We start from the raw sequence: 144,179 nt of genomic DNA, 5'->3' as shown, positions 1-144,179 counted from the left end.
TTGATCAATGATTTGAAAACAGGTTCATAGTGAAGTCCAAGAGATCTTTTGACCTGGATAGTGTACCACTCTAAAGTGATTCATCTTCAGGAGACACAATAGAGAAATAGTTCTGAGAATATCCCACTGTAAAAAGACTGGGTTCAGATGTCACACTGCAGCTTGTCATAGGTTACTGAATGAATGAGAAGTCATGGTGCATGCCAGTGCCAGACTGCATGTACAACCGGCACTGGGGGTTGTGTCATGCAAATCCAGTGAATGTGGGTTGTGGGAGGGTTGCACAAGTCTTGTATAACCCTAGAACAAACCATGGGGCTGCATATTCAAAGTGACAATTGCAGTGTGCTGTGCTGTCATGTTCTCCAAACAGTCCCACTAATTGATAATTGACAAAAGCAAACAACTGGAAATACTCCAGAGCAGTTACATAAAACAAAACCTTTCCTCTTCCATTTTAGTGCCTCAAAAGCCTCCAGGTTCTACATATTCTTAGCAAACTCTCTATTTGGATCCTAACTACCTTTTCTCAATATACTTTTAATTTTTTGCTGATATTTGTAAGAGGAGTGAGAGACTCTGCAATACAAGGTGGGTCAACTTTCTATGTCTTCAACATGTGTGAACATCTCAGTTCATTATGTTATGGCAAAAGTTCAAAATATGGATGTAGCCAGGGTACATTAGGCAACATTGCAGCATTCACCCAAGACTGCTAAAGAAGAAAAAGTCAATTGATTGTGATGGCTTTTTCATGGCTCTGCCACTTTAATGACCAAGTGTTAGGATTACTACATTGGATGAAAGTTCTTGAAGAATGGGTGTACATAGTTCAGATTGTTATGGCCTATTTCCTACTGACATTCTGCAAGTCTTCAGGGCACTTCTACATCTGCCTGGATATCATCAGCTCTTGTAAAAGATAACCAATGACACAACAATCCACTAGAATAAGAAAAGATGCCATAGAAAAGGGTCTATTAATACCAAGGGGCTCCACTGACTGTACCATTGAACTCACTGTGCTGCTTGTGGCAAAATAAATGCAGAGAGAAAGTGCTAATACTCTGAAAAAACATTATTTACATCTTAGTTATGAGTCTAAACATTAAAATTCTCAACTAACCTATATCTATAGGCAGCACATAGAACTATAAATGAGAAGAAATTAATATGCAATTTTCTTAAAATGTCAACATTTCTTAAAATGTGGTTTGTGATTGTGCATAGGAATCAGCCACTGATATTAGAACCTCAGCTTTCATCATGACAATGGTAAGTTTCTAGGTCTCAAGACACAGAGTGCCTTCCTTTTTTCATATTTCACAATATATCTTTCCCTGGGTCTACTTAAATCCTTGTTAAATCTAACTACTCTCTATTATCCTCTAGGTATATGGGGATAGGTAAACTCAGGTGCAAGAAAAATGCAACGGCCAAGAGATAGATTTTTCAAGTTCCAAACCTGGGGTTGGATAACAGCTGCATGTGGAAGCTCACCAAACCCTGGGTGGATTTGGAACACTACTGAGTCATATTAAAGAAGGTTGTAGACACATTAAATACAATAAAAATCCATGATTCATTGACTTTTGTATGATATTTCAATGTATGTTGCTACATAAAGCAATAAAAAAACAAAGAGAAAATGGGGTAATCAAGCAGGCAGTTGCCTGATTAATCACAACTCTACTTCCTGCATACTCACTGTTGTGGTAGAAGGCCTCCTGCCAATGCAAATGTGACAAGAAAGTACAGAAACTCAGAAGGTTGTGCTGGGTGCTAAGTCCTTGCCTGATAGGTAGAAGGGTGAGATGGGGTGGGGTGGTCATGACTGGGTTGAGACAGCACAGTAACCCACACTCAGTAATTAAACATGGTTTAAGTGGGTTGTTAAACTATGGGCTGTTGCTGAAATGTGAGCTACTGTGTGGCGAACAACCCAAGAGACCCTGTGGACTGGCTTTACATGGCACAAGAAACAACCCTGTCTTGTTTTCATGGCACACATATTGTTGCCTGAATTTCTGTGCTGCTCACTCCATCCTCATGTCCTCACCATGGATCCTGATATCCCTTGCAAGATAATTTCCCATCTTTTCTCAATTCTTGTCTAAGGACTGCATCCTCCTCCTTGCACTGATGTACTGAGGTAGGTCCCCTCTTTCCCCTCCTGAATGTACCTGAGTGTCTGCAGCACTTCCTAACCTCTCAAGCACCCACAGAGATAGTTATTAAATGAAAACAAACACTTTCATTATGATTTCTCCCTTATTCCTTCATGTATTTTCACACTGTCCCCCTATTTCTGAAATAAAGCAGAGATGAACATATCACTCAGCCAATGGGAATAAAGCAAGCCACAGCATATCTATTGCTAGGGTGATGAGGGCAGTAGAGATTGAAGGCTAGAAGTGGCCACTTTGTGGCCACTTTTGGCAGGGAACTCTATGGTATTTCCATGGATACCATAGATTTTACCATAGCAATGGTAAAATAGCAATCCTGGGCTTTCTGCTCTAGATTACAGGCTGCTCTGGCAATTTCTGCCAAATACTGCATGAGCCTCAGATATCCTGCTATATCAGCCTTCTCCAACTTGGTACTTTCCAGATTACAATGCCCAGCATCCTTGAGCCATCATCATCAGAGCCTGCAATCTAGAGCAAAACACTCAGTCCAGGAGGTGTGTGTGTAGGGGTGTTCTTAACCCTTTCCAATGTTTGTTCTACTAAATGTCATCAACCCTTGTTTGGTTGCATCTAGAGGATACCAGGTTGGGGAAGTGGTGCTACCTCCTCAGCTCTGCCAAAAAAATCTCCTGTCAGAAATGCCTTAGAGCAGTTGAGGGCAGATTCTTGGTTTGAGTGATAGAGTTAGGTTTCTTTTTCTAGAACTCTGAGAACCACTAAATGAATCAAACACAAAATAATACCATGGGGGTGGGGCCAGATGTAAACTGGTGGCTTGGTTGGGGTCATGAGTGAGCTACTACTAGTGCTGGTACAGTAGTACAATATAAGTCCATATCTGAGTTACTACCAATTCGGAATTCTGACACTGTTTTCAGTAATAAAGTAGAACTCACAGTCCTTTCATACACAAAAATGACTTCCTGGTTCCCACTTTTTCTCCAACCAAGCAAACTTTCTTCATTTTAGTGGCTTAATTTAGAGCCTTGTTGTTCAGCAGAACCCCTTAGTTAGAACTCCGCATAGATTTACTGGAAGCCTCCCAGTGTAGCTTTTGCCTGCCCCTTATCAATGGCCCATCACCAACCATTTGATGCAAGGGAGACTTCCTGTTTTAAATCTGCCTTTCTTCTTTCTTTCCCATTTTTGTTGTACGTCCCACCATCCTACTTGGATTTACCAGTACTTCATATGAGAGTTGTTGTGTAACAAAACTGGCACCATTGACACACAAAAAGAATTAACAGCAGGCCTTGGGAACTCCAACTTTTGCAGAAAAAGGATTTTTTAATTTAATTTGGAAGGACCTCTAAGGGATCAAAACCCCACTAGCCAAAAGAATAAGCATGCTCAAGGGCCTGAGCATGTTGGAAGGGAACCCCTCAAAAACCAAGGGGAGAGAGGGTAGAGTGGAAGCAGGCATGGCTGATTGGCTGGAGCACTGAACAAGGGCAAGATTTTGCTGAAAGTTCCACTCATTTTTTGTTTTTTATATTTTTCTATTTGATATGCAACTTACGGTGTAATATAGTTACAGTAAAATTAGAGAGTATATAATTACTTCCAAATAATACATGCTTTACTATGAATACTCCTATATGCTTTACATAATAAAGTATTCCCAAAATAAATTTCTACAAAGTTATTATCTCATAAGATACATTTTGAGTATAATTATTTCATTTTTTAAAAAGAACTACTCTAGCTTCATAAAAAGTTTTTCTATTCCTGTCTCCTTGCACACACCATTTTTTCTTTTATTTGATTTGTATCTGCAAATTTTCTGGTGTATAAACTCCACCTATGTAGACCTGCTTGTTCAAAAACATATAAGAAATATGTTGGACAACATGCTCTTTGTCCAGCTGAGGTAAACTCTTTTTCTCTGCACCAGTGTTCCCCCCAGCCCTGTTCTTTTTTAACACCTTACCCAGGGATGCAGCACGTACACATCACGCCAGCACTGAACCGATTAAAACTGTAAGACATTCTAGGCTTAGGAGCAATTAGTCAGTGTAAACGAAATTTTTAATTGCACCTATGATTTATTGAGCTGGAGCTGAACAATTAAGATTCATTCTCCGACATGATCAATGAGCTGCAGAGAATGACCATGTCTTTTTGGGAGCATGATTGAAGAGCCTCTTCCATCTGGGAGGACTCCCATAATGTTGGCCCGTCCAAAGCCACCATTTACACACCCTGTTTCCCTAATCAAAAAGGCTGCACCACTCCGGGAGGGAGGTGAGAAAGCAATCTGCAAGACAGCCAGCTGGCCTTGCATTTTCCTTACCGACAATTGTTTTCTTTAGTGCACCTTATATTTGAATGGTCAAGCAATGCTGTTTGCTTCTTTGTTGATACACTTAAGGACAAAGTCCTCCTGGGCCAGCCTATCAAGCCCACTTAAAACACCACCCCGTCAAACGTTTGTTTTTCATTTTGAAGTGCTTTTAAGTGTTCAAAGTGCTTCACATGCAATAAGGCGAGTCAATATCCTGTCTTGCTGATGAGGCAGTGCTGAGGCTGAGAGAGGGACTTGCCTAAGCTCACCTGATGAGTTCATGATAGAGGGGAGATTTGAACAGAAGACTTCCTGGTCTGCAGCTCAGCCTCTGAAATGCAGACTGCATCAGTTCTCAAACCTTCTTAATACTAATTGCGGATGAGTTGTGTTGGAGGCACTGCTGCCAATCAGAAGAGGTAATATTTGCAGCCTTCTTTCCTTTTCCTGTGTTCTACCTCCATTTCCCCAGCTCTCTCTGTCTCTGTCTCTCTGTGTGTAACCCAAGTGTGATTTGCACAAATGCCCACTGCCGACTGTCTTCCCCTCTTCTTCATTGGTATGAGGCTCCTGATCCAACCTGAAAGTTGTTTGGGCAATCAACTTTTCTTTTCTGGATTAGCTTCAAATATTGATCAATTTTGGTTGTATAATAAAATGGAACATTTTAAATCCTACGCTCTAGTTCATTGTCTGATTACTTATACTTAAAAGAAATAAGTGTAAGCTCCCTGAGGTGCAGCATAATTCTTGATTAAAGACCTGAACAACACATATTCTTCTTGTACATGTGAATATTTAATGTGCGGACGAGAACATTTGGCTCCCCTCCACCTGACCCCAACCTCTGGAGCAGTTCTTTTGGGGGATGCAGGGTAGAGAGAAAGCTGTTTTATTGTTCTGCTGCTGAGGAACACCAGCAGATTCCTCCCACTGCTCATAGTTCATGCTCTTAACAATGTTACAGTAACTAGGTTGCTTTGTTAAAATTTCTTTAGAAGTTGCTTAGCACCAATATCCACTAATTTCCAGGTAAGTCATTGTAATTGACTTGCGCTGTCCCTTTTTCCTTTATCCCCGCCCACCACTGGACTACAGCCTCTGAAATCTTCCTCAAAATAGAAGCTTTTCCAGGCTGGAAGAGATTCTGCACCTTGCTATATTCATTTACTAAGGTCTAAACGTCAACCATCTTGGGGGAACAGACTCCTGAGTAGACAGTAGAGTGTAAGAATGCTAGACCAGTCCAGAAACCAAATTCCTTCAATATTCAGTTCAGATAATGGCCAGCCAGCTGTCCCTGTAGGACATGAGTGCAACAGATCCCTTCTGGCCATGTTCCCCAGCAACTGGGGTACATGGGCACACTGTCTCTGATATGGAAGCAACATAGCCATCAGTGGCTTGTGGTTAACCCATAGTCACAGGATTACAGTGTTACATGCAAGGAGCTTCCCATCCGGCGAATCGCAAAACAGGGACTTTTCCTTACTATGATGTTTGTCCTCAAGTTCTCTCTCTCTCTCCTGCCAGATAAGTTCTTTGCATCTTGCCAGATTCTTGTCGGTATTTGGAACTGGGATGAATCAAGCATAAAATGAAAATAAATCACTAATTCCTCCTAATAATGCCTGATTTCCTGATTTGATATCCCACATTAATTCTAATTACTTACCCAAAGTCAGGGCATTAATCAACATGTTTAAATGTCTTCTTTCTTAGCAACAGTGATGCGCCATGCAGCTGGCACGGCAGTGCACCTACGCACTGGGGTGTGCCTCTGTCATGCTGGATTGGCTCAGACTGCAGCTCATTCGGTGGGGTAAGACTCTTCATAAAATGGTCAAGCAACCTCCCCGTGCACTCGTACTTGCAGTTGTTGCACAAGTCACACATGAAAAGGGTTGCATGTATGGTGTGGCACAGATTATTCTATCAAAGCCAATTACGATCACTGATGTAGTGCATGCTTTTGATCTGTATGAAGAACTTATCTGTGGGAGCAGCTAATTGCACAGGTTTTGAGGGCTCCTCATCTCAAAGGCTCTTATCAGTAGCAGGTACTGCTAGCATCAACCTGGTTGTCCTGGCTCCATTTTCCTGACAGGCACAGGCTCTTTGACCAACCATTTTGCCATAGCAACTTGCCTGGGGGTTTCTCACTGAGCGTGCTTCCAGGCCAGGCTTCTATAGCCCCGTCTCATTCACAGAAATTTAAAGGGGGTCCAGGCAATGATGACTTCTACTCATAACACTTCTGTGTTTCTCCTCTGCTGCTTTTGTCCTTTTTTCTTGTAGCAGAACATCCATTAAGGAAAAAAATGGTAGAATAACTGAACTGTGCCTTTTGAATGTTATAGAGGGCCTGTCCCTCTGGCATAAGCTTCCACTGGGGGTTCATCAGGCGCCTTCTCTGCAGGTGTGCAGGAAAGTTCTTAATACCAACCTCTCTTCGCTCACCTCCCTGTGGTGTCCTGGGCTGCTTGTTTTATTGGTAATTTCTGTTTTTATGGATTTGTACTGAATATGTACTTGCAGATTTTTATTGCACCTACATGGTATGGTTTTAATTTTGTACTCTGCCTTGAGAAAAGCCTATCCTTAAAGGGGGACTTGAAATAATTTCAAATAAAATACCAATTAGACCCTCCTATCTGGAAGGACCCAATTGCCATCTCCTTGAAGATTCTGTGTCCAGTCATTTGCACATCTTTCTTTCTTCCTGCTCTTTCCCCATTCCTAGGATTTCTCTTCAGCCTTTTGCCAGCTCTGAATTCCACGCAATTCCTAAGTGGCTGCTCTGGTATGAGGGAGGGAGCTGGGTCAAGAGCAGCCTCACAGTAAAGCATCCTGGTGGCCCTTTGGCAGACTCCAGAGCTGATGTCTTCAGCATGGCCTGGTATGTGGAACATTTCAAGCTAAAATGGGTCCACAGCTTCTTTGGTGGCAAGAAGAGCACAGCTGAATATCCAAATCTTGCACTGCTGATTTAGCTGAGCCTCAGGCTACTCCCGCTTTTATACTTCAGCTGAAGTTGGTATGCCTTCTATTAACGTTAGAATGCATAAGATGCTATCTATATATTATGCAGCAGTGAGGTGATAACACTGAAGCAGACACCTCATTATAGGTTATTTAATGGATGCTTCCAGGGTCAGGACCCAAATGTTGGAAAAGGATATGTGAAACACACATTTAGGATTATGATCTCTCATTCAGGATATTAGGTTTAGTTGATTTATAAACAACTGGTTAAGGATGAGCTTATTAATAAATATTAAAACTGGGCTATTGAAAATTTAGCAAATACTAGGTTCTTTTTGTGGTATAGCCAGTGGGCAGTCATTCTGATAAAGCTGAGTCAGAGTTGGAAGCAGAGAAAAGGTACCTAAATCAGTCATTCTCAGTTGTTAAAGGGCTGGCTTGGGAGAAAGGCTGAATAGCTCTGAACATTGTTTCCTCTGCACCATGTAAAGATTATAACTAGCAAAGTTGTGGACTGAGTCAATCTTCTTTATCTTATTCAGCCGTGCCAAAAAACAAAAACAAACAAGCAAAAACCCAATAGTGTTTGTGTTGCAACCTTTATGTACTTACAGAAGATGAAGATGACTTCTATGTACCAGTCACTGAACTAGGAAATCTTTTGGTCCAAGCAAGCACCGGTGTTGTAAAGCTATGATTTGTGCCTTCTCAACTCAATCAATCAATCTTTATTTGCTTAAACTCAAAGGTCATTGCAATCTGGAAGAGAAGAAGGAAAGAAGAAGAAGAAGAAAACAAAAACAAATCAACAATTAGGGGCCAAATGAGATCATCTCCATTTCTAATAAATATGTTTGTACTTGATTCTGTCTAGTTTTAAAAGTAGCCATGCAAATAATGAAATATGATACATGGCATATTCATTCTGATAAGCCCAAAGCATATATTTTCTCAGAAACTTATATCTAACAGCAAGAAAGAAAATGGGATAAACATATCTCTCCAGGCACCCTGTACATTGGCTGTACAGCAAATAATGGCACACATCTTCTACCTCTTCTCACCCACATACATACATAAAGATGTTGGCATAGTTGGCTTCAAAGTGCAGTTTGGTAAAGACCTTTCTTTAAAAAGGAAATGTAAGCTCATATATATAGATATGAACTTCATGATCTTGATTAGAAATATATGTTAGAACTATAAAGACATCATCTCTGCTTTTTATAAGCTCTGTACTCAGTTCTCTCCTTAGATCTGAACCCTTCTACATGAAGGCTTGAGAATTAGACTGGAACAGTGGGAATGATTTCAGGCTCAGTGAGCACCCAGTGGTGTCTCTCAGTCTTTAAATAGGTGAGGAACTGGACTAATGCCCGATGAAGGCCACAGTGCATGTAGGCTGTTGGGCAGATATATCCACTGAAAGCACCTGATTTCTTGAGCAAACTTTTTGTCTGAAGTTCTTGCTTAGCTTTGCTTTTTTTTTTTTTTTAAATAATGTACCTCTCATCATGGTGAACCCTCTTGAAGTGCTGATAAAAGCTCTGGCTTCTTCCTGGGTCCTGAACAAAAGTGGATTCCCCAGCAGGGAACAAATCTCCCCAAACCAGCGAGAGTGAACTAAGCAAAGAGCTCAGGCACTTGGGAAACAGCAGCCTGTTAACTAGGCAGGGGGTCACACATACGCTGCTGGCTGCTGTAGGTGCTGCTGGTGTCCTTGGGCAGCAAGATGAATATCCACCAAAAGATGGAGAGTGAGAAGAGAGACTGGTGCATGTTTCTTATCATTCTCATTCTGGGAGAAGCAAGAAAGAAATCACCCAAAACTACTTACAGCTCCATATTTGCCCACTTTTAAGTGAAAGCTCATAGTAGAGGAAAATAACGAGATGAGGGCTTCTGCACACATGGTAGCACCGCATGGGCAGAGAATGATCTGCAATTGTCTTCTGTGAACTTCCAGTTTCATCTTTCTTTCTCATAGTTTCTATAATAAAACCAGCATGGTGGAGCCCAATTCTGACCAGAGTGTTCTCTTTGGTTAATGAAATAGGCCAGACCCTGCTCAGCTGGAAGGTAAGCATCATAGGTTCTATTCATTAAAAAAGGGATAGAACAGACCAACAAAATTTTAGGCCAATGAGTTAACTCGATGTTCCAGCAAAATTTTATAGTAAATACCTGCTGTTAAAACTGGAAGATTGGGTGGATACAGAACACATTCTACATCTAATACAAGTGGGTTTCAGAAAAGGCCTTGGAACCATCGACTACTTCCAAACATTGCATCAACTGGCCCACTTTGGTATTAATGGGCACAGAAAGGCCTTCTATGTTGCACTTGTCCACCTGGCAGCAGCATTTGATTTCATCCATAGATCATGCCTAGGGGCTTAGCTTGCTGCAATGAACACAGATAAAAGACTTCTTTCTCTGCTATGAGAGATCCACAGAGGCTCAGTTGCACAAATCAGGGTGGGAACCTCTGGTTCCATTAACCAAATAAAATAAAATAAAATAAAATAAATCCTATCAGAAAAGATGTGAATCAGGGGTGTGTGCTGCCCCCCCATTATTCAATATTCACATAAATTACATTGTAGAGAGTTTATCAGGACCACCATTTATACCTCCATCATTGGGTCAGTTAAAAACTCCAATTCTATTATGTACTGATGATACGGTCCTGATTTCTCAAACTAAAACTGGTGTAAGAAGGCTTTTACAGCAATTAGAACACTATTGTAAAGAAGAAATCTTAACATAAATTATGCTAACACCATAGTAATGGTCTTTGGGGAAAAACCCAGAATTTCATCTTGGAGCATCCTTGGTAACCCAATTATGCAATGTCTTTTTTTAAAATATGGGAGGGGTCACTTTTAGGGGCACTTTAAACTGGAAACCCATCTGGAAATGGTCAAAACCTCAGCTCTTAGGATTGTAGGGTCTATCTTGCACTTTTTATGCTATAGGAGGGAATTTGATAGATCCTGCATTTAAATTATTTAAGACCAAGGTTGTTCCCCACCTCTTATATGGAATTGAAATATGGGGATGGAACAAGGATATAGTATCTTCTTTGGAGGAAATTCGAAATACTTTTCTGAGCCATATACTTAACCTACCTAAGGGTACACCAGCTGCTCTGTTAAGAGCAGAAACAGAGGTCCCTTTTCTTAAGGCTTGTGCACACCTTGCTATACTAAAGCATCGGAACAGGAACAGCTCCTCCAGCCTGAGTGCTTTAGGGCATAAATCATTCAATCTGCTATTATCAAAAGACCCTAAACAACTCAGGCTCCTTAATTCCATCATTGATATATATTCCATCCCCAATGATCTCCTTGGGGCTACAGTTGATAATTTCCATCCTAGGGACTGAATATATCATTCAGATGCCCTAATTGACTGACTTTCAATTCTGTATTCCAAGGCTGCTCCTTGGTTTAAACTAATTAAATATGACCATTTAAGATCTAATTACTTAATTAGTATCCCTTATTATAGCCTTAGAGTGGCCTTTACAACCCTTTATTTCCAAACCATGTATACAGCTCTCCTATTCGGTCATTATTCTCATATTCCATTGGAGCAGTGCGTCTGTATCTGTGGATCACCTGAAGTGGAGAACCTCTTGCATTATATTCTTCACTGTTCTTTATATTGTGAACCTAGAGAAAAAAAATGACTAGTACATTACCTGCCTTTGATGCTTACTCTGATTCTGAGAAATTAGTGTTCTTGTTATTAGATGCTGATGCATATGTGTCTTATTGAGTTTCTCTTTTTGCTGTCACAGCTAAAAAGATAAGAGCTAGGGAGGCTTTGAAGGGGACACCGCCCTGAATTATACCTGGTCTATCTCTCAATATTATATTTTGATATACTTGATTTATGGTGTATTTGCTAATCTGATGTCTAATTTTGCTATCTAATGTTTTACCTTGCAAATCTGTAATGGCCTATGGCTAAATACAACAAACTTACTCTATAATAAAATATTATTAAAACATACTAGTGTGTTTCTGAATAAAGTGAATTATTAAGTAGGAAAAGTCTATATGTTAGAAAAGTGGTATATGTGTATGCTTATAAAATTTCTGCACATACTGCTTTTCTACTACATGACATTCCAGTGTGAGTGTGTGTGTGTGTGTGTGTGTGTTTACACCCAGCTGACTATTAAACTAACTATTTAGATGCCAATAAGTTCTACCTGTGTCAACTTGAGTTCATGTCTTGCATCTCTTTGTCTCTATCTGGAGTTTATTTGGCAGGCAGTTATGCTAATGGACTATTAGAAGAGAGCCGGTAAACATGTTTTCAAATTTCCAGGGCTTCAACAGTAGAAGGACCAAGACTGGTTGCATTTATGAAGGCTCTTCTGGGTGAGAGATCATGGGTTGCTGTGATGTGATGTACCAGCCCACAGAGCTGTGTGTCACTGCCGTGCATCTGCCAGCACCTGGCCATAGCCAGAGCTTACCTGAGAGTAATACTAAGTCAGTGGGCTAATAATTTCCAATGAACTGGTAGAATCAATGCTTCTGTACATCACAGTATTTAGCCTGGCTCCTGTCAATGGCCAGGCGAAGCCAAAAGTGGCTCATCCGTCCCTTCTGGCGGTAGCCATTGCTATGCTCTTCCCTGTTGCTGTTGGCCCAATTCCCTTCTTCAGCTGCTCAAGGGCGCACACCTGAAAAGGCGTTATCTTCCAGCAGTGCAGCATCTCCATAGACCGTGTGCTTCACTCTTTGTGCTCTTGATTGCGTTTGCTTCCTCTTGCTTTATGTACCAGCAACGGCTTCTTCTGCAGGCAGGCAGCTTTTGATCATCCCTTCCAGCTCTGAGTGGGTTTGTCATTGGGAAGGGAAGGAAGTTGGTTTGTTCCTTTATCTCTGTCCCCTGCACCAACATTTATCTTTCTCATTTCCCTCTCCATTTTTTCCTTTGACTTAAGTATCAAACAAAAACTCCTCCCTTTTACCTAGGAGCCCCAGGAGGCAGAAATGAAGGGAGAGGTTTTACTTACATTCTGATACTGGGTGGGAGGGAGGGAGGGGAAAAGCTCTGTTGCTGTGTTTAGCCATCTCCAAAAGCTGAGTTTTGTTTCTTCTGGCTGTGTGAAAGTGGAGCTATTCTCCAGAGCTATCTACAGTCCAATCTGAACCTGTGATGAGTGGAAGAAACCTGAACACTGCTGTCAATGAAGGTTTCCCCTGCAGAAATCAAAGGAAGTGTAAGGAAGCTGTGTCACTGGGAAGCAGCTGGGGGTCTTTCCAAGCAATGTGGTCTTCCATGAGGGAACTGCTCAGCTGTCACTGCCCCCTTATGACACCTCTGCAGGCACTTCTCTTGCTGTCAAACCAGTTCCCTGCTTTTTAACTGATAAATGCACTTTCTGGGAAATGATAATTCTGGCCATGAGATGTACAAATATTGATTTTGTTTTGCTGTGGGAAGTTGTTATGCTGTTCCAGGGGTTCCCACTGGGCAATGCTTGTGATATCACTGTGAAGTACACTGCAAAGCCTCTTTCCTACCTACTTGTGCTGTTTCAATGTGCTCCCATTTCAATGACATCTACCACATCATTCAAGTATCCAAGTAATACTTGTATCCTTTCAAAGCTGCCATTCTAGAAGAGCAACAAGTGTTTATCCAAAGCTCTTTCCCTTTATGGAACCAAACTAAATCTTTTTTTATGAACAGCTTATTATCAGATTTACAAGTTCACACAAGCAATCATATTGTTGAAGAAAGGAGTCAGGAGAGGTTTTGTGAGCTGTGCTTCTCCCTCAAGTTGTAATAGACTCACCAGTGCTTCTTTGCCAGACATCTGTATTTTACATGAAAGTCTGAGCACAGACAAAGCAAAATGTTGAACCCTCTCTGACATTCCTCACCCAAAGCTTTTCTTATGAATCCTTCTGTGTCTGTCCCTGTGGGGAGGACTGCTCTGGAACCAGGTATGACTGTGCTCCTCCCCCAGAGTCCCCAACTGGGCTAGCCTACGACTGTGATGATGGACTATTGGGGCCACCTCCTCAGCAGGCTGGACTTCCCCATCTGATAGACTCACCAGCTCTAAATCTCCTCCCTCGACATGTTGTAGCTCTTCCTCATTCCCATGGCTGGGTTGACTGGTCCCCTTGGCTGCCCTTGAAGTAATTTCTCCCAAAGCAGGCATAGGCAGGTACTCAGGGGCTTGGACTGCAGCTGGAACTGGGTCTGTTTCAACAATAATCTCACAATCAGAGTCTGAGCTGTCAGTCCCACCAGAATAGGCAAACTTTCCTGCACATATCTCATCCTTGGATTATGAGCTGTCAGTCCCCCCAAAATGGCTAGCCTCTTGTGCACACCCCTGAAGTATGCCAGAACATGTGTGCACAACATCAGACTATCTTGTTCCTTGACCTTCTTCAGAATAACTTATGAAGACTTCATTGTGTTCTTTACAGGAGGCTTTGGCTTTCAGTGCTACCTGTCTGATCCTTTGAGGTATCAACTTTTCTACTTCCTAGGGCCACATGTAGTAAAACAAACTAGGAGAAAAACTTCTAGGAGATGCTTACAATCTGGCATACTTGGGGGCAGTGAGAGTGCAAAAGAAACACCATCTTGCTGTTTCTGCTCAATCTTCTGTTACCCAATGGAGCTTTTTAGAATTGCCAGGGCTTATGATATTTTGGCCCCAAAGACATCCTAGAGGCATCCAAGGCCCACTGTAATATATAACTTGGGCACTTCTAGGACAAAATACCTTGCATCCTCTGGGACTGAGACTGAGGCACCCAGATGACAGACTGGTCACACTCTGAGTTTCAACCTTGAGGTACAGCTTGAGAATATTGACAAGATGCTTGGACAGTTTCATGCAGCTACTTCTGTGCTGGATCCTTATACCCTCTGACTTACAAAAGTCAGTATGGAGCGTGTAAGGATCCAACACAGAAGTAGCTGGGCCAGGGAGGTGGTCAGTGCCTCCTTAGCAGAAGGAAAGAACTAGAGCTGCATGTCTTTTCATTCTCATCTGGTGAGGCTGTCAATGTGCTAAACAGGTGATTGATTGTGGTAGTGGGCTGGATAAAAACTGAAGCATAATCCAGATAAAACTGAGATGTTGTTGGTGGGTGGTTCTTCCAGTTAGATGGAAGGTGTTCCAGATGAGGTTGCACTCCTCTTGAAGGAGGAGGTTCATAGCTTGGGAGTCCTCCTTGAGTCATTTTTGTCACTTGAGATTCAGGTAGCCTTAGGGGCATGGTGTGCCTTCTACTAACCTTAGTTGGTGGCCCAGATATGCCATATCTGGACAGGAATAACCTTGGTTCAGTAATCTATGCCCTAGTAATCACTAGATTACTCTACATGAGGCTATCCTTGAAGACTCTTGTGCAAAATGCAGCAGCTAGCCTAATAATTGGGCTAGTGGATCTGAACATATAACAGTATTGCATTAATCCTATTTGCATTTGGAACCTGTATGCTTCCAAACATGATTCAAGGTGCTTGTTTTATGTGTAAAGCCTTGCATGGCCTGGGACCACAATAACTGATGTACTGTTTCTCCCAACAATAATCTACCTGAACATTGCAATTAACATCCAAAGACTTCCTCCAAGTGCCAACTCTGAGGGACACTTGGAGGGCAGCAATAATGGGGAGGGCCTTCTCAGTGGAGGTCCCCCAACTATAGAATGATCTCTTGACTGAGGCCTGTCTGCCAACTTCATTATTCTTTTAGCACCAGGCTAAGACCACCCTCCATATGAAGCATTTAAAGGGTTGAGAACATTACCCATCCCAGGTGTTCTACCGATCTATTCAGTATCATATACTGTTTTAAATATTTTGAAATCTCTTTAAATTGCAGTACTTGGATTTTTTTCTGTTGTTTCTTGTATTGCCTATTTTATGAATAGTTGTAAAGGGGCCAGAAAGCTTCATCTATTGAGAAGTACAGAAATGAAAATGTAATAGTAATCATTGTCATCATCATCTGACTCACGGGTCACACAGAAACACTTTCATGCACACAGAAGTAGGTGCACACATCCCAGTAATTCTAAAACAGAGTGGTCTTTGTTGGTAGCAGAAGTGAAAAAAGAGCAATCTACATTAGGATTGCTTGGGGAGGTAGTGGAGAGAAGGTGTGTGAGTAGTTAATGCTGGGGGAGGGGGGACACATGTGTTCCATGGCCTGTGGGTTGTGCACTCCTTGCCTCTATTGTGGATGCCCTCATGTAACGTAAAATGCTAGGTATTCAGTATGGTAGGAAAATTAATTTAAAAGTAAACAACATGAAGATGTTGAAAGAAAGTGAGAGAGCATGACAGCAAACAAGAGCTCTTTTAATAGTCCTGTTTCTAGGAACAGCTTGGAGTATATGGACCAAAAGAAGAAAAGAGGAGAAAGACTGGCAACTGAAGCCCGGAGACATTAATTCAAAGAAAATATGATGGTGCTTTAGGGAACTTATTTCCATGTATGAATGCTTAGGTTTGCACTCTTAAACTAGATTCTCTTCTCTGCCATTCCTTTTAAGGGCTGAGAATCTCTCTCCCCTCTCCATGGAGAATATCTGTGATCCCAGGCAGGATGTTAGCTTGGGGCTCCGTCTGCCATACATGCAAGTTCACACTGTTCTCCAGTAATGAGTCAGGCAGTTGGGCTGGGAGGAGGCCGTATTGCAGGTCTCCAGATGTTTCTTGGTAGGTTTGTTGTATTGTGAACTCTGCTGATCAAAGCTCCTTGTTACCTGCTGGTGGAAGCCAATTACGGAGGAGCCTGCAGGAAAGAAAGGCCACCTTCTCAAGCTGTTCCTGGGACTGTGAATCTTGAACCCAAGCAGTTGACCATTTCCCCACTGCCCCCTCTTCAAATAGATATCCCTGCCAGAATGTAAGCAGCTATCATCTCTTGATCCCAGGGTACGGGTTGGGTGAAGTCCCTGTCATTTTAAATATGCTGCACTGGTGATGATTGAGAGTCACATTATTATCGTTAAACCATCTTCTGTAAACTCCAGTATTGAATGCATCAGATTGTAGACTTGTCACCCCAACCATCATTACAATCTCAGTTCCACTTGAGTACACCACATGATCACCCTTCACCCCTTCACTGGTCTCAATTTTTATATTCCTCATGGCCCATTTTCCACCTCATGGTACAATTCTTTTCAGTGCTGCCAACAGCCCTCCTTATATATTGATTTTAGGGGCAATCTTGGTCCCTCATGCTTGAAAAGGGATCTTCCAAAAGGGGTCTTTTTCAGTACTGGAAGTAGACACACAAAAGATCTGGGTTTAAGTCTCATGAGATAAAAATGTGCAGATATTTGGATAAGCTATTTTACACATGTAATCATATATGCATAATTATAAATTATAATTGAAATGGAAAAGTTATTAAAAGCAAGCTAGTTAACCTCTTGCTTGCTTTCAGGACTGTGCAATGTCACAAACTGTGCTTCTATTAAACTTACCCTCTGTGTGCCACACTTTCTTTAGTCTTTCAGACCCAAATTCAAAGAGGAAGAATGGAGTATTTGGGACCAAAAGATGTATAGCACTGTAAACGAACATAGCACACTGAAGACTGTGGGAGTGTATTGTAGATTATAAGAAATGTTGCAAATGCACAGTTACTAGGAAGTAAGTCCCATTAAACTTAGTGGGATTAACTTCTGAGTATATTCTTACTTCCCCTTCCCCACATCACCAACAGGCATAACAGCACCCAACAGAGACTTCAGAACTGGAAGATGTTGCTTTGCTGCTTGTTGTCCCCAGAGCAGGTAAGGAGGCAGAGCCAGCAAAGGTGGCTCCTAGTTTTATTGAATATATTTAATTTTAGTAGTTCCTGAGATTATAGAATACTTTTTTTAAACAGTCCTTGGGCCTTAACTTCCTGAAAACCTACCATCTACAACAAATGTTGCAATATGACATTTATAGCAAACTAATAATTTATCTATTTATTTATTAGATTTGTATTCCACCTTTTTCTTTTTCAAAGAACTCAAAGCAGCTTATATCATTCTCTTCCTGCTGCTGTCAGTCTTATTCCCACAACAGCAACACCACAATAGGTGGTGCTGAGAATCTGTGACTGGCCTAAAGTCACCCAGTTGGCCCCATGGCCAAGCAGGGAATAGAACCAGGTTGCCTGAGTCCCAGTCCCATGCTCTTAATTTCGACACCACACTGGCTCTATCATCATATCATAGCTGGGCACCTTTACTAAGAAAATTGAAATTCCTAATAAAGATACTGTCCAATTTTGGATTTTGGAATTATATTTCTTGTGGGCTAGCATGACTTTTTTGTTTTTTGGTTGGCATTTTTTTTAAATTACCAAAGTTCCCAGTTCCCAGGTTTCTCTCCAGATCCAGAAACTGGACCAGTCTTCAGGGTGGATAAGATTGTAGGTTGCAGCTCTGAGCACATTTATTAAGGTGTAAGACTCCTATCCTACATATATTTACCAGGAAGTAAATCTCACTGACCCCTGAACTCCAGGTCTTTCCAGGTATTTAGGATTATGCAATAAATTTGATGTAATCCTGAACCTGTTTCTCTATCCACAGATCTCTCTATATGGCCAGTTGTTACTCTACCCCACATGATATTTCAGTTAGCTTTTCCTTCCTCTCAGATCTAGAAAGCCCTGTCTGGGACAGGCCCCAAGCCATGTTGCTGCCTGAGGCCTCACAGCAAATGGCACCTCTCTGCCACCTCAGTCAAGGTGCAAAGCAGTATTCAAAGCGAATCAAGTTGCTTTGGCTCCTGAGGCAGAAAATCTTACAAGCACCTTTATCCTTCCCTGGGAGTAAGAATACAGCAATAATCAATAAATTAAATAATGACTAATTTGCTGCTTTTTCATGACATCCCATATAAGTTGCCCGAGGCATCTGCCTCAGGCTTTAAAGACTGTGTCTTTAAAGGACCCTATCTCTTAAGGATACCCCTATTTTAAAAAAGGAGTTAAGTCCAGGGGAGAGGGGGCATTTGATTACCCGGGCGAGAAGCCCTCAGGCAGAAAGTTTCAAGTGAGGCAGGCTCAAGCTGAAGCACTTGTGGGCAAAAAGTCAGATAGTCCAGGTCTGGAGGGTGGTGGTGGTCAGACACAACAAAAATAATCAGGGTTCACATACTTGAGCAGGTTTATTTTTCTCCAGTTACACAAAAAGCAACACCTTCCAAAATAACATTCTGTACTGTAGACTCCTGTCCATAAAAGTTTATTATACCACAATAAATGTGTGAGTCTTTAATGTGCCACAAGGCATTGTGGCTTTGAACACAAAACAGCAAGAACCCCCCTTTCTCCTCCTACATTTATTCACTTTCCTCTAACCTAGTGGAAACTCTGATTACCAAGGAGAACCAGGAGCCCACCAGGAACCATAGTTGTACTCCTGCAAGATGTTTGCAGAACCAAGAAGCTCCAGACACACTCAAACAATACAGCATGACAGAGCAAGGTGTACACTCATATGTTACCTTGCCCCAAGTTCAGCAGAAACACAATTACTGTAGTTTAAATCAAAATGCAATATGTTTCTCCATAGGTGAAGCCTATGCTGCTTCCCTGCTCCCTCTTCTGTTGATCTGCTGTCTGTAGGTGGACAGCTTCAAGGTGTCTCTGCTTTCCCATCTTTTGATTCTATTTCTTTATTCAAGATGTAGACTGGAAAACACTTTAAATACAGAATGTCTTCAAACAGAGGACTCACAGTTATTTAAATAGAAGTGTATTGTCTAAAGTAGGACACCTGGCTATCATACTTGAGAACATTTTTCCTTTGCATACTGGAATATGTTTTCCTTATTATTTTTTTACTCTTATGAGAAAGGCAAACAAAATGTGGTACCACTGAGCTATACACAGTACGCAACAGGCCTAGGTCTTCTCATTCTCATGGAGATTAACTATATCCCCAGGTGCTCTGCTGAAAATGTGAGCTCAGCCTGTATACATGTGATGACTGAGAGGGCGAAGGTAGCACAAATGTATATTTATGACAGTGGCATAGTTTCTATGCAATTGTAAATGCTCCCTTAACCCCATGGTATTGGTAAACTATTTAGATAAAAGGAAAAGTCTAGTTTGAAGGTGAGGAACTGATCGTCACTGCCACGCAATGTGAAGGATATGACAAGGACTCTGGAAAAATCAGAAAAGGATCCAAGCAGCCAGGGCCCCAAAAGAGGTTATAAAAAGTAAAGGCCCCCTGAAATATAATGGCCATGGCTATTCTTCAGAACCATTGAAGCCTGCAAGTTCTACACTGAGACTCCAGTAATGGCTGTCCTTGTATACCATATTATTTATTTGCCCCCTATTTTTACTTGCTCCTTCATGGATCACTGCCTTGTCGTGGCGAAGGGGCTTGCGTAGCTCAATGAAGCTATGAGCTATGCTGTGCAGGGCCACCCAAGACGGACAGGTCATAGCAGAGAGCTCTGACAAAACGTGATCCATTGGAGAAGGAAATGGCAACCCACTCCAGTATCTTTGCCATGAAAACCCCATGGACAGTACCAAAAGGCAAAAAGATATGATGCCGGAAGATGAGCCCCTCAGGTCGGAAGGCGTCCAATATGCTATTGGGGAAGAGCAGAGGGCTAGTACTAGTAGCGCCAGAAAGAATGAAGCGACTGGGGCAAAGCCGAAAGGACACTCAGTTGCTGATGTATCTGGTGGTGAAAGGAGAGTCCGATGCTGCAAAGATCTATACTCCATAGGAACCTTGAATGTAAGATCCATGAATCAGGGCAAGCTGAATGTGGTCAAACAAGAGATGACAAGACTGAACATCTACCTCTTAGGAATCAGTGAACTAAAATGGACAGGAATGGGTGAATTTAATTCAGATGACCATCAGGTATACTACTGTGGGCAAGAATCCCTCAGAAGAAATGAAGTAGCCTTCATAGTCAATAAAAGAGTAGGAAAAGCAGTACTGGGATACAACCTCCAAAATGACAGAATGATCTCAGTTCGAATCCAAGGAAAACCATTCAACATCACAATAGTCCAAGTCTATGCCCCAACCACTGGTGCTGAAGAGGCTGAAGTTGACCAGTTCTATGAAGGCCTACAACACCTTCTAGAATTAACACCAAAAAATGATGTCCTTATCATCATGCGGGATTGGAATGCTAAAGTAGGAAGTCAAAAGATAACCGGAATAACAGGCAAGTTTGGCCTTGGAGTAGAAAATGAAGCAGGGCACAGGCTGGTATAATTTTGTCAAGAGAATACGATGGTCATAGCAAACACTCTTTTCCAACAACCCAAGAGACGACTCTACACATGGACATCACCAGACGGTCAGCACAGAAATCAGATTAACTATGTGCTCTTCAGCTAAAGATGGAGAAGCTCTATACAGTCAGTAAAAACTAGACCAGGAGCTGACTGTGGCTCAGATCATGAGGTTCTGGTTGCAAAATTTAGGCTTAAGTAGGGAAAAGCACTAGGCCACTCAGGTATGACCTAAATCATATCCCTGATGAATATACAGTAGAGGTGACAAATAGATTTAAGGAATTAGATCTGATAGACAGAGTGCCTGAAGAACTATGGATGGAGGTTTGCAACATTGTACAAGAGGCAGCAACTAAAACCATCCCAAAGAAAAAGAAATGCAAGAAAGCAAAATGGCTGTCTGAGGAAGCTTTACAAATAGCTGAGGAAAGAAGGGAAGCAAAAGGCAAGGGAGAAAGAGAAAGATACACCCAATTGAATGCAGAATTCCAGAGAATAGCTAGAAGAGATAAGAATGCCTTCTTAAATGAATAGTGCAAGGAAACAGAAGAAAACAATAGAATAGGGAGGACCAGAGATCTCTTCAAGAAAACTGGAGATACGAAGGGAACAAGGGAACGGAACGTTTCATGCAAAGATGGGCATGATAAAGGACCAAAATGGCAGGGACCTAACAGAGGCAGAAGAGATTAAGAAGAGGTGGCAAGATTACACAGAAGAACTATACAAGAAAGAGCTTAATGTCCCTGATAACCACGATGGGGTGGTCACTGACCTCAAGCCAGACATCCTGGAATGTGAAGTCAAATGGGCCTTGCAACAAGTCTGAGCAACAAGAAAGCTAGTGGAGATTACAGTATTCCAGCTATTCAAAATCTTAAAAGACGATGCAGTAAAAGTGCTACACTCAATATGCCAGCAAATTTGGAAAACTTAGCAGTGGCCACAGGATTGGAAAAGGTCAGTTTACATTCTGATCCCAAAGAAGGGCAATGCCAAAGAATGTTCAAACTACCACACCATTGCACTCATTTCACATACTAGCAAAGTTATGCTCAAAATCCTACAAGCTAGGCTCCAGCAGTACGTGGGCCGAGAACTACCAGAAGTATAGGCAGGATTTCGAAGAGGGAGAGGAACTAGAGATCAAATTGCCAACATACACTGGATCATGGAGAAAGCTAGGGAGTTCCAGAAAAACATCTACTTCTGCTTCACTGACTATGCTAAAGCCTTTGATTGTGTGGATCACAACAAATTGTGGCAAGTTCTTAAAGAGATGGGAGTACCAGACCATCTTATTTGTCTCTCGAGAAACCTATATGCAGGTCAAGAAGCAACAGTGAGAACTGGACACGGAATCAGTGATTGGCTCAAAATGAAGAAAGGAGTTCAGCAAGGCTGTATATTGTCGCCCTGCCTATTTAACTTATATGCAGAGCACATCATGAGAAAGGTGGGGCTAGATGAATCACCAGTTGGAATTAAGATTGCTGGGAGAAATATCAACCACCTCAGATATGCAGATGATACCACTCTCATGGCAGAAAGTGAAGAGGAACTAAAGAGCCTCTTGATGTGGGTGAAGGAGGAGAGTGCAAAAGTTGGCTTAAAACTCAACATTAAGAAAACTAAGATCATGGCATCCAGTCCTCTCACTTCCTGGCAAATAGATGGGGAAGAAATGGAGGCAGTGACAGATTTTATTTTCCTGGGCTCCAAGATCACTGCAGACGGGGACTGCAGCCAAGAAATTAAGAGACGCTTGCTTCTGGGGAGGAAAGCTATGGCAAATCTAGACAGCATACTAAAAAGCAGAGACATCACCCTGCCAACAAAAGTGCATATAGTCAAGGCTATGGTTTTCCCAGTTGCAATGTATGGCTGTGAAAGCTGGACCATAAGGAAGGCTGAGCGCCAAAGGATTGAGGCCTTTGAATTGTGGTGCTGGGGGAGACTCCTGCGAGTTCCTTGGACCGCAAGGCAATCAAACCAGTCAGTCCTAGAGGAGATCAACCCTGACTGCTCTTTAGAAGGCCAGATACTAAAGATAAAACTCAAATACTTTGGCCACCTAGTGAGAAGGAAGGACTCCCTGGAGAAGAGTCTAATGCTGGGAACAATAGATGGCAAAAGAAGAAGAGGATGGCAGAGAATGAAGTGGCTGGATGGAGTCACTGAAGCAGTTGGTGTGAGCTGAAGTGGACTCCAAGGGATGGTGGAGGACAGGAAGGCCTGGAGGAATGTGGTCCATGGGATCGCGATGGGTCAGACACGACTTTGCGACTAACAACAACAACATTTTTACTTGGGTGCAGATAACCAAACTCAAGTAGGATGCCCATCACCAAAAAGGATACATACATACAAAAAAGGGGACAAAAAGGAACACAGATATACATAAAAGGTATATGTGCTAATTATTTGTACAGATGCAAGTTTAGGAATCATATAATTTAGAGCAGAAATACAATAAACCTCACCATAGCAAAGGAAGACAGTGATCTGTGTGGTCATTTAGTTTGTTACTAGGTGCTGTTAATGGGACACTTCAAGGCCCCAGCATTACCTTCAAGCCAATGGGTATTTATCCTTAGACTGGAGTTGGATTGGACAGCCCTCACAAATAGAGGGTACCTTAAAAACCCTTCCAAACTACATTATAGTTCTCTGTAATGCAGAACACATGGGTATCATATAATTGCATAGTTTGTGCTGTGAACTCTGCTTTCACTTTAAAAAAATATTAAATTATTGTCCTAATGGACTTCAGGAAACATGTAATGTAAAAAAATGCATTTCTTTGTACACACACAAACCCTTCACAGACAACATCAAATATTTCTATTTTGCCTTGGCTGTTGGTATATGAAGACAAAATATATTATGAGAAAGAAATCACTTTTAGTTGCAACTTACAACTTACTAACCTCTGGAAAATTCTCAATGTTGGGTTTTCTTTATGTGCACTCTCTCTATACGGTCAGTGTAATTTCTTCTAGTTGGGCTGCTACCACAGAACACCTTGCATAACTAGTCTAGAACTATGTATGTAAGCCTGGTCCTTCCAACATCTGTTTGGTAGGGAGAACCAGCAGGTGCAGCACCTGGGAGAGCAAGAGGGAGTAGAGAGAAACTTCCATCATGTTCCTGCTCCTTCCATTGCTGCTACCTGGAAGAAGAAGCTTGAGGAACATTTACAGGTTTGGTGAAGTAAGCCCTGCCCCAGATAAACATGTTTGTGCTGGCTGTATCTGTTGGAACCTGATATATTTTAATGATGCTAAATATCAAACAATATTTTAGTGACTTACTTTTTTGATTGTTTGTTTATTCTTCTTTCTTTCTAGCTAATAATTTAATGAGCACTTCAGACCACTGGAATGGGAAATCCAGTATGTGAGATGCTCCATGTACTTTGAAGCAAGGGTTTTGGCCACCTTGGTCCCATTGAGGTCATACATGGCATGGCTTTGAGGCTTTGTGGCCTGCTCATTTCAGTAAAAATTAGCAGCTTTCTGTTTTAGGCAAGTCTGCCTCAGATTTGCACATGGCACTATCCGATGGTATCTTTGGGCAGAACAGATCTTATGGGAATCTGAAACTGCCTGTTATGTTGATACTGTTTTTCTTTACATACAAATGTACTGACTCTTGATTTCTCAGTTCTGACACTCCTTGTGTTGCCATAACAACAGGCGTTAAGAGCTTGTTGACATTGCCCTGTCGTGCTAATTGCACAATTTCCTGCTGCTGTTACGAGCCAGTTGTTCCTTTTAAAAAGCTGAAATTGCTTTTGGCTGGTCCATTTGTTACCTAGCTGCCTCCTTGGGCCTGGTAAGGGGCTTAAAGGAAAGAACAAATCAACCAGAAAAGCCTCAGGGAAAGGTTGTTTAGCCCTGCTGAGAGCAGGTCTAGCTGATACATGGCAGGTGAACTGCTATTGGCCTGCTGTACCTTCATACCTGCAGTGACATGTTGTCATATGAGACAGAAAAAACTTTTGTTTTATGTGAAGTAAATAAGGAATTCATATTTGTAACAGGATAGTCAGATATTAGGGACACATTCAGTATGTGCCACAAACAGATGGAGCAATCAGTCAATCAATTTTCTATCCTGGGTTTCTACCCACAGGCTTCCAAGATTATTTACAAAAATATGAGTATCACTTCCCATGCATTTCTTATTTCAGTCCTAATGAACCATCATTCATTTAGATACCATCATTCACAGAATTTTTTTTCACTGTTTCAAGCATTACCAGGTTTGTGGCTGTGAAGAAATGTCCTCTATTTCTTGGTTATATAGAGTTTACTTCAGAACCTGGAGAGCAATAATCTGAGTAGGGCTTTGTTACTGTCAAAGGTGTGTATAGTCGCTGCTTAATAGTATTCTGAGGGAGGTCAAAGTATTATTCTGAATATTGTTAGATGGTCAGTGGATCAGATATATTTGATTCTGATTGGCTGGGAATTTGGGCTGGATGGAGAAGAGCCATTGTGAAATTATAATATGATAGTTAACAGTTGGGTCTTAGCCTGTGGTTTTCTGGGAGGGAGAAAGAAGGTCTGCTGATTGGTGTGTGGTGTTTTAAAGGAACTAAGAGAAAGTAGAGGACAACATGGATAGCTAAGACTGGATATTAAGATGTTTGTTCTTTGTGGGATGACCCTGGCTGTGTTATGTCAGGAGGCCTGCAAGAAGGGTGCACAAGCAAGTAGTAAAAATCTAGCTAAACTGGTCAAACAGCCAGAAGTGCATGAAGAGGTCCTTTGATGTCAAAGGAAGTCTATCTAGAAGCTGGATCTGGCTTGTCAGTGTATCTGAATGAGAAGACTTAGAGAATTTGGTCTTAGGTAAAGGATGTCATTACAGACTTTTAGTAGTAACAGTGTCCCTTGAGTCCTTATGAACCTTCACTAAGCAATTTTTTGTTAACTCTAGTGCAAAAATTAGTATTCCCTTATATGCAAAATATCCCTCTAATAAATTACTTGCTCAGTAGTTCATCTTTGCTCTAGTGTTGGTGCCCATCTCATACCTGTTATGCCTTTTATGACAGCTACTAGGAGTATTCTAACAGAACTGGTGGCAGTGGAAAAGAATCAGCTTGTGGGATATTATAATTGAAGATAATTCTTTAGGCCTTGAAAGAAAGGATTTGCAATAAGTAAGAAGCCCCATTGGTGAAGCAGGTTCCTCACAGGTGGTGACAGAGATGGGGAGAGGAAATCTACCACAGGGGTCAAGGCCCACTTTTCTTATTTCTTGTGCATGCCAGTTAAAGGTGACTACTGTTAATTTGGATATTTTGGGTGCTTCCTTTTCTAATGGAGGAATTTAGGCAAGGCAGCCAGAAACAAGTATAAAGGATACAATAGCATGATATATTCAGGGCTTTAACTTGCATTATTACTGAAAAGCAATATACATGGATTCAATAAGATTGTTGGAAAACAATTCTTAAAATGAAGGCTATACTGAGATGATATTTTCCTGAAATAAGGGATTTAAGGCACTTTGGACAGTAAAATGTACCTTTAAGGGTCACAACGTATATTCTAAAGGATTTCTTGGATATATGCTACTGTTAGTTGCCTTTTAAATTAGGAAATGGCTCTTAAAGAGATGGGCAACTGGCAGTCCTGACACTAGTACCAATTCAGTTAGGCTATTCTAATAGAAAACAAGCTCCCTGAATCATATCAGAGATCAGCACAATTGGTCTTAGCCCTAAATGATGTTTGAGCAGAGATGTTCTGTGCAGCTGAGAGGGCACACAAGATCAGAGTGAACTGACACCATTGTGGGGGGTATGTGCTTCCTCATGTGCTTCAGGATGTGCATGTCCAGTGCCACTCTGTGGCCAAAAGTGGCACAGGAAGTGGGACTTCATGGCACTTTTGGGCTGTAAAATGAAGCTTCCTAGGGCTGGCTGCACTGCATGTCCTTCAGGCTTTGTAGGGTGCCTGGGCAAGGCACCCTCCACAGCGTTTTTCCTTCTCACCAGCATTTGCCACCAGTTGCCATTGATCCTCATCCTCCTCTTCATTGTTGCTCCTACTTGCCTTGCTTGTCTGGCAGGGAGTAAGAAGGCAGTGGCATCTACTGTTCACTTTTCTCACTACCACTGCTGTCTGGTCTGGTGCAAGACCTAAGTGAACAAGCTGATTACATAATGGAGGAAGAGGAGGAACAACTGCAGGGCTGCCCCCTGCTGGCCTGTAGACCCTTGGCAGGGACTCAGCTGTGCCTGCCCTTGGATCCTGGCCCTGTGTTTCTGCCTGCATCTCACTGCTACACTGGTGTATGGTTCAGTAAACTAGGCAGAATGACACCAAAGCACAAGAGGGTGCATTACAGGGCACTCTGAAGAGGCACTATCTCAAACTATGGGGCTTTTTCACACTTGTTAAAAACCCAAGAAAAACCCAACAGTAAACTGCAGGATATTTTGGACCCTGATTAGGTAAAGTAAAGAATCCAACAAGCCACATTAGGAGGATATGCTTGCAGGTACCTAGCACTGTAAAAATAGCAGAGAGCAATGATGCAGGATGGAGGCAGGACTTCAAAGCAGGTAAGCAGCATATGACACATAAAATGAAGATCAGAGTAAAATACCAGAAATAGTGGAGCCATTTCATATAGAACCTCTTTTGTCTGCATTTCCTCAGCCTGGGGCCTTCCTTTGAGTGCTACCTCCAAGGGAGGCTCAGAGGCTGGCCTCAAGTGAGAAGTCCTTCTCCATGGTGGCCCCAATTATGGAATGATCTACCCATGGAGGTACACCAGCTACCAATATAATTTTTTGGTGCCAGTTGGCTTTCTCCTCCCAGGCATTTAATGGCATGTGATGCAACATGTCAGCTGCTTAAATGGATGAAGAGTTACTTTTAATTGAAGCTGTTTTGGGGTACAGTCCTTTTGCTCTATGGCAGATGCAGTCTCCAAACTCAGAGACTTACATGCATTCTATGTCTGATATGAGGAGCTCTGGTTATCTTCTTTGTTGCTATGCCTTGCACAAGGCATTTTCTAAACAGCAATTTTCAGTTGTGTAGGTTTAGTGCTGGTGAAGTGAAGGAGGCTGGGACACTGATGGGAATCCATGGGAATCACCCTTCCCTGCCATGCCTCCTTTCCCTGTGTTTGTGACTTTGGCTTGGGGGACAGCCAGTGTGGTTCTTTCCACACTGGCCATCTCCCAAGTGTGTAGGGTTGTTTCTTAGCCTTCAGAGTCCCAGCTCCTAGGTTACAGAACTTCAGAAGTGGGGCTCCAAAGAATCCTATGGTCTCCAGACAATGATAGGAGGCCATAAGATTACACCCTCAGCTGTTTATTTGTTTTGAATGTTGTATACTGAACTTTTATGCTGCATTATATTGTATCTGTGCCTTGTGAATTTCTGTGAGACTGCTCAGCTTTGGCTATTGGCCTTTTGTGCATGATACCAACTGGATTTAGAAAGTGAACAAAATGTGCAGTCCAGGATTTGGAGAGGAAGAATTATGACAAGGTTGTTAGTGTCTGCTGATGACAGTAAGGAAGCAAAAGGAGAGATATGGGAGGCAGTGCTGAATTTCTTGCCTCTAGGCAGAGACCAGGAAGCCTCTCTTAATTAGTGTCTGGCTGAAATCTTCCAGCAATGCTTATGTTTTAGAAGCACGCTAGAAAGCTTCCAGCTCTCAGCTCACCTGATGGCATTTCCTCTTTGGAAACCCCTGGGCCCACGATGGGCTTCTCTAAAACAACCAAGAGTTCTACTCAGCATTCTCAGGGAAATCAGTTTCTTCTTCTCTGGGCTAGTGTCTTGGTCAAGAGGCATTTTGAAGTGGGAATATGCTAGGGAAACTACTGCAAGCTTTTGGCACTTGCTTTTGGCAGCTTCACTTCTCAGCAGCAGCTTCTTTCAAAACAGATGGGTGCATTGTTCCAGCATCAAAAGAACAAGGGAAGACATTTCACATGGTGGTTTGGGTGATGAATAATGGCTATCACCATATGTGCTTGCTTGTAGAACAAGTTATAAAGATGAGTCCTGGATCCATCTGCAGAAGTTGTGAAAGAACGCATTCTCGTTTTAAAAGGATACTAAGAGTGAATCATTCTCCCAAGACAATTCAGAAGTATTGCCATAGAATGTATAAACATAGCATGTCAACTATAAAGGATGCATATGTGCAAGTATAAATTGTCACTTTCTCCCTTCATACTACCTTGAACTGGGGGCCAATAATCCCTTTTTTCTTGCTTCTGTGTATTTTGAGAGATTTTCCACATCAAGCTGTTAATCTATTTTATCTATCATCATTTTTTTCACACACTTGATCCAAGTGCTTAGTTTCCCTTTCCTGCATTTCCACTACACAATCTCTAGGTTGCACTGTGCAAATGCACAAGAGCAAATCAAACTTTTTTTTCCTTTTTCCAAAAAGGGAGCAATTCTTTGGTTCCTAGTCACCTTCTGAGGGGCCATAGAATACTTTGGATCCCCATACCCAAGACCAACAACATGTTTCAACTTCAGAGGGAGGAATTTATGACATATCCTTTCAACTCCTCACAGCCAGTATGGAAAGTACTGCACTGCTGCCTTCTGAGGTGAGAAACACAACCTCAGAGAGAGAGAAAGGGGTCATTTCAGTGGGTATGGATGGATGAGACTGGAAAAGCCAGGACACAAGCTCTCTGAGGCCTTTGTGGCCTTCTTCCTTCCCCTTCTGAAAAGCCTTCACTTGACAGGCAAAAAAGGCTGTCTAGCAAAATATGCAGGGTACAAGGATGGGGTGGTTGAGTTTGCCTTAACTGCTCCTCCCAGCCTGCATAGATGAGTGTAAGCATCTGAGTCCATATGCTTACAAACATTGGCATAGGATTGTGCTTTTGTGCTTTAAGAGCCACCTTTTCCTTGCTCTTAAAACTTGCGAAAAGTGCTGGCCAGACACAGAAGAATCTGTAAACGATGAGTGCATGATAAATTCCTCAGATCGAAAACCTCTAAAGGAGAACCTCTTCAAAACTGATGCTATAGATGTGCATTTTGATGCAGTGTCACATGAGAATGCACCAGAATCTATTGTGCCTAGAGCAAGAATTAGAGCTGCTGTGTGTGTACACATACATAGGTAAGGATTTCCTTCTAACACATCCAATGAGCCTGGGGAAACTTCCTCAGCAGATGATCAGTACTGTGATGCTGCTCCTCCTTGTGCCTACATTGATCATTCTTGTTGCTGAGGAGGACCATACTTTTTAGATGTTGATGCACAGGAAGAGGCACAGCAGGAAACTCTGTGGTGAGGTCATGCAAAAGCTCATAGGTGGGGACATGCAAATGTGTGACATTGCTGTGGGGGAACAGAAAAACCCTGGGAACTTTTATGTCTTATGTTCCAGTCCCTGTGCCTTCCTGTCACACTCCCCTGCACCATGGTAGAACAGCTGTGGCCATTCAGCTATTGCTGGACTGCAGCTGCTGTAGTGGAGTCCAGCTCAGACATGGTGTTGTAGGAGGATTAGGGATGGATGCCATCTGCCTTACCACCTGGCCATCTATGAGCAATGCTAGTGAATGGTTCACCTAGGAATGGGCCCCATATGCCATCCTCTGCCTTAACACACACCTGCTTCTTCCTTCTGAAATCTGTAGCCTTGCAATTACTAGGAAATGTTAGCACTTGCTTTGTTAGCAGACAGGGAATGTATTGTGGTGGCTTCATCCTTTTAAACTAGTGGGCAGTATGTCACCTTTCCTTCCAGTGTCTGCTTATTATTTTTATTAAGTACAGAAAGTAAAATTGTCTAACAGCTTGAGCCACAGATCTTTTCAGTACCTAGCTTTACCCCTGCATCAGCCCTGGCCAGCATGGTTTATAAGGAGGCATGACAGAACTTGGAGTCCAGCAGTATCTGGAGGGCCACAGGTCTCCAACCCCGCACTACCTTAACAGATAATTAAGTCATCAGTGGTTGTCTGTGAGAATTGTGGCAGTACTTTCCCTACCAGTAATGCTAAGGGAGCACTAGCACTGAGGCCAGATACCTCTTCAACTCCACCGCCATGGAAATCAGCACTGAATTAGAGCAGTATTATGTCAGGGACTAGGACAGAGAGCCCACGGATTGAGTCCTACTACTTTTTCCTGCTCTGGATTGAATAGGATGCAATCCACGCATGCTGTTCTACTCCCTAACAAAGTAGTGTTCTAACAGTTATTCTTCTTCTTGTCCCAATGTCTTGCCCAAGGTAGGTGAAAATCATGCTGTCATGACACAGGTATGCCACCTTTTCCAAAATTTGCACCAGGAAGAGATGGTGGAGGTGGGAAGAGCAGACCAGAGCAGTTGGCACCCTTTGGAGGAATAGCATGAGAAATATAATTGTAGTCATTGTTTAGTATCTTTTTATGGGGCATTCTGATGAACTTTTGGTGTAAGTAGGAGAGGGCTGATATAATTTTAATCAGTGGTATACTGCCTTCATCTTACAGGACTAGTCCTTTGCAGTAACACTCTCCTGCCTTGCTTAGGCCCACAAACTTATAATCTGATCATCTACAATTATAATCTGATTATGAGCACAATTCTATGTGCACAAAACATTTTTCTGTCTAAACAACTCCCTTGCTAGAGCTAAAGCCATTTCAGTTATCTTGTTTCAGCAATAAAGGAAAAGGTGGAATCTCTGAGTTACAACATGGCAACCTTACTAAAGGTTGGCATTTCCTCACCACTGTTCTCTGGTTTTTGTTTATAAAATGCTCCCTTTTTTAGTTCACAAGTTTGGCCCTTACCAAGCAGGCAACCATTGGAAGAATGGTTGATCTACACAAGTTGATCTACACGAGTTTCCAAAATGTGTCATTTAGGCCATTTTGCAGTTGAACATGTTCTACTGAGCAGTAGCCTCCACTCTTCCTCTCCTTGTCTCGAGACAGAGCCTATAAAAACTTCGCCCTTCTGCTGGCTTAAATATAAGGAATCTTCCTATTTCGGGGAGGGAGGCTAAATTGACTTTGCTATCTCTATTTTTATGATTTCATGGTTGTGATTAGGCAGAAAATAAGTGTGTTTGCAGTGCATTGTGCTTCTATTAAATTCCATGAGGAACCCACTCCAAGCAGTTTCATCTCACAAAGACAGTATCTACTAGAATATTGTTTGCCCCAGAGGGCATTCTCTGCTAGCAGTCTAGAATAAGAAGCAATGTGCCTGTGCCAGAGAAAAAGATAGACGGGGAGAAGGTGCCAAGCCATGGAGGTCCTGAAAAAGATGCCTCTATCTCACCTAGTGAGAAGACTGGTTAGTTAAATCATTCCTTTCCTTGACTAGTTCTAGCCCACCTTGAATCTGTATTAGGAGGATTAGCTCCAGAGGAGAGCTTCCAGCAGCATTGCTGGTCTCCCACTCCAGTAGGTGGCAGTGTGGCTCTACCAGGATTCATGAACAACCCATCTGTGACTACGATGATCAATGGAAAATGAGGCAATGACACCTGTGGCACCTGAAAGGACTCATTTATGGTAGTGTGAGCTTTTGTCAACAAGTGCTTACTTCATTGGGTCATGAAATGGACACAGAAAGCTGCAGAGATATATGTGCACAGAGAGGGGTGATATGTTACAGTGTACTTTTATAGCACCTTTCAGCCATAAAGGGTCCCAAGGCAGCTTAAAAAAGTATACAAATGCAACATTTAAACAAGAAAATAACATGCCAGTTTGAAGCATCATTGCTACAATGGCTTTCTAAAACCCAGTCACATCCTTTCTGATGTCCAAAAGCAAAACCTGAAGTAATCTCCAAGGCTCTTTATAAGGCAAGGGAGGACAAACTTTAGCCTGCAGGCTTAATTCAGTCTGCAGACATGCCCAGTCTGGCCAGTGGAGGGTTCAGTACCTTCCCCAGCTTCATCATCGGCCCACCCCAAGACCTGCCCCCTGGCCACAAGAGGAGGAATCGCATGTTACCTCGGATCTCAGAGATCTCAGTTGGAGGGTGAATGATATGAAGGGGAATTCCTTTGTTATTTCTGATCAGAGATTGGTCATAACATGGGGATTACTCTGCATGACTTGCACCCCAGTTACTTTCTTAAAGCAGGTTTGGGCCAGAGTGTGATGATGGTAGTCTTTCCCCAAAACCAGCTGTAGATCCAGGCCTTACACAGCCTCCAAGCAAGGAGGAGGGAGTAGAGCAGATGGAATAGCTCACCCTTGGTGAGCAGCATTCTTTTGCCTGCAGGAAGAGGGATGCAGTGAACAAAAAAATCAGTGTGGCAAAGTCAGTACTGCTTTTTTAGTACTGCTTACCACATGTTGCATTGCAGGGATGCACCCAAGGGATTTTAAATGTACTGTTAAACATGTCATATACGTGTGCAATACACAGGTTTGCAAACAAGGGTACTGTATGGATACAGTCACCAAGGAGCTGCTGCTCCCTGTTCATTGCACATTTAATAGTGAGCACAGATTAACCTCTGCATGATGCCTGAAGCAGCACATAACTCATAGGAGTTTAAAATATGTCTGATTTAGTCACATACTAAATGTATGATCAGTTTCCTCTGGCTTCTGCAAATGTCTTGTGAAGATCTGTGGTGCTCATGATAAATGCATATGAAGCAGTCCTGAAGGAAAGTGGGATTCAGCCTGCTACTTGAGGTACATGAGTACAGAGGAATCCAGGCTGTGGCCCTCAATACTAAAAAACACTGTAGGTGATAATACCAAGCTCCAAAACTAATTTACTACTAGGAATATGCTACCTTCCCGCAGTCCAGAATGTTCAAGGGTGATCTTGAGATGGAAAACAAAATCAGAGAGTCCTCCAAATATGTAATTATTCTAATGAGTAACTTGAATTACTCCTGCATTGACTGGCTAAATGCATATCCCAGTCATGACAAAAAGGTTACATTTCTTGATGCCTGAAATGACTGTGCCCTAGAACAGTTGGTCATGGAAATGATCAGAGGGGAGATGACCCTAAATTTACTCCTAAATGGTGTTGTCCAGGACCTAGCATGAGATGAAAAATTTGTTGAACCAGCTGGATGTTGTTGTTGAACAGTGATCACAGTGCTATGAAATTTAATCCATATTTAAGTGGAAAATTGACAAGGAGGTCCAACATAGTCAGATGATTTGCCTTCCAAAGAGTCTCTAAAATGAGGGAACTGGTGGAAAGGAAGTTGTAAGGGGATCCAAAAGCACCAAATACCTTCAAAATGCTTGGAGGCCACTTCAAACCACAATAATAGAAACTCAGCTACAAAGTATACTGCTGGTATGGAAAGGTAGCACTGAGTCCTAGAGGTTACCAGCATTATCAAAGAAACTGTTAGAGAAAAGAAAGCTTCCTGCAGAAAATGTAAGACTTGTGCAAATGAGGAAGACAAAAGGGAGCACAAGCTTGTACAAAGGATATAAATGATTATAAATGATTTCAAGAAGCAATTTGAGGATCATATTGCTAAAAATAACAAGGCCAACAATAAAGAATTCTTTATATCTATCAAAAGGAGGAAACCAGCTAGAGAGGTATTTGGACCATAGGATGATAATGGAGTTAAAGGATGATAAGGAGACTGTGGAGAAACTGAATGAATTATTTTCATCAGTCCTCACTGTAGAAGATATAGGACAATTACCTGTGCCTGAATGGATGCTTTCAGAAAAGGAATCTGCGGGACTGAGGCAAATAGACATGATAAAAGATGAGGTTCTCAACCTTACTGACAAAATGAAAGTTAATAAGTCACTGGGCTTAGAAGGTACCTATGTTGGAGTTCTTAAAGAACTTAAATAAGAAATGAAGTGAGGGAGGCCTCCACTGAAGGCAGTACTCTAATAATGGGAGATTTCAACTACCCACACCTTGACTGGAGAAATGCATGTTCCAGTTCTGATAGAGGGGTGACATTTCTCAATGTCATAAATGACTGTGCCCTAGAGCAGTTGGTCATGGAGCCAACCAGAGCGGAGGTGATCTTGGATTTGGTCCTAGGTGGGGTTGCCCAGGACATAGTACAGGATGTAAATGTGGTTGGTTCATTAGGTAAGAGTGGCCACACTGGAATCAGATTGAAAATAGAGTTAAGTGGAAGACTGTCACTGAGGTTGAACACAGTTGCATTTGACTTCAAAAGAGGCAACTTCTCAAAAATGAGGCAACTGGTAAAGAAGGTGAAGAGGGGAATCAAACAGTTTAAATTGCTTCAAAGTGCTTGGAGATTACTCTAAACCCTATGATAGAGGCACAGATAATATGCATACCACAAGTGAGAAAAGGTGCATAGACACAAGGAAGCTATTCAGGAGAAGAAAGCTTCCTTCAAAAAATGGAAGTCCTGCCCAAATGAACAGATGGGACCACAAGTTTGTGCAAGAGAGATGCAAGCAGGTAAACTGAGAAGCAAAGAAACATTTTGAGGAGCATATCACTAACAATATTAAGGCTAACAGTAAAGAATTCTTTGAGTGTATCAAATGAAAGAAAGCAGTTAAAGAAGCAGTTGGGCCATTGGATGATAATGAAATTAAAGGAGCACAAAGCGAGGACAAGGAAAGGTAAATAAGAGGTGATTAAAAGAATGCATGGTGTGGACAGAGGGAGACATTTTTCTCCTTTCTCCTTCTTTTTCTCCTTCCTTTCTCCTACAACACTCAGTCCCAGGATCATCCCATGAAGCTGATTGGTGGGAGATTTAGGACAGATAAGAGGAAATGTTTCTTCACACAATATATAGTTACACTTGGAATTAGCTGCCATGGGAAGGGCTGATGGCCACCAATCCAGATGGCTTTAAAAAGGGGAATGGACAGATCCATGAGGGAGAAAGCTATTCATGACTACTAGCCTTGCTGGCTTTGTGTTACCGCCTTCATCTGAGGCAGCATGCCTGCCTACACCAGCTGCTGAGAAGTTTGGGCAGGAGGAAGCCTTTCACCCATCCTGCTTGACAGATCCTGTGGGCAGCTGGTCTGCTCTTGTGTGCATGGAGTGCTGGACCAGATGGACATTTGGTCTGATCCAGCAGGGCTTTTCTTATGTTCTTAAGAAAATGCTTATCTTCTAAACAGAACTATGTGGCATGTCTCTAAGTTCAGCCTCTGTATGAGGAAACTGGAGAATGTCTAATGTAATACCATTTTTTAAAAAGGGATCCAGCTGATGTGGGGGACGGGACTGGGAAATCACAAGTGTGTTAGTTTAATGTCTGATCCAGGTAAATTGCTTGAAAGAGCTATTAAAGATAAAATCAATAAGTTTTGTCTCTCTACAGTCATTTGAGATTGTGGGCTCCTGTAGGCAGCTGGTTGGCTACTGTGTGAACAGAAAGCTAGACTGGACAGATGCTGGGTCTGATCTCGTAGGGCTCTTCTTATGTTCCTAAAGTGTAACAACTTGGATGGATTCTTATGTCTGTAGTCAATTAATGCCAGGTCCATTCATAGGCATAGGACTTCAGGTGTATCCTGTTCCTATTCACATCTGAAGAGAGAGCCCAGTAGCTCACAAACATTTTTAGTTCAGCTGGGTGGGAAGGCCACCCTATTGCACTTTTCTGTAATCTATGATCAGAATAGTCAAGATGTTATAAATACTGGATGAAGGAGTCTTATAAATCTTTAAAACAGAAATATAGCTATATCTTGTGTGAAACAAATATGTTATGTACCCACTCCACTTCTGTCTGCTCTCATTCCTGCACCTGCTCATCTTGTTTATTCTGCAGAACTGTCTATTGCAAATTTCACCACAATGATTGCAGAAGCAGTATTGCAGCAAAACACAAGAGCAGCGTTCTTATAAAGTTAGGAAGTGAGTTGTTCTTGGACATGAGAAACTCAGGTGCTAATCCTGCAAGTAAAGTAGCCTTAGGCAGGACACTTCACGAACTTTTCTTCATGAGACATTTGCTGGGCATTCATGATTCCTCACGCATAACATTGTCCTCTAGTGCTCTGCCATGTTTTCCATCCATTTCTGTGGGGCTTTTTAGAGTTAAGAATGAGAGGAATTAACTTTCAAACCAAAATAAAATGCTCATGAAGTCGTAGAACTGCTATACTGCAGTTATATCACATTACTATCTTAAGGCTAGTTTGCAGAATATATAGAAAGGCAGACAAATACAAACTCCAGGAAAATTCCTGTGAAAAGGCTTCATTTTGCTTCCACAATGAAAACAAAAGAATATACCTCAGTAAGGCAGCATGCAAAACCGCTCATGTAAAGAAGCTTTAAACCTCATTCTTCACACAAGATTACTGTGAGGTTAAAATGTTCCTCTGAAGAAGGATGAGAAGCACAGACTTAAAGGGTCACTCATCCATGGAGCTGGGAGGAACCCACCTTCGACACTTTTCTTCCTTATCTTACATCATCTGTAGCTTCAACCACAGCAAAATGGTTGTACGGACGAAGATCTGGAAACAGCAGCAACACCATTTGTGGCAAGAGTGACTCATGGGACAAAAACTGCATCTATCTCATAGATAGGGTGGACCTGTCCACAGATGAGAAATATTTATGCATATAGACCATACATTGTCTTTATATACTCTGTTTCTTTACCGCTTTAGCCTGTATGAACCCATGAAATCCTACATGAAACTGAAGCATCCAAACAATAGTCAGTTGATCTCAGTAAAAGGGTTGACTGTTTGTATTCTCTGCTGTTCAACCCATCCCAACAAATGACTGTGAGACCACAGTTTCAAGCTATGCACATTGACCAATGGGAGAAAAGGAGAAAACAGACTGGACTTGTCCAGTGGCGACTGAGGATTCGGACAACAACTGCCTGCTGCTGGATCGGGGCAGGTTGGAATCTGGATGGATGACTTGAGTGTATGATTGTATGATTATTGTTGCAAACTGTCCAGAGATCTTTGGCTACAGACAATATAGAAATGTCAACAACCACAAAGCAACAAAAACGACCTCTCATTGCACCAATGGTACCTGCTGCCACATGGCTATGCATTACTGAAGTGTTCCCTTGGGAGTTATAGTTGGATGTCACCTCCTTTGCACTCACCAGCCATGGCAGAGATCAGCTGGAAAATTCAACCCCTCTCTTCAAGCACATATTATTCAGAGAAAAAAAGTTTAGGTTTTGGTGTGGGGGTGGAGACAGCAACTACATAAATATGTTTGCAAGAAAGAAGCCAGACAGAGGATATACTCACTAACAAAAGGCTGCTTGGTCAGGTTACAGTCACAGCCATCAATCTGAATTTCATAGTGAGTACAAGATGTCAATAGGATGTTGGCAGCTTTCCTTTTCAGAACGTCTGTGCACACAAAGGTATGCATGGTTAACACAGGCCAGGGGAGGGTGGTCTGCCTTTGTTGTCTATGTGAAGGGCTGATGCTTTTGCTGATCCTTGTATTTAAGTTCTGCCTGGATTATCCGTGTCCTTTTATTCATATTTCAAATGGAGTGAAATTCACCCATGATTCCACTGCTTTCTCTGCCAGGAATTTGTTTGTTGAACTTTGACATCCATTTAGTGGATATATGAATGCAGTACTGATTCATGTACATCAAACTCTGAGACAGCCTTGGTAGTGAAATGATTTTTATTAACCAGAGTCTCAACTCCACTAATGCTCCTCTTTGCTGCTGCTGCTGCCCTAGACCTCTGGGTTTTGCAGACCACCCCAATAGGACTAAATGATATCAGCATTTCATCATGTTGGGCTGAGACTCTTTCAACTTAGTTTCACTGTACTTATGGGATCTTAACCACTAACTGTAGAGTTAGAGAACCTAACAAGCGACAACCATTGCTTTTCTCATCAAGCTGGTCTGTTTCCCTTTGAGTGGCATTGTTGTTATTACCTTGAGTGTGTGTGTTGAATTCATGGAATAGCTGCTTCCCTGTATCCTTTGAAGCAGGAAAGACGTTCTCCATTTGGACGGCTATTAAGGTGCAAAAGGTAAGCATATGTGGGCTCTACCTTTTTAGTGACTGCTTGGCTGTGGTCTCCACTGCTCCAATAAACCATAGTGGGCGAACAGCTCCACCAGTAATAGGAAGAAACAGCAAATAGTAGTGGTTTCATTAGGCTGAGAGCTTTTCATCCTAGCCAAGAACACAAATTGGACATTTGGTGAAATGAGCTTTGAGCTCTCCTGAGTTCAATTGGCATTAATTGTAATAACCCCTGATTAGGGTCTTGGGAGGCTGTGTGTGCCTGTCCTGGTTTCATCAGCTATTTCTCATTAGTTCCATGTCATCCCAGTTGAAATCTGAATTACCAGTGCTGATGCTGACATGACCTCATATCTCATCCATCTCAGGAAGACAGATGCACATAATCTACCAACAAACATGTGTTGTATCCAATTGCTGTAAAAGTGTAACTAGACCAAGAGGTTATCATATAGTCTGGAGACAAGGCCCATTTCTTGGGCTTCGTTTCTTCCAAAGTGAGGCATTTCCTAACTTAGGATACCACACAGCACTGTGGATGGTGCTCAGATCTAAAGCTGCTTCTAGTAGTACTGGATGATGAAGACATGCAGCTGGTATTTTCCTCCTATCTTGCAGCCCACCTGGTCATTATATTTACAGCTGGAAAGGAATTTGTGTTGAGACTGGATTGTCTAACAAAGCTTTGGTTTGGTTTTGCATTTTTAATTGTGTGTGTTTGTGTGTGTGTGGCATGCAGGTCATGCACATGCACATGCATACACATTTTATTTATTTATTAGATTTATATTTCACTTTATAGTTGCCTTATATTGAGTCATCCTACTGGTGCATCTAGCTCAGTGTTATGTATCACACTGACAGGCAGTGGCACTCAGGGTTCTGCCTTGGTAGCCAACTACACAGAGAATCTCCTTCCTGCTCCATTTTCCCCCTAGTCTTCCTAGAGATGCTAGGGATTGAATCTGTGGTCTTGCAAAGCACATGTAAAACACATGCTAAATGCAGAGTTATGGTATGTCCATTAGTACATCCATTCACTTGCTTAATAATTTAGAAATTTGCAAAGTCTACAGCCACCTCGATGTGCTGATGTACCTTGTTTCCCCTGCTCCATGCTTGTGGGATATAGTATTAGGTACAAATTGCTGGCACTAATTTATTTGGCCAGATGGTGATGATATGTGGGTGATTTTGACTTGAGCTGAGGATGAAGTTGATGCCCTACTGAGCATTTCAGGCCTGATTTTCCATGAATTAAGATGCAATTGTCACTAAAGAAGGGAATGGAACAGTCTTATTCTGAATATATTCCTTCACTGAGGAGAGAATAATGGGTATAAGAAGCACAGTTTTTACTGTGGTAGTACCCACTTTAGGATTGTCAGGTCCAGGGAGATCTGCAAAGAAAGATCCTCTCTTTCCTTTCTCAAAATTTTCAATAACTTTGCTGATTTTTATTACTCTGCTGTTTATTTTATGATGTTTTAAAATGCTTAATGTAATTGTTAATAATATTTGCTGCTTCGTTTAAAATATAAATTAATATATTTATCCCATCCCAAGGTTGTATACAACAATAAAATGCATATAATAAAATTCACTAAAAAAAAAACAGCAAAAGTTCTGTAAAACAGCAAACATCAGTAAACAGCAGAACATACAACACATTTACAGCTATAAGCCAGGCTGATAAAACTTATTCATGGGAAAGCCAGAGTAGACAAATAAGTCTTCTGGACTTCTTAGAAGCCTGCAGTGATGGGGTCTGGTGGACTTCTGATGACTACATAATCCATGTGTGGGGCCACCATGGAAAAGGCCCTCTATCAGGTACTTACCTACCAAACTGCTCTTACAAGTGGGCAAGTGATAAGGGCTTCTCTTATTGAAATTAAAGCATGGGGAGGATGATGATGTGGATTCAAGGTTTTAAAGGTCAAAACCAGGACTTTGAATTGGTCCTGGAAATATGATTGGGCTAAGAAACACCTGCTGCTGCTGCTAAGCATCTCATAAACTAAGAGCTGTACAGTGATTATATGAAACAGAACAAACCCCATCACAAATGTTACAAACTAAAAAAGACCATAAAGAAAGTAGAAAAGATAGAAAAGGAGAGGGGAAGAAGGAAAAGTCAAAGGTTTGAGAGAAAAGGTATATTCTAAAACACTGATTTCATTATATTTTGTTGTATATTTTTATATGAGTTGTCTTGAGTATTGATTTTTTTCCTTGTAGAAGGGCAAACAATAAATCATAATAAGGGTGACACATATGCTTATTCACTGAGAAGCTATGCATTTGGCTGAATAGCTTCCAGAATTTTGCCAGATGTAATACCTCTCATAGATGCAGGCATCATGTTTACCTGCATTGCTATGACCTAGGTAGGTCAGCGTGCATGTGTTGATAGTAAGACATTATGTCTAGCACTGGGTGGTGCCTAGGTCTGGTGTGGCATTTTCAGAAGGCGAATTTTAGGTTAGATGCAAGACAGATCCCTGGGCTACACAGTGCTAAGCTGGGTCACAGACGGCACTGTGTGAAATGCTTTCACACATTTTCTGTCAGCTAGCAGGAATGAAAGACAGGGTGGGAAAACAAGCGAATGATTTGATTAGGTGCGATATGAAGTGTGTGGCCCAAGATGCCATTACACTGGGGTTTATTGCACTTGTTGGCATGATGGTAAGGAAATGTACAGGAGAAAGTTCACCGAGGTGCTGCACTATTGACAGCAGTCTATTAGCACAAAAGGACTGGTAAATCACGCCAGGAAGTTCATCATTCTAATGGTGACAAAAGGAAGGTGCCTGAGATGGTTCCTCCCCATTTGGAATATCTCCTGACTTTTTTGTCTGCCTCTGCCTCTGCCTCTCCCCACACCCCCTTCCCAGTGCCAGTGGGAATAGTTATAATAAATGTCTCAAAGGGATAATCTCCCAGAATGCACAGATCATTTATATTTTTTTCTTCACTTAGAAGAATATGGAGCATACACAGCAAAGCAGGGAGGAAATGCAACAACGAAGGCTGGGGAGAAACATCTTATCTTGCTGCTGCCTAATTCGGGGCTGTATCCACTGCATATTCTCTCTGCATAAAAACAAGTTGCCAAGGGACAGGCACCCAGATAGGCATACGCTACATTAGGGAGGGAGCCGGTTTATCCAGCATCTCAAGAAAAAAGGCTACTGATAATTTGTGATACGAGGAAGGGGCTGGACTGTGTCACAGTGGTTACATATTAGCACAACTAAGATTGTCCTGGCATAGCACATGAAGTATAATCACTTATCCTTATTGATTTTAACAGCAGCTTTTCAGCTCACATCTCCTCATCTCCTGCAAGCTCCTATTCAGTCTGTAGACAAGGAACTTTCTAGCTATCAGGACTGGCATGAAGGATGTTCTATGATGCAAGAGGATTTAACAAGCATGTTGACCAACCCTGGGCTGGCAGACTCAAGGCAGAAGATTATCTTCAGTTAATTTGGCTCCAAGTAATCCCATTTATGCTGCTGCTACAGGCTGTCTGACCCCTGATCTTCGCTGTGAAGCCATGGGACTTTATCTAGAAGGCCCAAAATGCTCCTCTAGATAAAATATATGGTGCAAGGCATGGCCATGCATAGAGTTGCTGTCATACAGTTGGAATCCATGGGAGTTAAGTAGGCCAAGGGATGATGTGACACGCCTGCCTACTCCCACTGCTGTAGGGAGCCCCCCTTTTGGGAAATGAAGTGGGCAGACCCCTACAGGAGACTATAGGGGGGCATTGTAGCAGAGAATGTACCTCGGCATTCCTATGGCATGGCTTCCCTCAGATAGGGTGAGCACAATGTGCCCAGCCACATATGTGGGCCTGAATGCTTTTCTGTACCAAACTAACAGCTGTTTCAATGTGTGCAAAGCTGAGCCTGGTGGCTAGTATGCCTCACTGCCAGCTTCCGAAGAGCAGAAGCTGTGTGGATGTGCCCTGAGGTGACGTCTGTGAAGGCAGCTGGGTCCACCCCTTGATGGGCAAAGATGTGACAGTTATAGATAAGGCAGCTGGGAGAAATTAACATGATTGAACCATGTGGCTTGAGGGATGCTCTCCAAGAAAGGGATAGTTGTCATTTCCTGGCCCTGAAACCTGTAGAAATGTATGTATGGCCAATTGTAGAGTAGGTGTTTCTGAGCTGTATTCTCCTCTCTGCTCTGCATGCTCTCTGGTCCCAAGGAAGGGATTGGTCTTTCTCCAGATCCCTGCTTTCCCTCCAAGATCTCCCTTCAAATGAGTCTCAGGGCACAAGTGGGCAGCTGACACCCCTGAGGGCAGTGTGGAAGAATGCAGTGGGAAGCCCAGGCCTCCCATCCAGAGCTCACAGAGCCTCTCTTTGTTTCCAGATTTTGTTGAGACCCACAGTTACATCGGAAGAGACATGAGGCTCTGCCTACACACACAACCAGACAGGATGTGCTTCTTCCACCAAGCAGGCTGTCATCTCTGCATGCCTTGGAGACAAGCTGCCTCAAAAATAAACTGGAGCAGTGAACATACCCGGAGCTTGTTACAAATGTGTTAAAATCTAATGGTGAGCACGTGCTTCACGCTCCCATGAGCAGGCTGTGTCAGGAAGTGAGAGACAGAGAAGAGTGGCAGGCAGAGGCAGAGGAAGAAGAGGAAACAAGAGGCAGCACTGAGTGGAGCTTTTTGTTCTTGAAGTACAAATTCATGCTGTTCCATGTCCTCAGTTGGAGAAGCAGAACCTCCAAATAATAGACACATTTAAAGGCCAGCTCTGGTGACTTTGTGAACAGCACTTGATGGAGTGCTTGTTCAGGGCCATTGTCAAGTGCAGCCTGGCCTACAGACAAAATCCACCTGGCCCATTGCTACCTGCCTGTCCACCTGCCTCTGCATGAAACAATGGAGTTAATGAGGAGGAGGAGCAGGAGGTATTGCTGCCTACTTGCTCACTGGCAACTCCATCCATCAAGAAAACAGGTGCAAGCAATGAAGACAAAGAGGAGAGGAGGCAACAGCAGCTGGTGACAATGGCTGGAAGAAGCTCTTTGGGGGTGCCTTGTCCAAGGACCCTCAAAAACCTGGAGCTGTCACTGTGTATAAGGAGTAGAGGAGAAGGCATGTGTGCATGCGCACATGTGCATGTGTACAATGCAGCCTACACACACAACAGTGTGGCAGGTCATGACCAAGTGGCCTGCAAGGCCCACTCAATCTGCTGCCCAGGTGCTTTCACTGGGCAATGTCCAAGCCTCATCTTTAAACTGGACTTGGACTGGGCAGCCTTTGGATAGAGAACACCTTGAGTTCCATGATAGGTTTTCAAAGAGAAGACAGTTCTTTGTCAGCAAATGGCTCCCCGTGAAATTCCCAGCCAAGCAAAGCCTACACTATGACATTGTCAGTCACAAAATCATAAAGTCAAAGCCTTCTTCTTTTCTCCAGACTAGCTACACTTTCCCCTATAAAGACCCAACTTTGGAATTCTACTTGTGACCCATTTCATGGATGGGACACCTGGAATCAGTTATGCCCAGTCCTCATTAGTGATAGCGCCATCTCCATTGCCATTTGGCAGTTATACTACCCATTAGTGTCTGGGTAGACCATAGGATGACATCTGTTATGTGGCTCTTTTACCCACCTGCTGATACGAACGATGCTATTTGATGTCAGTAACAGTGCCAGGAGAAGAGCATGCAATGCAGTACTGGCAGATGTTTGGGCTCCAGCAGTTATGGCTGATGGCTTTTTAAAGATTGTATTTAGAAAGTGGAAACTGTCAAAGATGTCCAGAGAGGGACTGCAGCTCAGAGTCTTTTCTCTTTCTTGTTCACGTACTTGTGTGAGAAGAAATGCTTCCCCATCACAACCCTGAGGCAAAATGCTGCAATATTAATTTTCTGACGCTCTCAATAAGCTATTGAAGATTAATTTTAGGAAAAGCCAGGGGATGTGATGGATTGAAAGCTAAGCCTGCTTAAATATGCAATATTAAGCATTGATTGTTATCTCTTCTTCTCACATCCTCGACCCCCTGTGTCTGGGGCCACAGGAAGACCAATGGAGGAGCTAGGAATGTAGTCACCACAACCCCACAGCTAGTTAAACTGGGATTCTTAATAAGCTGTGTATATATGGCTGTGTGTTCTGAACCAGCATTATGTGCTTCTATTTTGTAGACTGATGAAGTGTTGCATAGACTTAGAGCTCAAATGACAAAATGAAGATTAATAATCATACCATTTATCTATAGACTGGAACACTTGTCCTCCTCTCATTGCTAATAGCCTCCCTGCTTTGGGTGGAAGCTGTGATGGCCCATAATAAGCAGGCACAACTAGGATGACCTCAGCATTGCACTTCCTGGCATCACAGCATCCCATCAGAATGGCACTAAAGTCTTAACATAGCACAAAGTTATTCTCAATTTATTCTTTTCTACTGCAAACAAGTATATCAATTAGGGCCAGGCTGCATGGCCAGATGGGTGGATTGGCAGTGTGTGGTTCAGTGAGTCTGTGCAATATTCAGCATGAACACAAGTACTTGCTTGACAGTAGCTTGTAACTCATCCCATCTTTTCAAAATAGCTGTCAATCCACTGCAACTTTGAGCTAAACATCCACCATGATTATGGGTTGAGTTGTAAGCTCCTAGTCACCAGCTGAACAATCATTTCACCACAGGCTCTGAATGTATCCAATCAGCTCAGCCCACATTCTCAAGGGACCAATTTGATTGCCTGAACTGTCCCACAGGGACACTCAGACTGACCTGCAGTTATTACAGGAAGAGCTCACTCTCTGTCAAGTGGAGCTGCTGCTGAGTAACTTCCGTTCACCTCACCAAGGACAGGGAAAGCTCAGTTGCCATGACTGTAAGTCACCCAGCACTGAAGCTATGTAAGCCTGAAGGATTCTGAAGCTGCACTGGGTCCCACCAAATTTTCCATGCCTGTCCCAGGAACAAGGAGCCCGATTAGAGTTGTTAATAAATGTTACTGGATCTAATGGCAGCAATCTACCCTCCTTTTAGGTAGAATTTGTATTTGGTCAGTTATTCTGTTCCATGCTACTGAGTTTTTGCTGCTATTCTCAGCTATGAGGTTGGTGCCCGCCAAAAAGTATTCCCACTATACTGAGCCTGACAGTTTCCACCAACTGTGGGATGCTACTAGCAATGTTAAAACAAATATCACACATTTTAAAACAAACAAAACTCACACTGCTTGAAGTAGGGTCACTTTATACATCTGTATAAAAAAGCACTTACTGGACAGTTTTGCACAACATGAGAATCCATGGTGAAATCTTACTGTTGTGGGTTTGCTGTGTTGTTCAGACCCTATTCTGAGTTCCTGCATGGTGTGATTAGTTTTTTGAAGCTATCAAGAGAATCAGTGGTATGTTCTAAGGTGAAGAAGTGGCTACCTCTAGCCTTCTATTTCTATCACCTTCAGCTGCCTAGCAATAGATGCACCATTCCTGCTTTATTGCTATTGGCTGAGCAATGTGTCCCTCTCCCTGTTTACCTTTGAAAACGAAGAGACAGTATGAAAATACATGGGATGAGAAGGGGAGAATTGTGTCAGAGCTGTTTATTTTCATTTAATAAAATGTCTTTGGGGGCTGGGAAGCACTGCAGACATACAGGGCCACTTTGGAGTGGGGAGGGGGAAGCTGCTTCAGGACTACAGTGGACCAATCAGGAGGATGTTGCAACATGGTGAGGCTGGGAGGATGGAGGATGGAGCTGGAGGGGTGAAACCATGCTGCTCAGGTAACCACATGGTGATCTGGTAAGTTTGTATATTGAGTGCTGTGGAAACAGTGCAGTGTTTGCCATGTCATGGAAACCCAGCCGTTGTGGTGCAGTCATCTTCTCCAGTGCCTCTGATTCAAGTGCCTGAAACAAGGTTATAAGGTATAATAAATTAAGCCTTGGTTTAAGATTTTTATTCCAACATTAGAACAGGAAGAGAGAGGAAGGGAATGACACACCAAACTGATTGAGCGAGGGCACAAGCCTATGCATATTTAGATAGAAAAATGGTTTACATTTCCCAGCATGTCCCACTTAGCATGGCTGCCTTGGGGATGCTGGGAATTATACGCCTTTTTTGTCTATACAAGAATAGGATTGCACCTTGTGAGTCAGTGACTTGGTTCACAAGACAGAACAAGCCATGATAGGTTGTCATTTGATCTGAACCCGGACTGCTTTCCTTGGCATAGCAGAGTTTGTTTTACTCATATTGGATTGGTGTGTCATCTAAACCTGTATGACTGATTCCACCATGGGATTTGGTCAGTAGCAGGCAAGGTGCTCAGTAGAGATGCACAGTGATTGGGCGGGTTGAAATATTCCAAATAAATAAATACATAAATACATAAGGACAGCAAAAAAGAAATCCTTGCTGTTCATCCCAGCCACTGCCAGTGACAGCCATCACACTGATGCCCGGGGGGCATGGCTGAGCTACCATCAATCCCTTGCCTGCCTCCATCACCATGACAGGAAGCTGTTTTGGCTTGCCTTGGTGTCCCCCACTTCCCCCCCTTTTTCAGAAATCTATTTTTGTGATCTCACTTTAGCAGCCACTGATAGCCCTAATGTGTCCAATGGGACACTGAAGGGGTGTCAATGATTCACCACCCCTTTTAATAAATTATTTCTTTTGCACCCAAAATGTGTGTGAATGCTTGCATCAAGTTATTCTTCTGAACATTCTGTTGCTAAAATGATGCAATTCTGCAGGTGCAAGACTGGGAAGCCTCACCTGGATAATGTTCTTGGAGGTACCTGTTTGTGCCATGGACATTGGCACAAAGAAGTTCTAAATGAGTGTGCGGGTGCATTTCGCTTTTTATTGACAGCTGTCAACAGGTGAGGTATCCATTTATCGCAAAGGCACAAGTGAGCTTAGTGACAGCCCCTCCCCAAAACAACGGGATTCTTGGTGGTGGAGGAGTTACGTGCGTTTTCCAGTTCCGGTGCCCTCAAGAACAGTAGTCATTCCAAGGCCTCAAAGTGCTCAGGGAGATGGAAAAGTATTGGAGCCAGGTGTACTGGCAGCTGCCAACACCCAGACTCCTTTTTAAAATGGGGATTTAGACAAGGATAAAGATGTTGATTTATTTTTGACAGAGACATGTACAGACATGAAATCTATATGCATCTTTGTTCACCCTTGGCCTCCCATTTGTTTGAACCTGTGGTTCGAAGCTACTGCACACACTTGCAACTGTCTGGGTCTATGATCTGGGTCTGATAGTTACAGCATGTGATATTCATTTTTCTCACTAAATATCCAATGACCTTTGCATGGCTACATGAAACCCAGCAATTATGTCCCTATGGGGGACTTTAAGAACATTTTTGTTTTAAAATAACCCCAGGATCAACAAATGTGTGTGTGATTCTCAAAATAGCCTTGGGGCACAATTCTATGTAGCTGCCCGTAACTTGCCGAAGATGGGGGTATGTGCATCCCAGCAAGGTGGGAGGAGTGCAGAGGTGAGGATTGCTTCTGTATTCCCCTCACCTTCAGGAAAAATTAAAAGGTCAATTTTCCAACTGGCTTGGAGGGAAGAGAGGTTGCTGTATGAAAGCAGAGACCTTGCTGTGACCTCAGAAGCCTTTTCCAAGTTCAGAGCAGGGTCTCCTCTTTTCCTATGGTCATCCCAGCACCATTTATCAGTCCAAGCATACAAGGGATGTTCAATGTATTCTCAGTATTGGGTTGATTTGCTATTGATGTGGGTAATTTAATTATTTCATCAGCTAATGACACTATCTGAGGGTATACATGCAAAATTTCAAATAAGTGTGAACATTAGTTCCCTAGTAATCCTCAGTGAAATATGACCATGATGACTGATGTGACAATGTTGAAGAAAATCGAGCACCACGCTGTGATGAAGTTCCTTACAAAACAAGGAAAAAGTCAAAAAATCATTCACAAAGAGATGGTGGCCATTTACCAGGACTCTGCACCTTCATTATCTACAGTTCAAAAGTGGTCAAGTGAATTTAAAAGGGGCAGAGAAAGCATTGAAGACGACCCTCGCTCGGGCGGGCCAGTTACTGCCACTACGAAAGAAAATGTGAAAAAAAATTGAGAAACTTGTATTGGAAGATGCCCGAATAAAAATCAAAATGTTAGCAGAGATGACAAACCTATCTGTTGGTATCATATTTACTATTTTTCATGACCATCTTAACCTTTCAAAGGTCTGTGCAAGATGAGTGCCGCGAATGCTCATGGCGCCTCAGAAACAAGAGCGAGTCGAGTGCTGTAGGGAGTTTTTAGAGCTCTGTGGTGAAGATCCATCGAGTATTTTCGACCGGATTGTTACTGGAGATGAAAGTTGGGTTCATCACTATGACCCTGAAAGTAAGCAGGAGTCCATGCAGTGGCATAAAAAAGGTGCTGACACTCTGGAGAAATTCAAAGTCACTCCATCGGCCAGAAAAATCATGGCCACAGTGTTTTGGGACTCAAAGGGAATTTTATTGATCAAGTACACGGAAAAAGGTGAAACCATAAACGCAGCATCTTACGCGACCACTCTGCATAATTTAAGAGAAGCACTTAAAGAAAAAAAGCGGAGAAAACTGACCACAGGTGTGTTGCTTCTTCACGACAACACGCCCGTTCACATGGCGCATGTTTCGAAGGCTGCTGTGTGAGACTGTGGTTTCAAAGAAATAAACCACCCACCCTATAGCCCGGACCTGGCCCCCAGTGACTACTACCTATTCCTGAATTTAAAAAAAGATCTTTGTGGATTTTCCGACGATGAAGAGCTCAAGGCGGCAATTAACGCACATTTTTTTTGACAAGGAGGAAGGATATTTTTTTACAGGGAACTGAAAAGTTAATTTCTAGATGTAATAAGTGTATTGAAGTTATGGGGGATTACATTGAAAAATAAAAATTATTTCAATTTATTATTCCTTTTTCTTCATGCTGTTACTGAGAATACATTGAAAGCCCCTCGTATGTCCTTACATTACTATCTTTACGCTTGGGATGGATCTGCAAGGAAACTACACTGGCAGAGTTCACACATTATGCTAAACACGGTATCTCACCTTCATCCTGCATTCACGGAGTTGCATGGTGCATTCATGAGCAGTTTTCATGCACCTCCACCTTCGCTTCAAATGGTGGCATGTATCCCATCAATCTCCATGTCTGGGAATGAATCCCAGGGTGCATTGCTTCTGTCTGCCTGGCCTGCCTCTCCGCCATTGGCCCACATGCTCCACTGGGCATACTCTCAGTCAGCTGCTGCTTTTTTCTCTCCCTTAGTGCTTTGTGGAGCCACCATCTACTTATTAGAGTAGGGCAGTTGCTCTGTTCTGTAGGAGCAACAGAGAACCACCCCTCACTGGTGTTGTACCCCATGCACATCAACAAACACCCACCTGCACACCCACACGCTCACAGCACCTGCCTCTTTTGCTGCACATGTGCCCAGTGCTTTCCCCCATGTACTGAATTTGTACATGTTGCCTGGCACAGGGAGGGCAGCAGGAGGGTTACTGGGGCAGATAAGGAGAGAGCGCACCCTGCTGGCCAGGCTTTGCTACTGTGCCTGTTTGGGAAACTCTGCCAGCGTGCTGTCAGAAGAGGGGCTTGTGGGAGTACCTTGGATTGTCAGGGTGGGAGTGGAGCAGAGGGTGGGAGGCAGAGTGGGAGACATGGGCTCCCTGGGACGTGTACCCTGCTGGTGATTGCCTGTGCTCTGCCTGTACACTCCTTGCAAACAGAGCCGCTTCCCTGGAAGGGAACCGGGGCTTCCTCGTGTAGTGCACGGGCAGTGTACTTACTGGGCACCCCTGCAGCACGGGGCAGTGACCCTGCAAGAGCACCGTGCATAGCTGCCCCCACAGTTGCTGGACATGCTCTCCTTCTTCCTCGCTGGTAGGCTCTCTCCAGTGCCCTGCTGTCCTGCCACCACATTGCCCCATTGCTGGCAAGACTCCTCTCTGTGGTGAGGCATTATGGCAGCCCGGCAGCTGGGCATTGGATAGCAAACACAAGCAGGGAAGACAGGGAGCACAGAGGCAGCCAATCAGTCCCCTGCTGTCAGCAGCTCAGCTAGGCAGTTGCTAGGCAGAATAGGCCAGTGGAAAATGGTAGCTGCCATTTCTGCTGCAGCGGTGGCTGCTTCTCCCTCCAAACTTGCTGGCACAAACAGAGAAATCTTGCAGAAAACATTGTAACTGGGGTGGCATGTAATGGCAAGCAATGGTGAGGTGCAGAAACCTTAAAACAGACTGTTGGTTCTCTGCAGGGATTCATAATAACCAAATGGACCATGCTTCGCCATGCCTGCTGGATCCACACACAACAAACAATGGGATGCCGTTATGTGTGAATTCAGCCACTATGTAGCCTCACTGTGGATCCTACCTGCTGCGTTAAAGCATTAAGAACAATACAAGGACTAGCACATCTCAATTTCGGGGATAAATTTGCATGTCTATATATCATAGCCCCAGGAGAGAAACTTAAAGTGGGTTACATTTTAAAAACTCTTAGACTCACAGAAAATTGTAAGAAAAATAAAGCTGTTGAGAAAAAAAGATGTAAGTATGTCAGATCAAAACTATCAGGCATCTCTGATCCCCAGCATGAATGACACAAGATCTTCTCTTGCAATTTATCTGGAATCCTTCTGTTATATGCTGTACTTCCTTCATGGGTCTTTGCATATCAGTCACACTTGTGCCTCTCTAATGCCTTTCGTGCAGTATATATTAATTCAGAAAAGAAAGTGAATGCACATTGTAGCAAATGCAGTTTAATTTCTTTTTACATTTGTATTAAGACTCATTTAAAACAAAGCCATTTTAAGCCTCATGTTTTCTGATTTCTTCATGCGCTTACACCTTTTATAGAGCAAATGCCAGTTCTAATGTTCCTACTCCCCAGCCTCCATGTGAAGTCAATGGAAATGCATCTGTGTTGCCTAGGCTCCAGGTGGATGTGTGAGGATTGTGCAAGAACTGCTCACCATCTCAGGTGCCCCTTGCTCACAGAGAAAGTAGGTCAACACCAGCCATCAGTGACAATGTGCGGTGCTGAATGAACACTTTCCATGAGGTGCAGTTGATTCAGAGAATTAATTGGCTCAATGATTTTCACATGGATCTGCCTCTGCAAGGAGACACCACCGCATGGAAGCCAATGCACTAGCCTCTCTCACTGGGATGGCTTTCTCAGAGCTGGCACAGCAGTTTTTCTTAGATTTGTGATCATATTCAGCTTGATCTTGGCTCTGTAAAGCTGAAAGGGACCCAGCACCCACCTCTTGTCCTTACCTCCCTCACTGAGCCCTGGGGAACGGAAGATTGAAAGGCACCTGGCATTTCACTCTGGCTCCTATCAGACACAAAATGATTTCCTATTATAGTGAGCTGTCTCTCCTTTCACACAAGCCCAGCAACTCTGGACTCAACCTAGTCCTGAGGTTTATCTTTCTAAACACAAGATAAGGCTCAGGTTATTACACTGGGAATATTGTATTCTCGCTTGGTTGTTACATTCCCCTCGAGAACCAATATCTCCTCACTATCTGTCTTCTTTTTTAATGTATAAATTTAGCGGAGGGACAAGAACATGAACACTATGAAATGTGGATCAGAGTCTGGTCTGCAAAACAACCTTCCCAAAAATATGTGTGGACTATCTGTGTGTGTAAAGGCCAAAGGAGAGAGAGGTGAGAAAGAATGCAGCAGCAAGAGAGGGACTGTGACCAAAATTCTGAAATGAGACATGCTTGAAAAACTGGAGCTACACATTATTTAGTCGACAAGTGGAGATGTCGTGAAGTGTCACAGGGTTTCACTTTTGGAAACAAAACATTGTGCGGCTTATTGAACAGGAGGCTTCTGAAGTCCAGGCTGGGTTGTTGACCTCATAGCTGATGTGGGTGCTCACCAATTGGTTACATGACAGGCTGCCCCCTTGCCTCTGAAGCAGAGCCTGCAAAAATGACCCATCCTCAAGAAAAGATACCTCAGAGAGGCTCAGGGGTTGGTGCAGAGGAGAAACGGGCAGGTTCCTGGCTAAAGAGTGCCCCTTATGTGCATCAGAATGGGGGGAGAATGAAGTGGAAGAGCACTGGGTATGGCAGTCATCTTGTATCTTCTAAAAAAGGGATGTATATTTGCATAAAATCTGACTGTTAATTTACATGTATAGCTGAAAATCTGGAAATGTCCGCTATGATCTAAAAACTATTCCACTCACATGGTGGGCAACACAGTGTCAGGTTGATTTGCTTGCCTGTGCAGTCTGCTGTCCAGGTGCTATGTACTTATGGGCAACTCATGGCCTCTGCTCTCCTTTCGTGTGGTTCTTTATCTTTACAAACCAGTCTTGCAAGAGGCAGCCCTTGGAACAGGGGATGCTTCCAAAGCGAGGGCCGACCTCTGACAGCACTTTGGTGTCTTCTCTGAAATAGCATCCGTATGTCCATCGTGGTCCTGAGGCGGCAGAATGGACTGTCCCACTTCAGGCAGCATGTCGGATGCCACAGTTATGAATACTTCTTACAGATAAAGACACGTTTCTAAAGTGGAAAGCTTGCACAATAGAAGCAGATCAGGCTAGAATCTATCTCCCTTATGTACTAGCTCTTAAAAATGCAGGTATGTTTTCATGGGAAGTATCCTTCAGAAATGGTACCCTCTAGCCCTAACATACACCATACCACTTCAGGACTCTACTGGATGTGTAGAACAGGTCTGAACTGATATGGTTGCCAGGAGTAAGAGTTTGTGATTTCAGCTCTTGAATAGGAACCTTTGCATGTCCTGACCTATTTGTGGTGCTGGCCAAACTATTGCAGTTCTTCCTCTTTCTTCCTCTTTCAGGCACACGGCCAGTACTTATTTGTCTCTTAATTGTTTCTTTGCGCTAACTTTTACATGAAAATTCTGTTGACATCCTGACTATTTGGCAACTCCTGCAGAGAAGCAGTGAGCGAAGGGATGTACTTCCCTCTCCTCCAAATTTTTCTTCCTGATCCATCATCATTAGCAAAGATAAGCGTCACAGACTAAGTCATTAGGCGGCTGTTCCTAGATAAATAATTCTTTTCATATTTAATTTACAAGTGATTATAGACCCTCTTTGGGGGTGCGCTGGGTTAATTAAGAGCTGAATTAGATGGAGATGCATCTCCCCAAGGGGAAGCAATTAAAATATTCTGACATAAAACACACAACTGAAAGAACCATAATTTTCCAATAAACAATTTTTGTTGCATAGCAAGTTGGTGAGCAGTGACCATTTCAAATAATCACTAGGCCAGGACATTCCTATGTCTCCTTGTCAAGATCTCCATTCCACAGTGCTTGGTACTGTTCAAGTGCAACAGAAAAAAAAAATGAATGTGTCAGTCTCAAAAGTCTAACCAAGTTTCTAGTTCATAAGGGTTTGCCACAGGGTTTTTGGCAACTTTTACAAATCCCCATGAGAAGCACAGTTAAAAGAATAAAGCAACATGAAAACTGGCACTATTTCTATCCACTCCCCCATAAATGACTCAGACAGACACTCAGGACTTATTCAGGATCCAGAGAACTGAACCGTCAAGCCAGTGCTGTCTACTCCAACTGGTAAAAATATCTGTAAGATCGTTCCCAATCCTGCAACCTGAGAATGGGACCTTCGCCATGCAATGATTTTGTTTGTTTGTTTATTATATTTATATTCCGCCTTTTTTCCTCTTGCAAGGAACCCAAAGCAGCTTACATAGGGTTCTCCTCCTCTTTATGTAATTCTCACAACAATCCTGTGAGGTTGGTTGGGCTGAGAGACAGTGACTGGCTCAAAGTTTCCGGGGAGCTTCATGACCAAGTGGGGACTAGAGCTTGGATCTCCTGAGTCTGATCTGAACTGTGCCCTTACTGTTAACAAAGTAAGCAGGAAGGGCTAAGCCAGAGTCACAAAACTTCAGGCTTGGGAACCAAATCCTGCCTTCCCAGAGCCCTGATTGGGCTGCCTGGAGTTTCCCAGAAGCTCTCACCATCTTGTCCCCATCACCAATTGCTGGGTGGTTTCCTGGCATTTAATTCCAAAGGGGTTAAATGCCACTCCTAAGGCTAAGATGCTATCCTAAAATACGCTTGTATTTGTAGACCTGTTCTTTTTTGCCTCCCACCACAATTCCTATTGGAATGCAGCCCTCTGAGAGCTTCCTTGAAATGGCATTCAGGCCTCAAGCAGAAAGGCATTTTTCAGCCCTGCATTAAACCCATTAGGACAAGCAACCACTCAGGATGTCTTGGCTGAAAACAGTTTGAGATCTCTGAGTAATTTTCAGTGACAGATTGGCCAAGAATTCCTGACTTCTGGTCATTTTAACATTAGCAACAAAAATGTGTGAGGAGGGCAAATGGGTGGATTTTTGTGTGGAAGGATTATGAACTTGGTTCAGTTCTCATACTCAAATTTCTTAGCTCAGAATTCTTTTAATTCTCAGCTAAAACAACCAAGAATCTTTTGGCACCCTAAATACAAACATAAAATACAAACGTAACACAAGCAGCTGATGAAGTGGGTTATAATCCACAAAGATTTGTGGCAGAGTAAATGTTTTTGTTTTTACTGTGCCAGAAGACTCTTGGTTGCTTTTGGCTCTGTCCTGTTGTGTCAAGCACTATTTTTCTGGGTTTGTCTGCCTTGCTGAACTTTATATTTGAGCAAACTGCTGCTTTAGCTGATGTTGATTGCTCTTTATACCTCACAGAGAATATGAAGAGAAATATAAAAATACGAGTTTCATCTGCATTTTATCTCGATTCATTCCTGTTAACCTCTGACTATTTCTAGCCTGATCTTAGGCAGCAATCTTATGCCTACATACCTGGGAATTAAACCAACTAAATTCAGTTGCAAACTGAGTAACCATAGGAGTATGATGTTAGGTATTTATTGGTCAACACAGTGTATACAAGCCAGTGACAGACAAAAATAGACTTTGATCGCTGGTATTTCACCATCTCACTATTTCTTGGAATAAGTAAAGCAGGGGAAACAACAGCTGTGATAAAAATGGATGTTGGTAGAAGAGGTTGTTCGTAAAAATCAAATTCTTGGTAATGAGGCTGAAATGAAGATGAGATGAAATATTTGAAAAATATATAGTGTTCTGAAAAGTTAATAATAAAACTAACCCAGAGCTGTTGAGATCAAAGGAAGAAAACTTAAGATCTAAGGTCAAGAGTCTTGTCTATGGAAACTGATTATTTGGAAATGCTGACACAGAAATGAAGTCAACCTTATTTTTCAGTTATAACCTGAAGCTTAAACAGTACATTGTTAAGGGATGGTGTTCAAAGACTCTTTTCAAGTTACTGGTATCTTGCAAGCTCATGAGTATTTGGGGTAGAAACATGGGCATCATTTCACTGTGATTTTAGGAAGCTTGACATCAGTTCCTCTGTCTTAACTAATCTTCTCTTTTGTGGTGGCCAGAAAGATCTGCAAGGTAGGTTTTTTTTTTTTTTTTTTTTTAAATTTAGAGGCATACTCCTTAAACTCCTTGAAGATCCTTAGCAAGTTTTTGGTTTGTTTTTTTAATTTTATGACTATGCTTTTCAAAATTGTGTATGTGTATGCTATTATTAATGATATGTATCATGTAAATATTCTGCTTCACTAAGTAAAATAAGTTTTTCTGTTTACAAAGTTTCAAGTATTTAATTTAATTATGTGAGTAGTATTTAACAGAGCTGCTGTATTGATGCAAATGAAGTTGTGCTTCCATAAATGACTTCTAGTGCAAATTTGAATTAAATCAACCAAAAACTTGTTTTAATAAAAAAGTTTTTGCCTGGCACCTAAAAGAAAGAAGAGTAGGGACCAGGTGGATATCCCTGGGGAGTGACTTCCATAGTCTAGGCGCTACTGCTGAGAATGCTCTCCTTCAGGCCCTTTCCCCTTTGATCACACTAGGGGAAAGCACACAGAGGAGGACTTCCGAAGAGGACCTAAGTGGAAGAGTAGGAATATATGCAGAAAGGTGCTTAATATGTGAAAGGCAACACATTAAATTGGGCCTGAGATGGAACAGGGAGCCAATGCAGCTGACAGTTGTTGTTGTTAGTCGCAAAGTCGTGTCCAACCCATTACTACCCCATGGACAACATTCCTCCAGGCCTTCCTGTCCTCCATCATCCCCCGGAGTCCACCCAAGCTCGCACCAACTGCCTCAGTGACTCCATCTAGCCATCTCATCCTCTGCCGTCCCCTTCTTCTTTTGCCATCTATTGTTCCCAGCACTCAAACACTTTGGTCACCTAATGAGAAGGAAGGACTCCCTGGAGAAGACCCTAATGCAGCTGACAGAGGACCAGTTTAATATGTTCTTGCCTGCCAGTCCTTGTAAGCAGCTGCGCCACCCTCTTCTGTATTAGTTGTAATGGCTGGAACATTTTTAAAGGTAGCCCCACGTAACGCGCATTACAGTAGTCCAGGCAAGAGGTGACCAGTGCATGGGTCACTGTGGCAAGGCTCTGCTCATCCAAGTAGGAATGCAGCTGAAAAATCAGCCGAAGCTGACCAAAGGTGCTCCTGACCACCAAGTCCACCTGAGAAGCCAGGGAGAGCTCAGGGTCCAGGAGCACTCCTAAGCTAAGTATTAGTGGAAGACCACCAGCAAGATGTGCTTCAGAGGTTTTTCCTTGTTCTCTGGAGAAGATTTTGAGGGCGTGCAGAAGGGTTGCAGGAGGGAGAGGGGATCTCCCCTACCCCAGTTCTACTAATGCCACTGCTTCTGTCAGCTGAATGACACATTGGATACAAGCTGTAATGTCAACATAATATTTGATGAACCCACCCAGGAAAAATGCAAAGACCAGATATATTTTCCCAGCAGATACAATTCTCACACATTCTGGTTAACACAAATAGTTCTTGGTTTGCTTAGCTACAGGGGTGTAAGAAGCAGATCTGTAAGAAGAGAAACATGCCAGTCCTTTCCTGGGTGGCACTTTGCTGCAGAAGCAGACCTCGGCAGGTATCTTGTGCAAGGTCTCATCGAATTTATAGGTGGTCCTAAAGAGACCCATTGGGCTTCTGACTCTTTTCTTTGGGATAGAAGCATAAACCTGCAGATTAGACTCACATGCAGGCATAGCTGTGACATTCTTGCCTTTGTGGAATCAAAGCCTTCTATCTTTATTTTCCCAGTAAAAGACGGGAAAACAGAGAAATAACTGAAGGGAGACTCTATTAAGACTCTGGACTTTGTTGAAAGTAAACAAGGAAAATGATGTGAGCTAAACCAGGTTTAGCAGCACAAAACCAACAGCTGCAGAGTCACCCCTTAACCCTTAACCATGGAGGACTGGGCCAACTCTGGTAGCTGCGGCCAGATTCCAACCTGAGCAGGAACACCTGTTGGCAGGTTTTGAATGCCTAGGCTGTGGCCAGGGGAATGAGACGTTGCCAGCCTTGCTGTATGAACACAGCCAAGGACTCTCTGCCTGGGCAGAACCTGTTTTTGAAAACTGTACATTTAATTAAAACCAGGCAAAAGCATCCTTCTGCAGGAGGGACCTTTTGCCCATATTTTCAGTGCTGCTTTACAAGGAGATGAAACCGACAGAACATTTAATCCCTCTGTACTGTGTCTGGGCAGACAGTAGTGTTTGCAAGGCCCTCTGGGTGTAAATGTTTTAAAAGAGCACACGGTGTCAGTAGCACAAGAAAAATCTGCACAGTCACTGTTTAACTGTGAACCTCTTGTGGGAGGCAATCACCATCCAACCAATGACCTCTTGCAGGATGGACACATTATCATGGCTAGCCTAGTCCCAATCTGATAACTCCTGTTCCCAGGACAGGCTTAAATATCAAGGGAAAACACACCGACAAAACCTTTTCATTTGCTGTCATTTACATTAGAAAAGACTGCCGGTGGTCAAAGATACACCAGGTCAACTAGATGGCTCCTTTGAGAACCACCACTGGGAGTGTTTGCCCAGAGTAGCTGCAGGCAGCTTCTGTCTTTGCCTTTTGCCAGGACAAGGTCTTTATGTGCATAAGGTGGAAAATTTTGTTTTGCCCCCTAAATGTGGTGCATCCGGGGCTACATGCAGGTGGATGTGGCTGTGAGAGAGTAGAGAGACCTGAGCCAGTATTTCTCTTGCTGTTTTTCTCAGAAACACACACACACACACACGAGGGTTACATGGTTAGACACCTACCAACAGGCCACACTCTAGCAGGGGCCATGATATGACTGCTTCCATTCATCGTTGCAGCCTGTTAGCTCATCTGCCTCTTGCTCTGACCCAGACAATGGAAGAGGAGGAGCAGGAGGCACCATTGCCTACTTACTCACTGACTTTCTGCCTATGGAGCAAACAAATGGTTGTTGTTAGTTGCGAAGTCGCATTCGACCCACCGCGACCCCATGGACAACACTTCTCCAGGCCTTCCTGTCCTCCACCATCCCCTGGAGTCCACTTAAGCTCCCACCGACTGCTTCAGTGACTCCATCTATCCACCTCATCCTCTGCCGTCCCCTTCTTCTTTTGCCATCTATTGTTCCCAGCATTAGACTCTTCTCCAGGGAGTCCTTCCTTCTCATTAGGTGGCCAAAGTATTTGAGTTTCATCTTCAGGATCTGGCCTTCTAAAGCGCAGTCAGGGTTGATCTCCTCTAGGACTGACTGGTTTGATCGCCTTGCTGTCCAAGGGACACGCAGAAGTCTCTCCCAGCACCACAATTCAAAGGCCTCAATCGTTTGGCACTCAGCCTTCCTTATGGTCCAGCTTTCACAGCCATACATTGCTACTGGGAAAACCAATGGTAGCAATGACAAAGAAGAGGTTGAAGACCAATAGCAACTGGTGGCAGTGGTGTGAGAAGGTAGACTCACTGAAGGAGGAGGGCACTGGGGGTGTCTTGCCCAAGGGTCCTCAAAAGCCTGGAGCTGGCACAGCGCACACAGCCACCCCCATCCCAAATAAAAATGCAATCTCCATTGTTTTCCCTCTGTCATCCACACACACACATTCATGGGAAGGAATTGGCATGCTGGGAGGCAAGGGATAACCCTCTCTGTGCACATGCTCCCACTGTAAATCTTACTGGACGGCATGATTGACAGTGGGAACATGTGTACAGGAGGTTCATCACTGTGCATTGCCTTTCTCATCAGAATTGTGCTCACTGCATGGGTGGAAAATTTGGTAGTGGCACAGTGGGTACACATACAGGCTGCACGGAAGGACTCCAAGGGCTGTGCATGGCCGGTTTTCTGTGGCATAAGAGAATACCTTGTCTACAGGGTGCTTTTAAAACAATAATGCATAGGCTGAACTCAAACAACTTGCCTCATCTTTTAAAAAAATGGTGGGTTAAAAATGTCCTTCCCACTTTAAGCAATTAAGTGAACCATGTTGCAAACATATTCATGTTGTTTAAAGACCAGACCATTCTCTTCCTTCCTTCTTTCTCCTTTGCCCTTATTGTCTTTACTTGTCTTCACTGCTGACAATATCATTCAAGCACTACACCTGATGCAAGGGAACCTGTCAGTAACTTCCTGAGGATCACCACAGTCAGTCAGATGAAATGGCAATGTGGGCAAAGAAGGCCAAGGACTGTGAGGGCAAAGAAGATGGGAGGGTATATGAAGAAGACCTGAGAATAAAGGCAGGCTCAAGCCAGACTAGGTGTTCAGGTATCAGGATTGAAAGCTATGACTGGAAAGTGAACACCAGCCCCTTGAATGTGCACTCATAAATGGGCAAGTGGCCAGCACAGCTGTCTCTGGCTTTGTGGTGAGCTAGGCATACCTTCCCAAACGAGGCAAGCACTTCAGCGATGATTAAAAGAGTCTTTGTTCCATACAGTTACAAAGTATTCACAAACTCCGAAACCCACACTCCAGGTAGAAAGATGACCACTTGCTCTGACCCTATTCACCCAAAGCTCTATTCACGACCCTTTGGGGCCGTGTTCTGGAAGGTGGCACGCTATGAAAATGGGCACACCAAGACTCTCCCATTGAGTTTCCAATTGGTCAAGCCGGCGACTGTGTCAACGGGCCCTCGCGTTCACGTCTCCTGGGGTGTCGAGTTCTCCTCCCCAAAACCCCTCCCCAGCCTGTTCTCTGTTGGCTTCTTTTCCACAATCAGGAGTGAGAAGGGGCTCAGTGGTTGTCCTTGAAGTGCCTTGATGCAGTGTTGGCTTGAGCTGTCTCACCGGGAGGGTTTGGACAACTGGGGCCTCACTAGTCTCAACAACTCCAATATCAGAGCGAGAACGCTGAGCCACTGCTGGGTCAGCTATTCACTCCCCCTCCTCCAAGTCTAAGCCACCATTCCCACCAGAGCCCTCCATCTCTCGTGCGCGCCTGGGAATCTCATCCGAGCGTACGCGCACAACGGGCCTTGCCTGCAGTTTTCTATCAACTGATTCTAAGTAGCATGGGGAGGAGCTTAACTTGCTGGAAGAAGGCATATTTTATATGCTGGGGGTCCCAAGTTCAATTCCTGGTATCTCCAGATTTGGCTAGGACATATCTTCTCTGAAACCCTGGAGAACTGTTCCTGTTCAGTGTCAACAATATTGGGTAGATGGACTAAGGACCTGCTTTTGTACAAGGCAGCTTCCTATGTTTTTAGCTGCTTTGTGAATATGTTTTGAACTAGCACCTGGGCAGGCTTCCGAACACCTGTGCCTCAGGAAGACCAGAAGGGTTCTTCTATTTTAAATAGCCTGTTGGCTAAATGAAGGAAACTGTGCCCCTTGCTTGGCCATGTCTACCTGATCTTGCTCTGAGCTCTGTGGCCCCCCATGCACTTCTCCAGCCCTGTTGTTCCAGGCTCTGGCAGTCGCACCTGATCTGTCAATCTGAGCCATGGGTATTTTTGCTTGTGACCCTCTTCCATCCTGATCACTCCAGCAAATGCTGGGATGTTAATGATGCTGCCTTTTGATATGCAAACAGAATGCTCATTACATCCCTCCCTCACCCCACATCATCTGAGCAGTTAATTAAAGAGTGTGCGACAGCCGTAAAATGATTGGCGCCTGAAAATAAACCAAAGGAACTGGATGATGGACCTCCCTCTATGCAAAGAAAGCCACTATCTGCATTTCCTGGGCTCTGGCCAGCTAATAAATCAAACCCAGAAGACTGGAACAATGGGCAGTCTACTTTTTCATTTTTGCTGAAGCGACACAGGTGGGAGTGGCAGCATTGAACAGTATAACTAAGGCTTAGCACCTTGTTCATTATATATTAATATAACATCATCCCTACTATGGACTTTATTGTTTGTATAGGCCATGATATTTTTCAGCACAACATAAAGAGAAAAGCTGAAAGACCAAGATGTCTGACTGAAGAAGCTGACAAGTGCATAGTGAAAGGAGAATGAGGGAAGGGTTGCAAGGAGGAAAGGCTGTTGCCAGACAAGGCCTTTGTGGTGCCATCACCCTGTCTCATTCATGGAATTTTATGAGGAGCCTGGATGTCTTCTATTCATAACCCTCCTGTATTCCTCACTGCATGTTTTTCGTTGGTTATTCTTGCCACAGAAAATCAATAAAGGAGAAAAAGGCAGAATAGCTCCACAATGCCTTCTAATGGGTACTGCTAGGAGTCCTTGGTCACCGAAGACTAAAGGGCCAAACCACATGTTACATTAACAGTACAATGCTATGCATATGTACTCAGAAGTAAGTCAATGGGATTTACTTCCAGTGAGGTGTGTGTCTAGGATTGCAGCCTAAATGTGGGATTTCGCTGACTGTATCTGAATTTTTTAAATAGCAACTGTGAGAGTAGGGCTTTGAGCAGGGTCAGGCCCATGGTGCACAGCAAGATGTCACATTTTCCTCTGAACTAGGGGTTCAGTACAAATCTCCTCTTCTTCGGGAAAGCTATTGTTTGCACCTATAGCAGCTTTCCTCCTTTGAGTATGAAATGGGGTAGCAGGAGAGGGTGTTAATTCTCTTTTCTATCACTCTTTAACCTGAATAAATTGTCCTGACTTACAGCTCCCATGGAACCAAACCAAACCAAACCAAACCTTGACCCAAGGGGGGTCAAGCCTTCTGGAAAGCATCATTCTGTTTGAGGAACCTCAAACAGAATGATGTGGGGAGAGGACCAGGGCTCTGTGGGGAGAGGATCAGGGCTCTGGGAGCAGGGTTTTAGAGATACTGCAGGGACTGACAGGTCTCCTACAGAGAGGGGCCAGGTATCAGGGACAATGGGAGGAAGGAGGAGGCTGGGAACTCCAAGGAAAGGAAGTGGTGGGAAGGAGTTGAGGTGCATGTACACCAATGCTAGGAGCATGGGTAATAAGCAGGAAGAGCTTGAAGCTCTCCTGGGAATAGGAGGATATGACCTGGTGGGAATCACAGAAACTTGGTGGGATGAAAGGCAAGTCTGGTATGTGAACATAGAAGGGTATCACCTTTTTAGAAAGGACAGGATGGGGAAGAGGGGTGGGGGCGTGGCTTTATACATCAGGGAAGGGATAGGATGCAGTGAGATAGAATGCAGCACAGATGGGGATTCGGTACAGGCAGTCTGGGTGAAACTTAGGGGTTTTGACAGGGAAAGAGTCCTGACAGTGGGGGTATGTTATTGCCCTCCAGGTCAACTTGAGACCCTGGATGATGTCCTGACAGGCCAGATTCTAAGGATATCTTGGGGGAGAGACACAGTAATTATGGGAGATTTCAATCTCCCGGATATTACTTGGGAGACTCACTCGGCAGTGACAACCAGTTCACGTCGCTTCCCAGAAGCTATAGAGGGAGGGTTTTTCACATAGAGGGTCCAAGAGGCAACAAGGAGGGAAACATCCTTGACTTGGTCTTGACCAATAGAGAGGAGCTGATAGATGAAGTACAGATTAGGGGAGCTCTGGATGCGAGTGATCACTCCATCCTTTGCTTTGAGATCAGGGGACTGCGGACGTGCAGCAGGTTGAGCACTAGAAGCTGGAACTTCAAGAGGACCAACTTTGGCCAGCTGAAGGCCAGACTGGGGAAAGTCTCCTGGGATAGGTTACTGGAAGGTAAGCAAGTTGAGGAGGGGTGGATGGCACTCAAAAGGGAGGTTTTGGAGGTGCAAGCCTTGACAATACCTCTAGATAGTAAGGTGGGGAGGCGGAGGAGAGCGCTGCCATGAATGCAAAAGGAGGTGGTTAGAGGGATTAGATGAAAGAGGAATCTCTGTAGGAAATGGGTACTGGGACAAATAGACAAAAGGGTATACTGGGAGGAGGAGGCTCGTTGCAGAAGGATTCTTCGCAAGGCTAAGGCTGATTACGAGCTGAGACTTGCCAAGAATATCAAGAGCAACAAAAAGGGCTTCTTTCAGCATGTAAATAGGAAGAGGAAGGGAAGACAAGTGGTGGGACCACTAAATAAGGAGGAAGGAGATCCAGTGACTGATATGAGGGAAAAGGCACAGATGCTAAATGACTATTTTGCCTCTGTGTTCTCCCCGAAGCAGGTTAGGGGATATCCGCATAGGAGATTAGATGAGGCTGGGGACTTAGGGGCACAGATTAGAGTCACCCCACCCCCCTTGAAGCCGAGGGGCTCCTCAGGGCATTGGACATTACAAAGGCGCCAGGCCCTGATGGGTTACACCTGAGAGAACTTAGAGAGTTGGCAGGGGTTCTCTCATGCCCACTGGCCTCCATTTTTGAGGCCTCGTGGAGAACGGGTGAAGTCCTAGAGGACTGGAGGGTGGCATCAGTGGTCCCAATTTTCAAAAAGGGTAGTAGAAGGGACATGGGGAATTACAGACCTGTTAGCCTTACGTCCATTGTAGGAAAAACAATGGAAAGGCTCATAACAGAGGGAGATCTAGTGATGCTAGATAGGGAAGGGAGGCTGACAGCCACACAACACGGCTTCCGCAAAAACAGGTCCTGCCAGACAAACCTTGTGGAATTCTATGACAAGGTTTTGCGATGGCTAGATGGAGGGGATGCAGTGGATGTGGTTTACCTGGATTTCAGCAAGGCCTTTGACAAAGTGCCCCATGATATCCTGGTGGAGAAACTGAGGGGTTTTGGGATACACCAAACACTGTCCAGTGGATTAGGGCATGGTTTTAACTGACCAAAAGCAGAAGGTAACCATTAACGGGGAATCATCAGGATGGCGGCCAGTGACAAGCGGGGTCCCCCAGGGCTCTGTCCTGGGGCCGATCCTGTTTAATCTTTTCATTAACAACATGGAAGAAGGGGTGAACAGTCTGCTGATCAAATTCTCAGATGACACTAAAATTGGAGCAGTGGCCACAACTGAGGAGCAGGTACTCCAGATCCAGAAGGATCTGGACAGACTATGGAAGTGGGCAGGAGACAAGAGGATGGCGTTCAATATGGATAAGTGCAAGGTCTTGCACTTGGGGCATAGGAATAGCTGTCATAAGTACAGGTTAGGTGACAAGGAGAGCAGCACTTGTGAAAGGGACCTCGGGGTGCTGGTTGACTGCAGGCTAAACATGAGTCAGCAGTGTGATGCGGTGGTCAAGAGGGCAAACGCCACCCTTGGTTGCATAGCCAGAAGTGTGGCTTCTAGATCAAGAGAGGTATTACTACCACTCTATATGACTCTGGTGCACCCGCAACTGGAGTATTGTGCTGTTTTGGGCCCCTCATTACAGAAAGGATATAGCCAGGTTAGAGTCAGTGCAGCGTAGGGCCACAAGATTGGTGTCCGGTTTGCAGGGTATGAGGCGAGACTGAGGGAACTGGGTCTCTTCAGCCTGGAGAAGAGGAGACTCAGAGGGGATATGTTGGCGACATACAGGTATGTGAGGGGATGTCACATGGAGATGGGTAGAGACCTGTTCTCCCCTGCAGAGGAAGGCAGGACGCACTCCAAGGGAGCAAAGCTCAGGGAGCCAAGATTCCATTTGGATGCCAGGAAGCACTCCTGACAGTCAGGACCCCGAGGGTGTGGAAGGGCTTCCCCGAGAGATCGTTGAGGCCCCATCAGTGCAGGTGTTCAAGGATAGGCTGGACATGCACATGGTGGGCATGACGTGAGCGGAGCCGGCTGGTGCCGGAGGTCAGACTAGATGGCCTGGGAGACCCCTTCTGACTCGCTCTGTTTCTTTGTTTCTATGAACCTGTACAAAAACTGTGCATGTTTTTGTATCTAGTCTTCCTTTGTGTGCCTTATACAATTATCTGGCATCTGGAATAAAAATCTGCCAGCTTTGATGTGGTTCTATAGCAGCTTCTCCTTACTTCTTCTGCTCCAACCAATTCTGTTACCACAAGCTATTTACATGTTATTTTATGGTGTCCCAACCTATTCGGTCTTTGGGCATTCACAAAATGGCTGCCATGTGGCTGGGCCATGCCAATTCTCAAAATCATTCTGTGCTGGTCACAAGAGACCTATTTCCAGAGGGCAAACTGGGAAATTAATTAAAAGAAACTTAATTTCTTCAAAAACGAAGTATAAGGCCTAAGTACACTCTAAGCTCCAAAGCACTCTTTTAAGCTCCACACAAGGCAAAGTGTTGAAGCTCACAGATATGAGGTGCAGAGGCATTCTTAGAAATAAAGATGTCACTGGAGGAGGGCACTTTTCTTTGCAGCATGCCAGCTCCTAGTTATTTTTTCTCCTTTAATCTGAAAAAAAAAAAAAAAAGAAAAATCAGGAGGGACAAGGAGCCTGGCATGCATCAAGAAAGATTCCATAGACATATTTGTTTCCATGGGCACCATGTTAGAGGCCCAGCATGGTATGCATTAGCCACTCTCTGCTCATAATTCTGAGAGTGATGACCAGTCCCTCCCCACAAACATTGATGCGCTGCATGCATCATTATGAGGACATGTCAAATGTCTGGCATGCTTCGTCCTGCCCACAGAAGTCATGTGTAAGGGAGCAAAGAGAATTGCCAGCATCCCATAGGTTTTAAGCGGCAAGTAAAGACAGAACAAGAGAGGATGACCATCCCCTCAGCGCTGACCTTTGTGACTGTTCTTGGTGGTAAAAGGAACCCTGCTAGTGCTCCTGTCTTTGCAGGAAAAGTGGCTGAGGCCAGGGTGCCCTTGACGGTGAGCCCTGGAGAATTCCTGCTACAGAGCTTGCCTTCTGCCTGAGGCAAGGTTAATGGGCTGACATGGCAGGATGAAAGCAACAGCTCAGGCTTGACAGGTCTTTGGGGGCCGAAGAGGAGAAGGGGGGCACAAACCGGATCGCTGGCTACAAAGGCTTGCACTGTGATTCCAGCCCCACCGATATTCTGCCAGCCTATCCTCTCACACAGCCTCCATCTCCTTCATCTTACCCTTTCTTGCCTTGCTTCTAGCAGCCTTGTCTGAGAAATTTCACTGCTCTCTGTTGTATATCTTTATCTGTGTTTCATATATTCTGTGAATGTGTGGGGTTTTGGATGGGGTTTTGAAACAGGATCATACACACTGTAGCAACTCTCCCAACAGCTGTGCTGGGGGTATTGAACCTCTTTCCACCTGAGGGCCAAAATCAAATTTTGGAGAAATTCTCAATGGAATTCTCATTCCATTGAAAGCTGGAGCTGGGGGCAAAGGGAGGGTTGCAAAATAATAAACGTAGACAGCATAGTTTAGCTTAGCTTGAAATGCTAACCATAAGTAGCTTAGTTTTAGGAGAAGCATTTCAACCTTTAAAATGGGGAGGGAGGAACTATGCAAAAGCACCAACAAACTGGGGCAAAGGGGGTGAGGCCTAGGGAAGGGTCTTGGCCATCTGAAGAACCCGAGAGCTGGATCTGGAATCCAGGGAGGCCCAGAAAGTGAGGTTCAACAGCTGTACGCTATGCATCATGTACTTGGAAACCTTGATTTATGTGGGATTCCCAGAGGTGTACAAGAGAACACACCTGCATACAGCTGGTACACACAGGGGCTCTACTGAAACCTTTGGATGACCACATGAGGGTTGGAACAGGCAGTGACAAATGACCTGACCATTCTCTATATGAGACTTTTAACCCACCACTTTACCAAAGCTTCTGTTTCCTGATTCTTTATGGGATTAAGGTCAGCTCCTTTAACTTGCCCTCCCTTTCCTGCCAGGCTTTCTGTAAGATCCATTACACTTCCACAAGGTGATGCTGCAGAATAGAATTGTGAAAATATGTGATCTTCTTCTAGTACAATAATATCTGACTTTCCTCGATCTGAACAAAGCTGTGGAAATGGTTGCCAAGTGTGGAAGAGGCCCTGGAAAACAACAATGTCATGTAAAGCAAACTATTCTGCATGAGGACTCAGGAGTGCACAATAAATGTTTGCTGTAGAGAAGCCTTTGATTCTTTTTTTCTTTCCATGCTTTTGCTGAAAGTGCATAAAGGGGGCATTTCCTTTTCCAAAGCACAGTCCTTTCTCTGTAAGGATGTGATATCTCATTTTCACAGCCTTGAGCAAGCTGTCACCCGCCAGCAGCCACTTTGGCATAGCAGGAAAGCAGTGAGTTTTGTCTCCTGAGAGCTGAATTCCTGCTTCCCCGGTAAGCAAAGGCTTCACATGCAGTGAGTTTAAGCTCTTATTGTGTACTTTTAAGAGCACCTGTCCTTGACTTTGTACTTAAAGGACCACACTGCCAGGTCTCACGAATACAGGATTGAGGAACGTGGCTCCCAGATTGCAAAGCAGAGCTTGCAAAGCCCCATCTTGTAAATCTTGTTTAGGCCTTCTGCCAGCACATTTTGACCAGTTGCTCCCATTCTCCAAAGCCTGCACTGCTGACCAGGTCAAGCCTCACTCACCCTGCCTGCTCACAGCACTCATGGAATTGCACAAAAGTCATGTGTGGAGTAATTTAGGCGTGAGAAGAGGGAAGTGCATGGACAGAGTCTTGCTCCTTCTTCCTGCCCTCAATGGATGTTAAGTGCTGCAATACAGAACTGATGCATTAGGCAGGTCAGGAGAGCTGCAGTGCAGATGACCAGTTTCTATTAGAAACAGCGCTATGATGATTCCCATCATTTGCCAGTGGAAGGATTCCCACTTCCCACCAGCAAAAGGAAGCCAGCCACGTGTGCACCTCCACCCACTCTCCTGGTGCTGGCACGAGCTTCATTCTGTAGAAATAAACATCAGATCACCTTCCTCCAAAGGCTAATGAGCCACTGCACGGCCAGGGAGGCTGTACAGGAGGAGCACAGTGTGCCGGCAGCCTGTCACCCTCATAAGCAACTGCATCGCTGTGCCGAGGCTTGAAAGTTTGAGGCAGGGCTTGAGGGGAGGGGGGAGAGCTGTAACTTTGCCAATTAATGATGGTTCTTGAATGAGTTGCCAATGGGAGCAGCGATTGGGCACACCAAGTCTAGAAGCCTCCTTCCTCTCCGTATCACTGTACTGTGGGAAGCCTAGTGCAGGCCGTGTGCTGCTCAGCAAGAAGGGAGAGGCAGAGGGCTGTTTGTTTATCCTCCTTGCGGCTTTGAAGACTGACTTTGCACTTGTCTCTCTCCTGTTGGGAAACATGGATGATTGCAAGAACAAGAACCGCCCCCTCACTCCTCACATGGAGCTAGTTAGGAACAACATAAACAGCAGGTGCCCTGAAGACAGCAGCAGGCAAAACTGCCTCTCTCTCCCTCTCCCCCCACATTGCTTGGAAACTACCAGTGAAATTTCTGATTTATAATACTCTGCTTGCACGGAAGAAACTGTCTGGAGCAATGCAACCTCATTGTCAAATCTTCTTAAACTGAAATGAAAAACACGAGTATTCTATGGGTCCTTTCTACAAAAGGGAGTGATGTGTGTGCACATTTTTATGGAAGACTGAGATGCCCTGTTTGTATTTTAATTTGTCATGTGCTTGCAGCAGAATATTGCTTCTCTTTTCCCACTTCCCTTTCTGTCTTGTCATTAGCATCTGCACACAGTGATACTATCAAGAGGGATGGATTATGGTGGAAAACTTGCTAATTATATGTTTACTAGCATATTTTAAGATTTAGTTTTTTGCCATCTATATGTTTAGTTTTCTAATCTGTTTTATCCTCAGTGGGTAATAATATTAAAAATATGATGATCTCTTATAAGAAATCCCTGCTCAGAACTGAATGCTTGTACAAATAAAATGGGGTTGCAGCCCCGAGAACATTGTCTGTGGGAAGGTTGGAACTAGGGAATGGTCACAGATATGATGTCCCAGTGTATCCATAGACTTGTAAGTTGTCATGCTGAAAGTACCATCATGAAGCAATGGTCAGGGAATACTGCTATGTATTATAATTATTTAGGCCCTGGGCCTAGGCTGGATTGTGTCCAGACTGAGCAAAACTGATGGGAATGAAAAGGACAGTTATTCTTGGTGCATTTTCCAAGGTCAGACAAATTTGGACTTGTCAGATGAAGCAGGACCCTGAGAACCAGAATTCTCAGGCACTGAAATGGAAGAAGTGGAGGGGTTTATCTCAACAGCACCCTTCCCAGGTTCCCAGAGGGACGTTGAGAATGGTCAGGATTTACAACTACAGGGAAGGAGCATGAAAGAAGAACTCCTAAAGCCAGGTGCTGTTACAACTCTTGACCCCATGACACCATGTTAGGAGAGATGGGCTGATGGACAGAGATGATGCTTGTCCATATCCAAAAGAGACATCCAGGGGAGGGGTCTCAGGGATACTCAAAAGAAGAATGCCTGAAAGTAGTTGTTCTACTGGGTTCAACAATCCACTCTGTACCTTGGCAGAGACTTATTCTTTGTTTGTTCTTATTGGAAATGCGTTGGAGAAGAAAGAGCTTTTTACAAAGAATGGTTTGTTGTTTGGAAGCATGAAGAGGAAACTCCGCTTGTGACAAAAACATGCAAACGTTTTAATGTACAATGACAACAAAATTTCCTTGTTCCTTGCACATACTGGAGAAAAAAGATATATACAACAGTTGTGTGTGATGATCTAAATCAAGGAAGGGGAAACTTTTTCAGACTGAGAGCTGAGCTCCAGTGTGAAAAAGCTCTTGACAATCTGTGGGTGGAGCCCAAATGTGATTTTTGCCAATTTTAAGCCTGCTCAGAAATAAGTAGGACAAATCTTCTGTATGTCTACCGGAAAAGCAGTAGGACTGAATCACTCAGCAGCACTTTCAAATGGGATTTCTACTCATCACACAAATGGCATTTCTACTCGCCGGATCACAAGCAAGCAGGGCAAGCCTCTTCATAGAAACATAGAAACAGAGTGAGTCAGAAGGGGGTCTCCCAGGCCATCTAGTCTGACCTCTGGCACCAGCCGGCTCTGCTCACGACATGCCCACCATGTGGACGTCCAGCCTATCTTTGAACACCCGCACCAATGGGGCCTCAACGACCTCTCGGGGAAGCCCATTCCACACCCTCGGGGTCCTGACTGTCAGGAAGTGCTTCCTGGCATCTAAATGGAACCTTGGTTCCCTGAGCTTTGCTCCGTCACTAACTTTCAGCACTAACTATTCAGAAACAAACTTAAATTTCATGTCAACGGCTGGTTCATGCAACATGACAAGCCATGCTGGGTTATTTTTTTTTTTACCATTGTTGGTCTGTTGTGTTGTCTGAAACCAGTTATGGTATTTCACCATGATAAGTCTGCTCTTTAGAAACCACAAGAAGATACAATGGTTTGTTCTATGCTTTCTCCATTCCACCATGGCATGTTGTGTTGTGTGAAACCAGGATCATGGTTTTCACAGTCCTGCTATGTAACTACCACAGTGTTCTCTGGAAACATGGTGACTGCAGGAGCTTCTTCATCCATCCAGCCTTTGTTTGTGGGTCAATGAGGAAGTGACACAGGCAGGGAGCAATGCACCTTGGGGTTGAATTTCAAGCACAGTGGCTGATGGGATACATGCAAACTGTGGGCCGACAGAGGAAAGGATGCAAACCATGATAATGCAGAAACCATTTGACTATCTGTAAGGTTGATTATGGTAACCCTCCGCCCCCACAAATTAATTGCGGTATCCATGCAGGCTTACTGATCATATTGTGTGAATTTAGTCAATATCTCCATAGCAGTAAGATTGTTATAGGAATGTTGAAGTGCCTGGCTTCCAGTGAGATATCATGAGCTACTTTAATAATGTACATACACAAGATTTAAGCTCTACCAGAAGCATTATAAAATAGTAAAGCATTATAATCATTAATCACCCACATTGTTCTTCTATCCTGTTCATCTTGGCTCTGTTTCTTAGCCTTGTTGAGGACTCAGATTGAATGTTTTTTCTTTAAAAAGTATCACTCTGCTTGCCTTTTTTCCTGTTTCTGCCACACAATTACATAGGAGGGGTCCGCATCACATTTTTCAACTGGTGAAGATCCTCCTTTAATGGCACCTTGCAAGTGTGGCCCATGGTAGCACCACAACTGCTCTGCACAGTGCTTTCCAGTTCTTATGACCCCCATTATCAGGGGGTGTTGAACCTTTTCCAGCCCAGGGGCTAAATTCAGTCTCGAAGATGCTCTTGAGGCCACATGTCATGCTGAAGGCAAAGGGACAGAAGAAAAATATCCCAAACACAAGAATATTTTGGCTCACCTGAACATGGTTCTTTCCAGAGATTTTGGAATACAATGCCCAGGATTCCCAGGCAGCTGTAGTCAGTGAATGGAACTGTAGTCTAAAACATCCAGAGGACTCTAGGTTGGAGAAAGCTCTTAAAACTCTCCCTGCTGGTAAGTAAGCCTTAGGAAAGATTTTCAAATGAGAAAAAAAAATATGGAGACAAAAGCCAGGTAACTTACAAATGATGAGCTGTTGTAGGGAAATGGGTAGGGCCCTCTGGGAAGCTCTGAAGGGGCAGACTAGAAAGCAAAGTTGGATTGGACCCATGCTCCTGCAGTTCAACACCTCTGCTCCAAAGTCTTGTTTGGTTTCTTCTCCTGCTTGTCTGAGAACCTCAAGAGGTGCTTCTGGAGAAGGGCTTCATGCTACTTCATTCAAGGAATTTTATAGGAGTCTAGATGTCATTTTCCATTTGTAGTTCACCTGTGTTTTCTGCTTTGTTACCAAAGAGTCTGATAAGGAGAGAAATATGGAATAGCTTCATTAGTAGCAGTAGGAGCCCCTTGCCTGGAAACACTCTCTGGAGCTTAAATACTGCTGGAGCATTACACTGCAAATGCAAAGTGGGATTTGAACAGTGGGTTAAGGTGGAATACAATGCAAGTTTAGAAAGGAAAAAAACTGCCTAAACTTGCATATGATTGAACCTTTATTTATTTTTTTACCTTTTTGGCCAAAAAGGGTACCAAATACAGCTAGTAATAAAATCTAGATTAACAACAAAATGTGAATTAAAACACAATATAAAACAAATATTCTACAACAAACTTAAACTCACAGCAATAAAAGCTCAAACTATTTAAATAACCTTCAGTTAGTTAACAGGCTTCCCAAAGGTTCCACAGAGCACTTAATACTCTGAGCACTTATTTTTCCCTGTTAAAATCCATCTACATGGGCAAGAAGGAAAATGTCTGCTGGTGGAGAGGAAAGGGAGGGATTATGTTTTGGATTTTTTTTATTTTTGTTTTTAGGAGGGTAATTCTACTCTAGCACCCTCAACAGACATGTACATGTAAACATTGCACTATGATTAAACTATGGATTGTTAATCATGTACAACCCGGAGTTCATAACGCAACAGCAAACCATGTTCTCCCTTTCTTGGTTGTCTATGGTTAACAATTCAAAGTTAAAGCATGGTGCAGAGCTGGCATGTGGGAAACGACAACTCATGATTCAACAAGAAACCACAATTCTGTGGCAATCCATACTCAGCCCCTTCTCTTTGTTGCTGTTACATGCAATTCAGACCAGTGTCAGGTATGAGCTTCAAGGGTCTTGAGTGACACACAAGAGATCTGAGGCCCCAGTTCATTGGTCACATACATGGGGGCAGAATTTCCTTGGTTGGGCCAGGCTCAGTCCTGGTGTGAGTGGGCAATGGCACCAATATAATAAATGATGTCTAAACGCAGTAGTGGGTACTTCACGGTGCAAAGTTCTAACTGGGTATACTGAGTGGCTCAGAAGCACATGTAGGAAGGAAAGCTCTGGTTCTTGAATTGTGGGAAAGAGGGTGCGCTTGGAGTGGATCCCAGAGGATGGGCAGATGTCAGCAGGATCCTGTGGAAAACTTGGTGTCAGTGCGGCATGCCATACGGTGCACTGAATTCTTTGGAAGATCAGTAAGAAATTGCTCAGGGTGGGGTTAACTGGAGTGCAGTTCAGGCTGGGATTTCAAAGGAGATGGCAATGAGGGGTTCAATGAAGCCAGCCTGAGTCTCTTATCCATCTGTACCAATGGAGGCTTTTCAACACCCTTACTCTCCCCTGCATATGCTGTACCCCCCCCAGAAATGCCCTCCACTGGGGTAATTTTAAAGCCTAAAGGCAACACAGGGGGAATTTGGGGGGGGGGGGCTTAGCCCCCTGCTCCTAAGCAACAGTCCACTCTGAAAATGTCCCCCTACTGCTTCGCAATTAAGGATTTACTCATGAGTCTTTTATCCATTGCTGCCACTGGAGGGTTTTAAAAGGCCCAAATGCAGTGTCGGGAACATTTTTAAGGGAAATTTGCATTCTGTGTGTGTGAAAGGCAGCAAGAAACTGAACATGAGAGAGAACGTGTGTGATTGCATGAACGGAGTCTAGCCATTCTTGGGGGCCAGCTGGGTGGTCTGACCAGTTCTGGTAACCTGCCCTTGACATGGTACCTGGAACAAATTTGGCAGCTGGGCTGAAAAGGGTTCCCAAGCACTGGTGTAGCATATGCCCAGTCCTTCTTAAAGGCACATTCTTTTCACATTAATACATTTTTTCATGTAGGTTTTTTTTTTAAGAATGGCTACTGTGATCTGATGAAATAATGGAAAGCTGGGCATTTTGCTGTATATAGGAAGGAATTAAGAATAAAATTGAAAAGTAATTTGAAATATGGAGAGAAGGCCATGGAAATGAAAACCAACACACTGGTCCCAATGGAGGAGATGCTTCCCTTGAATCATAATGGCGTGGTATATGTAGAGTCGTGCCTCCACAATGGCAGCAGATCTGTGGCCAGGGCTTTGCTGCATGATGTGTCTACTTCAAACGGTGCACCAAGAAGAGTGGCAAATTGCACTGCTGCCTGCTCCCCTGGCCAGGTCAGCCCGCTGCTTCCCCACCTCCCGTGTGTGTGCTGGAGAGCTCTTCCAGCTGCTCTCCCACGGTGGCATTTGCTGCAGTGAGAACATGGGATGTGGCTGAGCTTTCCTGAGAGCTTTCCTATTAGGAAGGGATACAAGGCAGTGCATGTTCTTATTTCTGGTGGCTATGTAACTTAGGCTAGGGCTGTCTGTTGGATGATTTTATATCTGACAGATGTCAGTGCAGAGAGCTGAGCAATAGGGCTCTAGGTCAGTCTTCTGCAGCCTGCTACTTTACAGATTTACTGGACTGCAGTTCCTATAATTCCCAGCCAGCATAGCCATCAGGAATTATGGGAGTAGTAGTCCAATACATCTGGAGGGCACCGGATTGGGCAAGGCTTCCTTAGTACATCCTGCCTTTAAAAACAGCAACTAAGATGATGGGCCAATGATTACACAAGTCTGTGCATGCCAAAAAAGGGGCAATATGGCAATTCAGACATTAGCATGGGGATGGGTACAGTGCAGTTTGAAGATTCATGCTAGGCTTTAGGAGGACACAGAGAGACCAATTAAAGTGTGAGTGCAACTCCTGATGGTAGAGGAAAGAGAGAGAGATGGAAAGCATTAAGACCAAGGGTGTACTCACAGTGGATCCAGGGAATGTTTGACTGTGAGGAACCTACTAGACCTTCTTTCTTTACTATGCCAAAGGTGAAAATTTATCATTCCTGAAAGACCCCTTAGGCCAGGTTGGCTCAGCATGTTTTGCTGCCTAAGTCAAAGCTGGTGCCTCCATCATCTATTATACCAAGGATGTGCGACCTCTATCAGTCCAAAGGCTAAATTCACTTCTGGAGTAGTTCTTGGTGGTCACATCCCAGTAGCAGGTGCAGCTGAGGGCAGAAAGGGGTAGAGCCAAAATCTTATTTTAATTTAAACCTCTTAGTGCCACAGGAGATGTATTTCAACCTTTTGAAACAGGAGAAAACTCCCTCCAAAGCAGGAAAGGATAGGTGGTCAGGAGAAAGGGGAATCCTAGAGGGCCAGAGTAGGGCCCCAGGCGGGACCCATTTTCCTCATGGACTTGAGGCGGCAGCTGAATCTTCCTTAATCACTGACAAGACAGCATCCTGCACTACAGCAAGCTAGATTATGGAGGGCAGGCAGGGCACCTGGCACACTCAGCACTGCCTCCCCGTGCCTCACTGGCCCCCGTCATGACTTAGCAGTATTGCCTGACACGGCTGGTGCACTTTGCTAATGGTAGGGCTGCCCCTGGTCCTGTCCAGAGGGCAGCACATTCGGAAGCTAAAATACAAGGCAGACATTGCAATAATTGTGCCTGCAGTCAAAATGGCTGTTGGTGCTAGGTCAGGTCTGGCCAACTGATGAGAAAATAAACTGCTCCTGTCCCTCTAATAGCATCTTTACACTGTATATAGAAATCAGTAGAATAAGCATTAGTGGTATGAAGGTGAGCATCACAAGGTGGACGCTGCATAGTATTCTCCCTCCTAACAGGAGGACCTCAAGCCTTCCAAGGAGGTGCTTCCACTCCCTCAATCACTGTTTCATCTTTCTTTTCCACTGACCACTCTACCTTCTGTAGCTACTGGACATGCTCAATCTGCATTAGGTTCTTTTTTATACTTAGTTTTAGTTTGTTGTTTTAAATAAAGTATTTGTTATACTTCTACAAATGCTGGGTTTCCTCAAGACACTCTGATCTCTCCCTCTTGTCTCTTTCAGGCCGATTTTTGGGTGCAATCTTGGCACCACTCACCACCTGAGTTTCCCATTGAAGATGTGACCATCTGCTTATGACTGCAGATGAAGCTGTGGTTAAAGGCACAGAAACAATAGTGTGGAAGAAGTTGGCAACCCTAGTCACAACATACCATTCCATGCCAGTCTAGGTTCTGACAGTATGAAAGTGTACCTTGGCCCTTCCTTTATTTATCTGTGTCTCTGTCCTGTGGAATCGCAGGTTCATCTGCTTGGACACCTATCCCTTCACTTCAGGGAACATCACAGGAGGTTCTGTTAATCTGTGGGTTTGCTGTGCCACCACGTTTCATTCTTTTTAAAAATTATTATTGTGTGCAAGAAGATGCAGGTGTGCTTCTCCCCTGCTGTTTTTAAGGCTGGGACTCAGCCTGTGGGCAGAGCTGCTTGATTGAATGTCTCTGACCCCAAAGTGCGTGGCACTTGGTCATTGATTGCATGGCTGTCACCCCCCTTCCACCAAGACAGCATCATGTCCTCCTCAAAGGACAGAGCTCGTCAAAAAAGGAGCAGGGATCGATTCTAAGCAAGAGGGCTTTGCTTTTTCCTGGAAGTGCAAGCCCCTGCTTTAGAGCCCTGTGGCTGAACTTGAAAGAGAACAAGACCAACCATCTCTGGGGATGTTAGATGAGCAGGGAGCAGAAGTAGAAGAGGCGTGTGTGTGTGTGTGTGTGTGTGTGTGTGTGTGTGTGTGTCTGAAATAAGAGGGTTGCCAAGGGCAGCAGAACAGGCAGAAAGTGTTTCATCTGTTGGAGAAGACACAGCAGTTTTCAAGTAGCGTTTGCATCTGGCTAGTTTGAAAGTTCCTGCCCACGTGACACCACTGCCCTGTGTAAATCTGCAAGTGCTGGTTCTTGCATTATCTGTTCCAGTAAATCCTGCAAGCAACTTGAATGATCTATGCTAATTCCAGTGGCATGTTCTGATTACTATGACATACCGGCCCCTATTAGGCCAAGGGTCAGTGACTGGCCAAAGTCACCAAGTCTTCATGGCCAAATGGAGCCTAGAACTCAGATCTTCCAGGGCTTAGTCGAACACTGTAACCATTATACTTGACCAATTATTCAGCATTAAGAATAGATGTATGTTATATATCTCCCCAGAGAGGTCTGCTTGGCGCCGACATTATACTCCTTCTGGCGCCAGGTAAAGACCTTTTTATTTAACTATCATTTTAATAATCAAGGGTATTTTTCCTTCCTTTTCTTGAGTTTATAATGTTCAGTTCTATATGTTTCTAATAATTGTGGTTTCATTATTGTATTTTATATGGAAGGACAGGATATGTTTGTAATAAATAAATAATAAATAAATATATTCATATCCTCTCTTTCCCACTACAGCATGACCCCCGTATGTACAAGGATTCATTCCAAGGATTGGTTCCATCCATTCAGCAGATGCCTGACCCTGCAGATAATAGTGAACACTATATTATATATACTATTTTGGTGGCCAAAGCAAGGTTCGCAAACCAAATGTGGCTCTTTGAGTTTATTTTGTGGCTTGTGGCCCATGGCTGCCACCCACCAGCACCCACCTGCTGCTCACTGTCCACTGCTGTGGGCACCCACCTGCTGCTCACTGCCCACCACTGCTGCTCATGGGCACCCACTTCCTGCTTGCCCCTCACGGGCGCCTGCTTGCAGCTCTAAACATTTGACATTTACCGTATGTGGCTCTTTTGTTGAGCAAGTCTGGCCATCCCTGCTATATACTATAAACATGTCTTTTTTCACAATTTCATTTGTTCTTATCTCAGCATACATTTTTTTCTCCTATTAAATCAAGACTTTTCACTTACAGGAATCACTTTGTGACTTCTCTTTGGCAAGTTACGGGACTTTACGACTTCTCTTTTGGGCTGAGGTCAACAGCAGTTAACTGAAAATGTGGTAACTGAGCCAGTGGATATGGGGGGGAGGGGTCCTTTATGTGTGTGCATACACTATAAACTTATTAATATATATTGATTTAGACATCCAAAATGTGATGGCTTCCCTTATACTTGCATCCTCTGGGGAACTGTTCTTTAGGAAGATGCTAAGAATTCTTTGCTACAAATTCTGTGCTTCCCTTTCACCATGAAACTCCAATTTCCAGCCAAAGAGGGAATGACTGAAACTGGACTCATTCTATAGTGTAACTATGCTCTTCCTTCCTTTGTTAGTAGAAATAGTATTGTAAGAATCAGTCCTGTACTTGTCCTCAAGGAGAAAAATTCATGATACAAATTCAAGCAGCACTAAGTTTATGATCGCGATTGCAATGGCAGGTGTCCCACAGAGCAGGCACACCTTTATCGTTAAATGCATCTCTTATATCCCCTGTCCCGTCTGCATAGTCTCTCCCCTTCACCTATTGGATAGGCTAGTAGGAGGTCACAATCTTCTTTGTCCACCTCTATCATACTACTCCTTGATATATTCCCCCACCCGCTGATGCATTCCATGTTTATGCTAATAGGTCCATTACCTATGCGAGGTGTGTCGGTTACTATTCATAAGCCTATTAAGTGTGCGCACTACTCACTATAAGTTCACTACTTCATCTTGCCCTTACCTCAGTCTTGCCCTGTGACCCCCATTTCATAAACCACTGGGAAGATGAGATAGGAAGTAGCAAACTTTCTTTCAAGCCCATTATCTTTTTCTTCCCTCCACTGTACTGTTTTCTTTGAGAATAGCCAGCTGCAAAAAGACAATTACCTGCTATTTTTGCAAAAGTAACAGTTTAACCCTTTCCTACAGTTTTGAGTTTGTAGCATCCTGGGAGAAGGAGGATGGTGTGTGGAAAAGTGTCATTGTAGTACACTGGGAGAATGCAAGCAAGGAGGAGACAAGCAAAGAGTGAAACCTGAAAATAAATGCCTGCAGGCCCAAATGACACTGGGCCCACTGTTCTTGAGCCTGGGAGGAAAAAGAGTGCCAGAAAGGTTGTTTACTTTGCATTATGTGGTTTACACATTAGTTATTATTAGACATTGTAACTGGGTGGATTCAGGAGTTTCTTGTGTCCTGATTTTTTTAAAAAGAGAGTTATTACTGGTTTTGTTCACTTGCCTGGATGATGTGTCCTCTAAGACTTCAATGATATATGACAACAATATTGTGGTAATTGAGGCCTAGTTCTCAGGGAATTGATATAGTTCTGGGTTATACCACTTCATACTGCAGGTGGGCTCAAGTGACTGAATACTCCTATAAATAAAACAGTTTTCTCCATGCAGACAACTACTTTGTGAGGGAGAAGGGCTTTAGCCTGCTCACCCCTGCTCCCAGTTTCTGATATATAGAGAGAGGGGTTTGGGGGGCTTTTAATTTTGCTCAGGAAAGGTGAAGAATTCAGTCATCTGCAGTGGTATGGTCCAGGTGCACATTTACAACCCTGTGAGAATTAAGGCTCATATGCAGTCACAGGCTTAGTCCTATGTGAATCCTCTACAACAGTTGTACATTTGTATCAGATCATTACAATCCTTGTACCTTAAAGAAAAGCAGGTCTAAGGTTGGCATCTGACACTACAATTCTCAGATGCAATTCTGCTTTTTAAGAGCACTGCCATGAAGACTGGTTCAGTTTCTTTGCTTGTATTTGAAAGGTATGGGTCAGATTTTTTCTGAATTCAGAAAATGGAACCATTTTTAACTGTTTCAAAACCCCTATATAAATCATAATTTAATTCCTTTGAATCTGATGTTTTGCTGCAATCTCCACACCCTGCCCCCATTAATGCAAATTAGTGCTTACTGGTAGACTAGTTGCTAAATTATTTTGTCTTTCCCTTCCCTTAGCAGAATAGTGAGACCAACACCTTGCATGCGGAAGCATTTCCATACTTCAGGTTCTGCAAATAAAATGAAGTACGCATTTCCAAATAGTACTAGAATGACAAAACATATCTTGTATCATGTAAGACATGTCTTGCAAATATTAGCATAATCCTTCATGGGTCTAAGTGAGGAAGTCCATACTGATGAAAGTGCTAATACCTTTTCTCAACATTCTTGTTATCTAGAATAGCTCTTTCTGCTCTTTCTATAACACCAGCATAGCCACAAAAAGTTTCCTTGTCAGCAACAGCATCTTCAAGTAAACAAACATTGCAAATAACGGCATCTAAAAATGCTCATTAGTCTCCATGCTCAACTTAGACACAGGAGATCAGGGTTCTAGTCCCTAGTCTGTGTGATTTTGGGCAGTCTTTGCCTCTTAGCCTAATCTACCTCACAGGATGTTGTAGTGAGGATGAAATAACAAGGTACCTTGCGTTCCTCACAAGAGGGAAAAAGGCAGGATATAAATGCAATGTAATGTTAATAATAATAGTAATGCAAGGGAAAATTGAGGCAAAAGAAGACAAGGAAGACCAGCTATAAGATGGATTGATTCCATAAAGGAAGCCTCAGCCTTGAGTTTATAAGAGCTGAGCAGGGCTGTCAAGGACAGGACATTTTGGAGGATGTTCATCCATAGGGTTGCCATAAGTCGGAGACAACTTCATGGCATGTAACAACGATTAATGTTAGACAAGAAGATTATAAGAAAAATGACCCATTTCTTACAAGACGTGCACCAATGGAGCAAAGCTCAAGGAACCAAGGTTCCATTTAGATGCCAGGAAGCACTTCCTGACAGTTAGGACCCCGAGGGTATGGAATAGGCTTCCACGAGAGGTCATGGAATGGGCTTTCCCCATCAGTGAGGGTGTTCAAAGATAGGCTGGACATGCACATGGTGGGTAGGTCATGAGCGGAGCCGGCTGGAGTCGGGGGTCAGACTAGATGGCCCTGGAGACCCTTTCTGACTCGCTCTGTTTCTGTTTCTATGTAAGAACAATATATTATTCTGGAACCCCATTATTAATAACTGCAAATGCATACTGGCAAGAATCACCAAGACCATCATGTTCTTTGCCCAGTAGACATTTTTGAACAAGCCTCTTTTAGAGTCAGAATATAAAAACATTTATGCATGTATGTATTTGTATTTAGTGAAGCACTGTGTCTTGCATTATTTACTGATGGCTGGACAAATGTGAGGGATGAAGGCATATTAAACTCTTTGATAACAACACCTCAACTGATTTTTTTACAGGATTGAACAGACATACTGTAGGAAAAAATCAGTTGTAATATATGAAGCTCTACCAAAAATTGGGAGTGATAACATATTCTCTTTGCTGACTGACAATGTAAGTAGTGCAAATTGGAGATCATAATGGATAAGTATCCATATATTACTGCAAAAGGTTGTTCATGTCATGGGTTAAACCTGCTTTTTAATGACATCACGAAACTGGACATCCTGAAGATCTACAAGTGAGCAAAAAAAAAAAAAAGATAAAACATGTAAAAGCTATTCATATTGCAGCTGCAATCTTCAAGATGAAGAAAGAAAAATGCAAAGAATAAAATAGTGACACTGAAGCTCAGTAGCAAAATTCCGTGGGCTGGAGTGGTGAACTCCTCTGAAGGTTTGCTAAAACAAAAGAACTGTTCAAGAATCAGCAATACTTGAAGATCTTAAGGTACCTGGAAAGAGGTTGCCTTCTGGGTTCAACTGCAGAACTCCCTGAAGATTCTAAAGCCAATTTCTTCAGCAGTTACTGCATCTGAATCAGACAGAGCACTTTTGTCAGAAATTCCCTTCCAAAGGCCAAGATAAAAACCAAACCCTTTTGAGAATCAAACTTTATTTCCACTGAGAAGAACAGAAGAAAGTAAGGTGAACAATTTTATTAAGAAACAAAAGGAATCTTGTTGCTGACCAGTTCATGCTGCTGTGGATCTGCTGGGTCCAGGATGCAAAGACAGAAATCTAAGTGATGTTAGCATTGTTGCTGTATTTGACTATGCTGCCAGAAACCAAAAGCACGCTTTAGCTGTGATGTTGGAAAGGTTCTACCAAATGTCACAGAGCACAGAACATCTTCAGGATTTGGTCCAGGAATGGAGTCATATCCCTCCTGCAGCAAGGTGCCAGGGCCTTTGCACAACTGCCTCTTGCATCCCACCAACTTCGGATTCCTCCATCTTTCACAGTATGTGAAAGTGAAAGAAACTGGTGAATGTTTGGGAATACTCATCAATTCAAGAAGTAAACTGACATGTAAAAGGGTGGAGACACCTGTTTCAATCTGGGAAAACTTCATGTTTTAGAAGTTCATAAGAACTATGATGAAGGCAAAGGTGGAGAAGCAGAAGCTGAAACTTAAAGTGAATTTTCAGAAAACGGAACTGATTAAATTGCATGTATATTCACTGTGTTATGATTCAGCCCTGCCCCCCTTTGTTCTCATTTTTTTATTTTGCAGATTTTTGCCTGCTCCTCATAACCTGGAAAAAACAGGTTCTTTAGTGTTCAGGACACAAACAAGGAAACTAAAAATGCATTACCATATAAAGAAGTCAATTCAGTTTGTCATTAGTGCCTGAATAAACCGTACTTTTAATCTGCCAAATATGATAATTTTATGCCAAATGAAGTTACAAATAAATTTTATGTTCCTAAAGTAATAAATTGACTTTATAAAGGGTGGTAAGATTGCATTTTTTCCCCCAAAATATTTCCATTTTTTCCAGAAAAAAATGTAAACAACTCAGTTTTTTTCCTGGGGTTTCAACTTGGAAATTTTACCTCTCTAATCAATAGCTGATTTGCATTGCAAGGTCAGCCATATCATGAGGTAGGGTGAGGCGACTGCCTCAAGGGGCAGATGCTGGATTATGAGGAGTGACAATGAGGTATTGAGGTAACATGGCTGTGTGAGCCTCCCAGCCTTCCCCATGCCCTTGATCTGCTTCCCTTCACTGGGGTGAGAGACACTGATTGGTCATAAGGTTTGAAGTAAGATTCAATTGTCCACCTGATGGGCAGCAAAATGTCATTGACCACCCAATTTGATACATACAACATTATAATATTAGGCCATGCTTTTGGTTAGCATCTCCACTAGTTTTCTTCATTAGAGTTTCTCAAATGGGGAGTGCTTTGGTCCTTCTTGGGGCCATATTGAGGGATTTTGCATGTCTCATGTGCCATAGTTCTCTAAATGCCAAATTCATGCTCTGCATTTCTTTCAGAAATATAGGTTCTCCAAAAATGAACAGCTAAAGTACTTCAGCAATGGCCAGAAGCTTCCCAAGTTTGGAAAAACAATCTGAGGGTCCAGCCATGCCTCATAGAGATTCCACCAGCCTCCCCAGACTGTTCCTTCCAAGCAGAAGCTTTAAGCAGCAATCCTGACATATTTACTAGGGTTCATTGGCTACAGTGGAAGGTTCTGCTGAGTAAATATGTATGGGATTGCACTGTTAATGTGCTTGGTTTGCTGCTTTGTACACAATGGGGAGAAAAGTGGGATATAATTAAATAAAACCATATCTCACCCCTCATCATGGGCCATGCACATCACGGATATTTCCATTTTACTGGCTGATAACAAAGGGTAAGAAGTAATAAGTTACTTGGTTTGATGTAAAACTTTCCAAGCCTATATATCAAGACATACCTTCACAGCATGAATGAATATTTGCAATACAGCATTCCTGATATTGTTAAATTTTCTTCTGAATTAGGTCTGTTTCACTATAATAATCACAGAGAAAAGGCCTCCTACACGTTTCCTAGCTACGTGAATGGATGTAAACAAACACTTTTGCATTATTGAAGAAACAGAACTGAAATAACACCAGCTTCTCTCTCATGCTGTTTTGCTTCAAAAATAATTCTGCTGTCCATGATAAATACGCCTGGGGTCAGGGGTAGGGCTGGTGTTCTGACTCTCATTGGATATAAAGCACTGAGTATGAGGGCAAATAATATCAGCCCAAATTTTTCTTTATATATGTCTAGTTAAATATGTGACAGAATAGCTATGCAGTATAATATAAGCAATGGAATAAAAATGGAATAATATAAGCAACGGAATAAAAAGAAAATTCCATACATTAATGCTGTCATTATTTTATAAATAACAAAAGAATAACAATAAAATGAGCAATAATGAGTTTCATTCATGCACTTTATTTATGTATAAATAATCATTGTGTCCTAACAGTGAGAAAGGTTTTTCTTCAGTTATATCCAAAATAAAAACACATGCCGTTATCAAGAACATGAGTTACTCAGTTTCATGAATATTTGGAGCAGCATAAGATTGCCCTTGTCACAAAGGGTATATTACTCAAGTATTGAAAAAACTTGTGATCGTTCATGTGTCAGTCAAGCTGGTGTGAGCATCAGCTAAATGTGTGGTCTATCTCTGCTGAAAATTTGTTTCTGAGTTGTTTTCACATGAAATGAAAATACTACATGTAATGTCTTGGTTATAAATGCAGGCTGATCATTTGAGGCCTACTCTCACCAAGTGATAAATTTGCAGCTTTAGTCTGTGTTTTCTCTGTAGCCCACCCATGATACTGTAATGCTTTGGGCAAGTCTGCAAAAGTACTTCAGGTTTTCGTGATCTGGGGCTTTGGTGCTTAACTAAATCTCACAGATTAGCTGTAGCAAATGAAAGATGTTGCCAAAGGGCTCTAAGCATCAGTAGTACCTCTCTTGGTCTGTGGCTTGTGCTATCTGTACATGACTCAAAATGCCCAGTATCCATCTGGGCAGACTTGGTTGTGCGTGGTTAATATGGTGCTTAGATGCACTGACTGAATGCTTTCTTTAAGCAACATTTGTGCTTTTTCCCACTTCAGGTTAGATATTTTTGGTGTGACCTGAGTGACTTAGATAAATATTATTTATTTTATTAAAACATTTCTATGCCGCCCCTTGCCAAGGCCTCGGGGCGGCTTACAACATCAATATTAACTATATTAAAGTCTGTGTGGAGACTTCATGTCATTCCATGGAATCACTAATACATGTTTTCAGCAGTAGCAACATTCTAGTCTTGGATCCAGATTTATGCTGGTTTAACTATGCTGGTAGATGTGAATTTCTTTACCCCATGCTTTCCATGGAAGTCTTTCCAGTGTTACTCAGAGTCAGGAGACCTGCTGAGTGGGATGAACTGTAGTGTGTGTATGTGTGAGAGATTCCCCCTCCAAGGAAAAAGACAGAGAGAGAGAGAGAGAGCGAGAGAGAGAGAAAGAGAAAGCAGAAAGAAGGTCCTCGTGAAAGGCAGTTGCTGGATCCAATCTCTAACATATCCATATCACTCTAAAAACAACTCTGCATGGTACTTGGCAAAAGAATTTGTGCGTTCCGTTCCCATGCTCTTGCTACATTCCATCAGGCTGACCACTGCCCAAACCAGAAGCCTTCTTCCTATGGTCCAATCCCAACTTCATTATTTTAGGCTCCAACCCCATATTTGCTGCAGGCAGGGGCCCAAGGAAAAGGTTACAGCCTGCTGTTTTTCTTATATTCAAACTATTTTTAGAAGAAGCAAAAGAAAGGATGGCTGCATTCTCTCTGCTCTCTCCTTGAAACATGAAAAGCCCAACACGACAGAACTGTGAGGGAAGCTGGCCGTCACACCTCATGGCTTACCATGATAACAGCATTTATAATAGGGCTGAGGCTGTGCTTAGTCAAGAGGTACTTCTATTCTGCTGTCTTTATGTGTTATAACAATACTCTTCCTCCACGTTGGGTGGCAAATTTAAAGAGCTCTTATTCAATTTAGACCGATTGAGCTATATAATTGGATGGGCAATGATCATACCAGGTGGGGCAAGGTTCAGGTTCAGCGCAGTTTGGTCCTTGTAGTGCTCCCTGCCATGTTTGTATGCACGGATACATACCTGATATGCCCTGTTTCTGCAAAGTCACTTAGGATCCCTGTACTTCCCAAATTAAGCCTGGCAGCTTTCAGTGGCATGTGGCCTCAAGTTTATTCAAGGGAATGAGGGTTTCAGCTGTACTCTGGAATGCACACCAGGGAGCACCGGAGCACACGGGGGTGGATTTGACTTAGAAGAGACCCATTCAAATCCATGAGTTCGTCATGATTAAATTAAGCCCCACTGATTTCAATGGGGCTATAACTACATCTTTCAGTAAAGCACACCTGATTTGTATAAGTGTTCTTTTAATGGGATGATTCTATTACGTAGGTCTTACAGAATCTGCTTTTTGAAAAGCAAAGCTCCAAGACAAAAGAGTACACATTTCTTTGATCATATTACGATGTGCTCTGAACTTGGGAAGGAGAATGCTAGTATTATTAATCATTACATCCCACCTGTTCCCATAGAGTCCAAGTTAGTGAAACTGCTGTCTCATTCATGCCCTGCTTGTGGGATCCTGGAACAGCTGGGTGGTCACCATGAGAACAGGATGCTGAGCTTGATCTGATCCAATGTGGCTCTTGTGTCCTCATGGTTCTCTTTGGATGGGCTGTTGATCAGAAACGTAGGGCATTTTTCTAATATTTGACCATTTAGAAATATACAAGCTGAACGTAGGTTCAGGTGCACTGCTCAGCACTCCAACAGGCAACAATTCTTCTGCTCTACACTTGTTTCTCCACAAAGGCAGTCTCCTCAGGATCTTTCCAGAGGTCAGAGCCCTCGCTCTGTCCTTGTCGCCCTCTGACTCTACCTGTGTTTCAGCTTTGTTCCTAACACATATGCCTAGTTTGCTGCCTCCCTCCAGCTGGAGTGGGAAGAGAGCTTCCACAGCTCTCTCTTCATCTAGAACATTCTCAACAGTTTCTGTATCAAAGAGAATTCTTTTAAACATTAGCTCCCATTTAGAGAAATTCCTGAATATTCCTTTGTCCAGTTCCAGCCTGGTATCTGTTACTGCTTCATAGCAAACCCACACTGATAGCTGCACTTGATTGCAAACCCATGGTAGCATTGGGAGTTACATATTACTTAACCATCCCAGTGCTCTGCGGCTCACTCCTGCTTGCCAAGCAAAGGCACTGGGTGTTTTCTGATCAGAGCAGCTGACTGTGGTCTAGCATACAGCTTAATGAATGCATATCAGTGCAATACCTTTACAGGGGCATCAAAAAGGCTGCAAAAATGTGTGAAGTTTTAAGATCTCCTTATCAAATCAGGTATAGCTTCTTGCCTGATGAAGAGATCTGGAGGATTTCAAAAGTTTGCACATATTTTATTATCTTTGTATGTGTTTTGAGAACACTTGACACTAGCCTTCCCCTTTTTAGCAATCTTGTGAGGGGGTTAACAATGAGGATATAACTGTGGTTTCTTTTTTGATGCCACTGCTATGAAAGCAAGCACTTTGCCAGCTCACAAATGGATTGTTACAGCTCCACGCACCAACCAAACCCCTGGAATGGGAAAGGATCACACATTCACTGCCAACAGCACAGTCACAAACTCATTATGGCCCTAAGCTTAGCCTGGTGGTCCACGGGAGATTGCCTTCTCCAAAGTCCCTTCTCTGCCCAGCCTTTCTGTCCACGGAGATTCAGTATAATTTCATTTTTAATTTAGATCCTATGCTTCCTTAAATATATGGCATGACCCCAATTCCAGCTTGGCCTTCCCTGTTTTTTCTATGCATTTATATGATCCCCTCTTTATTCCGAGTGGAACACTCTAACACTCCTCTAATGTGTATTGCCTTCTGTGACAGCCTTCCCCGATCTGGTGCTCTTCAGATGTTTTGGACTACTGCTCCTAGTATTTCTGACATAGGAACACAGGCCTTCTACTAGGACAGGCCACTGGCCACCAGCCTAGTATGCTACCTGGTCATGGCTTTCCATAAGACAGGAATTCTTCTGCTGGAGATGCTGGAGCCTGAACCCAGGACCTTCCACATGTTCTACCAATGGGCTGTGGCCCCTGCCATGCCAGCTGGGGCTGATGGGAGTTCAGGTTCAACACACCTGGAGGGTAACAGGTTGGGGGAGGGTGTTCTACAGTGTCTGTCCATAGCCAGGATATTCCTTTAGTCATTCATGATTGACTCACACCCAAAGCCTGCATTTCCCCTCTTGCCCCAGGCAAGCTCCAGGTCTGTGCTCCTGACCTGGGCTCCTCTCGGACCTACTGTCCTTTGCAGATCTGCTTTCAAAGCCACAGAGCATGAGGTAGAAACAGCCACAAAAGCTGCCAAGCTGGACTCATTGCAATTCTTCTTCCTCCGCATTTTCAACGCAACTCGATCGGTTTCCATCTTTCTGGTCCTCTAAGAGAGTTATCTCTTGCACCCTACCCCCCCTGTACTCCCACCACCACACCAACAAATCAAACCTCAGTTCCATGGGGGAGGGAGGGGCTCCCCTTTCTGCCTGCTGAATGGAATAAAGCAGGCAGAAAAGGCACCAAAGATTTGCTGCTTGCTTATGGCTGGCAAATTAAGTTTTTATTGTGGCAAGCTTGCTCGCTCTTCTCTGAACATGACTCAAAGAGGCAGCGGTGCAGGGAGAGCGGGAGAGGCAGTGAGAACAGACGGAAGGTGCTTGGGAGGGGCAGGAGAGAAACAGCCTGCATCTCACCACAGCAGATGGTATGTGTGAATGTTTGGACGTGTCCCTGCTGTGCAGACGCACTGAGCTCCTCTGTTGATTGCTACAAAGCACTGATGCTACAATGCTTGTTGGAGAGGTTCAAAGGGCTTCGAAGCCTGGGAGAAAGGATAAAACTGGTGCTCCTGGAAGAAAGGATAGATGAGAGCCTAAGCAATCCTGAAAGGTTGTGTCCACAGAGACCTTGCAAGACCGCAGTGAAAGCTGCTTCCTTCCCTTGGAAAAGTGGACGTATTTGCTATTCAGACAGTGTAGCTTGTGCTCAGGCAAGGCCAGTTTGTGACTTCTCTTAATGATCTGGCAATTATGAGTCTTTTCTCACTAGAAAGGAAAAGTGGGGGTTTTACCAGTTTCCAGAGAGTACCTGTGTTGAACCTGTTGCTGTGACAAAACCAGTCTTATTGTGGCATAATCTTTTATGGATAAAGCCCACTTCATCAGATGCATGGTTTATTATGGAGAGTTTCAGGTTCCTATACAGGGCGTGAGATGGGGCGGGGGGCGGGGATGAAACAGTGCAAACAGTGAGGCCAGCAGGAAATTAATGCAAAAAGTAGTGACAGTGACAACTGCAGATGGCTGCTTATCAACAGGTTAATCCTATTACCAGGGGCTTGAACTGGGATAAAGGATTTTTTATCACACTACATGTGTTAATTAGCTTACTTAGTGACAGGATGTTTGTGTTATCAGCAACAACTGCATTGTGAATGATCACGGTTAATCTTGTGATTGTCACTGTCAGTATTTTTTGCATTTAATTTGTTTCTCCCCTCACCATTTACAATTTTTCCCTGCCTCCATGGTATCTGAGAACGTGGACTATAGTTCATGATGGTTTGTACAAGAATAAATTCTAAAGCACAGGGGTTGGTTTCCTGCACCCTTTCATGCACTGCGTTCCCCAGAATTATGTATTCAAATTCTAGTTCTTTATATATGTAAACAGCAGGGGGAGAATCTTTTCTGGCCCAAGAGCTGAATTGCTTGGTAACTGCAGATGTGTTGATAGGTGAATTGTGTCCTACATCCTTAGTAAGGGCCAGGAAACTTGTTTATTCTCAAATGATAATACTACGGTGCATTAAGGGTACCTTATTTGCACACCTGAAATTAGATTTTCAAAACTAAAAATCAGTCCAATGGCTGAATTTTTGGTTCCAGGGAAACTCTGGCTGGTGAAAGGGCATTTTCATATGTGACATTTAATGTGCTTCTGGTGCTTTCTTTATCTGTAATTTGAATGTCAAACCTATCCTGGGTAGAAAAAATGGCCCTGATCCACTTTCTGCTCTGAATTAACTGGAAATATTTATATGTATACAGAAGTAGTGGCTCAAGTGCTTTGGGTGTGTCATATGTAAAAGTCATGTTTGCTTATGCTACATGAATAGGCATAACAAAGACAATGGAAGAGAAGGATCCATCTAGTCTAACATTCTGTAGACAACGTGGCTGACCTGCCATTCACAGAAAACCCAAACACAGGACATTAGGTCAACAGCACCTTCCTTTCCATGTTCCTCAGCAACTGCCTCAAATACTGGAGGTGGTATATAGAAATTCAGATCTATAGCTTTCTGCCACTCCCTTTTAAAATCCTCCAGATTTGTGGCTGTCCCTACATGTTGTGGAAGTGAATTCTGCTGTGTGAAGATGTACTTCTTTTGATCTGTCCTGAACCCCAGTCAGCTTCATGGGTTCTACTATTGGAGAGGCAGGACAATGCCTCCTGATCCACATCGTCCACACCATGCATAGCTTCATACACCTCTATCGTATCTCCCCTTCCTTACCTTTTTTTTCTAGATAAACCCGACTAATGTAACCCTTCTTCACAGGTGAGTTCCTCCACTCCCTTGGCCATCTTAGGTGCCCCTTTCTGTCCCTTTTCCAGCTTTACAATATCTTTGTTTAGCTGCATACCAGAACTGTACAGAGTATTCTAAGTGGAGTCACACCAAAGATTTATATATGATATCGGCAGTTTTCTTTTTCTTTCCTTTCCTAATTAGGCCTAAAATAGAGTTTTCCTTCCTCGTGGTGGCATGCGCTGGGCTGACATTTTCATTGAGCAGTCCACTCCAAAGCCCCTTTCTTTTCAGTCATCACTGGATCAAATCCACTCAGCTTATACCTGGAAGTGGGATTTTTTGCCCCAGCATGCATTACTTCACAGTTGCTCACAGTGAACAGCATTTGCCCTCTGGATGCCCATCCTCTCAGTCCGGAGAGATGCTTTTGGAGCTTTCCACAGCTCCTTTTAATTTTAATCACCCTAAATATTTCAGTGTCTTCTGCAATCTTGGCCATTGCACTGTTTACTTCTAACTCCTGATCATTTACGAATAAGTTGAAGAGCAAAAGGTGTCTTGACTGTTCACCTTCATGGGCCCTTTTTGTCCAGCTGCTTGTTCCTTTACAATAAATCATTTGGTCACCGAATCCAGGGCATGGCTGCACAGGGCTCATTGTGGAGGTAAGTTCTGCTCATAAAGAGCTATGCATCCGAGCTACACAGACCTTATGCAGTGGAGAATTCCATTCCACACTGAGTCTTGCCTGTTCAGATATTTGCAAGGGCTAATATGAGACCAGCTGTGCTAAATACCAATTGACCTGCTATTAACTAGCATCAGTTGCAAGGAGTTATGGCATGACAAAGATATTTACACATGAACTTTTGAATGGGGTGGAGGAAAAAAATATCTTACAGTGCCCATTTTAATGTAAATATCCCTAGCTTTATACTTTCAAATAACTCAGTTTTCCTTTGACATTCAAACTCCTCCAAACTTTGAAATGGAGTTTTTCAATTTTAAAAAATATTGGGGGAAATAACATTAAAAATTCATTGTATTAGGATAACTGCATTAAAATGTGTATATTATGCAAAATGCATACAAAAAAGCATATATTAGGAGGTGCATGCACAAAAATTCTGATGAACTACTTTTTCTTTTCTTTTTGAAATCTCCATGTTTGGGAGAAAATGAAATCAAGACTGGAGACTTTCTCAAAGTTTGAGATGAGCTGAAGACTGGAAAAATGAAACACTGAGGAAAATGAAAACTGACCGATTTGTGCATCTCTAATATTGAATGGGCAAGCTAAGTGGAAGGTGTGGGGTGGCATCAGTTACTTGTTAAGACAGACAAAAAGACTGAAAACTCCCAGCTGGTTGGGAGCCGGCTGTGACAAACTGGGTGTTGTAGATTTTTCTTTCTTTTAAACATGCACAGGACTGCCCCTTTGTTGGACTACCACTAGCGTTTTTTGACTTCCCACAGGGCTACCTCATTTATCTGGTGCTTGAGGCAGACAATCCAATTGGCAACCTCCTCCCAAAGCAGTAAAAATATAATAACAACACAATAAGTTACAATGTTATCGCCTTGAATAGATGCTGTACTTCGCCTAACGCTCTTTTCTTTCTCTCTACTCACCGATTCTTGATAGATTTTAGCCTACCAACGTCCATTTATCACTCAGAGTTAGTCATCCTGGGAAACGCTTAATTTTGAGGTCAATTTAGCACTCATAGGTGGAAGTGGCAGTCAGTTGGCACTGCTTATAGCCAGGCAGAGCTAATATGGGCAGGTGCTGTACAACTCTGCATTTCAGAGTGCAGCAGCCTCGCTGCTAATTTTGGGCATGGACTGTGATAGCAGCCGGATTTCATCCTTTGATCTTCTTGTGCTTTATAACAAGGAATGTGACCAGTACCGACTGAAACACCATCAGAAATGCTCATTCCTTTTTGTTTTCCTTTTTTACTGAGCCATATCTAAGAGGCTCTTATTCCACTCGGATCATGTTTATTTGGGTGCTGTCCCATAGCTGTACCAGATACAAGAAGCAGAGGAGAGCCTGGCTCATACATTATGCTAACCCATGGCATGTCTTCTTGAACTGTGGGTTATTGTAAAGTATGAATATAGCCAAGCTAGCAAATGATGTTCACTAAAGCTATGAAGCTCAGCCGATCCCGTTTTTATCCTAACCATTCTGTGATGTAGGTTGGGTTGAAAGATAATGACCAGCCCAGCCAGGGTTGCCCTCTAAATGTCAAGGCTGGGTCAGGTTTGAACCCAGTCCTCCCTGCTGCAAGCCCAGTACTCTGTTCCACCAGGTTGCAGCCTTCCCCAGCCTGGTGTTCTCCCTATGGGTTGGACTGCAAGACCCATCATTCAAATCCAGCATGGTCCTGGTTGGGGAAGGTGGCCACATTGCCTCTGAAGCCTGAACATTCAAGAGATGCACCTGGCATTGTCATTGGTGAAACATCTCCTTCTGGAACACCACATGGCCATCATTTCTCCCATGTTTTCATTTCAAATAAGTATGACTCCAAGAGATCAGTTTCCAAGAAGTCACTGGAAATCTTTGCTCTCCTCTGGCAACTGGTTCTGTTCTATAGGGTTTGCTGATTTAAAAGAGTGAGGACTTTCAGCTTTGCTGGTGATTCTGTTTAGAGCAGCCAAAAGTCTAGGCCTGCCTCTTGTTTCTGGATCTTTTTCTCCTTGTTATGCAATGGACGTCCCTTATTTCTACTTACAGTGCCATAGAACATGATAGATGTCCCTCACTTCAAAATATCATGGTTGGGCCATAATGGATGTCCTTTGATTTAAGCACCAGAGCTGTAGAGCATCTCTTATTTCTGAAATATTTATTTGGCAGTTCTGACAAATCCTTCTAAATGATAGGAACGTTTCAGCTGTCAGCACCCACTACTCTGTGTTTATAAGAAATAGTCTGGAGCAGCGTCCCAGGCTAGGGAAGGGTTGTAGCTTGGTGGTGGAGCACCTGCTTTGCACGCCGAAAATCCCAGGTTCAGCCCTGGTGTTTCCAGATTGGGCTGGGGAAGCCCCCTCTCTGAGACCTTGGAAAACTACTGCATCCAGTGCAGACTATACCAAGCCATTTGTCTATTTATATGATTAGGTGAAACAGTGGTAGAAGGAAACTTCCTATGTTCCTTTGAAGTATGGGAACTTGGGGAAAATGATGGCCATGTGGTGTTCCAGAAGGAGATGTTTCACCAATGACAATTTCAGGTTCATATCTTGAATGTTCAGGCTTCAGAGGCAATGTAGAGAGCCAAGGTGGCAACCTTCCCCAACCAGGACATGCTGGCTTTGAATGATGGGTCTTGCAGTCCAACCCATAGGGAGAGCACCAGGCTGCGGAAGGCTGCAACCTGATGGAACAGAGTACTGGTCTTGCAGCAGGGAGGACTGGGTTCAAAGCCTGATCCAGCCATGACATTTAGAGGGCAACCCTGGCTGGGCTGGTCATTATCTTTCAGCCCAACCTACATCACAGAATGGTTAGGATAAAAATGGGATTGGCTGAGCTTCATAGTTGAGGCATGGCCTAAATAAAAGACCTGCTTACAATGAATGTTGGACTGTCTAATGCCACTCTAACATTGATTTCATTCATTTCAATGGATCTACTCTGAAGAGGACTAACATTGGATACAATCGTTTATGTGCCCTGTTATGTTTACAAACTTGTGCTTTGTGTAGATATACTCATAAGGCTAGAATTGACGATAATTCCCCAGTGAAGTTCACTCTGGGTAGCAAATGCAGGTTTGTCTATGCAGAATACACTGAAGTGGCCCCCAGTGGGAATTGAGGAAAGTGGGAATTCATAATGCATCACATCCTGTTAATTCTCGCTGTTGCTTTTCACTGGGTGCATTTCTTTTCAAAGAACATGATCTGTTCAGACTGCAGAGTAGACATTTTACCTAGGAGCTTGTGTAACTATTAGTGTGATGGGTGTCTTCAAAGAAAACTAAGTGTTGGGATCCGGGACCAGCAAAAGGCAACATCCATTTTTTATAGCAAGCATCAGCATTTGTAAAAGTCACATAAGGTGGGAAATCAATAGAGTTCTAAAACAAGCACAACAAAAGAGCAAGCAAAAGAAAAAAAATCCCTGCCCCTCCTTTCTCCAGTAAAAGGTACAGAAAAGAGGATGCTGACATGACTCAGAATGGAAGATGAAAGCTACTGGGGGGAAGCTGTATATTCTAAGAGGCTTCCTTGGGAAACAAGAATCAGCAGTAGGAGGTCAAGTTCCACACAGAAAGCTCTAGTAAGGGCTAAATAGTTTCTTAATGTCTTGCTGCCAAGGTTCATAAGACTAATTCAGATGTTCAGAAACAGTACATAGATTGGACGACGTCATGGGTGAGGGCCAGTTTCAAAAGAACACTCAGTAGCTTTGTTCCACGGCTGAGCGAGGCCACATTTATAAGAACCCCAAAATACTGTAATTAAAAGCTGCCACTGCCAGTAATGATGCTTTAGGAAGGAGGAACCCCTGCCAAGGGAAGTTCAGGTGGCTAAGCAGAAGCGAGGCTTGCCTGCACCTTCTTGTTTATTTGAGGGTGAAAGTTGACTCCCTCTTCTCAAATCTTCCTTGTTGTCTGTCTGATTTTGAAATGTGCTGCCCAATTAATCAGGGCAACAATTTAGTCAATAAAGTGATCTAATTTAACTTATGAATCTACTCAGTGTGACAGTCTTAGTTAGCTAAGGATACCACTGAATTATATAATCAGTCAGCTTGCTAATTGAAACTCATCCACTCACCTTTGTAACACACAGTAGTTTTGTAACATTCTACAAATTTGCCAATCAGGTCAGTATCAGTTGTGAGTTTTGTGGCATGGGCAGTCTCTTGACCACTAAAAAAACTTACCTGAGCTCTCCTAAAGCTGTTCCAGTATCATTTCCCTCTTTGTAGTCTCTGTGAGAAGTCTCACAAATCAATGTGCCATTCCTTGCTCTCTCTCTCAGCCTCCTTCATGGTGAAAGACAGCAAATACATATTAGGTATAAAGGCCTTGCAAAAACAACCAGTAGGAACAAAGACTTTGAGCTCAGCAGTTGCAGGTTCAAAGATCCAAGCATTTCAAAGCGGTCAGGATGGCAGGCAGTTGCAGATTCAGGTAAACGGCAAGGCTTCAACTATTTAGGTCACCACAAGGTTCCAAGGCAATGCAGCAGGCAGGACGGAAAACCAGTCTTCAGTCCAGAAGTACCCATGCCAAGAATCAGTCTAGGAGGCAGCATGGAGATGAAGGAAGTGGGATTCTTGAAGATCCAGTCAACGGTATTTGCAGCAACTCTCTTGGCTGTGCTCTTTCTTTGCCTCCTGTGGAAGCTGTCAGGGTTGCACCCTAGCCTGTGTGGAGCTGTGTGATGACCTGGTGCTGGCAGGCAACCCCACCTGAGCACGCAAGATCTAGTGCAATGGTGCCCAGTGGTACTGGCTGCCCCCACTAAGAGTAAAACAGATCCAGTCTCTGCAGGGCTCAAATGCTCTTGGTCCCTTGGGGACAACTAATCAAAGATCCCAGTTTGGTCTCTTGTGTGGGACTTCTTTCAGTGCCCTTGTGTCCTTAGAGGAACCCAGCCAAGTTATAGGTTTTGCTCATGATCTTACGTGCGATCTGGGTGTTGAAACACCATAGCATGGCCCAAAATATGGTGTGTTCCCATGTGAGTCTCCCTGCTTTTATCTCCAAAGCACACTTGGTTTTGGTGAAAACAGGGTAAACGATTCATTAAATTTGCAGAACACTTAATACAGAATGGGGGAATGTTGGTTAGATTCTGAGCAAACAGCAAGGAATGGTTGAAAGTTGCAGAACATTGGCAAAGGACACACAAAAATGGAAAATGTAGTCTAGCTAACTCAGCCATGTACTAGCTCACTGCATCCATGCAAAGATCTCTTGGTGCCTCTGTCATGTCTTTTTACATTTGTGTTGGGAAAAGCTACACCTGGGTGCTTGTATCAGAGAAACCTTGGGAATTTCTCCTGGTGGTGGAAAAGAATGCCTCTCTGACTTCCTTTTCACTAGAGCATATCTCCTCTGGTCCCTTCCCCACTTGCCTGTGTAGAGATTTCAGAAATTGTCTTGGTTTTGTCTGTTTACTGTCTGGTAATCCCTTATGCCCAGCTCTAAGATGGAGTCTAGGCACTTCCAGTTGTTGAAGCACCTGGAGAGTTTACTTCTGAAGACTGGCCAAGTGGCAGTACTTGACTTACAGGTGACATCAGCCAGATCATCTGCCTTGTAATGCCAGGGTCAGGTGACCTGGTTCTCAGCTTAAGCAGAGACTTGCTGATGGTTGCAATGGGAAAGTTTCTGTTTCTTGGATTCAGGTAAGATGGAGTCAGTACGGTCTGGCTGGGTGGGCCACTTCAGGCCAACCTTTAGAAGATGAAAAAGTTCTTCTTGTGAGTGCAAATAGACCTTTTCTCACAAGGAGGCCTTTGTCTCAGTCTAGCACTACTTCTGAGTTCTTTTCAGGTGGCATCTCTCCTGGGTGCTTGGGAGTTTGTCTGCCTCCATCTCTGAGGCATCGATCTTGCTCTCCACATATGGTGCTCTCATGGTAGCCATTCCTTAGATCCCAGACAGCTCCTGAGTATGACTGGTGGCTGCTGGTTCTTGATCCTCCAACACTTTCTCCAAGAAGATATATGATGCAAGCTGTCCAAAGAGCCTATGACTAGTGGGGTGGCATATAAATTGAATGATTGAATGAATGAATGAATGAATGAATGAGAAGGACATTGTGATGTCCTGTGAATTTCCAAACTACAGCTCCCAAGATGCGCTCTGATAAAAACTTCTAAACACAGAATGATCTTTCTTACTCAGGAAGAACTAACAAGGATTAATTAATTATTTTCCAAGGAAATAACAAATTCACCCAGGGTAAGTTGAACCATCAGTAGTGCTAGTCCAACTACTCATTTCTTTATTTGCTGTCTGAATTGGTTATTTCCTTTCCAAATAGTACCAGGCCCTATTTCTGCAGTTTGAAACTCCCTCTAATCTTTGTCACACCGATTCTCCTGGAATACACAGGATCTGGTAGGATTTCCCATCCCATATCAAAAAAATGGTACAAAGGCTATATTTCGTTATTGGATCCCAGTACTTAATTGTTGTGGACTTTTGAAATGGCAGGCTTTATAAAAGGTTGTATATTCTTGCTGTTTTGTTTGTAAATGTATTACCTCTTTGAAACTTCTAACATCTTTTTGTGGTTGCTCCTGGTTATGTTTCAGTCTATTGGTTTCAAATGGATTTTGTGCTGCTTTGGAAAGTTGATCTAATGTGTTTGGATTGTATTGGATTTTTATGTGTTTTATCTTTTTACAAATATGGTGCCCAAATACCAATCTGTTATAGGATGACTTACAAATTTAACAAATAAATTGCCAGCTCTCCTCCAAAAGGAAGGGAAGAAAAGCCTGAAGTCTGCATGGATTGCACAAAACAGAAAATGGTGATTGTGGTATGTGTTATATAATTCTCATCCTCTAGGTATCCAGCCTCATCACATATAGTTTGGCCATGAAGTTGCAGGCTCCCAGCATTAAAATCAATGCTATTTTTGGTACCGACTTCAGCAGTAGTAGATTGCAGGGCAAAGTATAAATCCCAAATAGCAGCAAGTTCAAATCAGCGGGAAAGATCAAATTTCCATTAAAACTGAGCCTGCCTCAAGATCAGTCATCCTCCTTCTGATGATGGCAAGGGAGAAGAGGTAATGAACAGCCAGATGGATATTTTGTATTGGGCCCAGGGGCTGCCTTTTTAATTGTTCTTAAGAGAACAATGTAACACAGAAATTTTTCTCAGGCAGAATGAAAAGGAGATTTTTTTATAGGAAAAACCAGCATCAAAGGGTGGCATGACTGGGCACTTGCTGACAGCCTGAACCTCAGCAGGGGACTTGCTGACAAAAACCCTTCTCCTGGGGCAAGCCTGAAACACTGGAAAGGATTTGCAGGCGGATTGCACAAAGAGAGAATTTGTGGCTGTGGCACATTTTACAGCAGTGGTTGGGGGACTTCTTCTGGCATGCGGAGAGCTGGGGGAGGGGTAATCCAGTCCCACACCCAAAACCTGTTCCTCATTCTTGCTTTACTGCACTGTTGACAAAAGTCCTTGGACCTCCCAGGCTGATAGTGAAGTATTTGTATAATTCCTAGCACAAATTCAATAGATTTGGCTAGTGGGGGAGTCCAGAATGCAATGCTGCAGTGCATTTAAGCTTCTTGCCACCCTCCCAGCACCAGTGAAGCACTGGCCCACTCAAGAATCAGTGTTTTGCACCGTGCTTTCTATGGACTCAAGGGGAAGAGGAAGCAGGATCTAAAATGCATGCTTGCTTTGTTTTGGGGCTTCCAGGCCTTAGGCGAGCCTTGGGGCTACACCACAGCTCATTTCTGCTCATGCCTGGATGGTGGCCAGGCACCCTGGCATGTCTCAGTGCTGCTCTGGCACAGCTGGGAGCAGTCTTCCCTGTTAGCCTTCAGGAGGTGGTGGTGGGGACCTGGAGACACATTCTCAACAGGGATCCAAATGCAGAAGAGGGATGGAAGGGATGTGGAAAATCTTTTCTCATCTACGGTAAGTGTGCTGTTAAAAAGACCACCTGTATTACCCTGAGGTCATCTTTGGAGGTCCTTCTCTGGGAGACCCCTGCAAAAGAAGCAAAGCTGGTGGCTACCAAGAGGAGGGCCTTTTCAGTTGTGGCATCCTGGGTTTGGAATCAGCTCCTCAAAGAGCAGGAGCCTGGCACTTATTTTGTATTCTTTTTGGTGGTGGGTGAAGACCTTTTCATTTTCCTAGTATTTCAATAGTTGAACTTTTAAACTTGGTTTTTACATATTCCATTTTATTCTGTACTGCTGCTATGCTTCTATGCTGAATCATAGCAATTGCCATTACTATTATGGCTTTATTCTTTTAAAGCGATTTTCATGTGTGTCTTTTTAACATTTATTTAATTTAAACTTTTGTTAACTGTCTGGAGAACCCCGGCTATTGAGTGGTATAAAAATGAAATAAATAACTTGCCAGCTTGCCTATGATTGCTCTGTCCCTTCGTGCACTGTGAGCTCGATTTGCTGCAGAGGACCAAGATATCTTCCTCCCAGATAGCCCATTAGTTTTGGTGGTAATTATGCTTCCTCATCATGGAGGAATCAGCATCACTGAGCATCACTGAGTGTGTTGCCACTGCAGAATCCGTAATTCTTCCCCAAGCGGGCATCCCTACTCATTGCTCTGGCATATACTGTGTGGCTGCAGGAATGTCACATGGCAGCCTATTTGAAATAGCAGGGGTGGGGAACCTACCCATCCTCAGGGGCTTCATTATCTTGGGAAATACTGCTTCATGGGTGGTACAAGAGCCCAAAGTGAGTGAGGCCAAATATGTATGTGCATCATTGTCCAGTGGAAACCTCCCCTCCCCATGACCCCTGGATTCCTGTGGTTGATATAGAGACAGTAGTGAAGGGGGTGTTTGGGCCTTTGGGATTTGTTCCTTTGAGGTATTCCAGGTAGGGTGGCCTACTTTGCGGAGGACAATCCTCTATTGGACGGGCTGTCAGAGAATTGTCCTCTACTGGAGGCGCTGTCAGAAGACAGCCTGATACTTCAACAGCTTTGCTCCAGTTGCAATTTTTCCCTCTGTAGTGAGATGGATTGTACCTCTATTGAAATAATAGCCAATGTTGCTAAATTTGCATCTAGAGACATATATTAGCATGTGGACATTTGATGCAAACCTGCTATTATTTCTCTTCATTTGTGATGATACATTTCCTCTTTGGTAATGCAGAGGTGATCAACCCAGCTGCAGGCCAGATCTCCCAGTGGAGCTTGCCTTTCCCTCCAGCCAGGCTCCCCGTTCCTGAGATAAAGCTTATGATGTTAAAGGTGCCATCTGATACAGGTTCAGACATAAAAAGGTCCTCCAACTCCCAGCATGCCAAGCCGCATGCCTTTCCAGCTTTATTTATGTATTTAGCAGTAGCAGTGGCAGTAGGAACAGTATTTAATGTCTCCCGTGGAAATAAAATACAATGGAGAAGTGGAGGAGCATCACAATGTAAGCTGCCTTGGGTTCCTTGCAGGAAAAGGGGTGAGATAGCACTATCATGAATGAAGATGAGTGCTTCCCATCCCTTTTGTCCCTGCCTTTTAAGTGCTGTGTTTCTCCACTCTGGATTCATAGCCTCCTGCTTTTTCACAGTCGGGCTCTCGTATCTCCATGCCTGCTAGTAATTTTTCTGCTCAAGTAAGTTCACCCTCGGAGCAAGCCAGAAGTCTGAAATGAGTGTTTCCATTTCCAAGTCGATTTGACTATACATCGCAGTGACAGCCTTGCATGTTAACTCTCTCAGCTGTTTGTGTGGTCAATGGAGAGCATCCTTGCTGTCCCTTGTGACTACGCTGCAGAGTTGCCTTTAACTTCTGACACTTTGTAATCGTTGTTTATCTTGCGGACTTCTTACGAGGAGTTTCCTGATGCTAGTCACACAATCACTGGCAGGCTGGCCAAGAAGAGTTTTGTTGTGTTAGTTCTAGGGCTCCCTGAATGGTCTCATTGTATGCTTCAGAAGGTTTGACAGAGTGCAGCACTGACTTGAGTCTGCAGAAGGAAAAGATGGATTGCTGACATTTGGCCACCTTTGGGTGATGATAAGAGCCTGGTCAGCCTTGTTGAGGTGGGAGGCAGGAAACACTGCCAGAAGCTGGAGTGAATATTCTGCAAGGGCGAGCTCTCTGTGTGCTCTCTGTGTGTCTGTATGTATATGTATATGCAGTTCTTAAAATAGGGCAGGAAGGAACAAATCTGGCTAAAAGGAGAAGGAACCCTGAGATCTAAGTTGAAGCTTGCATTTTGCTCTGATTTGCTTTGCTAGAAGGTTACTGTTAACTAGTTATTCTGTGAAGTAACTGCAAGCTTGCAATCAAACTGCCTTGAGCATTAAGCCAATAGTTCCACTATAACAAAAGCAGTGCTGTTTCCATCTTATCCAAGTTTGCCTGCTCCCTCCTGTGGACTGAAACTAGGGATGTATAAAAAATTAGTTTCACTGAGGTTTTATCAGGATTCATCCAGTTCTTACTCTTTGAATTGAATGTGGACTCAGACACAATCAGTGATTTAAGTCTGTACGTTTTGGAGATTGCAATGGGATTCTCTGACCAAAAGGAAGTGTGTTGACAGCTTGCATATATTTGAAAAATGAGAACTAAAAATGTGTACTTGCACACAAATAAACTTTAATCATCAGGAGGTCAATGAGTACCTTTCCAAGATATGCACCATTGACAAACATAATTGGAAAAATACACATGAAAATATACCTGGATTTTCATGGGAAAGGGGGAAAAAGAAAAGTTTTCAATCTGATACAGATCTGATTCAGAATGAAATTCAGAGAACTTCAGCAAGCTTGTGCTTTTCTCATTCACACATCTTTAACTGAAACTGCTTAACTAGTGAATCTATTTTTTCATTTGTAAGGGAAGGGATTGTGTCTCAGGAGATGCAAACATTCTTTGCTCTTTCCTTCAGTCACATGAGCCGGTTGCTCACACAAGCAGACCATTCATGTAGGCTGCTTCGCAACACTAGAGAAGATCTGAGAGCATCTGCTTGAAAGTCAAAAGCTTCATAGATGTTTTGGACTCATGTCTTTCCCAATTACAATGGATATCCTCTCTGCTGCTGCAGGGATGAGAGACCTACGTCCCTCTGAATTTTGTTGGACTGCAACTTCCAACAGCCATAGCCAACATAGCCAACAGTGAAGGATGATGAGATGTAATTTGCCATTTCCCAAACCCTGACCTTTAGTTTGGTGGCCCCTTAGTGCACCTGGCACCAAGAACAGCACAATACTATTATGAAAGGCAGCAAGAGTAAGGACAGGCATGTGTCAGGAGAAGAAGGCAGCATTTCCAGATGGGGACAGTTCAGAAGGGGATGGAACTCAAAGGGCTGCTTTAGAGGAAAATAATCCAGGATGACTTGTGTAGAAAAGGGAAATGCTGGTGATAAGTGTGTCTGTGTTTTGTTTTCTAAGCACCATATTACCTCTCGGGATCTTATAAGACAAGAGTAGACAGTAGGTCCACAAAACTGTATCCTTTCTGTCTGGTAAACAGAGCCTGCTGCTTCTAGATTTCTTTAGCCCACTTGTTTGTTTCCGCTGTGAGTTTCTGGTGTCAAAAACAACAGTGACACCCTTGGCTCAGGAGCCAGCTGCCTTCTGCAGGATTAATTTGTAACAGTGCCATGCTGCCTGTTCCCTGATTTTTCCCAACAAATGCCGGCTGTGCTGCCTTGCTGCTTGGCTTTAAGAGGCCCCAGATTTTTGGCAGGATTATACTGCAATAAAGAGCTCCTTTCTCTCCCCTCTGAACCGTAAACTTGAGCCTGTTTCTGTTTGGTGACTCCCACGAGGGACCTTGAAATTAAAGCAACAGGCAGTCTGAGAAAACCCCATTTGCAGTGGGAGGCTACTATGAATTGAACATATTTGCAGGGAACAGCCCGTGCCGGCAAAACAGCACCTTCCAGATTTGCATTAGCAGCAGAAGGGCCAAAATTACCCATTATGCTAGCAAGCCTGGTAACATGGAGGTGTGGATAGGACCTCTTGCCATGCAGAACTGCGATGGGGGCTATAGGATGACATTGCTCCTTCTTTGTCAGCTGCTATTTTTCCTTATTTCCAGTCTTATACTGACTAGGGGAAACGTGTGCATGTGTGCTTGCTGCAGGTGGGTGAGGATGAACTGGGGCAGGTACACAGTGGAGAATTGGTTGGCAGGGGAAGGCTCAAATATCTTCTTCCTCATGCTGGGTTTCTGGGGAGCATGGGGTGCACTGCATTAGAAGCCCAGCAAGCTCAAACAACACGAATCCTAAGGCATTCATGCAATGTATAAATTCACAAGGTGTGAGGGGACAAGAGTAACAGTCTCCGAGGACCTATCTCCAAATAACGTCACCTTTTCCAAAAACAAACAGAATTGATTGCAAGTGTGGGCAACCTGCATCCTTCCAGTTGTTGTAGGACTCCAATTCCCATCATTCCAGGCCATTGCCATTATTGCTTGGGGCTGACAAAGGAAGGTGAGAGATTGTTCGGCCCTGAACTACTGGTTGGTTTATTTGCCATATTCCCAGCCAACTGCCAAAGTTCAGAATTTGGCTACATGTCATCTTCAAGCTATTCCTTTCCAGTTGTCTCCTAAACATGAGGGGTATGTCCAAGCACCCAGCCTAAATCTTTTCTTTTGCCTTCTCACCATTTCCACATCCAGTACAAATCTCTCTTATTCATTACTTTGAAAGCACTCCATGACCTTGGTCCATACTAGCTTCTGGCTCTTGGTCCATACTACCTTCCAGTCCCTAGTTTCTGATATATCAGTGTCTCTACTACCCATAGCCTTCCCAAAATTCCTTAGTTTTCCAAAAAAAAAAAAAAAAAAAGATTCATTCTCTTACATTTGGAAACCACTCACAAAACTCTGGGCTGGTGTATAGAACCTCTTTCAGCTGGAGAAGGGAATTTCATTTCAGAGATGTGCCCAGGGGCTCTTATTTCATGTGTGAGTAGGATTGAAGACAAATGGGAAAGGGCCAAAAGCATAAAGGACAGAGCCAAGAATTCAAGGAATTCCAGACCATTTTCACTTAGTAGTACTTCTAAGTATTGATAGTAACTAAGCTTTAGGAGAAACAGCCCAACCTTTTAGAATGCGTTAAAACATGTCTAAATTAGGAAAAAACCAGTGGTCAGGGGTAAGGGAACCTGGAAGAGAGGGATAGGTCCATCTGGCGAGGCCCAAAGGTCCAGACTGGGATTTGAGGTGGGCCACTTTGGTCCATGGGGCTCTGCTCATGCTTCTGAAGATTTGAACGAAGCTTGTGCTTTTGCATCTCTACACATGAACTCTCTTTGATGGTGTTGGGAGAAAATACATGAAAGCAATTGGCGGTTGGGAGGAAAGGGCTGCGGCCACCTGAAAGCCCCAGGGTGGGCCTGATTTGGCCCCTTGGCCTGAAGTTCTGGACCCATTTAGTGGGAGCAACTCTCTCTTCAAAACCCACCTTTTCTAGAGGCTACTGTCCAACATTAGGCGTAGGTTACTAGCAGAATGTCGGAGGCCATGCATTTTGGATAAGTAACTTAAGGCTGGTCAGAGGTGTTACCTCATGGACCTGTCACATGGATCCCCAGAGGGGCAGAGGGGGTGGGGCAGGCCTTCTCATGAACCCATGTGTGGTGAATGTGTTTTGCAGGAGGTGCTCTGAGGGGTATTCCTCTGGATGCTATTATATATTTGTATTTTAATGTATATATTTTAAAATGTTATTTTAATTTATTGTTGTAAGCCGCCCCGAGGCTTCGGCGAATGGGGCGGCATAAAAATGTTTTAATAAATAAATAATAAATAAATAAAATAAATCTTGGAAAGGAATTTCTGAGGCCTACTTCCAGGTTTTGCAAAGCCTTAGTACCTATTCCAGAAAAAGAAAAATAATTGCCACAATCAGGGAGGCCATTGGAGGAGCCAGTTTTCTGTTTTCTTAGAAAGTGAGAGCTGTATTATGTGCCAGTCCTCAAACTGCCAGCTTTTTGTCCTCGTAATACATACTGACAAAGGATCTACCTCATTACTGGGGGAATGGATGAGTTCTGGTCATGGATATTATTTACTATGGAGTTTCTTCATGGATACCAACCTGCGATTGTGAAAAAGGCACGTGAGTCACCCAAAACATGCCATCATCTTTTGCATTCATCTGATGCAATTATATGGATTTATAAACAATCTGTTTTGCTGATCAGCTTCCACAAAACACCAATGCGAAAACAAACATAGTCTGTTATTTCTTGTCCTTCTAGAAGGTTACTCTAACCAAGGTTCTCTGAGTCCCAGAAAAAACAATTTTTATCCTGAGGCGAAAGACTTGTTTGAGAAATGATTTCTCCATCATGATAAACATGTATTAGAATGATATTCCCAGGTGTTCATTGGTATAGGCTGAACTTGTGCCATACCATCACTTTTTTTAGGAATTTTTTTGAAGGGAGGGGAGACCATAAATGTATAAAGCTATTTTCACTTACTTGTTGTATTAACGGTACATAGCATTTGTTAGAACTATTAGCAAATGTTCCTTTTCTTCCCTCCATTTGCCAGATTGCAAGCATTATGACCTAGTCCTTGAATGTTCTTCAAATACAGATCTTGCCTTAGAAGAGCCTGTCTCAGAAGCCTCATGTCAGTCAAGGATGCCCAAGGCACAAGCTGAGGGAAAACAACTTGTCGGACTCATGCAACCTGCACCTCTGTGGCAACCAGTTAGGTGCCCCCAGTCACAGATGACCTTCATTTCCTGTCCATGTGCTCAGTATGACCCAACCAAAGATGGTAGAAAGCATTCCTAGAAGCCACTAGGATATGTAAGAACTCAAAACTCCAAGCTTGACCTTGTTCTGGCCTTTGAGAACTTTTGGAGCATTTGGACTATTTTCTCTAATTCTGATAGCATTCAGCACAACCTGTATGCTCTCCGAGTGCTCTCCAAGGTCCTGTAAGCCCTGCCACTGGCTTCCTAGTTGTGTGCTTCCTAGCCCAGGTAGCATCTATTGTGGAAATCCTACTGTTGAAAAAATTGGCTTGGTTTTTGAACACATGATTCCACAACACAGGCCAGCACTGAATGTCATCTGTGGGCCCAGCAGCTGCACATGCGCACGGAGCTTCAGGATCACCAGAGGAGGAAGAAGGATAAAGCATGTAGATCAGCGGCAGCTGTGGGAAAAATAGACATCATAGTGGTCAAAGCAGTGGTGAGTGTGGCAGCAATGTGAGGGGGGACTGCAATTGTGCATCCTTACTATAACCCAGTACAGATGCCAAAAGATAGACAAAGTGAGATATACACAATGCCTGCTCCTTTATGAAGATGGGTACATATAATAAAAGCAGAGTTTGGACAGAATTATTTGGAGCCATCCATAAATACCTTTAAGGCAGGGATGCACAATCTGCAGTACAGGGACCACATGGAACTCTTGTCATAATTTCGTGTAAGATGCCAGAGTCCAGATGGAGAAAGTGAGGATGGGGAAAAGACCTCAAGGGAAAAGGTAAAATTGTGAGAAAAATGGAAGGATGAGGAAGGGAAAAGCCTCTACAGGTGAACATTCCAGGCTTCCAGCAAAGATGAGAAAAAGAGGTAGGAGCCAAAATGGATGGTGGGATGAAAGCCACCTGCTGGAGTCATTCCAGAACAAGAACAATTGGTCCTTCCCTTGGCAGCCTGTTGAAAATGAAGAAGAATGCTGAGGTTTCCTTAACTATTTCTGGTAGCAGTTCCACCTACTACTAGCACGTTCCAGGGAAATGCAGCCTTAACATGTATAAGAGATTCCCCAGCTCAAAGCCACTTCCAAGCCTTGGTATTCAATACAATTGGTACTGAAAGAACAGTTGTTAGAGCAGGTAGTGAAACTTTCCACATCCCATGCAACAGCTACCATGTTCTCTTATTCATGGCAAGTATGAGATGACCATTTCCAATGTAAATTACAAGAAGGAAAACATAAGTGCAAATGAAGAATAACTGCATCAAGAATAAAGACAGTATACATGTAAAATGTATAATTCTCATATAAGGGTCGTTCAGATCACATTAATTTAATCATACTATACCTAACACCATGAGAAAGAAGAGACACAAGGAAGCAAGTTGTAAGATACAGGGCTATCTGGACAGGAGAAGCTGAAAACTAATTCCATGGATGAGTCAAAGATGTAGGAAGGAGAGGTTTAGATTTGAAAATAACTGAGAAACACTTCGGGACAAGCTGGGCCTGTGCGAAAGGGGTAGACCACAAGAATGGAACCGAGCTGCCGGTGCTTCGCATCAGAAAGGTAGAACAGGAAGCTTTTAAAATAATTCCTGGATAAAAGCCAATGGAAGCTTCCACTTCAGGTTGAACCATCCCTGGAAGGTGAAGGTGAAAATATTTATGACTGTTGGAATGGGTATGGGGTGGAAAGAAGCCATGAGCTTCTGTTAAGACATGAAGCCAATCAAATAAATTAAGGGACAGGAAATGCATAGACCAAAGATATTTAACACCTTGTGTAAGTGCTTCTGTACTAAGATTGAAACCTTCTTGACCAAAATAAGAGAGTTTATTATATTAAAAAAATCTAGGTCATGTCTCAGATGCCCTCACTAGTTGGAATGGTAAGTTTAAAGAGAATATAGATAAAGGTAAATAACTGAACTCTGTTCTAAGGTTCTTAAGGAACTCAAATATTAATTAATTAATTAATTAATTAAAACATTTCTATGCCGTCCCATTCACTGAAGCCTCAGGGCGGCTCACAACATAAATATGAAATTGCTCATCTTCTAAAAAGATATGTAACATGCCTAAGATCAAGCTCTGTACCATGGGACTGGAGAATGGTCACGGTAATGCAAAATGGCCAATTTTATTGATGAAATAAAACCACCCAATTTATTTAGGGTGGTTAAAACAAAAACAGGACTATGAGGAATTTCAAAAGGAAGATGAATATGAGTCAACAATGTGATGTGGCTGCAAAAAGGGCAAATGCTGTTTTAGTCTGTATTAATAGGAATATCCCTTCCAAATCACATGAAGAACTAGTTCCCCTTTACTCAGCACTGGCTAGGCCTCATCTGGAGTGCTATGTCCAGTTCTGAGTACCACAGTTTAAGAAAGATGTAGACAAACTGGAATGGGTTCAGAGGAGGACAAAAAGGATGGGATTGGAAGCAAGAAGGAACTGGTAGCAAAGCCCTGAGGAGAGAATAATCATCATCAAAGCCCTAAGAAGAGATTAATCATAATCAATCTCAATCATCCCAGAGTGCAAGACACAGAATAACAGGCTCAAGTTCTAGGAAGCCAGATTCTGGCTAGATATCAGGAAATATTTCCTGACTGTTAGAGCAGTATGACAACCAATGACCAAGGGAGGTTGTGGGCTCGCCCACACTGGAGGCATTCAAGATGCAGCTGGGCAGCCATCTGAGAGGGATGGTTTAAGCTGGAGTCCTGCACTGAGCAGGGGGCTGCACCAGATGGCCTTCTGGCCCCCTCCAGTTGTACTATTCTGTGATTGTATGATCTTTCCAATTGAACAAATAGACATGCAAATGGTAAACTTGGATCAATGTAAGCAAGCATAAACTGATATACACTGGGGCAAACCCATGCATTTTCAATTTTAAGCCAATGGGATGTGAACTAGAAGTTGTTGTTGTTAGTCGCGAAGTCATGTCCGACCCATTGCGACCCCATGGACAACATTCCTCCAGGCCTTCCTGTCTTTCACCATCTCCCAGAGTCCATTTAAGCTCACACCAACTGCTTCAGTGACTCCATCTAGCCACCTCATCCTCTGCCATCCCTTCTTTTGCCATCTATTGTTACCAGCATTAGACCCTTCTCCAGGGAGTCCTTCCTTCTCATTAGGTGGTCAAAGTATTTGAGTTTCATCTTCAGCATCTGGCCTTTGAACTATAAGTTACTGACCAAGAAAGTAATCTTGGGGTTGCGGTGGACAGATCAATGAAAATATCAACCAGCACATTTCGAAGTTAAGCCTAATAAGGAAATGGACAGAGATTAAAGCTGTCATATTCACTTTGCATAAATTTGTGGTGAAACCTCACTTACAACACTGGGTACAGTTTTGACTACTACACCTAAGAAGGATATTGCAGAGAGGGGAAAAAGGCAACTGAAATGGTCAAGGGGCTGGAGGAACTCCTGCATGAGGAAAGGTTATAACAGATGGGACTGATTAGCTTTGAAAAAAGGGAGCAAGGGGAGCTATGACAGAGGCTTGAGAGAAAACAAAGAAAAAATTATGGAGAGATTTTCTCCCTCTTTCATAAAATTAGAATCGAGGGTTGTCCCATGAAGCTGGGTGGTATGAAATTCAGGGCATAAGAAAGGAAGGACTTCACATGGTGCATAACTACACTATGGAATTTGCTCCCCCAAGATGTAGTGATGGTGACTCGTTTGGATGGCTTTAGAAGGGGACTGGATGAATGCTTGGCAGATAAGCCTATGGAAAGTCACTATACCTGATGGCCATAGGCTGCCTCAGAGGCAGTGTGCCTTTGTGCACCAGGAGAATGGTGCATGGAAGGAAGGGTGCTGTTGCATCCATTTTCTGCCTGGGGGTTCCTGTGGGCAGCTGGTTGGCCACTGTGTGAACAGAATGCTGGACTAAATGGACCCATTGGTTCAATTCAGGATGACTCTTCTTAGGTCCTTCTGGCTCTTCTTAGGTGTTTTTTTTAAATAAAAATAAAATGGGTATAACAGAAACCTGGGGGAATGGAGAGAACCTGTGCAATCTTGTCATTTCTGGATACCAATCCTATAGGAAGGATAGGGAAGGGTGCACTGAGGGTGGGGTCATACTGTTTGTCAAAGAGTATATTGCATCAAACAGACGAGAGACCTCAAAAGGTGCAGATCCCTCCAGTCAGCTGATGCAGCTAAAGTAGCAGGCCCTAGAAGTCATTTAGTGCTGGGGCGTATGCCTTCATTCCCCTGACCACAGTGGACTTGAGACAGAGACTGAAATCAGTGAGGTGTCCGAAGGAGAAATTGTTGTAGGAACGGATGACTTCAATTACCCTTACACTGACTGGGTAAATACAAATTCTGGTCATGAGAAATAGGTGAGCTTTCTCTATATGCCAAACAACTGTGCCCTAGAACAATTGGTCACAGAACCAATCTGAGGAGAGGTAACCTTGGACTTAATCCTAAGTGATCCCCAGGATGTAGGGCGAGATGTGAATGTTGTTGAAGCAGTTGGAAATAGTGACCACTGTGCTCTCAAGTTAAATTTATAAGTGAATGGAAAATTGAAAAGGAGAACCAATGGCAGTCTTAGTTTGACACCTCTCCCCCCCACTCCCCGCACCACGAATCATACTGGAAAAATTAAATAGACTACATAAATATGTGCAGGACATGATGAAGTGTGTCAGTCAACTTCAGCATTCAGCAGTCAGAGTGTCATTGTATTTTAAATTCTCAGGAAAGTAAGATAGTCCATGACTGTACAGAGATGTTGACTTGGCCAACTTGTGCATCCTGTATATTTTATGGGAAAAGTTAAGTTCCATAAATATGATATGTTAAGGTCAATGTTAGGGGAAGGCAACTAAAAGTATGCAAAGATTGAATGACCCCATTTGTCTGATAAATATCTGTAGCACCTCACCAAGGTAACAGGTGCTGATCCAGCTGGGATAGAACAAAGTAGATTTTGCTGGGTCCATGGCCTCAGACTTTTTAAAAGAACATTTAATTGCTGCTTATGTGGAACAATACTAAAGGAAAAGAACTCAAAAGCCAAGCCTGGAAAAAATGGATGAAAATGGAACACAAATATTACATAATTATATAAAGCAAAATGAGGGAGTTCATATGTTTCTCCCCCTGCCAACTCCCTGCTTACAGCAGGGGGACTCTCTCCATGGTATCCTGCAGTCACACCTGTATTATGTGAAAGGCCAAAGGTATTCCTCTTGTTATTTTGTGCGTGCACTTAATTTTGATTTTATTGAAGTTTTAATTGATTGCAAACTGCCTTGAAGTCAGGATAGAGAAGCAGGATAAAAATGAAGTAATAAATTATCATGCACTTGCAAATGTATTTTTTAAAAACTGAAACATCCCTGCACACTTATACATATTCACACAACCTTATAAATAGCAAGTTCTAACATCTTCTCATAGTCTAACCTTCTCTTGAACTGTTTGATGGCTTCTTCTGCCAAGGACTTTTAATGGCTAGTAAAAGCAGGCCTTGCAACACTTGGACAAGGGGTATTTGGAACTCACCGATATTATCTTATAATTATTTTCTCTCAGGTGCTGAGAAAGGAGGCAGGGCTCAGGGCAGATGGTGTAACTGTGGGGCAGGGGTTATGTTGAGGGTTGGGAATGTTGGGCAGTTACTAGGGCCCACCCCAGCAAAAGCCCTGCTGGAGTTGCTCCCTGTCTCCATCACTTAACCTGTGTGCCTATATGCCTCTCACTCTGGTCCAGAAAACCAAGCTGTTGGGAAGGGGGAACAGTAGATCTCACTGCCTTCTTACTCTTTGCTTGTCAAGCAGGTGGCAGCAACAGTGAGAAAGAGGGGGAGGCACAGTCACACCTGGTGACCAAGGTGGGAAATTCCTACTCTCTGAGGAAGGGGCTCTCCTGAGAGTTTCTTGCTCAGGGCCCTCAGAAATTTGGAGGCAGCAGTGCTAGGGAGGAAAGCATGAGGTGGTGGTTGCATCCTAAGCTAAGTGAGGCCCCATCAGTCTGATGAAGGATGGTGTCATAAGATATGAGTGCCTTTAGCAGATGCTTCTGTGACAAGAGAACTTTAAAAAAGTAGTCATTGATGCAAGAACAGATGGAAGAGACATTCTAGCCTGGCAAAGTAGTAATTGGCAATTCAGTCCCCGCATATGAAAAGACACGACATTTCCAAAGTTTTTTTCCAGCCTGAAATCAAATGAGGGCTTTTCAAATTCTATTTCGTGAAAAAAACAACCCCTTTTTGTAACTCTGGATCATCTGAGTCTTATAAATGGTCAACCCCTTAATTATGGTTTTGGTCTGCAGTTTTGCACATCTGGTCACACAATTCTCTGGGATGCTAAATATGCCTGCCTGGACACAAAGTAAACAAATGACTGAATAAATAAATAAATCTGCCTAGTAGGTAGCACCAACATGTTCTTCAAAGTATTTCTAAATGCAGTGTTTATAATTATTGTAATTCTTTATAACCCTTTGGGCTTCCAATTGAACACACACTGAAGAAGACGGGGCCATAAAAATGAATGTTGCCATTACAGCATCCAGAAATATGAAATAGGCACTGCCTGTCAACTGCCAGAAGTAGATGTAAGGCAGGATACATGCAGAACAAAGAGAAATACTTGGAGATGCTGGTAAGATATGTATTTGCTAGTTAAATAACTGACTTGGGTCACCTTGATATTTACCCATCAATATTTTATAAATTGTTTGAAGACCTGACATAACTGAACTTCAGTTTAAAACATTGACTTCCTTATTCAGCAGAGAGCCTTGCCTAAGGCAGCTTCCTCTATTATTGTTTTTAATTATTGTTTCAATATAAATTACAACTCCCTGCAAGGGAATTTCTAAACACACCACATTACAGATCCAATGGGCTTATGGCAGGCAGTATTAATTCTAGTACATCCAATCACTGCAAAATGATGACAAAACAGGAATTTTAGTAAGGCTTTTCCAGGCAACCAAACTCAGGAGATTGTTATTAGCGAAGTTGTTGGACTGGGGGAGTGATGTCATTGCTTACTGTATTTAGTATTAGTTTAGCCCCCAGCAGATCACAGTGTAGTAGCCCTTCCCTTCAGAATTACCTTGGTTTTTTAACACCCTCCAGAGTTCTGGTCTCAGCCTGGAACCATGAGAATTTGAATCTGAACCTGCTGGGATCCTCCTATGTCACCCTGCCCAACTGTTGCTATTAACTGGCAAAAGTATAAGGAACTCTGCATTCCCAAAATGCCCTTTTCTGAATGTTCTTTCACATAGTGCTGCAGCAACTTGGGTCAAACTGACTTGGCTACATTCTGACATACGTGGATATTGATATGTGGATATTGGCTAATATATATCACTTCTATTGACTCTTAGAACACTTCTGTGTACATTACTAGCCTATTACCATGTTGCAATTGACATGGAACTAAGCAGGGTCAAGTACAACCCCCTTAATTCAAACAGGGAGGTGGCATGTGACCAACTGGTGCACCTACATGTCTACTCTGTTTGGTAGGACAGGGTGGAAGTCCCCCTTTGTGTACTTTCCTCAGTGATGTGCAGCCAACACCTTTATTAAGCACATAAGAAAAGCCATGCTGAATCAGATCGAAGTCCATCTAGTCTAGCACACCATACATATGGTAGCAGACCAGCTGCCCACATGATCCCCCAAGCAGGATGGGTGCCAGACCTCCTCCTGCCCAAGCATTTCAGCATCTGGTGCATTCAGGCATGCCACCCCGGGTAAAGGAAGTTGCACAAATCCAGCCAGGCTAGCAGTCACTGAGAACCTCCTCCCTCATGAATCTGTCCGATTACTTTTTAAAGCCATTCAAATTGGTGGCCACCACCGCTTCTCGTGGCAGTGAATTCCATAGTATAACTATAAAGAAGTACTTCCTTTTATCGGTGCAAAACCTCCCACCAGTCACCTTCGTGGATTTCAGTGTTATGGCAGAGGGAAAAAAGTGTCTCCCTTTCTACTTTGTCTGCACCACACATTATTTTAAACACCTCTATCATGTCTCCTCCTTCTTGCCTTTTTCCTAAGCTGAACAGTTGGAATTATCATAGCTGTTCCTCATAGGGGAATAGGGCTCCAGACCCCAGTCAAATTTGTTGCCCTTCTCTGCACCTTTTCCAATTCAATAGTGTCCTTTTTCAGGTAAGGCAACCAGAACGGAACAAAATATTCCATGTGTGGTTGCACTCAGGGTAAGGGAAGTAAGTTTCTGGCAGTTCAATTTTCTATTCTGTTCCGAATTACATCTTGCATGGAGTTTTCCTTTTTTCACCGCAGCTGAGTACTGGGCTGACGTTTTCAGCGAGCCGTCCAAGATCCCTTCCTTGCCCAGTCACTGCTACTCGTAGCTCAGCTCCCATCAGCACTGAAGCTGGGAATTTTTTTGCCCTCACATGCATTACTTCACATTTGCTTACATTGAACTGTATTTGCCATTTTGATGCACATGGATAACTGCTGCTGAGTATCTTACACCCTGGATTAAGCCTGAATCCAGGCTTAAAGTTTTTATATACGGAAAAGGATGGTCTCCTCTTCCAAAGCATCCTTTTAAACCCTTAAGAACCAGGCTGGTGTGTTTGCCATGCTGTCCAGCACATGCCTCATGCTGCCCTTTAGGCTAGCTAACAGCATGAGTAAACTTCAATTTCCAATCCAATATAGGTATTAAAAGACCAAGCTGAGAATAGTTGAGAAACAGTCACTAGCTTTTAGAAATAAAATGAAACCTCAAACAAGCTCTCCTGCTGCTGCTTCTTCCTCTTCTGTCTGAGGCTAGCAAGTCTTTATATTATGTATTTACTTATTATATTTATATCCTGCCTTTTTCCTGTCAAGGAACTCAATGTGACTTACATATTTTTCTTCCTGTTCTTGATCTTATCCCCACAACAAGAACTCTGCGAGGTAGGTAGGGCTGAGAGTCTGTGACTGGCCCAGAGTCACCCAGTTGGCTCCATGGCTGAGCGGGGACTCGAACCCAGATCATCTGAGTCCCAGTCCCATGCTCTTAACCACTACACCACACTGGCTCTCACACTTTCCCCTGACCCATTCTTTAATGTTTTTCAGTCAAGACCATCTTCTTCCTCCTACACTTTCCCTCATTTATTTATCTAGCATAATCAGCTGCAACAGTATATATTTTTCATTCCTTGTTATATTACCAAAATAATACAGTTCTCTGCATTTTCTGTGTTTTATAATTTCCTGATGCTTCTCTGTTTGTCCCCTGCTCAGTGTGTTACATTTGTAACATCCTACAATAAATCCACATTTCAAATGCTTCTATCTTCTTATGGTAGTCTGTATGAAGGTTCATGATTCCACACAATACAGCACAACTGAAAATAAATAACATTATACAATGCACATGCTCAAGGCTAATTTTACGTTTTTGTTACACTGAGCATATATCATCTTAACAAAGCGACTCCAGGCCATCTCTGTTCCAACTTTAATTGCATTATTATGATTATGGTTAAAGTATACACCCTTGTTGTATTCCCATTCAGTTATGTAGCTTTTGTCATCTGATCTTCATTTTTCACTGCAAGCTTTCTGTTGCCAGTATAAGTTTCTGATTCTATGAATATTTAGATACCAAACTATCTAAAGCAGCTTGCTATGCCTTATTATGATCTTAGAAACTCACCAAAGCAGCTTACCAGCAGGTGGGGATATCCCCCTGGGCCTCCAGAGCATGGAAGTCTTTTTTCTCTATACTTTGTCAAGCACCTGAAAGTGGACACACACACACACACACACACACACACACACAGCATTTGTATAGAGGCTGGAGAGCTCCCAGAGAGGGTACATTCAAAGTGAAGGGAAGGGGCCTGATGGAGTAAATTCATTTCAGTTTCCTTTCTAGTCTGTCTATTATTAACAGGTATATACCACCTTATCTACGAAATCCTTAAAAACAGAAAAAAGGGTTGTTCCTTTTAACCACCCAGAGAGCTTTTTGGCTATTGGGCAGTATATAAGCAAGCAAGCAAGCAAGCAAGCAAGCAAGCAAGCAAGCAAGCAAGCGGCATTAATGCGGTAAAAACATAGAAATTACACATTTTAGAAAGCTAGAATGGGAAGATGCATCTTTCTTTCCTTCCTAAAAGTTGTGAGGGTGGGGGCCAATTGTAGTTCTTGAGGGAGCACATCCCACAGTTTGTAACTTTTCACGCGAGCCCAACAACTGGCCTCTGTGGCTAAGGGCGCCTTTGAAAGGGCAGGTTCATAGTGTGACCTTGTGGAAAATGAGGATTCATGGGTTATTGGTGGAAAACTCACTAGCTGGGGAGAGGACAAATAGGGGCAAAGTAGATTCTGTGAAGCAAGGTTCTGTCTCCCATATTAATTCTGCTCAAATAGAAACATCTTTATGCTTCACATTAATGAGCTGATCATTAAGTGTATGTATTCAGAAGTAAGTTACACTTATTTCAATAAGACTTCTGTCCAAATAGGTATGTTTAGGACTGTAGCCTTAATTTAAAATTCTAATTAAGATTCTATTGATGTTTTTTATCTATGGACAAACTGCACATTACAGAAGAGATCTTTAATTGGATCTAATTTTTCTTTTCCTAAAATCACTTACAGGACTCTCGGATTGGATTGAGGCAATAATGTGGGTGATGGTCAAGGGTGGGGAGCATAACCCTTTCATTTAATAATGAGCTGATTCAGGGATGTCTTGAAAAATGGTCAACAATTGAGCTAGCAAATGTCTAGGCCAAATACAGGAGTGGACCAACCAAGGCACTTCTGGGCAGAGAGTGGATATCAAGCGATCCTCTTTGAACACAAGTTACTTAATTCAGACAGAGAAAAAAGTTGTGGCAAAAATGTGGAGAAGGAGAAAGAGAATTAAATGTGCAATGAAAGTGTGGTGGAAAACCATCTATACATCAATTCATTCTCTTAATATGTGTTAAATGTGAAATAATTACATTCAAAATCTTTAGAGACCCTGAATTGCTCTGGCTAGGAGGGAGAATGCTAGAGCAAGAGGAAGGAAACATAAAAATGTAAGATCTTTGTCGGTTCTGAACCGTAGCTGCAGTAGAGTCTATCGAGCGTAGTTCCTTGAATCTGTTAGGCATATTAACTTGAGACCAGCAGGCTCTCTGCTCCCCTTTACCTCTTTTCCCCTTGCTCCCAGACTCTTCCATGCTACCTTCTCTCCACTCCCACAGGCAAAGTGGGAGTGGGGAGAAGGACAAAGTGACCCACCCCCTTGCTGGAGAACGCAATCATGACTGGCTGGATCTATGGCAGAAGTGAAGCAGATATACATGAATGTATTCCATGCTCATAAAGCATTTAATACATCCTGCCAAGTTCTGCTTTCCAACCAGCAGTGAAGACAAGCTGCTTGCCTAGACACTGCAGTCTGTAAATGATGGGGGGTTTGAAGGATGGGAAAGATGGCTTGGGGCTGGATCCTTGCACTCCTTCTTGCAACTTCATGATATTGCCTACAATACTGTATCATTGTCAATCAGTTTGCAGACCACACCTTTGTGAGCTTAACCTGATGGTATTTTGGTACATTGGGAGACAGAATGATGTGATATTTGCAAACCTGACAGCACTGTTGACAAATGGGTCTTTTTTACCTTTGGCAAATCCTGTCAGCTTGGCCTGAACTGCTGTAATGGAATATATGAATGAGGATGAAATCCTATACATATTTGGAGGCAAGCGCTACTGAACTTCTGTACAGACATGCAGAAGACTGCATGGAAAACTGTGAGGAAAGTTAAACAGGATCCTGGGTTTCCTTGATGGCACAGATACGCCACCTGGAACTCTGCAGGTGCATTGAACTCCAACTACCATAATCTCTTACCATTTGCTGTACTGGTTGAGAGTTATTATCCAAAACATCTGGAAGGCTCCAGGTTGCCTACGTACTTCAGCTGTATAGGATAAAGCAGGTAAGAATGTTTGCTCCTCTTAGTCTTGGCCTCATGGCTTTCATTCCATGACCAAGCTGTTTTGGGCATTTGTCTTTTGGGACAACAGTCCACAAGGATATTCCAAGGGGAAAGGAATATCCTTCCTGAGCATGCTGTAGCGCTTGAACAAGGAGCATGGGGACATGAATGTCCAAACGATACAAAAAGCTTGTCTTTCAGCTGGGGGAAAGAGTTAGATCTTCCCTCTTTCCCATTTTGAATGAACTCTGAGGACATAAGGCTACTTTGGGAGTAGGGATTAGTGACTGTCCTACATTTTGGCCTGGAAAAAAACCTGGTAGGGCTAACATTTCCGGGTGACCCTTCAATATATGCAGGCAGAGGACTAGTTTGGGTTAATGTGGGTTAATAATTGTATTGCCCTATTGCCCCAAGCTGGCACTCCATTCGGGAATGGTGGGGCAGCTTTCTGGACCCCTTTCAGAGCTAATTGGCCAAGACTTAGTCTGATGCAGCAAAAACAAGTGTCTGGTGGGATCTTAAAGTTTAACATCTTTATTCTGGCATAAGCTTTTGTGGCTTTCGTCTCATATCTCAGAGATGAGCAGGTTCACGAGTGATGAAGCCAGAATACGTTTGCTAAATCTTCAAGGTACCACAAAGCTCATGGCTCTTGTTATCGTGTGTGTGGGCTTTATGAAACTTAACATGGCATGCCCATCCCAAATCCATGAGGCCTGGAAAAGTCTAGGCGCAAGCATGCACAGCTGGGATCCGTGTAATTCTTGACTTCGAAGGCATCCCGAACACTTGCGAGAAGTTCGCCGGAAGCAACACGACACCCACGAGCAGCGCTGCACGTGCTGGACGGGCTTTGGAGCCTTCTCCTTCGCGAGCCAGAGAGCGCCGCCCAGAGGTGGCCGCAACTGCTCGCGTTGCGCGCGCTTCGGACGGGCGGCGGCGGCCGCCAATCCCCCAGCGGTCCCGTTGAGCGCGCCGGCGCCTTTAAGAAGGAGAGGCGCTCCTCAGCCTGGCGGTCTGGAAGCCCCCAAAGTTGTCCGCTGGTTGGATAAGCTCGAGCGCGGTGATTGCGGCGGCGGCGGCGGCAGCATCTCGCGTGCGGGGCCCGACGACGCGGAGTCCCCTCGGGCTGCACCGGCGGGGCGCGCACGGCTTCAGGCGCCAGCCCTCTTTGCGGGAGAGGCGCCGAGCCGCGGAAGAGCGGCCGGGCGGGAGTCCTCGCCTCTCCCTGGGGAAGGCAGGGCAGAACTGACCCGGGAGATGGGGCGCGGGAGAGGCCGGCAGCTGCTACTGCAGCAGATCGGGCTCCGTCAGGGAAGCTGCCCGCCGCCGCCGCCGCCGCCTCCTAAGCCGTTTCCTCGCTGCTGTGCGGTTTGAGGTTCCCCCGGCCCCAAAGCCTCGTCCTTCCGGAAGGGGAGCAGACGGGCGGGCGGCCCAAGAGAGCGGAGAGCGACTTCGCTTGGCCGAGGCTGGGCTGAAGGAGGCGGGCTCGGCGCGGCTCGGCTGGAGAGGAGAGCGCGCGGTCTCCCTCCCTGCCCGGCTCCCTCGAGGGCTCGCGCGCCCGCAGCCGGCGACCCCCGGGCGAAGCTCCCCTCGGCCGCCTCCGCCGCTCCGTGTGCGGGAGGAAGCGGGGGCAGCGCGTGGCCAGCGCTGCAAAGGGGGCGGGCGCACGGCAGGGGCAGGAGAGCCCCAGCGCCGCTGCCCGAGCCGCGCGCGGATCTTCTCCTCGCCGCCGCCGCCTCCACCTCCTCTCCGGCGGCCGCCGCGCGTGCGTCGTGCGCGGAGGGGCTGGCGAGAGCGAGAGCTCAGCCCCGAGGAGAGGCAGAGAGGATGAGCCTCCCGCTGTCGCCGCTCGCTGGGACGGATCGGGAGGAGGAGGAGGAGGAGGGGGGCGCCTGAGCTGCGGACGAGGAGGGAGATGCGGCAGCGTCGCCGGCAGCAGGGCGAGCGACCCTAGCCTGGAGCCCCTGAGATGAGGCGGAGACCCGCCGCCGCGCCCGGAGCGGCTCCTCGTTTCCGAAGGTAGCTGGTTCGAAGGGGAAGCAGGACGTGACGGGGCTTCTTCCAAGCCCGGGGCGGGAAGGGGAGGTTGGTTCTCTGGACAGCGCGCGGGGCTTGGGGGTTCCCTCCACCCCCCCCCAAAAAAAAGAGAATCGGAACAAAGGATGCAGCACGAGCGGAGCCCTGGTCGAGATGCGATCCTCCCATGTGGGTTCCCACGCCATGGCTAGTCCATTGGGCATTCAGGAGACAGCGGGAAGATTGCGCTTTCCCCGATGTAGGGCGCTACCTCGAGGTGGCCTCGCCGAGGCTACCCCAAGCGGAGTCCGGTGGCACCTGAAAGACTTCGTGGATCGCTCTGTCAAAGCTTTGGAAAGCTGGCTGCGCCGCGGAGCCTGTCGGTAAGGTGGGCTCTTGTCCGCCAAGGGTTTACCATCCGAAAATCGGCTTGCGGTGTTGGAGGTATCCGGCGGACGTGGCTACCCCTCCGGAATCCGACACAGGACAGAAACTCTCTAACTACCCTGGCTGCGCTCGCAGCCCGGTCAGGGTCTTTAAGGAGTAGTGCGGCGTGGATTTTCCCCTGCCCCCTTTAAAAATCCCCACTCTTTTCACTGTGAATGTAGATATATGTGACAGGCAGTGGTGGTTGTGGATGAATGAATACGAAACGCAAGGGTGGGATAGGCGGTGTGTGCTTCAGGATACAGGAGATTGAGGCTTGCTCCACAGGTGTGGGGGGGTGAAGGGTAGGTACTGGAGAAGCCTGCATTTACGGCAGTGCATAGACATATGAGATGGCTTAGAACTCGGCTTACATTAAGCTAGAGCTGAGGGCAGCTCCATTTCCAAATGGAAGGTTTTGGAAATAGGGTGGCCTGGCTTGTAATGGGATGACACAGCTCTGGGGTATGGGATGGGTCAGGTAAGGCTGTCTTCAGCATAACCTCTCTTGAGGGATTCTTTTTCCAGCCTGCCGGGTAGTAATGAGTTCCAGTTTGGGCTGGAATAGAGATTTGGAGGGTTCAACTTTTAGTGGGCAGCAGCTAGACTCTACAGTGTTCCATCAGCTTTGTTTCCCTGGTTTTCCATGCCAATTAAACTAACAGCTGGTGTTCCCAAACTCCATTCTTAGATCAGCACTTCTAATTTCTCAGTCTGCCCTTCTTTCCCTGGTGGATTAGGATTTCCCCTACTTGCATTTCCAAAGCAGTGCTAGTAGTGCCCTGATTTAATTTTCAAGTCACAGGAGGAATCAAAATGTGTCATTCAGTAACTCCTTTGTTAGAAACAAGAACCAGCGAAAAAATAAAGCAAACAAGCAAAGAAACAAGAAACCTTCGCTTGATCATTGTGCCTCCCCTGCTTGAAGTGATTTCTTCAAATAATATAGGCAGAGAGAAGATGCAATATTCATTCTCATGTGTCTTTATCTGGCCTCTTTGAGGCAATCATTTGGGGGAGGAAATTAAAGGTTTCTTTGAAATGGGAGCATCCTTGAGTCCAAAACTGTCTAAGTGAAAACAAAGTACCTTCCAGGCAATTGATATATGGCAAAACAGTAAAAGTAAGGTGAAGTTGCTTTTTTTGATGTATAGGACTGCAATGTTTCTCTCAAGAATGTGTACCTGTTTGGGGGTATTGCATTACCTCTGAGCAGCAATCTGGTATTTGGAGCGAGCCAATCTTTTCCCAGGTTGGTGATGGGGTATTATAATGGAGAATGAGTTCTACCTGCAAGGGATTGTGTGGGATTCATGAACACTTACTGGATAAAACATGTAACATCTAAAAGCCAGTGCTGAACCTGCAAAGAGGAGACTTACAGAAGAGCTGACTGTGAGCATGCTGAAGGAAAAGTAAGGAAATGTTGTGTATCATTCCCCTCCTCCCTATCCCCAAATATGGCAAGTTTGCAGACTTTGCCTTGAGAATAGACTGTTCCAGCTCTCATTCAAATTTCCTCTCTGCAGGCTAAGTATTTCCCCTGGAGTGCACAGCGTCCAGTTTGTTGCCCTTCCATTATGGCAGTCTTCCCTGCAGCAAGGCTACCCTGAATCCCTCACCTCTGCCTGTATTCAGGCTTGTAGAATCATTCTGCTATACAGGTTAGAATGTTGTACAGGGAAGTGTTGTATTCCTTGTCTCAAAGAGTCCTGGAGAAGGATTGACGAATCTAGCAACAAACCAAACAAAGCAAAGCTACAAAATATAAAGAATTTTAATGGCCTGTTTCAAAATCCAGACCCTAATAGCTCCCTAGAACTTAGTGTTATCCATTATTTATTTCTGTCTTGACCCCAGGTTCAAACTCTCTGTACAACAGGTCCCACAGCTTCACTGTTCTGCCTAGTTTTTCAAGCTTCCATCAGCCCAAGTGATAAGATGTTTTTGGCATGTGAGGTGGAAAATGGAAAGGAGCTTTTCCTAATATCCAGTCAGCTGTGGAATCTATTTTATATATTGTATGTATAGACCTGCCTATAACAAAGGACAGCTTAAAGCAAGAAATAATAATAGTGAATTTGGACAATAAAAACAACAGCAGTGTAAATACAGCTAAAAAGAGTTGCCGAGAGTAAAGACAGTTTAAAGTTAATTTGGATTAAAAGTTCTAGGAACAAGCTTTTGCCTGGCACTAAAATGATACTAAGACAGGCTCTAAGCGGCTCTCTTTGGGGAAGGCATTCTGCAGCCACCAGTGTAGAGGCTGCCTCTCTCGAAGCCACAGACGTGATCTCAGTGTTTGCATAAGTATGCTTGGAGAGCAGCAGCCCTGCAGGCACCCTAGTCCCAAGCTGTGACCCAGTCAAAACCCATACCTTGAACTCAGCCAGTGAAGGTAACACAGCAATGTGCTATTCTCAGTTAGCAGTTTTGCAGTCATGTTCTGAACTAACTGAATTCTCTGGATCCTTGAGCCCCATGTACAACTCTGCAGTAGTCCAGTTGTAAATGAAACCTTATCTTAGCAGTAGGGGGCCTAGGCAGGAAAGCTGGGTATTATGATTAAAACTCAAGCTGCTGAAGCAACTAGCCATTTGGTGCACCAGAAGGAAAATTCTTGCTCCGAGCAGGCTGTTGATAACTATTGAAATTAACGGGGGGATCTTTTGAATCGGCATTTACCAGGAATACATATGTAATGAGAATAATGTTTTCTAATACATTAGTGGTGTTGGTGCTGGGATAGAAATCCAGAGGTACTGCAAAAGGTAGCTTGAGACAGCGGAAGAGAAGATTAAGGTAGTATAATGGTTCTGATAGTAAATTGTGCATGTTTTTAAGGGCTGCAGTGAGCTACAATGAAACTAGGCTTATGTACCATCAAATCATATTGGGCTTTCAAATGTTATTTTTTATTTTAGATTGGGGTAGGCAACTTGGTGCTTTCCAAATGCTTTGGACAACAGTTTCTAGCAGACTTAGGCTGACCAGTGCCCAGGGCCTATGGGAATTGCAGTCTAAAACATTTGGAGGGCACTGGATGTTTACTCCTATCTTAGATGGGCTGGGATACTGGTTGAAGCATTTCAGTATTACACTGTATGAAGAGAGTTTTCCGTGGCAAGAGGTTCAGTCTAATGGCCATTGGCCAAACAAAATGTTACAAAGGACATATAAGGTTCTCTGTCCCATTTCCCTCGTAATGAAAAACAGGGTCATTTGCATGGGACAGTCAGAGGGAGGGGCAGTTAATGTTTTCCTCTCCTGGTGATTTCCTTCTTCAAATATTTTCTCCATCAATATGTAATTCTTCTGTAGCCAAGTCGATGTCTTCCCTACAGTATTTCTATTCCCTGGAATAAAGGACAGTTTCCACCCTTAAAAGCATTCCTCCCATTGTTTACCCAGTACCCTTGTACTGTGGTGGAGACACTTGTACTAAAACCAAAAAAGATGCTTGTATGGGCAGTCGCTAGTAACAAATGAGTTCTGTTCCTGCGAAAATGGAAATTCTACTTTAAGTTGAATTTGCATGTAAGTTGGATCATATGTGGTCAGCCCTCTACATGAGTGGGGGTTAGAGTGCAGGGCCCCTGTGAAAGTGGAGAAACAGGGTTAGGTTAGGGTTGGGGTTGTTTTTAACTTGGACATTCATAAGTTGGGAACTACCTGTACTAACTTAAACAAAAAGATATAGGAAGGATGAGAGGAGGAATTAAATCTTACCTAAAATCATCATAATGGTCACATCATGAGAAGGAAGAACTCACTGGAGAAGACAATCATGCTAGGGAAAGTTGAAGGCAGAAGACAAGAAACACCATATAGGAGGTGGACTGATTCCATAAAGGAAGCCACAGACTTGAATTTGAAAGAGCTGAGCAGGGCTGTCATAGGCCATTTTGGAACTCTTTCATTCATCCCATTTCCGTAAGTCGGAGGCGACTTGATGGCACATAACAACCTCAGCAACAACAACCAGAATTGTTCATTTAGTTCATACATCTTTCTGCACATGGATACATTAAAAATTGTTAAAAACAATAAAATAAGGACAGATGAGTACTATAAGGACAGAAAGTAAGGGTGGTGATGTTGATGAACAACGTACCCTCAAATAGTAAGGAAAGGCTTCAAAAAGCTTATGCAGAAGATACAGGAAGTATTTTGTTGGAGGAATATGGGGACTTATGCTGAATGTTGTGTGTTGGAATTTGAATGTTTTCCTGCAGGTGACATTGCCTCCACTCTAAGCTGTAAGGTGGCCTCCACTCTAGCTGCACGTGAGCTCCAAACCTGGCGGCTTACATGCATCCAAAAACTGAAGTGAGGGATGGTGGCAGCAATTTCTACCTCCACTGCACCTTGATCCAAGCATTTTAGCCCCCAGATGATGTTGAGAGGCCCCAAGATCACATCATAAATGGCACACAAGTGCACAGAAGGAGCAAGATATCCTAGCAAGACTGAAATCCATGTCATAGATTGATTTTATTTTTTGTTACAGTTTAGCTATTTATTATCAGTGGTAAGTGCCCAGCCCCTGCCCACCCTGCAGCTGCCTATTTTTTTTTCCAGCAACAAACCTCCCTGATTTTTTCTTGAAAACAACATGCACAAGAAGTGGCACTGCATTCTGGGAAGCCCCTAGGGGATGTAATTTTGCTTCCAAACAAGCAAAGCCTCTCCATGCGCACCTTGGTTTCTAAAGAAATTGCTACCTTTGTGTGTGTGCATTTTTTGCTGTGCCACCAAATTGCAGCAGTGGTAGTGGCTGGGGGCAGAGAGATGGCCCCCAGGATGGGCTGGGAAGGCATCAGTCTTGATTTATAATATTATAAATATTATATTATTTAGTCTTGATTTATAATATCAAATTTCCACCATGCATACACTGTCCCATTTACAGTAACTGCTGTTAATCACCCAGAGAGCCTTGGCTATTGGGTAGCAGAAAAATGAAATAAATTAATATTATATAAAAGGAATTGTCAGAAATGTTCCTCAAAGGAGAGGGGAAGTGCTGAATGAAGAAGTTTCTAATTCTTTGTAAGTGCTTGGAGTTACCCTATTTTTATCTTTGCTAGCTGTGTTTGGTTCTAAAGTTTCACACAGAATTTCCTATGTAGAATCAAGTCTCTTGTACTGCCCAGAAGCAAGTGATTGGGCTGTTTTTGAATACAGGATTTCCCAGTTTGATTCCCTGCTTGTTTTCTTGTTTGGTACTTTTATCCAACAATCCCAGCTAGCGTCGTCCTGCCCAGTCAAGTGGTTTGGAGTGGTCTCTTGGATATACGTAAAATAAAGCCATGTCAGAGTCTAACTCTTGCTATTAAACCTTGTTATCTCCCCTGCCTGCAAGGCAGCAGCATTTCATTTCAAGGAACAAAGTTATCATTCAGTCAGGCAGCTAATGCAAGCGGCAAAGTCACGGCTGGTTCACTTTTACCAGGGTTTGGCCTTTGCAAACCAAGAACTTCGAGACTGTGTCTGTGATAGGAGCACTTACTGGACAGGGGACGGTGACAGATGGACAAAATTTCCAGATGGCCTTGCTGATCCTTGGGATGCCTCTGCTCCTAATGCTGCCCTGGGGCTTAGGCATGTCAGGAAACAGCGCAGTTGGGTTCTGGAAGACTAGCCTCCCAGTGTGTGGGATGGTGCCATGTCTCCCTGGTGATAGTGACAAGGCACTGTGCTTATGGCTTGCAGGCATTATCGATCACAGTGATCTTACAAGCACAACGAAAAATAGTCCAAAGTAGCATGTATTTCAAAGAAGAAAGACATGGATTTTGCACTGGCCACTGTTGCAGTTCTAACCCAAGAGGAGATACAGGAATGGGGTAAATGGTTATTGGGAATAGGATCATGTGGCCTGGCCAGGCACCACTGCCTCTCCTGAATGTGCTCAGATGTCATTGCAGTGATCTCACCTGTGATGGCACCAGCATCTCACACAGCATGTCCTTGTAACCACATGCCATCTGCAGCATACGGTGCCTAGCTCACCTTTGCCCAGTCCTCCCAGCATCCCCCAGCTAGGCAGGTGTGGAGGGTGCCTGGTTGGGGAAGGCTGGTATAGCTAACCTACTGGTGCAGTGAGGGTTGCATATGGCAGGAGGGCAGGCAGGGGAACCAACCACTGGCTTTATTTTATTTATTTATTTATTTATTTATTTATTATTATTATTTATTAAAACATTTCTATGCCGCCCCTTGCCATAGCCTGTTATCAGGTCTGTTCTGAGCACATGCTTAGGTTTCAGGACCTGGCATAAGCTTTTGAAATGGATTCAGAGTTGTCCAATGTGAGCCTCTGCTGGAAAGAGTTGTTGAAGCTGGTTGCTCTAGTCTAGCTTGGGCAGTGGTCTATTCACGTGAATGTAACCAGAGGAATGTGTGGAATGGGACTATTTTCTTTTAGCTTCCTGTGTGTCTTTGTGTTGAATAAGAATAGTAATTGAATAATAGTAAGAATATGACATGTGTGTGTTTGGTGTGTGGGTCAGGAATGGGGGGAGTTCATAAAGAGTTTTCTGTGCAAATGGATTAACGTTTCACTTCACAGCCCAAAACAAACATAGGCAAGTTTATCCAGATTCTTCTCTTCCCATTCTTTTGCTTTGGCACTGTATCGGCTGGTCCTCCTATCAAGGTATCTGTCAGGTAGAAAGTCCTGTGTAACTGGCACTGCAAATGTGATTTTCATCCTGAAGAAGTTCCACAGCAGAGGAAGTCATGCGTTACGTGTCTCCAGGATCATGCATGTGTGTATAGGGCCTATGCCAAACTTTCTACTGTATTATGGGCCTGCGTATTTTGGCATCAAAATAACCCCTTTCTGCTCCCCTGCCTTGCAGACAAGCAATGTTAGAGAGAAGAGTGTGGCCTAGGAGTCTAGCAGGAGAAATGCTGGATGTTGATAACCCTGAGAGATTCGGGATTTAAATCTGGCCCCATCACTTGAGATTACTGAGGTGGTCTTGGAAGCCTTTATCTTCCTGCTTCAATTGGGCATGATACCGACTTGTGTTACAGAATTGTTCAGAAGCTGAATTAGGCAGTAAAAGAAATGTGACTACCTGGCCCGAGCCACCAAGCTTGGAAGGCCAATAAACCTAAAATAACAATGCTTAACCTTGTAAAAGAGCAATGGGCTCCACAGAGGGAAGATGCTGGGTGTTAATAAATTATTCCCCCATTGCTTGAAAAACCACTGAGCATGCTTCTGTGATCATGTTTTGTGCACAGTGGAAGTACATGTCACTTTGTCTCAGCAAATGAAATACTTTCCCCTCCGTCAAATACACTCATTTAAATCTGCAACTCAGGGCATTAGGGAATATGCTAAAAGGCACCCGCCATACCACAGGCTTTCCAGGTGCTGGATGTGAACAGGAGTGCCGCGTACCGGGGGGTGGGGGCGGGGGTTCCATTGCACCTGTGTCAGGTGCAGCGTTGCTTTCTGGGCACGGGGATGTGCCTGTGCAGGTGGGCCAGGGCTATATGCTTTCTGGGCCAGGGGAATGGCCAAGTGTGACTTGTCAGATAGTTCAGTGTTGTGTGCCTTCTGGTAAACATGCTGCAGTTATGACTCCCCAGTGCTGCAGTGGCTCTGATGTCAGGTGGGAGGACATGAATTGTGTCTCCAGAGTGGGCCTGAGGCAGGCGTGCCCCTCTGTCCCTCTCTGGATACGTAACATTGTGTGGGGCGTCCGTGCCAGCTTGTCAGGAGCCTCCCCTTCCGATCTCATTTCTTCAGCATCCTAAATCTTTCAGCGCTTTTGCCATTGACAATCATGTTTAGAGCCAGCCCCAAAGTCCTGAGTCACTGTATTGTTTCCATGGAAACAGACTTGCTCATTATAATCGGTTTTAGGGGTAGTGGAAATATAGTACAGATGCTGCTAGGAGTTGGGCCACTGCCAGAATCGTATTGGCAAGAGAGATGCAGGATCTCCTTGCATTGGGCGAGGGGCTCCCACGCATTCCCCAGCAGCTGCAGTAGGTAGTGATGTGTGAAATCCTGCCGCTCGGTTCGGATGCTGGCAAGGCTGGGTGTGCGAGAGAGATGAGCCACGGAGCTTTCAGAGACCTGTCCTAATAATTCCATTTCTTTGCCTTACCTGTTGCTGTCAAATCTTCCCTTCCCTTTTCTTGGCATTGTTATTGTCAGCAGAGATGTAAGCGAGGCTGGAATGAGTGGGGAATAGTGATGCTCACCAGCCACCCAGCCAGCATCAGGTGCCACCGTAACTGCTGGGAACAATTCCCAAGTGTGAAGGCCTGCACGCTGGCACAGAAAAATAAAACCAGAAGTAGGGATGAAGAGCCAATCCTAAGCTTCAGGTAAAGAGCCACATTCTAAGAGTTATATCTGCTTTTCTTTGATTATCCACTGTGTTCCGTGTATGGTAGGTTGAAACGCCTTCCCCAGTAGGATGCAGCTAATCCTGGCATGAAACAAGGCGATACAAATCTCCCCAGATAGCAAGCTCAGCCAAAACAATGAATGAGAAATGTGAACATCCATTTACAACATGGATTGATAGGCAAAATGCTGAAAATCGCAAGGACATGCGTAGGACTTGGGTGGTGGGTGGGAAAAGGGACTGACAAGCAAATAGAAGCAAACATTCAAACCTGCCAGCAGTTTGGGGCTTTCAGATGGCTCACCATCCACGCTTTTGTGTGAATAATCAGCCTTCACCCCATAGCTACAGGATTTTAAGTGAAGGCTTAGGAAGATTTAAGGTAAGCTGGTGTCTGAATCATATAGCAAGACACCCTGACAGTCCAGACCTGAGTCACTTGCACTGAGGAGCAATGAGGTTTGCTGTGCTTGTCTTCCCATTTTCCTCCACTTGAGATGGACAGTGGCCAACTCTTAAGGTGGCGGAGATGGAGCTGTCTTGCTTTCTCACTGTAATATGGGAACTACAGCTGTGTGCATTGCATGTATAAGTTTTCTTACATGTACCCCTTCCGAAAAGATGTATCTGATAGTGCTCCTATCACCACATATCATATACAGCAATCTACTTATGGGCTCTATATTTAATCATTTATCCAAACCAGAGATGAGTATAAAGGTAGAGATGCTCCCACCCCCACTTCCTTCCAGTTTCTTTTTCCTGGGCTTTTCCATCTCCATGTAAAACAAGATGAAGTCAGTAATGTCATCCCATGTAGATACCCGAGAAAGCAGTCTTTCCCACGGAATGGGAAAACCTCAGCATGTTATTCTGGATCAATGGCTACTTGAATGTCTACTTTTGGAGAAAGATTATGGAGAATGAGGAGGATTTTCGCTTGAGAGCTAAATGGATGCTTGCTTCACATGCTACTAGGATTCCTGTCTTATTTGAGCAAAGTTTGAATGCACAACAGAAAAATAAAAAGGTGGTGTTTCTTTGGTATGGCTCAAATAGGTGCAAGCTTTGGGGAACTGCTTCACACAAGTAACAGACAATATGGAGAAATGCCTATAAGGCAGAGATATTAAACCTCAGCCCCATGGGCCAAATCTGGCCTGTCTTGGGTTCAAATCTAACCCTCCAGGTCCCAAAGATGGCCATGCCCATTTCCCTTGTTGCCAGTTGGTTCCCTGGCTTTTGCAGCTTGCCTGAACAAAAGGGCTGAAATACTTCTGAGTCTTAGTTACTGGGGGGAAGACTTTAAGCTAAACAATGCTAGTATGTCAGGCACTGAGACCCTGCCTCTTTTAGCTATGGCTCCACCCTGGATTATGGCCCCTAAGAGCATCTCCAAAATTGGATTTTGCTCTTAGATTGAAAGGGGCAAAACACTTCTGCCATAGAATCAGCCATAGAGTTTTTGCTGGTAACCACACTAGCACATGTGGGGAGGCAATTTTAAAAGCCAAGCATAGGTTAACTACATAGATGTTAAGGAACAGAAGCCTAGATTCTATTAGGCAGCCCTGGCAGCCATCTCGCCTTGGACTGAGCAAAGCTTATGAAGTCTAGTGCTAGGCTCTAGTTGTGAATGCTGAGGACAGCCCTCCTGCCAATCTGCTGGCATGATGATGTTATGGGCACTGAGGGGCAAAAAGACTTAGCACAGCCCTTCTCTGGGTGAAACAGCAGTTTATAGACTTCCTATAAACATTCGCTGCTGCAATCCAGAAGCTGAAGACTCCCCAAGCTTCTCTGTGTCTCAGTGAAACATGTTCAAATACGATGACATTGAAAATGGTGATTCTTGTGATGACATTCTGAGTAGGCAATTCATTTGACGGCAGGTGGCTACTGATACTAATTGCCTAGGCTTCGGATTTGCTTTGGAGGTAGTTTAACGGCATATCTTTTAACACAAAACCCTTAATGTACGCAGTGGATGTCAGTAAGACCAATAGGACCAGCTTGCATTTCCCTGGAAATTGAGTAATGTTCTGTGCTGAGCAGTCTTCAAAGTTCTCTTTGGGCTTGTCCTCCTGTGGCTGGAGAAGAGAAGGTGCTCCAGCACAACATGAAAAGCTTTTAGCCCAAGCATCTTTGCTATATAGCATCAGACGTTCAGATACACACCGATTTCCCAGCAGCCTGCCATTTCGCCTCTGATGAGCACTGCTGGTGAAGCAAGCAGCAACTACAATGAAACTGAGTGATGACCAAAAAAACAAACAAACAAACAAACAAAAAAACATGTGGGATGAGATAAGATGGAAGAAAACTGATATTGGTCCTGGAGCAAACTCAGTGTGATGTGGAAGGCCTTTGAGTACCATGTTTTTCAAAATATGTTACTAGCAGCCCTGATATGTGTATGTTATACAATTAAGAGCCTCATGAAAGTGCCAGGCGGTAGAGAGTGACTTCAGTCATGTCATGTTGCCCATTAAAACGGCCTGTCTGAAGTGTCTATGAGTTGTCTATTTGCCGTACACAGCAAAACATATAGTGCAGATGATAGACCCATCCTTCTTCCTGGAAGGATGGGTCTATCCTTAATGCTCCCTCTGGACAGCTGAAGTTAATACTGAAAAACACACAGTCCTGTGGAATTGTTTGGTCCCTCAAATGAGTGAGGATACATGTAGCCTGCTCTGTCCTTAGTCCTGTTGTACAAAACTGTAGCAAACTTTGTCTCTTGGATCCATTAAGAAACTCCAGGCCAGGGAGTGCAGCCCCTGGCCAGTGAAGTTGGCCGATCTGGGAATTGTGGCTCGTTCCCAATTCCTGTTCCCTGCACTGGGGAAAGGGACCTCTGTGTTACCTGCAGTCTCTATTCAGAATAACAAGAGGATTCCTCTCAGTGGGAGGCCCAGTGGGAGGCCCAGTGGGAGGCCAGGTGGCACCAAGGGAAATTCCTTTAGTGTCTCAATGATCAAAGATAACAGGGGAATTTCTTGCTCTTAGGGACTACAGGACCAGGTCCTGCAAGCCCCAAGAGAGTTTTTTCCTGTGCTTCATAGCCCTAGAAAGCCCTAGACTCAAAAGGCTTCTTTTACTGACCAAGAAGCATTTTCCACTGTAGTTACTGTGCGTGCTGATTATACTTCAGGGTTACTACAGAAAGTTTCCCCTTGCTCATAAATAGTTATAAATGTGGACATACCTTTTCACTGACCAAAAATTATGTACAATGGAGGTGCAGTCTTATAAAAACGTAATAACAAACATGGTGATGCATTAATTTCCTGTGTGGGTATAATAGACTTTGACTGATGTAGGACAGAAACTTTCTGCAGCTGTTGAGCATGTTATAATACAGTGCATCAGAATCTTCCAGAGCCAGACAGTGCTTTGATGTCAATGCAAATTGGATGAATGTGAGAGGGAGGATCTTTGTATCTCAAAGATTCCTCTTACTCAGGTACATCTTCGTCATCCAGGGTTTGTTTTCTGCTTTGTGTCCATAGTAATAGAACTTGTATAGCAGTATCCCCATTTTTAGTGGATAAATGTTTGTTCTCTTACCAGTTTGTGTGATTGGCATCTTATTAAATATATTGAAACAGCAGAGATGTTGTGATTAAAAACATGAAGTCCATCAAGAAGTGCGGTGTTGAGAGCAGGGAAGCAAGCGTGAAATAAAACTGAGTTGGAAACCAGTAGCGAGACTTGCTGGTAAAAGAGAGATTTAGGAAATGAGCTTCATACCTGACTGCACTGCAGCAGGATGGGTGTCATTTTTTCATTGCTGTTAAACTCCTGTGCAGATTAACTTGAGAGAGAAAGTGCCAGACCTTTCAGAGGATGGGTCAGTAAGGAGCATAGCCACTAGAGGGCAGGAGAGAGTGCACTGTTCAACAGCTATGTTTAGCAGATACACATGAAAAAGCCTGAACTGTCCAGAAGCCACTCTGTTTAGAACAGGTGAGGTCTTATTGCCATACTCTATCCTTCCCCACCTGATGACCTCCAGATAAGTTGGAGTGCAATGCCTATCATTTCTAGCCAGCTTGCTGGAATTCATCTCCCACACAGCCTGGAGTAAGTGGAATAAAGTTATGGAAGACATAAACACCAACAACTCCCATACCTATCAACAACCCCCTTAGTCAGGAGTCTTTGGAATAAATTAGATGCAGTCCTATGCATGCTTACACAGAAGTAAATCCCACTGTGTTCAACAGGGCTTTCTTCCAAGAAGGTGGTTTTCGGATTGTACCTTGAAGAAGCTTTGCTGGGAGTGCTGTGGAACTGAAAGCTGAAGAGAACCAACTGTACATGGGAATTATGAGCGTGCAAAACATATATCTGAGAGTTAACCAACAGCTGCCAGCTGCCCCTGTCGGATTAGAAAAGTACACACATATTGGAAAAATTATAAATGAATGCTGCTTTTTTCCAGAGGTCACCACAGTACATAGGGACAAAGAGAGAGAAAGAGAGAGAGAGCGAGAACACAAGTTGCTGAGAAATGACAGCTGTGTTTCCATCCCACATAGTCCTCTGCCCTGAAAAAAAACTCTTTGCTAATTATATACACATAGGCCAGGCATGGATCCAGAATAAACGAAAGAGTAAAAACCCTCCATAGTTTGGAACCTGGATACCTGATAACCTACCTTTTTCCATAAAAGTCTGCGCACTTACTGAGATCAACAGTGTGGGTCATCTTGTCACTTCCACATTCATGTTTGGATGAGAAAAAGAGTGTGGACTTTCTTTGATTTAGCTCAGGCTTTGAACTCCCTACTAGAGTAGGTCCATTTTGCCACAATGTCAAGTCATCCCTTTTTAGGAATGCATTTTGGCGTTAGAGGCTGGATTTGTTTTGCTTGCTTGCCATACTTATATGGGAGCCTTCTGTTTTTTTAAAAAAATTCTGGCTTTCTCTATGTGTTCTGCTGCTGTTTTAAATTGTTTTAGAGCTGGTTGATTTCTTTCTGGTTTTTAATACAATCCTCTTGGAACTATATTGGAAAGTGGGGTATAAATACATATTTTAAAATGCTGGGGAACTGGGAAGGGGCTTTGGTCAGTAGCAGAAATGCATCTTGCATGCCAAAGGTCCCAGGTTCTGTCCATGGTGTCTCCAGGTAAAAGGATCTTGAATTAGTAGGTGACAGGAAAAACCAGTGCCCCAAACCTTGAACTGCTGCCATCATTCAGAATTGGCAATACTAGGCAATATGGACGAGTTGTTTGAGCTGGCATATGGCGGCTTCCTATACTCTTAGGCCAATGGATGCAGGGGTTCGCATGGTGGGATGAAATGTATTTCTTCTGTAACACAGAGTCACTCTTTTGGGGGCCCAACTTGTGCAGTGTTGGTATTGTTCTTATGGCCTAGTCCTGCTACAGATGAAAGATGCCAGATAAGCAGTTCTATGAGCATTTCCAGTCATGGCGTCCTAACAATTTCTTTTTTCTTGGGCATATTTAATAGTAAGACCTGCATTCCAGTGATATTTCTAACGATTATTTCCTGAATAAACTTGTACAGTGCCAATTTTAGCAACAAAATAAAGCATATATTTGTAAGTGAATGGATCCTTAATACTCCCCAGGGGTATAACCCTTAAAACTCTGCTTATGCAGCCCATGCACCTTTTTCTGTAGAATTTACATTTGCTTGGGAAACAATTGTGAAATTAAGGAAATTCAGTTCATTGTTTCTGTCCAGATGAAGGAACACTGAACAGCAACATTTACTTGAAGACAAGTGCCCAAAACATTGTAGAAGTTGGGCCTAACAGTGTTTCTATGTGCCATGGAACATAAGACCTGGAGCTCACAAACTGGCCAACTTTTGGTCTCCATGTTGCATCTGGTTCAGTAAAAGGAACACCATGTTCCTGGGCTGTTTGCTCTGAAGTTCAGACCTGGCACTCTGGGTTGTTATGGGAGAAACAACCTGGAGTGAGAACATATGGTTTGTTGTTGGGTTAAAATCTGGGTTGTTTCTCCCTCAACAAGCCAGAGTGATAGAATCAAATGTTTCAAGAAACAAGACAGGAACTGGTTTTCCTGCATTGTTAAAAGAGAAGCCATGTGCAGGTGGGAAGCAGTGTGCATACACAGCCCCAACAAACCATGGGTCAAACAACCTATAGACTGCAGTTATATGTGAACTGGGTCTTAAGTGGCTACAGTGTTTGGTGGTCTAAGCTGAATAATTACATGACCAACTGTGTGATATTTATAATCCTTAATCTCAAGTACTTTCACCCTTGTTTGGCATTTTCATATAAAAGGCAGGCTTTAACCCATTGTTTGATGGAAATTAATGGATTTGCTTTTTTTAAAGCTTGCTGTAAATTTAATACGTTTCTTTTGCATTAGGATAACATTTAAAGTCAGCTTATTTTTCACAGATGTTGTGCAGAACTGGAACTTTTAAAAAGATCTGATTAAATTTTCAGTATGTTAGATTTGAAATTAAAACATTAAGTTTTTACCGAGTCTGTTCTGATTCAAAGTGCCTATATCCTTTAGGAAGGAACAACTGTTGTTGTTGTTGTTGGTGTGTGTGTGTGTTTTGGTACAAGTGCCCTGTTGTTGCTAACACTGTGCATCATCCACATCTTAATCTTATTTTGGGGGAGTCAGCAAGGTGGCCGGTTGCAGGCATGGCCTTGGGATGTGGTTCTTGCAAGGAGGCTTATCCGTGTCCCCAAATTTGCCCAAGTGTTGGCCAGGCAGGGTTAAACCTGCCATCCTGCACTGTGGCAACATCTGCTCCCTTCTTTGCAGAGTCTCCTTTCTTCATTCCTCCAGGGCTTCCAACGGAGCTGGGACTAAATCCTGATGGTGCTTCAAACAGCCTGTGGGCACACAGAAAGCTGCCCTGCCCTGCCCTGCCCTGCCCTGCCCTGCCCTTATGTAACTGGCAAAGAGGAGGCCTGCAATCCATTTCCCCTTCCCCCCAGCTCTCCCCAGGCATGCCACAGCCTGCCAACAGCAGAGTCCTCTCTGGGGAGAAATCACCAAGAACGTTGTGCTTTTCCAGCCCCGTCAGGAATTTTAATATGCTAAAGCCACAGGAGCTTTGAGGTTGAACAGGCCATGCATACTAACTTACCCTTAGCCAATCCAGCTTCCTGGAGCTGCACTCTGTGCAGAGATGTTGTCAGCTCCAGAAATCCCCTCGCCTCAGTGTCTGGCAGCTGCTGCTCTGTCCTCCCATCAGGAGTAGGTGGTGCTGAGCCTTAATGGGCAGCAAGGGGTGAAGGGGGAGCTTGTTGAGAAGAGGCGAGATTTGTGTGTGCATGAATTACACCGATGGAGCAAACTGCTCTGAGGGTTGAAGCAATGCCCAACGCAGCAATTGTGGATCAAAGGCTGTGCATGAGCACTGGGGGTGGGGGCCGAGGGAGGCGGCTGCACCAAGAATGGGAGAGAAAGTGGAAAACAACTGGCCAAGGAGCGCATTCTCGGGGGCCGGCTTGCAGCAGGGGCAGTTTAAAAAATATTTGGGTAAATTAATCTGGGATTTGCTTGGCATTTACTGTCAGCATTTTGTGTTCAACCTCTAAAGCTCAGCAGCCCAGCCCTTTGAGCTTTAGCTGCTGCTGTGTAAACAGCCATTTCTTGCTGGAGCAGCAGAAGCATCCTGTGTTTTGGAAGTGGGGCACAGATGTCCCACTCCTCATGGCTCATTCAGTATGTCCTCTGAGGGCTGTGCGATGCGCTCGGCGGTGGCAAATCCTTTTGCCACCAATCATGCAATCCTTAGAAGTGCCGCAGGAATATTTGCAGAACGCCTGTGCTTGCAAATGTGCATTTCGTCTCTTCCATACTTTTCATGAAAGGTATAGGGAATTTTATGGGGGTTTTGGCACCTTGATCATCTGATGGGGTTGCCCTGTTGTTCCTGCCAAAATGGTCATTGAGGTCTAGCATAATGAGCAGTCATTGTCATGTAGCAGCTGTGCCACATCTGGGAGAGAAGGTGTGCTAAATTACATGTGGAGCTCAACACGTCACGCATTTGGAGTTGCATGACTGTTTTTTCAAGAGTGTCAGGGGAAGGGGAGGGGCAGCCAAGAGAAACTTCCTGTTCAAGCCAAATAGCATCTCTCTCTCTCTCTCTCTCTCTCTCTCTCTCTCTCTCTCTCTGTGTGTGTGTGCGCGCGCGCGCGCGCATGTGTGGAGGGGGCGGGTTAAACCACATCTCCTTCTGGTGCTCCATAGCCTTAACCCTTCCCCTTGCAGCTGTTATTTATGCACAAAAAATTCAGGCAACTTCAAGTGATGCGTCCTACCTAGCTTGCCATTCAGTCCAGAGGGAGCACGGAGCTCTTACAAAAGGTCTGCTATTGTACCAATGCCCTGCTGGTACACATCCCCTTTAATTGCCAGTGGAAGTGTACTGCTGATGCGATGTAGTGGACAGAGTGTTGGACTTAGGACAGGCTGATGTTGGGGTTCAGCCTTCTCTAACCTACCTCTCATGGCTGTTGTAAGGACAGCATGTAGTGGGAACAATTACTCTTGACCTAAGCTTTTAGGAACAGCAGTGTGTTAAAAATGGAGTTAATAATGAAAGTGTAGTAGTGCTTTTCCTCACATGGGTACCAAGATGGTGGACCCTGTGCTAGTCCCCCTCATAGTAGAAGCATTTAGCTGCCAGCGTAGCAATCACAGAAAGATGACAATGCAAAAAATAGTGGAATGGATATGGGTGCCTCCAGCGGTCTCTGCTAATGCTGCATGCATTGCAGAATGAAGGCAGAAACAGGCAAAGAAGCAGAAATACACTGATGAGCCCAAGTCATGGTGTGTACCTGCTTGGTTGAGATGCCAGTTCCATGTGGTTAAGAGAGGAGGAAAGCTTGGATGCTTCAGAATCACAGCCAGACACAGATGTTTTCTGTTTTCTGGAGGAAATTCTGTGTTTGTCTAGTCTTTCAGTCATTCCTTCCCTTCCTCCTTTCTCCCCTCATTCTTTTGGCAAAGCTGCTGAAGAAAGACTTATGTAACTCTGTTGGGGGCAGGGAGAGGAAGGATGCCAGTGATGGCCCGACATGCTAGATTTTGTTGTGATCCCAAGGTGAAACAACAAGAGTTAACCAACCACAGGAGCGAAGAGCTGAATATTATGAAAACAGTCTCTGTACTGTGAAAGACTTTTGATGTTCCCACATATCTCTTTGGGATACACGAGCAGTTGAATGGTGGCACTGGCATGATCTCAGGTATGGAACGGATGGCACAGTTCAGAAGGTACTGAAACCAGGTTGTGACCTGAGAGAGACTTTGATATGTAGCTTGGAGAGATTGAGCCAAATACTTCGGCTGCCAGGGTTTGGTCATTAAAGATTCAATACAGGAGACCTGCATTCAAAGCTCTACTTCAGGTGGTGTGGCCTATTACAATCATCACAGCAAATGCTGATGTTGGCACTTAATGTGTGATGAGTGAAATTGGAAATAAAATATATGTGTAACCATTTATGTACTCATAAAAATGGTGAGCCTACCAAACCATTTTCCAAGATCCATCTATACTGTTTCAAAATGCATGTCCATGTTTACATACTTGTTGCGTTTGCTGCAGAAGACACCAGTCTAATATTACTGTTTTCTTTAGGAAGTATCCAGTGCAGCTAAAAATCTAACTGTGATGTTAAGTTTTGCAAGAGGCTACACAACTTGCAACTATATCATGTTGACACAACTTTTGCTGCCTCTTTGTGCATGCATCCAGATCTGTTCAGGCTTGTCATAATATACCTCATAAATTTGGTGGAAGAATAAAATAAAAGATGTTCTAAATCTAAGTGCTTTGCCTAGAATGAGACAATCTAAATGGGAAGAATATTTTCAGGACAAAAGCCCCAAATCAATGGACTTGGATACATCTTCTAGTGCAAACTCTATTTATTTGCATGCCACCCCATGCAAATTGAATTTCCAACTCACCAACCAACCCACCAACCAGAATTCTGGGATCACTGATGAAAAAGTTAACCACATTTAAATAAGTATGTTCAAGGACCAGCTGGCACTGAGATAATGAAGAATGTATGTAAGAAACATTGGTTGGAATGTTGGATAACTGATATACCAGCTCTAGAAGAGGTGAAAGTTCTGTTCTACCAGTCTGAAGAGATTTCTTTGTATGTCCCAGAGGTGTTTCATCAGAACTCTGTCCCAATATGAGAACCATCATGCCTTTTCAGCTTCTTCATAAACATGTCACTGATATTTGCAGTATGCGTGGCTTACCATAAATTAGGAAATATACCCCATACTTCAGGATCACATCTTCCAATTTGTGTTTTGTTTTATTCCTGAACACGGGTAACTGAGTATAAAGTATAAGCAGCAGCCATTTGTTGTGAATTGCATATTTGAATAGTGATGTTCCTTGGTAAAATACATAGAAGCAAAGCCAGATCTTTTCCAAACTGCAGCTTCCAGGTATTTTAATGAGAGAAAATCACATAAACACATAGTAACTGCTCACAATTAGCAGAAAGTGCAAGAATCTTGTATTTGGGTGGTCTGGACCAGAGTTTAGGAAGAAATTACCCCTGCAGAGAGTTTTGCGTAAAGTGAACAAGTGGACAAGAAATGGAACACTCTTCAAGAATGGAACCTCCCTGTTCAGTGGATCCCATGCGGTGTAACAATATCCCACTGCTGTACTTGCCCTTTTCCTTAGAAGGGGACAGATCTGAGCATGGACCATAATTGTACCTTGAATGGGGTGCTGGTTTGGATAAATGGAACAGATTGGATGAATGGGGACCTGCTTCTTGCGCTGGGTTGTGAAGCAGTGAGGCTCTAGCTCAGCAAGGCAAGGCAGAAGCAGCATAAATGCTGAGCTCTCCCTGCACGCTTCAATGGCACATTCCTAATAGTCGCCCCTTCCTCTTAAGCACCCGTCTGGGCATTCAGAAAGCAGAGGGCTCCTGTTGGTGTCACGGCTGGGTTCACAGATAGCCATGCAGGGACAGAATAGGACTTGCTCTGCTGCCGAAGAGGTGAGAGGAGTGTTCTGCATGCAACGGGGAAGCAGCAGCCAGCATGGCACTTAATAAAGGGGCTGAAGTGTAACTTAAAGCATGGTCTGCAGAGCCACTGGTGCTGAGTAGCTATCCCTTCTCCTTCGCTCCCTATGACTGTGATGAAGAGTCTGCTATTGCTCAGAATTACTCTGCGCCAGAAAGGGAAAGTATAGCACTGCAGCAAGGTGGATGTATTAAGAGATGTTGAGGATGTCTTTATAAGGCCAGCACGCTGGATTGCAGATTGCTTGGTCCTCTGGCAGCTCTGGAATAGGATAGTCTTTTCATTCTGGGAAGCACCTCCTCTTAACAGAGCCAGATCCTCTAGTGCAGGAGTGGGGTAGCCAGTTACCTGCCCCTCCTGGCCAAGTTGTCTGGGAGTCCAAAAATGTTGGCCACAACCTTCCCACCGCTCTCCAGCAGGGAAGGCTTCTTATTGGTTCCTGGTCTAATTCCTAGCCTCAAGCACTTTTTCAGGAGCTTCCATCAAAGCAACTTCAAGCAGTATCAGATCAGAAAATTGCTTTCAAGGACTATATCTGGTCGCTGCTGCATTGCTGAGATGGCTGGTTCACTGCATTTCCAAGAACTAGGTTTCCTTGCAGGTTATGCCAGTGTTGTGAAATCTGCCAAGCTATAAGGTAGAATGTCCCAGAGTTGCCCTGTGGTCAATTAGTGAGATTCTCCAGCCCATTTAAGGAGCTTGGTCACTGTGAGAGAGCCAGTTTGGTGTCGTGGTTAAGAGTGCGGGACTGGGTCCATGCTTGGCCATAGACCCAACTGGGCAACTTTGGACCAGTCACAGACTCTCAGCCCAGCCTGTCTCACAAGGTTGTTATGGGGATAAGAATTGAGAGCAGCAGAAAGAGAATGATAGAAACCCCTTTGAGTTCATTGTAAGAAAAAAAGTGAGATATAAATCTAATAAAAATGAGAAATGAATACAGGATTTTTCAGTGTGGAACAACAATAGCAGCACCATATTTCAGGTCTCTGTAGGATCTGTAGAACATTCAGAGTACTGTTTTCAATTTAGGAGGTTTCTGGATGTCTTTCTTCACCCCTGAGGGTTTTTAGGAAGGTGCTTGGTTATGGGATCTCCATGATTTGCAGGAAGTATTTACCCTCCCTAGATATTCCTTAGGCCTCATCCATGGAAAGAGAGAGTTATAGTTTGACCTGTCTTACCTGCCTCAGAGATGAATTCACTTTTCATCTAGCTAATACGCCTCTTCCATCAACACAGAATCAAGAGACGCTGAGCTCCTGACAAAGCTAACATCCAAGAATAGGTCTTGCATCAGGATTTGGGGCAGAGGAGGAGTTTACTATGTCTGAGGGTCAAGCCCTCTAAGGAAATCATTCCTTAAGGAAGTAGCTTGACATCAGCCATAAGGAATCTGCAGCTCTCTTGCATATCTCCCTATGGTGGGTCTGATTGGAAATGAAGCCCACTGCAGTGATATACAAATGTTCTCTGTGACCTAACTTGGGGTTTATGTTTGCTGTTCAGCCCCCATCTGGGAGGCAGCAGAAGCTCTGAAATGGTCTGTGAAGTCCAAGTCAATTACTCTTTGGACTTCTCTTTGTGAGGTATTGTGCTCTTGGGAGTAAAGAGCCCTCACTCCTGGGAGTTTGCAAGGCCTTTTCATGACATTATTGTCCTCCAGGCCCTCTCCCAAGTTTTCCATCCCTTTTTGTGGGCTTTGTTTAGAGTGAGGAAAATCTAGTCCTGAAACTGGAACAAAAGGCTTCTGAAAAGACAAAAATTTGGCCTTCTGCAGTTATATCTTAGTGCTGGCATATGGTTGGTTAACCAACCATAGAGTATGTAAAAGGGTGATGAAATGCAAACCCATGTAAAGGATGCATTTTTCCATTGCAACATATATGGAAGAAAAAGCCTCCATACAGTAGTGGATTAAACCTCTCAGGTGAAGGAGTCCTTTGTTAGGAGATAGTAATTCCCCATGGTTGTCCTAGCTTTCATTCTTCAAGAGGAAGCTAGGAAAGGTATACTCAATGAGGCAGTTGATTTAACAATCTTCAAGCAGTCAACGTGTTTCAGAAATTAAAATTATCATAGCAAACGATCTTATCATGTAGACCTCTAGTAAGACTAATTTTCCATTCCTGTGTATTAAAGCAAGCACTCTCTCTGTCTCTCTCTGTCTCTCTCTCTTTCTCTCTCTCTCCCACACACACTTCGTTTGCTAAACCCACCTGCTTTTTCTGCTTACAATCCCCAAAGTGATTGTCCATCTAATGGAGATAAATGTCAAAGGTAAGGTGTGGATCCCAAAAGTCAACTTGTTCAGTTCGTGCTGAGTTGTGGGTTTGTTTGCTTTTTAAAGGTTCTGTACAAGTACATAAAATGCTAAATGTTAATCCCCTGCATTCCCCACCCCCACATTTATTCCCAGGACTGACTTTTTGCTTTATATGTCCAAGGACCCATTTTCTGCAGAAATCTTTCTCAAGAAAAGATGAAAGTATGACATAACTTGCATGTTAGGAAGGCTTTCAGTTTTTCATTTTTCCTGGATCCAGGGTGGTAGAGAGTGTGCGTCTTGTTCGTATCTGATAGATGAGGAGGGTAGGCAACTTGGTGCCCTCCACATGTTTTGGATGACAACTCCTAGATTCCTAACCATTGGTCATGCTGTCTGCAGCATAAGTGCATTGTAGTTCAAAGCAACTGGAAGAACCTGGCCTGCCTATCCCTGCAGACATAAGAAAAGCCATGTTGGATGAGACCAATGGTCCATCTAGTCCAACACTCTGTTCACATGTGGCAAACCAGCTGCCCACAGGATCCCTCATGCAGGATGGGTACAAGAATTCTGCCTGCCTGATCTTCTTTAGGTTATGGAGTTTCTACTTCTGTGCTAGCTAGATGGATAAGAAATGGTATCCACCTTGCTTATGCAACCTGAGGCCTTTCCCCACTGAGTGGCATGATAGAATTTGGCTAGTTCTGTTTATAGGTCTTGCCCTTCAGTTGCATCAGAGTGTACTGCAACGACTGGAGAAACTGCCCACACAATCACTAGATATCGTTACAAGTACGTTTGCCTCCTCCAATGCAACCTTTGGTTGACATGTTTTCCAAACATTTGTTTCAATTCAATAAAAGTATACAATCTCACCCTTGAGTTAAAATGCTTTTAGATATGCTCTTAGATCTACAGAATTCTCCATCCCTGAACCATCAGCAAAAGAAAACATATACTTATTATAAGTTACCATTCATGAATGAAAGAAAATCTAAGAATCAGAGGCAGAACTATGAACCATGACTTCGGGTTTTGCTAGTGCTGGACTGATATTTTGAGTCTGGTGTGATGTTCTTCTATTTGGCTTTGTTCAATATCTGTGTGCTTCTTAACATTAAATACTGCAGAATGCTCCTCCTTGCACGCATGCTCTTATATATTATTTTCTCTTATAGGGCTAATATCTTCATGCTTTTTCTGGACTTTAGTTATCCTTGCTAGAGGATCCTGCTTGTCAACCAAGAAGAGGTAGTTTCTAGAACTCAAGACCGACCCACCCTGGAATTCCTGAGAATGGAAATATTACGACCGATTCCGGACAAAGGGAATGTTCCATTCTCACTTTCATGCATGAACCACTGGGAAAATGCTTCTAGTCTCCTATCCTCATGTGCCTTTATGGCTCACACTGGAGCTGACCTTGGGCCTCCTTACAGCGCCTGCATCTGGCCACACAGATGAATTTTTCAGTGATCTTGGGTCACGATGTCTGCACCCTACACAATTTCCTTCATCAATTCTTCATGGTTTTCTTCCCTCCTTCCCTTGCACATATGTGTGCTCATGTGCTTACCTAACTTTCAAAGAATCTGTGTATTTGGCACCAATATGTGTTAAGGTTAAATTAGTGCATCTTATTCTCAAT

The sequence above is a fragment of the Varanus komodoensis genome, unplaced genomic scaffold (genome assembly GCF_004798865.1).
Source record: "Varanus komodoensis strain SLA01 unplaced genomic scaffold, ASM479886v1 scaffold3, whole genome shotgun sequence".
Lineage (NCBI taxonomy): Eukaryota > Metazoa > Chordata > Lepidosauria > Squamata > Varanidae > Varanus > Varanus komodoensis.
This window is presented reverse-complemented; position numbering follows the sequence as displayed.